Source organism: Anthonomus grandis, chromosome 8 (genome assembly GCF_022605725.1).
Source record: "Anthonomus grandis grandis chromosome 8, icAntGran1.3, whole genome shotgun sequence".
NCBI classification, from domain to species: Eukaryota; Metazoa; Arthropoda; class Insecta; order Coleoptera; family Curculionidae; genus Anthonomus; species Anthonomus grandis.
Window position 1 is genome coordinate 20,046,316 of NC_065553.1, and position 144,179 is coordinate 20,190,494.

Consider the following 144,179-nt stretch of genomic DNA (forward strand, 5'->3'; position numbering starts at 1 on the left):
GCAGCGTGTAATAATCGTATATGTGGCGCCATGTAGCGGCAGTTAGCTGACTATGCTTCAAATTTATGTTTAAATTAAGCAGAATTCTTTAGTACGGAAAAATATCAATAATAACTTTTACTTTTTCCTAAAAAAGAAGCAACAAAACTGTTCTCTTGCAGATTCTCTGCTCCTAATATTTGTATCGGACTGTATTCATAACATTTTAATAATTTATTCTTAAATTGCCTATAGAAGAAAACAACAAGTCATTTCGGATAGGCTTAAAAACACCCTTGCTGTTGCATAATTATTCACCATTTAAAGCATAGAACAATATAAAAAAAGGGGAAATTCGATCTAAAGTGACATATTTAAAGTTAAATTCTTTATTAACGGTTTTAAATCGCTTAAAATATTTTTGAATTTTAGCTTTATCAGAACGGTATTAAAACGGATAAAATCCGGACCATGTTATCGGGATAAAACAGGCGAATGTGTGGCGCTAAAAGACTTCCACAAAATTCCCCGGATCGTCATGTTTTTACGTTTCTGCTGCCCTAATAATATATTTATTTAAAATTATGTAATATATCATAAATTTAAAATTTTAAATTATATATCTAAATTTATACAAGTTTTTTCATTTTTTTAAATTTAAATCAACAATTTCTTAAAATTTGGTAAGAATATTGATTATTTTTTTAAAAATCATAAAAGACACGGCAGCCGATACGTGCTTTTAAGCCAATCAGATGCCAGGTAAATTCTCACCAATCCACCATAAAAATTAAAGAATAGTTTAAATTTCCCGCCTTTTAGCGGTTTAAGCGCCAAATTTAAATGTGACCACTGAAATGATTAAAGCTTCATTCTGAGTAGGGCGAATTTCGCGGATATTTGACGGGCAATTTTTATCTCGCACATTCGCATATTTTTTCCCATATACAGGCCTACGCTGATGATCTGGTAATCTTTTGCCCGGAAAAAGATGCCGTTTTAATGCGGGGCCCTTTGTTGAGAACCCTGCGTATGGTGGACATATGGTGCCTCTCGGGGGGGTCTCAGGATTAACCCCAAAAAAGCAGAGCTCCTACTATTCACGAGGAGACATAACTTTGGCACGCCCCCTTTTATATCTCTAGGTGGCGTGCAGCTGCGTTACTCCAGGACAGTTCGATTTCTGGGAATCAAGTTAGATCCCAAACTCTCCTGGTACGATCATGCAGACATCAGAATGAAGAAGGCCACCTGCGCGCTATGGGTCTGCAGGCGGGCTTTCGGCAATACCTGGGGTCTGTCTCCTAAGATCCTTCACTGGATCTACTCGCGCATTGTGAGACCTCTTCTCACATACGAGACTATCGTTTGGTGGCCATGTACGGAGAAAGCGAAAATTCGTGCTCAACTGGACAGAGTCCAACGTCTTGCATGTTTCAGCATAACGGGTTCTATGCGGACGGCGCCAACTAGAGCGCTCGAGGCTCTGCTGAGTCTTCCGCCTCTGGACCTCGTTGTGCAATTCGAGGCAATGAGGACTGAGTACAGGCTATACGTCCTCGGCGAACTACGTGCTGGCGAGACCGGTCATGCAAAAATTTGGTCACGGGCCATACAGGAATGTCCTCTCGTTTTGATGGGCAGTGACTGCATGGCTCCAGTGACTGTGGACTGCGAGGAATTCGTGACGCACATTGCAGGTAGAGAGGAGTGGCAGCATTCCAACAAACCTCCCCCCTAAATAGGGGGACCATCTGGTACACAGATGGCTCCAGAATGAATAACAGAGCCTGGATCAGGGCTTTGTGGTTGGATCCCACATACCAGTAGGGCATACTCGCTGAGGGAGCACGCCACTGTCTTCCAGGCCGAAATATTCGCTGTATTAAAATGCGGACAGAAAATCCTAAGCTGCGGACACTGCAATACAGTCGTATCAATATGCTTGGACAGCAGAGCTGCCATTAAGGCTATCACGGCCGCAAAGGTAAGCTCCAAGCTTGTACTAGAGTGCATAAAAGTCCTGAAAAAACTGGTAAAGGTTGGATGCAGGGTCCAGCTCGTCTGGATACCTGGCCACGCAGGCCATGCAGGTAATGAGGAAGCGGACTCTCTTGCCAGACTGGGATCCGCGAATGTGTCGATGGGGCCGGAACCCATAGTTGGTATCGCCAAATGCGTTGCGGTCTCGTCAATGAAGGGTCTGCTGGACAAGTGGACCCACCGAAGATGAACTGAGTTCCCTGGTATGAGACAGGCCAAAGCGCACATAAGTGGGCCCTCTGCCTGTCTCACCAAAAATCTACTATGCCTAAAAAGACGCAAAATTCGGCTAGTGATAGGTCTTTTAACCGGTCACTGGCACTTAAAAAGCCATCTCTATCCTATCGGTATTGCGGACAACCCGGAATGCCGATGGTGCTGTGAGGAGGATGAAACCGTTGACCATGTAGTCGGGCACCCCCCGCACCCCAGCACTCACGCGCGCCAGGTTCAAATACTTGGGTAACACTTTCAGTGCACCGAGTGACTTTAAGTCCTTCAGACTAGAGAGCCTTATCGGTTTCCCTAAGGCCGTTGGGCTCTGGTAACCCTCGGTGGGGCATGACGGGTCCATTAGGAGACCTATATGCATAACTGCCTTGGCAGTCCACTGTTTCCACAATTCAATTCAAATTCCCATACACAAAAGCAATATTCGTCTACGTGAAAAAGCGGATATTCGCAAAAAAGTTAAACGATTTCAACTATTTTGCTGTCATTTCTTCTGTCAATAATTGTTTTTTTTTCTTTATTATATTATAATTTGTTTATTTTAATCTTAAAATAGAATCTATCTAATCTGTGTGATCTATGTGTGCAAAAACAAACATCAATAACAAAGTACATGAACAATAATCAATAATTAAAATTCGAAGACCTAAATGGTGATACCTAATTAACATATTAAGGTACATTATGTAAGGCCATAAATAATAATTTCTGGTTTTTGTAGATTTATGTGGCGTTTCTAAGAAAATGGTTAAAATTAGCTCCCTGTGCGAACTCCAGGAGATGGCAAGTCTACGGTTTTTATGAAATACATTACGTGATAAAATAAATATCTGCTTTCCCTTGGTTAGACTTAAATCCAAGAGACGAAAACCATGGATCACCGCGGGACTAAAAACATCTGCCCAAAATTTGCGATGCTTAGCAAAACTTCGCAAATCTATTGACAATCAATTCATCAGGTCTTATTTTCAGGATTATCAGAAGATTTATAGGCATCTGATAAAAGTCAGAAAGGAACTGTATTACAATGAGCGCTTAGATTCGTCCGGTAACAGACAGAAGGAAAGTTGGTTAATCATTAACGAATGTAGGCAGTCTTCTCGTCGGCGGTTGGTTGAATCGGACTTGGGGCCCGATGATTTCAATGACTATTTTTCTAATATTGCTGAGAAGTTACTGGAAGCAGTTCCCAGTGACGGCGATCCATTGCATTATCTTAATCGGAATGCTATCAACCAATCATTCTTTGTCCACCCTGTAGATGCCACCGAGGTCCTTAAAACAATTCAGTGCTTGAGGAATCATAGGTCTTCGGGTTCCGATGGTATCTCTTTACGTCTGCTGTTACTTCTGCCTGCGAGCGCTTTGGGTGCTTTGGTTTGGGCAGTCAATCAGTCATTTCTTCAGGGCGAGTTCCCATCCTGTTTAAAGGAAGCTATGATTATCCGTCTTCATAAGGGTGGTAGCTTGGACCGACCCTCTAACTTCCGTCCCATATCAATTTTGTCTACCCTCTCCAAGGTTCTTGAGCGGCTTGCAAAAAAGAGAATTGTCTCTTTTTTCACCAAATACAATGTGCTGTCCCCTAATCAGTATGGATTTCAGTCATCTAGGGGCACGCAGGATGCCATTTTCAGATTCTTGGAGAATGTGTATCTATCTATGAACTCCAAGGAGGCTGCAGCAGCGGTGTTCTGTGATCTGTCCAAGGCCTTTGATTATGTGGATCATGGAATACTGCTGTCAAAGCTTGATTTTTATGGATTTAGGGGAGTGGCTTTGGGGTGGTTGAAGTCATACCTGTCTGGCCGCACACAGAGGGTGGTTGCATCTGGATTTTCGTCAGGGATAGCACATCTTAAATGTTGTGTACCTCAAGGGTCAATGTTGGGTCCTATTTTGTTTTTATTATACGTTAATGACTTAAGCTCTCTATCACTGCATGGACTATGATACTACAATTCTGTGGCATAACAAAGATCAAAAAGTAGTCAGATCTCTCATAGTAGAGGACCTTCACAAAATTAAAGAGTGGTGCATCTGCAATCAGCTTGTATTCAATGTTGATAAGACTTTTGTTCTGGGCTTTAAGTGTAATGTAGAGGGTTTTTTGTTTGATGAGCAGAGCCCACTACATGGTAGGGATTATTGTCGATTTCTCGGCCTCTTCATTGATGAGAGTTTAAGGTTTGACAACCACGTTTTGGGCCTCGCTGCTAAACTTTCTTCTGGTTGTTTTGCAGTCAGGGTTGCCAGGCATGAGTTGGGGGGGTTGTTTGCTCGTTCAGATTATTTCGCCTTAATAGACTCTCATATCCGTTATGGGTTGCCATTTTGGGGATTGTGCTCCAAGGGACTCCTTAACATAATTTTTACTATTCAGAAAAAAGCATAAAGGTATCTGTGTGGTGTTGGTCTGAGAGTCTCTTGTAAACCTCTTTTTGTAGCTGAAAGAATTTTAACAGTTTTCTCACTCTTTATATTGGAAACTGCAACACTCATACATAAGTCCGTAAGTCCACCATCCTGTACCAGTCATAATACTCGTCAAGTGGGCAACTTATCTCTTCCAATCCCCACCTCCTCACTTACGAGAAGCTCTCTTATATTTATTAGTCGTAAAATATTTAATCATGTTCCTTTTTCGATTAGGACTGTTACAGACCTTAAAAAGTTTAGGAGAGAACTAAAGAAATTAATCTTACCAAAAGCTTACTACAGCATTGAAGAGTATTTTAACGATTCATTTTAATATTTAAAATTATTTGGTTTTGTCTTTGTTTATATAAAATATGCTTCTATGTACAATCAAAATCGATTCTGTATTCTGTTTTTGTCCTGTATAACCAAATAAATACTTGTATTATAAATTCTAGGATTAGGAAGCTTTTGGCATAAGTTTGTAAACTTGTCAAATAAAGTATATTTTGACTTTGACTTATTAAGAATTAAAAAAATTACATAATAATCGAAAAAAATTACATAACAACCGAATCTCTTGTTCTTTCAAATTTTAATTATTGTGATTTTATCTATTTTCCATGCCTTGACTCGCTTCACAAAAATATGCTTCAAGTAATGCAAAATGCTTGTGCTCGTCTAATTTTTGATCTTAAAAAACGCGATCACATCTCTCAAAAAATAATCGATTTAAAATGGTTAAGAATGGATAATATTTGGAAACATCTCTTAAGTAATTTTACATATAAACTTTTATCTAATCAAGATCGAAATTTTAATATCTTGCGTACCATTTTTAAAACAAGACGTTCTGCTCACTCTGTCAATATAAGATATAAGTTAAAGTTTTCAATGCCACAATTTCGAACTGCTCTCTATACTAGATCTTTTTCTTATAATGCAATTAGCTTGATTAACTCACTTCCTGACGAATTTCGACTTTTCAATTTTAATAAATTTAAATTTAAAGTAAAAAATTATCTTTTAGATACACAAAATCGTCCAGTGAATTTATGATCTGATTTATTTTTGTTCCTTTTTTTGTATCTTTAAGACGCTTCTCGCTGCTGCTTCATAGATTGTTCAGAACTGTATATGGGTCTCCCCTCACATTGATACTGGAAGTGGTGTATTGAATGGCTCTGTTATGTTTTTGTTTGTAATATGGCTAACAGTTTAGGGATTGATTCTCTTTTTTTCTTCTCTTACTTTTAGTAAGCATAGGTACATGGCTAAGTAGAATACACATGGTTATTATGGAGTACACATGGCTAAGTAGAATAGCATTTATTTGCTAGACTTCGCCATTCCTGTACTATTTAAATTACATTATTTTGTATATTATTATTTGTTAAAAAAAAAAAAAAAATTTGTAACTTTGTTTGACTTATTAAAGACCTTATTTATTTATTTATTTATTTATTAATATCTTCGTAAATAATAATTGTAGTAAAGATGAGCATTCCTCACTAAATTAATAACGGCGAACAGTAACTGTTGTAACACATCACAAAACGTCAACAAATGATAATTCTAGATTATGATATTTCCCATAATAAACATCAACATCACAGAAAAGTTAAAATTTCTCGCCGCGAATATTTTTAAATCTGGATTTGACACAGTTTGTAAAAAATCCGCGAAATTCGCCTTAATCAGAATGAAGCTTAAGGCGTTTTTAGGCCTTTTCCAGTTTTAACCAGTTAATAAGCGCTCAGCTGTTTAATATCCTGAACGGTTAAGCTGGGCGATTGTAATTAGGCATTTTCGAATATTTCATATCTCGCCGGTTTCGACCAGGTTAATCAAGGCGCGTGGTTCACGTGTTTGTTTTTTTCCAGACTAACCTCAAATTTACGGCGGCGCGTACCATCCATCACGCGTTCAGTTGCACGTGTAAACGTTATTTTTATTTTATTTTTACTTAAAACATGGATAATTCATGTAAGTTTTTTTTTTTAATATATTTAATGGAAAAAGATGTGTGATAACGATTTGATAATTTATAGTGACCAAGGAGAAAAAGAAGAAGAAATCTAAAGGGGACAAACTAGCAGAGATCCAAAGAGAGTCTCATTTCCAGCTTGAAAGTTCAGAAATCACACCAAAACTAGACACGTCTCAATGGCCTTTGCTTCTTAAGGTAATATAGTAATAATAGGATTAATAATAAATCATCTTAATTCAGTAAATGACATGATTTGCCCCAGAAAGGTGAAGATCAGCTTTGAGCTATTCTTTAACTCTGAAACTTTCTAGATTATAAATAAAACTGAAAAATAGACAAATTCAAAAAAAGAAAATAAACCAAATAAAGAGAAGGAAAATTAGGGCTACCTACCTAATATCACCATATAAAAAAAAATGAACAAAGGTATCTTAGAAAAAGATAAATTACATATTTAAGAGAAAACAAATCGAGAATTAAATATCAAGTTCAATAAGGCTTAAATGACAATTGGTTTATCCAAAAACAGCTTCCTATATTTTGACAGCTTGAAAGGTAAAGAAAAGTTAAAACATGGCTGTGGTATGGTGCAGCATTGTGTGTGTATTAAACCCATTGTGTCTGTTATGTATTACATTTCTGAAAATCATTTTTTCGAATAAATTTATAGAAGTCTTAAATAAGTGATACACAAAGACAAACTGCAATTTGAAAGTCTCAAAACCTGTAACCGTTTAAGGCTGTATGGATTGCAAACCATTTTCTTATTTGGAATAGTGCTCCTCAATCTTGTTCCATTCATCTTTTTTATATATTATATTCATTTATTCAATCAATATACGGGAAACCCCATTTTACAAAAGATTTGGTTACAATATTAAATAAAGTAAAAGATGTATAATTACATAATAAAAGTACTTTCACGAACATAATTAGACAGTCTTCAAAACATATCCTACACAAGAAATAAACACAATAAGAAAACAATAAATTAAAATATTTGACCCAGTTGACCAATAAATCCAGAGAGTGAGCTTGCAAATGGATCAAGTTCAGGGTGAGGGTTTAAATAGGCAAGACTACGACAGATTGGAGAATGTAAAGAATAATTGGAGTGACAGATTGGTAAAGCAAACAGTTCATGTCTCCTTAGGGTGCGTGTAGGGACCTTTAAATTAAAGCTGTTGATGAGAGCAGGACAATCAATAACCCCATGAATAACCTTATACATAAAGCTGAGGTCACTTTGAATCCTTCTAGATTCCAACGATTGAAGTCCCAATATTGCCTCCATGTCAAGTAGGTTATCCTGCATGTCATCAATAGTGTATATATTATTCATTTTATTTTTAAGTCTAGAGAATCCAATGAGTAGCACTAATTTATATTTTTAGAGAAATCATTCGTATTAGCCCACTTTACAAAAGAAATAAGATTGTATTGTAAGATATCAGAGTCCCCCTGGAATAACCCGGAAAAGTTTCAAATCATCTGCATATGCTAAGTAATCACAGTCAGTTAAACATGTTACAAGGTCAGTCAGAAATAAATTAAAAAGCAATGGGGAACAGTGTCCCCCTCGAGGAACTCCAGAAGTCACCAAGATACTTCCAGATTCAGAATCTCCAATCCTAACAAGCTGCTCACGACCCAGCAGCATGCTTCTAAACCACCTTAGGGATCTTTCACTAAAGCCAAGGGAACTAAGTTTTGCTAGTAATAACTCATGATTGACCCTGTCAAAGGCCTTCGAGAAGTCAGTATAAATTGAATCCACTTGATAATTATTCTCAAAGGCCTCCAGCAAGGCAACCTCATATAAAATAAGATTAGTGGAGGTAGATCTACCACTAATGAACCCATGCTGCCTCTCATCAAACACCCCCTTGCACACCCACCTAAGCTGATCACATATAATATCATCCAAAATCTTGGGAACAGCAGACTGCCTTGAGATGCTTCTATAGTTCTCAATGCGATCCCTCTCACCAGACTTATACACAGGGATTATATAGCTTAATTTCCATATATTTGGAAGCTCACCCTCTGATATAGATCTATTAAACAACAAAAACAAAGGAAGTGATATACTATATTTAAGTCTGCTTAACATGTACTCAGGTATCTTATCAGGTCCACAGGAAAGTTTATTAGGTAATTTAGACAGTTTATCAAATACCTCAGACAAGCCAGTATCACAAATAGAAAAATCAAGCCTATTCTCTACACTAAAATTGGGGGTTCTTACATTACTGTTGCAATAAACATTAGAAAAAAAATCAGCAAATAAATCAGCTATATCTTTACTATTATCTGCACTTTTGTTATTATAAAACATACAGGTAGGTAGATTGTGAGATTTTCTTTGCTGGTTAACAAATGACCAGAACTTTTTAGAGTTATCAGTAATATTGCTTTCAGGGTTGATTAAATAGTTGTTATAATCTCGTCTGGCCAAAATCTTACATTCAGACCGCATTGCAGCAAATAATTGAAAATTCCTCTGGTAGCCGCTTATTCTATATTGTTGGTGTGCTTGCTTTTTCAATATTATTTTTGTCCTCAATTCAGAGGTAAAGTAAGAAGGAAAATTGGAGCTTCTGTACACTTTAGTTGGAACAAACATAGCTAGACCCAGATTAATGCTTTAATAAAAAGTGTCACTACAGAGTTACAATATAATTGGCATTTTTGAATATATATCACAGTACTTTTATGTCTGAGTGTTTTATTTGCAGATGACTTAAAAATTTCACATCATAGTAACTATTGTGATGATGGTGTTCTACTGCAAAGAAGCATGTAAATAAAATAATAATGCTGAATATTATGTTAGCTAGCTTTAGACAAAATTTTATTAAATCCATTACATTATTTATTTAATCAAGTCTAAAAACCAATACATTTCCTGACAAGTGAAAGAAGACTAAAGTGTGTCCTCCATTAAAGAAAAAAGGTGGATAAATAGTTAATAACTATCATCCCATTGCAGTATTATTGATACCAGCAAAAGTATTTGAAGTCCTCTTATTAATCCTCTTTTCAGCATTTCAATCCATTAGCATGGTTTTATGAAAGCAAAGTATAAAGTTTTTAAATATGCCACTTCCTCTCTTTTAAACATTTATACATCAGTCCATGTATTTTGTGTTCCTTTTTATGTGGCGTGTACTTCTGTGCACTCTTTGATGAAGCAACTCTGAAGATGCTCTAACAGACCGAAGGTGCTTAATGAATTTTAAATAAAAATTACACTGACAAAACATGCTTTTATTTTCTAATCTTTGATGTCAAATTGACATTTAATGCCACTAAAATTAAGTCATTGCATTTTATACAAATTACCATTTAATAGGTATCCCTAGTTAACACCAGAAATTTGGTTTTAGTTTTAAATGCCTGGTATGGCTAACAACATCATCATAGTATTTGTAGGTTATATGATCATACTCAAAATATATTAGTGTAATTTAAGAATACTGCTTTCCTTTTGATTTAAATCTATATTGACAGATATTTATACTTAGTAATGGGATTTATTCTATGATGGATCTGTTAAGTGTATTAAATTCAATAAATAATTAAATTAAAGAGTGCAACTCTAGAACATGTTGTCTCAGGGATCTAGGGGTCATAATTGACTTCAAACTCACATTTTACAAAGATATTATTGAAGTTGTTAAGTCTTTCATGAAAACTCTTAGTTTCATAATCAGGTAAACAAAAAATTGAAAATGTTTGACAGTCTTAGTACCTTATATAATAGTCTTATTAAGTCTAACTTACTTTATGCAGCAGTGGTGTGGTTCACTGACTATAATGTCCATATAGACAGACTCAAATATGTGCAGTGCAGATTTTTGGAATTTCTATGCTTTAGAACTGATAGAATGCACCCTGTGGTGTCTGACCAAATGTTACTTGTTTAAAGATTTCATTTTTTTTTATCTCTGAGGCATTGTGCCAAGCCATTGTTCTAAGCAGCTAGTTTTTTTATTTATACTATGTAACTAGAAAATTGATGAACCTCATCACCAATGTTTTAATTATATTACACAGCAATAATGGTATTGACCTGTTTAATAGCACTATAGGTACATTTAAAACAAAATTAATTTAATGATTATGACCTTATAACCATCAAATCTCTTTCTATATTAACTCTTCAATTAATTTTCTTTTGTGTGTAGTATATTCTGGAGTTGTGAGCTTGAGATTTGGTTGTTGTCTTATTTATTTAGAAAACCTTGACAATTAATTACTATTTAAAAAACTAGTTGGTATTTAATGTAGTTACATCATTGAATGTCCTCCATTCTCTTGTAAAAATCACACTTATTTCAGTCCCAAGTGATATTACTGACATCAAATTAAGTCGACAAAGCAAGACCATACTTTTGATATAACACAATTTGCACACACCCTGCACAAACTTTATTTTGCCTACAATCCTTAGTATGACAATAGTGACAACATCAGCAGGAGAAATTTCAATGCTTTTTCTGCTGCTACAGCTTCGGTAAATTGGAATGCACTTGAAACAGCTTCTGACCCACTTACTTTATTTTTTCAAGTTCTGTGTGATAAGATCAATCAGTGCTTTTCTAAAATGAGGCTTAAAACTAAAAAACGAAAACCATGGGTTACAGTCCTATCTATGAAATCGTACTCAGAAGGTTACAGTGTCTGGGCGTTTGTCTGCTTCTAGATCCCTAAAATGCGGCATTCCCCAGGGTTCAGTATTGGGACCACTGTTATTTTTACTGTATGTGGATGACTTGAGTTCATTGAAACTGCAGGGCAAGGTGGTTCAGTTTGCTGATGATACCACCATACTATGGAGCCATAAAAATTCTGATTATATTAAGACTTGTATCCTTGAAGACCTTCAGATTTTATCAGGGTGGTGTGCTTCCAACAGGCTCGTGTTTAATGTAAGAAAGACGTCTATTATGGGGTTTAAGTGCGATGTTCAGGGTCTGATGTTTGACGAAAATTCCCTCTTGAAGAATAAAGAGTGCTGCAAGTACCTAGGAATTACCATTGATGGTCGCCTTCGGTTTGAAGATCATATTTTACATTTAGCTGGGAAATTATCTTCTGGATGTTTTGCAGTAAGAATGGTAAAACAAAAGCTGGGAGGGGTGGTTGCACGTTCAGTGTACTTTTCACTTATTGAATCTCATATTCCGTATGGCTTGCCTTTTTGGGGTTTAACCAATAAAGGGCTACTTAACATTGTCTTTGTTATTCAAAAAAAAGCAGTTAGATACCTGTGTTCTGCTAAGTTAAGAGATTCTTGCAAACCCCTCTTCATTTCTGAAAAAATCCTAACTCTTTTTTCACTCTTTATCTTAGAAACAGCTGCTCTTATTCACAAAATTCCCAAACTACCCTCTGACACTGGCCATTTGACTCGTCGTGTAAATGATGTTCCCCTATCTATTCCTACGTCTTCCCTTACCAAAAACTCATTAATTTACATAAGTAAAAAAATTTACAATCATGTTCCTCTATGTGTTAGACATATATCGGATGTTAAGAAATTTAAAAGAGAATTAAAGACGCTTTTATTGGCTAAGGCATATTATAACCTGGATGACTTTTTTAATGATAGGTTTAGTAGTAATTGATGTTTTTATTTAGTTATCTTTAATTCAAGTATGTTCAAAAAGTTTTGTCTTCTTGTGTTTAATTTTTTTCATTGTTTTGTCAATTTTTGAAATTGAATTTTTGTTTTGTTTGTTTAGCTTGTAGGATGCTTGTACACAAGATTATTCTTACGTAATATAGCACAATTTCTTTCTTTCTTCTTTCTTTCTAGAAGACCTTATAATCATGAATAATTGCCATAATCATGAAAGAATACACAATGATCTACTATATATACAATTTATTGCAGGTAAATCTGGTTGTTGTGGTCCATGGAAAATTTTATAACTTGCCAAGTTTTGAATTTATAGATTCTTTAGCTATTGAAGTCAAAAAAAATTTACAACCTTAGCATATGAGTGTATTTCAGACTTTATGGTCAGTAATATTTGAAAGGGCATTTGTAGTAACATGACCTTTAAAAAAAACCTATGACCTAAAACTAGATTGCTAAACAAGCAAGACATTAGCTTTAGCTAAATATTTGCTTAATTGTATGTAAACTACTTTTTCCAACACTTTTGAAATTAAAGGTAAAAGGCTTAGGTCACAAATTCTGAACATCTGCTGGGTTAGGTATCTTAAGAATGCAGAACTGATCTACACCATATAAATAAATTAATCAATTTTTTTTACTATATTACTTTAATTTCACTTTTCCATTTAAAAAAGTATATTTTTTTTGTTAATAGCACTTTGATCGCCTCAATGTAAGAACAAACCACTACACCCCAATACCGTCGGGGGCCAGTCCCCTTAGACGTGAGCTATCTGAATATATTAAGTCAGGATTTATTAATTTGGACAAACCAAGCAACCCGAGTTCACATGAAGTGGTCGCTTGGATAAAGAGAATTTTAAAAGTTGAAAAAACTGGACATTCTGGTACACTTGATCCTAAGACTACCGGTAAGGAAAAAAATGGTTGAATTATAAATTACATGTGTAATTGTTTTTTGGTTAATTTTTAGGTTGTCTTATTGTTTGTATAGAGAGAGCCACTAGATTGGTTAAATCACAGCAGGCAGCAGGTAAGTGTGTTTTTTCCTATTTGACATTTGCACTTTTTGCCACTTTTAATTAAATAGTTTGGTGTTTGGAAAAACCAAAAATCATGAATTTGCTTTATTTTTAGGGTTTTTTGATAATATAATGTAATAGTAAATGGAACAAATATTGATTTATTTTTCAACATAATCCGTTTACATAAAGTTATAAAAATATAAGTTACATCCAAGCTTAATAAAAAGTATCAGAGACCAAAACAGTATTAAAAACGTTTCAGATTGTCTAATATTTCAAGAAGGAATTCCTTGAGGACAGTATATAGCAATATTATCCCTTAGCCACTGATAGTTATATTTGTCCATGTGATATACACTTTGTCAAGTTGTTTAATGCAACAATTGTAAGATGGGGACCAAACAACTGACTCATTCATTAAAATTGGTCTAACAACTTTCTATTGTTTTCCAGAAGTAGGTGCTTTTTGCTTTATAATTAAGCAACAACTAACTCTTTTCAAAAATGTATTTTTTTTTTAAATTTTATTTCGAATCATTAGTTTAGATATTCTCTTCCTTCTGGTAGATTATATAAAAAAAAGTAACATCTTCCAGGCAATTGAAGCCAAATTTCTATTTCTTCTGAAAAGTTTTAATAAACTCTTGTGGTTTAAAGCCATTTTAATTTTCTGGAGATTCTCCGTACTAAATCCTTGTACACTTTTTAAACTTCAAATCCTGAAACTCTTCAGGTATTTTGTCAGTCATTTTCCATTAAAACCTAAAGTATCCCAAAAAAAACCCAATATATTCTTTTCTCAAATTTTTCCAGGCAATTTTAATAGCTATTGGTTAATAAAGATTTATTGACATTAAATATCATTTTAAGAGCATCGAATTTTATCTTAACAAAGTAATAGTAGTTTCTATGAGAATTAAATGACAGTAAGTAGGTTATGAAACAAATGTCAGTAAAAAAATAAAACATGTTAATATATTAAATTTACATACATGAATAAATTGATTGATAGACGAAAATATTACAAACATAAAGTAAATTAATATAATTTCTGGGTTACATTAATCCCAAAGTACTAATTAAAAATGGTCTGCAAACAGTTTCCAGTATAAATAAAGATGGAAGAGACAACATTTTCTGGATAATAAAGTGAGGTTTGCAAGACTCATGATACCTTACGAAGACATAAATGTGTTAGGGCATGCTTTTGCAGAGTTAAATAAATTTGCGGATGCGTGCTCCCAAAAGCAAATCTCATAGTGTGAGATTCTACCAATGAAAAATAAGCATCTGTAGTCACTAGTATACCTACTGCTTCTAATTGTGAGTCCAAGTGGCGACCATTTCTTTCGACACACATTCGAAGCTGCTTTCTGAAAGTTTCCATTACTCGAGCAGTAATTTGAGGCAATATTCCTGTAATTTCTTGGTGTATTGCTGCTTTCAATTCGTCAATGGTTCGGGGATGATGTTGAATAACCTTTTCTGTCAGGTAGCCCCAAAGGAAAAAGTCGCATGGGGCAAGATCGGGTGAACGCGCAGGCCACCCAACGTCTCCACGTAACGAGATTACGCGTCCTGGAAACATTTCCCTTAACAGGTGCATTATCCTTCTTGCTGTATGAGCTGTAGCCCCATCCTGTTGAAACCACTCATCCGGATGATCAAGTTCCCTAAGTTTTGGTTCCAAAAAATTACGTAGCATGTCGACATATCGATCAGCAGTTACGGTAACCGTTACCCCTCCTTCTTCAAAAAAATAGGGACTCCAAACACCAGAAGAACCAACAGCACACCAAACGGTAACACGTTGGCTGTGAAGTGGCCTTTCATGGACCTACCGCGGATTTTCTGGTGCCCAGTAGCGAAAATTCTGCTTGTTCACACAGCCAGACAAATGGAAATGAGCCTCGTCACTCGTTATTAAAAGCGCGTTTTGTGGGACGTTTTGAAGAATATAATTGGAACATTCTCGGCGATTTTCCCAGTCCCGTTCACTAAGTTCTTGCACGATCATCATTTTGTATGAGTGGAACTTCAGATCGGTGTGCAAAATTCTTCTCACAGAACGATCTGACAAACGCAAAGCAGAGGCATGTTTAACAGCTGAACGTCTAGGAGATTGTTCAACTGCTTCTCTTACAGCTGCAATGTTTTCAGGTGTCCGAACATTTCTGGGTCTACCAGTTAATTTTTTTTTTAAGGCTGAACCTGTAAAATTTGAAACCCACAACAGTATTATTTAGCGATCTGGAACTGGATCATGTCTACCAAGCGCGAAGTGGGTACGAAAATTTCTTTGTGTCGTAATCACAGACTCGTTACTTTTGAAAAATGTTTCGATAACGAAGATACGATGCTCGCCTGTCCAGTTCATGGCGACAACAAAAATGGCAAGGCACGCGCAGCCAACCGACTACGCTAAGCTGGCTCCCTCTTTAGTGATTCGGGCTCAGTGGCGGCGCAAAATGTGGGAGATCATTTTGCCGGACCCTGTATAAGACCCTGCCTATTTTAAAAACTTCGGGAGAAAGACTTATGAACCCTTACTATCATTAGGCTACTTAATACTAAATGCAATGAAGTTGGTCTTAAGAACTAACCTTGTAAATTCGTTGATTGGTTTTGAAATAATCAAAACTTAATACACTGAACAGTAAACATTTCAAATAATTTTTCTCTTTTCTTTGAAGGTAAAGAGTATGTGACAGTATTTAAGCTACATGCCCCAATAGAAGGTGGCATCAAAAAAATAAAACAGGGCCTCGAAAAGTTGAAGGGAGCTCTATTTCAGAGACCTCCATTAATTTCTGCAGTAAAAAGACAGCTCAGAGTGCGTACTGTGTATGATAGCTTGTTGTGTGATTATGACGAAAGCAGAAATTTAGGTGAGTCCAGTAAACTTTCTTTTAATCTCGCTTTATTTAACTATCGTTCTTTTCATTTTCAAATTTTAGGAGTATTTTGGGTTAAATGTGAAGCAGGTTCATATATTCGTACCATGTGTGTTCATTTGGGACTGGTGTTAGGTGTTGGAGGTCAAATGTTGGAACTCAGAAGAGTGCGATCCGGCATTCAGGGAGAAATGGATGACACTTCAACGTTACACGATGTATTAGATGCACAGTGGCTTTATGAGAATCACAAGGATGAAACGTTCCTTAGGAGGGTGATAAAACCATTGGAAGGGCTTTTGGTTAACCATAAGAGGATCATTATGAAGGACAGTTCAGTAAGTTTAGTTCATTTTTAAATTATGAGACTTATTCAACTATAAAGGCTTATTCAAATTTGTGCTTCAGTTAAGTTATATATTTTACATTTTAAGAAGTTTTTGAATACCTACTCGAAATTATTTAAAGATTTAGTTTGTCCTCATTTTCTTATTATAATAAAATTCTAATATTAGGTTTTGTCTTCTAATGAAAGTCGAAACGTCGTGCACTATTGCGGCCAATGGACATAGTATGAAAATTTATGTATTTTTGACATTGAAGAACGACTTTTTAAAAAAAAATCAAGCTGCACAAAAAATAGTTAAAATGCCTCTAGTGTCGCAAATTATTAATTAAAATTCTTTATTGATATCATAACAATTTTCAAGATGTTCACATACGGCAATAACGGCATAAGAAATAAATAAACAATGTTGTTTACTATACTAACTAGAAACAAAGTACTGGATATGGACATATTACTTTGATAAAAACACATTAAACAATATTAAATTTAAAAATTCATCTGTACTACATAAGCCATTTTTTTGGTGGTGGATGCCACCATGTTTAGTGTATTTTTGCTATTTTTTTTTTTTAATAGCCCAAACTTTCCAGTATATAACTAAATTAAATTTCGAGCACGTAGTGGGCTCGCTTTTATTACAGACGCGTTTGCTTTTACTTTTATCTGTCTAAAAATAGATTTTTCGTACTTTAAAACTTAATCAAAAACTCAAATTTAGTGAAAAGCAATTTTAACTTGTTGCTTTCCCTAGTATGTGCGAAGAAACCTCAGACTTTAATGTTGTATCATTTTTAATCCAATAAATTAATTGTTAACGAAGCATACATTTTTCGAGTTCTTTAATTTCATTTGGTGACAACCAACAAATCAAAAATAACCAGACAATGCAGAATTCTATTTGTTTATTAGCTAAATTGTATTGTAAATATGTAAGTGCTATTGTTAATATTTAGATGACGTATTATTTAATTATTATATAATTATTTATTTAATTATATAAGAGCTAAAATAAGTAAAAATTAAAGAAGTATCACTGTGAATTTATGGTAGGCTTATAATTTTATGTGTAAATTTACATAAGTTCTAAATTATTTAGGTATTTTTTTTTAGCATAAAGAAAATGGCATAGCATTTTAAATATTTTGAAATACAAATTTTTTTATTACCAAACGTTTCGGCCCATATTAGGCCATCCCCAGGGTTTCCTAAATTGATTCAATAAAGCAAGTAAAATTAAATTGATTATATTAAGCTGCTTAGGGTGTTTCACTTTTTTGTAGCAGGACTTTAACAGTATTTAGAAAAATTAATTTTAAGGTAGGTTTCTCATATAAATATTGATCGTCAAACTTTTTGTTTCTGAGATACAGGGCTTCAAAGTTTCCCAAAAAAAAAGTTTTTATTTTTTAATATCCGAACTATCAAAGATATTGAAATCATCAAATGTCATGTTTCTACGTTGTCCAGTGGCGGAGATATGACTAATTAATAATGTTAATGTGACTAAAAAAGTAACACGCCACTGGATTAGGACGATTAAACGATCATTTCTAAATAGTGCATTTAATTGTAAACACCCTGTATATTAATGATACAAATTAAAATAAATATATTTTATTTGATAATAATTTATTTAATAATAATTTTTTAATGACTGATATTGACAATTATTATAAAAATAGTTTGTATTTAAATTTTGAATTAATAACGATTTCATTTTAAGTATAACTAAGTGTCCCCAGCTGACCACATGCATAACCCTTACTATGAAAGGATTTAAGTTCAAATTTGCCACGACACTATTAGAAATAATCTGATCGAGAATTTGAAAGCTATCTCTGGGAAACACCATTATTTTCAGGATATAAAAAGCAAAAAAAAACTGTGCAAGAAAACTGGACAAGTCTATTAAAGGCGCTAAAAAATTTGAGATTAATTTTCAGTTTCGTGTTTGTGACCCAATATCTTCAATATTGCGGAGGGTTGTTGGGTGTGTTGATTCTAGTTTGCCCACAATGACACCTACAATTTAACCCATGTTAAAAATAATTCTACCCTCCTATTATAAATGTGTTTTATTTATAACTTAAGAAACCTAGACTTAGTGTCCTGAGGATGACTTAATATAAGTCGAAACGTCGACATTTAGGTAAACAGGTTTCTGTTTTATTTCTGACCCCACCCAACAACCCTCTGCAATATTTCAGATCAATATCTGTATATGTGGACAGTTTTAAAATTTGTCTAGGGATTGCAATCTATCAAATGTTTAGTAAATTGTGATGAATTATTATTAGGTTCATTAAGACCTCTTAAATTTTTCTTTATTTTATATAATATATAATTTTAAAATACCTTGTAAGTTCTACCAATATCACTTCTTTCCATTTGCTGTATGGGATCCTTATTATTGACAGTTAGGTACTTAAGGAATTTACAGATTTAAATGACTAAAATATTTGTTAATTTGTTCCATGTTTCCATAATAAGTTAAAGATCTGAAAGGTTTAGTGTCTAAAGTTTTATTTAAATTGTGATTTGGATAAATAGAATTCTGTAACCTAACTTGATTTTTACTTAAAGTTTATGTATCCATTTTTATTACCTGAGAATATGTTATTTTTTACAATCTCCGATTCTAAGTAGTGCTTAAATAATATAATAGTAAAGTTAAAAGTATTCTTAACTAAAACAGCACCCTTTTAAGAACAAAATTTACTAAACATTTGATATATTGTAATTGCAAAAAAAGAGACTACCTAAATAATTAGGACTTATGGAAATTCACACATCGCTTTAAAGAAAATAATACCCTTGCCTTAAATTCACAGTTAAATTTAGATTACTCCCCAATAATTTTACAGCTCTCATATAACGAAATAGATAAATAATAACAATAGCACTTACATATTCAATAAATAATACTTCCTACAATTTCCAAAATACTAGAAAGGGTAGTATACATTCAGCTTTATGAATATGCCTCCAAAAATATTATAAGTCCTCTGCAGTCTGGCTTTCGAAAAGGACATAGTACAACGTCCGTATTATTAAATATAATAGACGATATTTATAGGTCTCGCGATGTAAACAAAGCTACAGTCTTAATTCTTTTGGATTTTTCGAAGGCTTTCGACACTCTGGATCATAATTTGCTTTGTGCCAAGCTCGAATACTATGGCCTTGATCCGACTTGCATTAAGTTTTTTATAAGTTATTTGAGTGACCGGTATCAGAGAGTCTTGATTGGGGATATGGTGTCGGATTTGGTGCGCATTACTTCTGGAGTGCCACAAGGATCCATACTTGGACCGCTATTATTTTTGGTATACACTTCAGACATTTTTGGTTCGATTATATACCGCAGTATGTATTGTTTTGCTGATGATACCCAAATGCGATATTCATTCAACCTTTCATCAATTGCCCAGGCTTTTTATAGAATAAATAAAGATCTTAAACAAATATATCAATATTCAAAGAGAAATAACCTTGTGCTTAATGCAAAAAAATGCTTAGCTTTAACTTTTTGTTATCCAAAGCACCGAGAAATGATAGAGAGTATTACTAATCTAAACATAAATTCTGAAAAGCTTCCATATAAGCAGTGCTAGAAATCTTGGGCTTATGGTTGATAATAACCTAAATTTCCGCGAACATGTCTCTTTTGTTACTAAAAGATGATATGCCATTTTAAGACCACTATATAGTAATATTCACATAATTAATCATAAGTTAAGAAAAAAGCTCTGCGAAAGTCTTGTCTTTCCCATCATTGATTACTGCTATTTAGTATATTATGCCTCTTTTGATTTACTTACTAAAAATAGATTGCAGAAAATTAAAAATACTTGTTGTAGATTTGTTTGCGGAATAAGAAAGTATGATCATGTTTCTGAAAAACTGGTTGAGCTAGAATGGCTTAAAGTTGATAAATTGCATATATATGCCCATTCAATTTTTATATACCGACTAATTCTTTCCACATCACCCCAATATCTCTATGATAAACTTGAATATCGCTATAATGCCCACAACGTTGCATACAGTCATAGATTTAGTATACCTCGTTCTCGTCACGCATTTTTTAAGAATAGTTTCTCATACATCGCTCCGTCTTCCTATAACTCGCTAAATGACAACTTTAAGAATATGAGCCTATTGAAGTTCAAGAAATCGATTAAATCCTTTCTTCTATCTAGTGAATAGTTACTACCTGCTATGTGTGTTGTATTTCTCATAATTGGTTGTTTTACATATGTGACTCACGAATATCGGTCACGTTTAACTAAAAATATTATTTATCTGCTTAATAATATTTTATTTTATAAGTGTTGTTGCATGTTAGATTTAATTTAATTTTAATCTTTCACTTTTGATATCATGTTTCTCTATGTTAGACTTAGTTAATGGTTAAGTAGAGTAGCTATGTAAAGCTAAACTTCGCCTTTTTTTGTCAAACATATATGTTTACAAGAATAAATACATTTATTATTATTATTATATTTGCTATGATGAATAAACGGTTATTGACATATATGCAATACAATATACCTAATAAAAAAATTAACTAACACTAACCACAAGTTCTAACGAACGAAAGTGGTTGAATATGGTCTAGCAATAAACTTTTATTTACCAACCAAAATGTCATGTTTTTTTTCTACTTAGGACAAAAAAAATAGTTACATTACTTAAAGCTTACCAACAACTGATTTAGATTTAATTTATGATACAACTTATTAATTTCTTTATTAATTACGGTTTTAAAGATTTACGATTCTCTTTACTAGTCTTTTAACGAGAATTTCCTGTATGAGAAACCTTTACGTGCCATACTGCAAAACTCTTTATTTTACTCTCGATACGGGAGACGATTAGAAAAACGAGTTTAGATCTTCTCCCGAAGATGCTAACATCAGCGAAAAACGTGTCGAGAGTAAAATAATCATTAATCATTCAATGTTGAAAGTTCTTTTTTTATTGGGCATGGAAAATTAATACAAAACTGATTGTTCCTCTTTCAGGTAAATGCTGTATGTTATGGCGCCAAAATCTTGTTACCTGGTATTCTAAGGTACGATGATAACATAGAGCTAAACGAAGAAATTGTCATTGTCACCACAAAGGGAGAGGCTGTAGCTTTAGCCATAGCTCTGATGACTACCGCTACTATCGGTTAGTTTATTTTGAATAAACCCTAATGCAATATTTGATTGTGTTTGGTGCTTTTAGCTTGTTGTGATCACGGTATAGTTGCCAAAATCAAAAGGGTCATCATGGAAAGAGACACATATCCCAGAAAATGGGGCTTGGGGGCTAGAGCGAGTCAGAAGAAAGTTCTTATTGCCAAAGGGCAGCTAGACAAGTATGGAAGACCGAATGAGAGCACTCCAAAGGAGTGGCTAAATAGCTATGTGGATCTTGCTGGGTAAGTTCATATTTTTCATCGCTAACCTCATTACAAAAAAAAACTACGAAAATCGTTAAAAAAAAATTGGCTAAGACCCCAATTTTAAATTCCAGTAAACAGGAAGTGAAAAAAGAGGTCACTGAAAGCCAGACATCCGAGAGTAGCGCGGAAGAAACTAAAAAAGTGAGTGGCTTTTTTAGACTAATTTGCAGCAAATATTCATTTATTTTTTAATGTAATTTTTCAGCGTAAACATAGCGTTTCTGCCGATACATCTCAAGAACTTCAACAAGAGACCGAGGTAGTGACCCCGGTGAAGGAAAAACACAAGAAAAAGAAGCATAAGCAAGAGTCGCAAGAGGTTTCTGAAGAAACCAGCGCCAGTCAACCAGCTGAAGACAGCAACGCCGAGGTGGAGATTAAAAAAGAGAAAAAGAAGAAAAAGAAAAAATCAAAAGACAGGGACCAAGAGCAGGCCGAAGATGCGGAGTAGATACTTGTGCGATCAAGCATAAGTAGACGACAGTGGGCTCAGGATTTAATTTTCTACTTTAAGTGCAAAAATTGTTAAAATATTAAGAGGTACTTTTTGTATAAATGATTCTTATGGGGGGGTTTTGCATATTTTTTTACTGCATGAACCATTCATTTTCAGCTTAGGAGTGGGTATTGATTACCCACATTTAAAGAAATGTATTAATATGTTAATCCAATACATATTTTACAGTTTTACGTTTTTTATTTCGTTGTTTTCTAAGCTACTTGTTGGTATTTGGACATTCACTGTCGTTGGTATCAAAGTAAATTTTGTAGCAATTGTCTTCCTTAAGAAAACGTAACACATAATATTTATTTCGATCTTTTACATTAATAAGCTAGATTAATTACTCTTATAATTTAATTTGTATAAAAAAACCTTCAAATCAGCTCAATTTTACACCAATATTAAATAAAATGCCTCAATAATATAGTGGAATAATATAATTTTATTCTTTAAAAATTGCTAGTATATTATGTATATAAATTGTAACAGTAATTAAATTTTTCTTCTATATAAAATCAAAATAATTATTAATATAAAATTTTATGACAAGAAAAGCAAAAAGCTAAGAACAAACAAAATACTTAAAAATAAAAATTCATCTAGTATAATAATAGTAGAAAAACAAATTGTATACAGTCACAGCATAAGATGTAAATGGAAATAAAGCAAGACAAAAATGATGAGTTTAATCTATTTGTTCGACGTAATTAGCGGGAAATAGGCCATAAGTAATTCCGTCTGGGGCCAAACCCTGCCACCATCCTTCATCAACTTTCTCTATATTAGTTATCAAATCTCCCGGATCAAAAGAGATTTCAGTGTCATCGGCTTAAAAACGTACATTTTAAAAATAATAATGGGCCTTATTTGGCTAACCTGCCTTAGTTAAAACAATTCGATCCTTACCTGCTTGATAATCATACAACGCCCTAGCCTTATATCCTTCCTTAGCAATACCATAAATATATTCATCCACAAAATCTTGTTCCAGCATATTAACAGTTTGCTCCACAAATTGAGAACTGTTAGTTTTCTCTTCTTCTTGGGAGGGTGAAGTGGGCGTTTCTACTGGTTTAGAGGAGTTTAAAGGATCCTTTGGAGATCTTTTTATTGTTGCAAATTGATCACCCTCATCGTCACTAACTGGTTGTTCTGTATTAATTGGTTCTAGATGTAAACTGAAAAAAACTTAATAAGCTTACGACTTTCTTAAAAGAAGGTGCTGAATTACTTTGTGATTTCGGTTGCAGTCTCTGTGGGTTGCGAGTGGATTTGAGTCTTTAAAATTGATGTTCTCAGAGGTTTTTCAGGAGCCACAATATGCGTTTCAGTCTCTTTCTCTTGTTCGATTTTTTTGATTTGATTGATTCTTTCATTTCTTAACTCTGATTCTTGATCACGTTTTTTAGCTTCCTTTTCTATAAAATTACTATAAATTATTTCCTTTAAACTAAAATAAACCAAAAAATACCTTCTCTTTGTTGCCTCTCTTTTTCTAATTTTATTTGTTCTTCTTGCTTTTTCTGTTTTTCTTGTTCCAGGCGCACTTTTTCTTCTTCTTCCTCTTTTTTCCAAAATTTGTCCCTTTCTTGTGAGTTGATTTCTTTTACAGCATTCACTTTCTGATACCTTGTCCCTAGAATGAAAGTTACTTAAAAACCAAACTATTACTGTTATACTGATTGGTATCGACGATAAACTAAATTTGGTCTTGAAGCCTTTGTGTAAATTATTTAACAAATTTTTGTCCCCTGGGGTGTTTCCAACTATTTGAAAAGAAAGTTTAAATCAGGAGAAAGGAATGATATTAAAAACCAAAGAGGTGTGTCTATGCAGTTTTCAATTCAAAAAGGTTTTGATTAGCTTAATCTATAACTACTTAAATTAACAATGTAAAGAATTATTAATCGATGAACAGCATGGCTTTAGAGCAGCCCGATCAACAATAACTAATCTACCCACTAACAACATTAAACTGTCTTTGAGAGAGCATATCAGGTTGATGCCATATATACCGATTTCTCCAAGGCATTTGATAGAGTAAATCACTTGTTGTTCAGAACTGTTGTTTAAAAAGTTAAGAAATATTTGTTTTAAAAATATGGTTTGCAGGGTGGGTGTCTAGTTTTCTTTACAATCAAAAGGTGATAGTAAAATGATGGTCTATTTATCAATGCCCTTAAAGATTATGTGTATTTTTAATGCTTGCTAATGATTTTAAACTATCTTTGTTAATTTTGAAGGATATGGATGTAAATTTACTTCAGAGAAATTTAGATAGTTTGTCTAATTGGTGTAAGTGTAACTCGTTGGATCTTAATACTGATAAGTGTTTTAAAATTCAGTAAAAAGGAGAATAATATTTTATCTTTTTATTTAATATAACTTTAGCTCAGTGGATTTCAATTTGGTTTCAACCTTTCTTTCAAGCTTTAATTGGGACGTTTTATTCTTAAACAGATCTGTTAATGAAATGATCAATATTTTTTATGAAATAATTTATTTGTGCATTGATCTTTATGTTCCTTTGAAAAAATATTCAACTAAAAAATTTCCGATTTGGTTTTCAACAGAACTTAAAACTATGATTGTTGAAAAGAAAAAATTGCATAAGCAATATATGAACACAAAATTGAACTCTGATTATGTTAAGTTTTGTAATATTAGGGCTAGATGTAAATCCTTAAAAAGACAGTGTTATGATGATTATATTTATGCTACAGAGCTTTCCCTGAATAGCAGCTTGAGAAACTTTTGGAAGTTTGTGCGCTCCAGAAAGGGCAGCTCTGCAATTCCCAGTGTGATTTCTTACAATGGTACTACCTGCTCTTCAGATATCTACACCGAACTGTCCAGACTGGATGTGACTAAGGGTCCTGGACCTGATGGTTTACCACCGGTTTTTCTAAGGCAGTGTAGTTTTTTATTGGCGAGACCTCTATTTATTATTTTCAACTTGTCTTTAACTTCCGGTATTTTTCCAGACTACTGGAAGACCAGTTTTATCACACCTATCCCTAAAGTTGGAGACCAATCAGTATTCTTAGTACAATTCCTAAATTGTTTGAGAAGTTTGTTTGTGTTGTCCTTACATCTTTTCTTCAGGGCCAATTATTAGATGAACAATTTGGTTTTATTGCAGGACGTTCTACGGAACTGAATATTCTATCCTTTACTGATTTTCTGTCTGAGTCCTTGGAGAGGGGGTGTCGAGTGCACTCTTTGTATACCGACTCCTCCAAGGCTTTCGACAGAGTTAATCACAGGCTTTTGATCTTTATTCTTTTTATCTTCTTCTGTCCTCATCTAGAATTCAGTTCCTGTGTTTGGTCTCCATACTATAATAATCATATTCATAAGATTAAAAGTGTACAACATAAATTCTTAAGATTTATTGCCTTTAAGCAAAATGGAGTACCTATAAATTATCAGGATGAGTTTGACTACCAGCAAATGGAAGCCTCATTGAATTTGAGAAGTCTTGAAACTCGTCGTAGACATAAAGATTTGAAAGTATTTTACAACATCCTTCACTCTCAAAGCTTTTGTCCTGCACATAAAATAGGTCTTTATGTTTCACCTAGGTCAACAAGGCAAGTTACTTCTTTTTACAGCCAAACACACCGCACAAATTATGGTCACAATTCTTTTCTGGCAAGGACTGTTAGGCTGGCTAAACAGTATTCTGATGTAATTGATCGCTTTGAGGGGCGCACAGGGTTCATTAAGAAATTAAATCTTATTAATTGATAATGCTGTCTTAAACTAGAACTATAAGGTGTTGTGAATTGTGATGGTAATTGTTCCTTTGTGTTAACTAAGGTTTTTTTTTTCTCTGAACTGATTGTTCCAAGTTATAGGTAATCTTTATATTCTAAGCTTTAATTGTATGTTAGGTTAGGTTAGTTTAATCATCCAATTATTATTCTTATATTTTTTTGTAATATTGGGCCAAAGCCCGTTGATATATTAAATAAATAAATAAAAATAAATAAATAACTAGTCAGTTTCTGCGAATTAAAACACAAGCTAAGGATTAGGCAGGAATACTCTTTGAGTTTCAATTAAATTTTAGCAATTTATTTATAGTATTATAGTTAATTTATAATTTATAGCGGAAGTTTGGATTTACTTTGAGGAATTGCAAAATTTTTTCACTGGAAGCTGTTAAGTCAGTATATGTCGGGGTGGGCAGATCACAACAAATAAAATTTGATTATCCTAGATCCTGATATTCTTATATACAGTAGTGGCCAAAATTATAGCAACAAATCTGAATTTTACTAATATTTAATAATAACTATTATATGTATGTTTTAATCGTAAAAGTACGCCACTGGTTTAGATGGCCTCTTAATATTTAAACAAAATTTCTCATTCAAATAAAAAAAAGCCTACCTGTTTTTTTGCTGACAATAAATATTTGTAATTGCAAATATTTCACCTGGTCATAATTATAGCAACATTTGAAATTTAGTGCTCTTTCAATCTGTTGAAGTGCAATATTGAAACAATTTATATTGTGATTTCTTGGTAGTTATTAACTTATTTAAATAACAGTATGAGTCGTGGTAAAACCGTGTCTGTTGAAGTGAGGCAACTTATAATTAATCAGTATAAGTCGGGCATCAAACAGTCATCCATTGCAAAAAATTTTGCTCTTCACAGATCAGTTGTATCACGTATAGTGAAAAGATACAATAACACAGGGCTGGTAGTACCCAAAAAAAATTCGGGACGTCCCCGGAAAACTTCAAAAAAAAGTGACAAAATGATTGTTCGGATTTCCAGGCAAAACCCACTTTTGTCCTCATCAAAAATTAAAGGGCTTTTGGATGGCAGTGGGTGTTCCGATCTTAGTGAACGATCCATAAGGCGGCGTCTATTTGAAAATAAGTTGTTTGGACGCAGACCAGCAAAAAACCTCTTCTTTCCAAGAAGAACGTGAAGGCCCGACTTGAATTTGCTCGAGAACACCAGGGCTGGACTATTGATCAGTGGCGTAGAGTTATTTTTAGCGATGAATCAAAATTCAATTTATTTAAAAGGGATGGTGCTGCATACGTTCGACGTCCTGTAGGCAAAAGATTTAATCCTCGGTACACTTCTCCTACAGTTAAGCATGGTGGTGGTTCAGTTTTAGTGTGGGGCTGTTTTTCGGGGTATGGTATGGGACCTCTTCACAGAATAGAAGGGATTATGGATCGATTTATGTACAAAATATGCCGCTGTTATATCAATTTCAACATGACAATGATCCAAAACATTCTTCAAGGCTAATAAAAGAGTTTCTCCATGATGAAAAAATTAATGTTATGAAGTGGCCCTCCCAATCTCCGGATTTAAATCTAATAGAAAATCTTTGGGAAATTGTGGATAACAGGTGTAGAACCAGGAATTTCAAAAATGCTGGAGAACTTTTCGAAGCTCTTCAGGATACTTGGTTGTCAATCGATCATGATGTTATAAACAAACTTATTTTATCCATGCCAAAAAGATGCATTGCTGTTATAAGGGCTAAAGGGTACTATACTAAATACTGAAGAATATTATTGTATTGTAATCTTATTTTGACTTTGGAGAATAAATAAATTGATTTTTCTAAAATGTGTTGCTATAATTTTGTCCAACCGTTTCCTAAAAAAAATTCCCATTTTTTATTTCTTTTATAAAGTAACAAAAAAATAAACATAAATAAAAAGCTTTGTAAAAAATACATCATAATATATACCAGTTTTTTTTCTAATCTACCACATCATATAATTTGAAGGAAAAATGTACTTGTTGCTATAATTATGGCCACTACTGTAGTTACCCTTTGCCATAAATAAAATCAATAAACAATAAATGAACCATAAACCACAAATGTTTTATTTAACATTTACGCTCACAAAGCTCCAGAAAAATTTGTCAAGGTATTTTATTTTTTATTTATTTATTTACCAAACATTGTCTAACAGGATATTCCTAATAATAAGACTACTTATGCTTGACAGATCAAGAAGTAAATATATAAAGCAAAAAAATTAAAAACTATACATTTATTTCATGTAAGGTATCTGTGGGTAATAAGGCCTAGCTAAAGAAAAATATTCAGAAAATGAACAGCACATCTAATTAGTTTTGAATTTTTATTGGTAATATGTCCAGCAAGGTCAAACAACTGATTTATAAACTTAAAAGTTATCTATAAACTTAAAACATTTTCTACTAATTATAAAATAAAACAAAAAATTTAAAAACAGTGCAACTAGGCCTTATTAAATAATGGTAAGGTAATAAGGCCTATCACTAAAAAAACATAAAAAATGGCTATTAAAGTAGAAATATTTGGTATTTGAGATCTTACTTAAACACATTATCATTGATAACAAAAATAGATGCCTACGGTGTGAGATAGGATTTTAACAACAAGCGGGGCACTCAAAAGTATCAGTGTCTTCTTGTGTCAACCCGACACACTCTTCATGATACCATTTACCACATTCTGTGCACTGCCGCATATCAGCCATTTTATCTTCCATACACGCATGACAATACCAACTTGCCTTCACTTGCTTCGAATTAGCGCTTTTTCCAGTTTTAAGCTATGCACTGCTTTCTTTACTTTCCTTAAAGAGATCTTTAGTAACCTAAGTTCCCCTGTAATTTATTGCTTTTTTCGAATTGGGCGTGCCTTTTCAGTTTGATTTATTGGCGTTGGCAAGAGTTCATGGAAAGTGTCTAAAGTAGTTTCACCCACTTCATCATTCTCATAATCTTAGCCTTCAGAAGAATCAGACGAATAGACCAGTGAATAAAAATGTTTTTTCCCATCTCCAATATTTTTCGAGGAAGATGAATGGGCTTCGTTAGAAAACTTGATGGGCATCCTTTCAGCTGCTTGTCTAGATGTTGACGGTTGCTGACATTTGGTTGTCTCATTTAACTTGTTTTTAAGTTTTGCAAGAGGCACCTCATCCTCATCAGACCATTTAGCTTCTTTTTGGATATGATGACCTTCAGATGTTCGTTGCACTTTTCTTGAAGTTGATGCTTTGGAAGAGGGATTGGGCGCATTCTCATTGGCTACAGCCTCGATTGCTGGTTGAGCTACAGCTGACAATATAGATGGTGCAAACGCTGTTTCCGGAATCACCTGAGAATTAAGAGGAAATAAACCAGTAGGCCTAAAGCCATTGGTGATATTGCTGTGAGTCATGCATTTGGACCAAACGTTAGAGAAAATAACATTAAATCGTGTCTTTGTTATCTTTTTGTCTAGATTTTGGTCCAAAAATGATAAGAGTTCTACGTCCCAATGATGTTTGAACGAGCGGTATACGGACTTATCGAGGGGTTGTAATCCATGAGTTGTATTGGACGGCAAACAATACAAATCGATATCTAAAGAATCTCCCACGTCGACAATTGATAAGTCCAAATGCCAAACTGCGCCATCAAAGATCAAAAGGCATCTTCCGGGGCTTTTGTATTTGGCTAGATGATTTAGAAAATCTTTAAATAATTCATTAGTCATGTAACCTTTGGCTGACTTAGCTACAAGAGTCCCTGCTGGTAGGTTATCATTCAAAATTCTGGCTTTAACCTTTTACCTTTGAAAATAACCATTGGTGGTATAGGACAACCCAATGCGTTCACACACCCAGCAATAGTGACACTCTCAGCATGTTCCGATGATTGTAAATGGACTCCTTTAGCCCCTTTTTGTGCCAGTACCGTTTGTTGGTGGTGCACCGTCAGCCTGCAACCTTTTTCATCCATATTGTATATTCGCTCGGGGTGGTTTTTAGGTCCAGCTGATCATAAAGTTTACTGATTTTAGCAAAATGGTCATCCACTATGAACTTATTTAACTTTTGTGCCCTCGCGGGGTTCATAAATTGTGCTTTTCGCTTGGAAATAATTGGGTTTCTCTTCATGAAAGCAGATAGCCAATCCTTGCCTGCCAGTTTTAGGTTAATATTAAAATTGTGCTTTAATTCGTAGACCAGACGACGAAGGATTCGTGGTGTTATCGGCAAACCTATTTCAGCGAATCTAATTATTCTGCTTACCAGCTCAGATTCTTGGTCTTTGGACATGATGGCTTTACAATGAATTCTTTACATTGCCACTGTTAAGATTATTTCGAATCGTTCTTCGAGGGATATTATATCTTTCTGCTGCCGCATATGTGCTCAAAATATTTCTCTCTACTGCGCGAACTGCTGCTACTAGCTGTTCCTCTGACCAAAGTGCCCTTTTTCTTTTCGAAGGCATCGTAAAAGTCTGAAAAAATTGTTGGTTTGTGACAAATACACATTTTTCAGAATAGCTAGAAACTCTAATAATAAACGGAATGTGATAAAAGATGCATATCTTTTCATTACCACATTTTATTACGATATAAACAAAGGGAGAGTAATAAGGCCTATAGTGGAATTTTATAGGCCTTATTATCCGCCACGTATCAAATTTTACAAAAAAGTATGAAAAGTATTTTGCCCCAAATATCTGAGTCAAACCTGAAGTGATCACACAGATGCATGAAACAAAGAAACTCTCGGTGCTAAGAAAAACGAATTTAACAAAATTTACCAAAAAAAACTTAAGATTTTCTTCAACGCTTTTTTACTATTGTTACAAGAGGCACTCACTCGACGAGAGATGTTATTGCACTGACGAGACCATGTGGAAATTCGTTTAGCGCGTCATCTAAAGAGCCCTCAGTAACTAGTGGTGTGGCCCGTAAAACAACTTGAAAGCATCATTTTTGTTATTAGGCCTTATTACCCGCAGGTACCTTAACTTAAGTCAAGAGTCTATAAAAATTCAAATGATTCAGAAGCAACTGAAATCCCAAGCTCACAACTTTAAATATTTTAAAAACAAACAAAAATTAAAAATGAAGGGTTCATAAAAAAAGAGATTTGATGGTTATAATTTCATGATCATTAGAATAATTTTATTTTTAAATGTAGCTATAGTGCCATTACAACAGGTCAATATCATTAATGTTGTATAAAAGGTTTAACTATGAGCAAGCCTATAAAGGTGCATTTCTATCTAAATTTGCAGGTCTATTTTCTAAATAAAAGTGAAGGTGTTTTTTAGTGTAGATAGCGATGGAAAAAAAAAAGTTTCAGTCCCTTAAAAGATGAGATGTATCAATTTTGTAGTTGCATACTTTAAATTAAAAAAGGTCCAGCCTTTTAAATTCGTTGACCTGATTACAAAACCAAGAGTTTTCATTGAAGATTTAAGAACTTCATCAATATGTTAAATGTGAGTTTGTTGTCATTTGTGACCCCTACTGCTTAATCATAAATGCCTCAGATATAATTCTCTCTAGTCTTAATAAGTTTAGGAAAATAATAAATAAATTAAAATATCCCTATTATTTTTTTAATATCCTATAAGTTCTTTTTATTATTTTACCATGCTTTGTTCATTTCTATTTGTTGTATTTGGTGAATAATTTTGAGTAGATTAGAGCAAATTACTGATCCTGGTATAACTTTTGACTCTGAATTTACATTCGTTCCACACTTCAATAACATAGTCAAGTCAGCCCTGAGAAGGCTTGGGTTCATAATTAGAAGTTCTCAGAGTTTTACTTTGGAATTTACTTTAAAACTGCTTTTCTGTTGCTATTGGAACTATTGGAAACTATCGGAACGCTTCAATCTACATCCATTACATCTCAGAAGAATGATCTTCTCTGTAAAATTCCTGCATGGGCATGGGTTACTGAATGGATTCATTGATAGTCCTGTACTTCTTTCTGGTGTACATTTCATGGTGCCCAGGCTTAATGCTAGACATCCCTTAACATTCTTTCTACCAAGGCCTCATACTAACATCCTGTTGAAATCGCCACTATATACAATATGCGCTATATTTAATCGGATCTGTCACATGTGCGATATAAATTTCTCTCCGGTTCATGTGATTATCGATATCTTGGTGGATCATTACTCTTGGGATTAGGGCCCATGTGTTTAAGTTATAGTTAGTAGGTGTATTGCAGTTAATTTAATTTAATTTTGTTGAATATGTGATTATCTTGTTAAACTTTTATAACTGGGTTTTTATATCATTCTTAATAGTTATTTGTTCTAATTTTTTGGATAACTTTTGAGAATGTGACTTTACTTTACTCTTTTCTTTTCATTCTTTTAGGTTTGTTTGTGTGTGTTTTTTTAACTATATTTTTCATTGTTTTGCAACTGTTTCCTGTTATTGGGCAAGTTGCCTGTTGGAAATAAAGGCTTATTATAATTATTATTATTATAATTGACTAATAAATGAGATAAAACTGTGGACTGTATAAAAAGAGAAATTTTGGTATAATTCACCATTGAGCGGTGAAACAAAGGGGCCTTAACGACTTACCCGTGAGGATCTAGTTGCTGGATCTTCGTGCACTTGATAGTTCTCATGAATTTGTGGCGCCTCTGTTTACACTAATTTTGAGTTTGTAGAATAAAGGTTTTTGCAGTACACGAAAAAATGGTGGTACTTTCAACGAACGAAATGAGAGAGATACTGCCGCTTATTGCAATCCAAAAATTCTTCGCGCATGGGCCATCTTTTTTACTAACGCGCAAAGATACCGGGTGCAATGATATATTAAAATTACTTTATTCATTCCTTGCAATAATCAATTATAGATTCATTTTACTGTTATCAATCCGAACAAAACTAATTCTCCATACTATAAAGTATTGACCAGTATTTATTGAATGTTATTATTGATGCTCTTCATGAATTCTAGTTTCCTACATTTTATTTTTATTATTCTAATTTAAAATATATAAAAATTTATACAATTATCTGTTAATGAATGAATTAATGAATTCCGAAGCACATTTGTGAAAGAGACTGAGGTTCTTCCAGTAAACATGAGAGAAATCTGACATTTCTTACACTCAAACTATAAGATAATTATTTTTTCAGTATGTTGAAACATTCTCAGCACTTGCCTGATCTAACAAATATTTTTAGAATATAAGCAGAAAAGATTTGTTTCTTACCAACGGGCATTGCAGGTTCAATTGGTGCTACTTTTGTCTTAAACTTATACTCTGAACCAACTTTTCTCAACTTTTCAATAAGAATATCTTCATCAACTTCATCTTCATTTCTGGCATTGTAGGTTAAGTGGGCCCCAGTAAAAAACCTCTCTATATCCCTAAGATGGTTGGCACAAATTCCTTTCCTAACAGTATTGGCACCTTCCCCTAAAAGATTTACAAATATGATACCCAAACATCTGAAGTGAGTTACCTTAATTTTTACCTTGCCAGTGGATTAAAACACATTTTTCAAGGGTGGTTGTTGGATCATTTAATTTTACAAAGGCATACATGATTTTTCCAGAGTTTAGATCCTCCTTAAGTTCATTTATGCCCCCATCACCCTTACTAACAAGTTTCAGTGAGTTCGTCTGTCCCTCATAACCAAACAAGGCCCTAAAGGATGACTATTTACTAAGAAATCAAGATGTTTGGTATCACAGATAGAAGATTAACTAATCAACTGGTTTACAAATATTTAAAAAGGGAATAAATCTGAATCATGTTCCCCACAAAAGTGGGTTTACCAATTCGTGTCGGTTTTATCGTTCAAAACGTCCTTCCAGGCATCTTTTAACGCCGCATTGTTCCTGCTAAGGTCCACAGTCATCTTTTCACTCGATTACCGGCCGATTTGCGAAAATTTCTCATTCAGAATCATCAATATTTTTAATTTTTTTTATTGTGTTTTCGTTGGCACTGTTTTCGTTCACTTCCTTTTGTTATGACATGTGTTGTCAATGTCAACCAATAAAGTTATTTCCCGTTCCATAACCAGAAGAAATTAACCAGGTTTAAGCTTGATCAAAACCGAAAAACGAGTTGTCGGTATAAGAAAATTAATGGCATATCTTTAATTATTGTTCGGTAAAGTAAAATGACGTAGTGGCTAATAAATGCTTTTTTACGAACTTATTTGATAACATTGCTATGTTTATATTGTATAATTTATTTATTTTTTATATTTTTTCTCTCAGTCCTTCAGATAAGGGCATAGAGCTCTTATTATAATAAAGCATTTTTGAATTTGACTGTATGCAATCTATATAATTTGCTGTAACCTTAATAAGATAATTGAATAAACCATTCGAAAGCTGATAAAGCTAAATAAGTACTGGATACAAAATTAGGATTACACCAAATAGAACACGTTATTAATTAATGAATCCAAATACAATATTATGACGTCACTTATTAACTTAGAAAAGTTACTATTTGACAGCTGTCACTTCTCAGATAAATTTCAAAAAGACATAACCTAAAAATTTGTCTATGTAATTTTACAAATTGTTTTTGTTTACATTTACCTTAACTTACACAAAATAAATATTATTTTTATTATATTATAAAATATTCCAAATAAACTCAATTTTTTTTCCCCAAATTATGGATATAGACTTAGACGAAGCTCCTTGTACCACTGCAGAAAGTAAACAAATCAAGCCAATAAAGAAAGATACAGTGCACCAAATATGTTCAGGCCAAGTAGTGCTTACTCTAGCTGTAGCTATGAAAGAACTTATCGAGAACTCAATTGATGCCAAGGCCAATATTATTAATATACACCTTAAAGAATATGGATCAGAACTCTTGGAAGTGTCTGACAATGGTAGTGGTGTCCACAAGGATAACTTCCAAGCACTAACTTTGAAGCATTACACTTCAAAGTTAAGGGAATTTGATGACTTGGAAAGCATCAGCACTTTGGGATTTAGAGGTGAAGCTTTAAGCTCATTATGTGCTTTGTCTGATGTTGAAATTGTTAGTAAGCATCATTCCACTGATGTTGCCACAAAACTGAAGTGAGTAATCAGTCATTATGGTCAATAAAATTGTCATTTTTATTCCTGTCCATTTTTGCAGTATAAAATTCTGGGTAAAGGTCTCTTTTTAGCAACTCCTAAAAGCTGCACCTGAAATTATGAGAAAAAGATTAAATCCAACTTTCCTCAACTCAACCAAACTATAAAAGCACCAGAAAACAAATTTTTGAGAATTTATATTACCATAATATGTTCTCATTATTGACAAACAACATTACAAGAATATTACCTCACATCTTAGTGTAAAAATTAGACCCTATTTTTTCCAAGTGGACTTTTTTGAATTCAAAAAAGTCTACTTGGAAATTCTCTACTCCACCATCTGAATATTGTTGCCAGTAAAATTACACACATTCTAAGCATAAAAAAGGCTTGAAAAAACATGAGATGCCTACATTATCTAAAAAACTATTTTGATGATACTTTCTTTCTAGCACTATTTATGTGATCTTAAAAATATCTATAAAAAGATTTACTTTAATAACAAAATTGCTTGTTCTAATAATACTCAGAAAGAATCATGGTCCAGGTCAATGAGATTAAAGGAAAAAAGAGTCATCATCCCCAAGTCTCTTCATCAAAGTTATTACCAAATGATTTAAATGAGTTTTATTGCAGAAGTGCACCTTCTCAGCATGATCCTCAACCAAATCCTCTCAATTATCTGATAGGCAAGAGGGTCTCTAATTTATTCTTAGTGCCAATAGATATTTCTAAAATTGAAGAAGCCCTTAAACCCTCCAAAAGTAAAATTATCCTGGCTATGATGACATCTTGATCAAAATTCTAATTCATGTTAGCAATGCTGGCTTTCAAGCAGTTATCTGTTACTTAAATATATTTTTTTGAGGGCAGTGAATATCCCAGCATTCCTCTTTATAAAAGGGGTGACTCTTGATGCTCCTGGAAACTTTAATCCAATTTTTCTTCTTTCTTTCTTAGGTAAGCAAGTGGAAAAGCATCATCAGATGCTATTTCCTCTCTTCAAGAAGTTATTTATTTAGGCATAAGTGAAAACCTCCTTTCAACAGTAATTTTCTGTGCCTTGTTAAAAGTATTTGATTGTGTCAATCATCATGTGTTACTCCAAAAGTTTGAGGTTGATGGGTTTAGAGGTGTAGACTTCAATTGGTTCAAGTCAGTGTCAAATAGGAGCATACTCCTTAATTTTTGATCTAGGTATATTAATGAACTTGCCTCTATTCAAAAGGGAGGAAATATTAGGTCTTTTGCTGATGATGCTTTGACCATTTAGCTTGAAAATAGTGTTGGGGTACTAGAAAAAAAATTATTAAATTCAAGACTCTTTTGGTAAAGTTGTCTTCTGTTATGCACTTAGTTAAGTCATACAATTCTTATGGCATAGTATTCTGGGGTTGTAGTACTACGAGTTTTTCTTCAATTTTTTATTTCAAGGTTTAAAAGTCTTTTAGACAGTCTTGTAAACCAGTTTTTGTCTCGTATTTGCTTGAAAGTGTTGCATATAGTTTGCATATTGCAAAAATATTTGCTTGAAAGTGTCTATAAGAATCATTAAAATTCACTTGTATGGTGCAGTAGCGATATATTACAAGGCAAGTATTCAGTTAATAATTCTTAGGAGCACTTTGGTGCAATAGTCCTATATTTACTTTGCTAAAAAAGTTTTAATCATCTTAGGTTTTCATGCATTAGGTTTTCAAACACATACAAAGTTTAGAAAGGAAGTAAAAGTATTGTATTTGAGGAAATCTTATTATACTGAATTCCTTTATAATGTATATTTATTTTGCAGTCCTTTTAAGTTATTGCAGACTCTGCGGCTTGTATTTTTTTATGACTCCCTGATATGATTTTAATTTATTTATGTTAACATGTGAATTTGAAACCTATAATTTAAGTGTTTTTACCTTTACCAAATGCTGGAGTCTCTAATCAATTTTTTCTTACTTACTTGTATTTTCCCTGTATATTATTGATTTCTTTTTCAGGTATGACTATGGAGGTAACATAGTATCACAAGAAATAACTGCTAGACAGCAAGGAACAACTGTTACATTAAAAAACCTATTTTCCACTCTCCCAGTAAGAAAGAAGGAATTTATAAAAAATCTTAAAAAGGAATTTGCAAAAATGTGTAATCTCTTATATGCCTATTGCTTGTTGCCCAATGGAATTAAATTTAGTTGTACTAATTCTACTGCAAAAGGTGTTAAAAGCACTGTGGTTGCTACTGAAGGCCATAATACAGTCAGGGAGAATATTATCAGTGTATTTGGCACAAAACAGCTTAGCTCCCTAATAGATGTAAATCTTGTCACACCTGATGAGAAAATATTGGAGGAGTATGGGCTTACATTAGCACCAGGGGACAAATTGCCATTTAGTTTAGAATTTTTAATCTCTAGTGCCCTTCATGGAGATGGTAGGAGTTCCACTGATAGGCAGTTCTTTTATATAAACCAACGACCTTGTGAACCCACAAAAGTAATAAAACTAATCAACGAAATTTACAGACAATTTAACAACAGACAATATCCATTTGTTTATTTGAATATTACAACAAAAGCATGTATAGTGGACGTAAATATCACACCGGATAAAAGACAAGTTTTTTTGGACCAGGAAAATTTACTGTTGGCCGCAGTAAAGGCTTCTTTATTAGAGTCCTTGAAAGACTTTCCTTCCACAATGAAAGTACAAAATCTTAATATTTCTACAAGTAGTAAAGGGTTAAAAAGACATAACACTGACAGCAGTCTAAGTGATAAGCCAGAATTGCTGCAATCTTTTAAGAAAAAGTCCAAGTCAGATGTTACAATTATGTCAGAGCCAACATTCCTAAATGGTGAAAAGTTTAATGTAACCAGAACTAAACCCAAAACAACTCAACAGTTACTGGATATATTTAGAAAGGCTTCAGCAAAGTCTGACAGTGGTAGCAACAAAAGTGATGTAATGAATGACATTAAGTCTAGCAAAGATGAAGCTGAAAAGAAACTTGATGAACTGATAGAAATAGCTTGCAAACTCAGCAAAGAAGACGAACCATTTATTAAAGAAGTGAAACATGTAGATGTTACCTTAGATACCCCCAAAGAAGACCTTTCACAGACCAGAAAAGAAATTCCTTTAAAGCTCAACTTTAGGTCATTGAAACAGAGTTTTAAAAGCAACTTAGAAGCCGACATTGAGTCTGATTCAACTAAGGTAAAGTTTAGGTCAAATATTGCCCCCGAAACTAATAAATCTGCTGAAGATGAACTGAATAAGCATATCAAAAAGGAGGATTTCATTAAAATGGAGATAATTGGACAATTTAACATGGGATTCATCATAGCCAAGTTGCTCAATGACTTGTTTATTATTGATCAACATGCCACAGATGAAAAATACAACTTTGAGCAACTTCAAGAAAATACAGTGATCGATTGTCAGCATCTTGCCGTACCCAAGTATTTAGAGTTAACGGCGGCCTCCAAAGGCACTCTATTAGAACACGAAGACATTTTTAAAAAGAGCGGTTTTAATTTTAAAAAAGAAGAGGATAAACTGTTTCTTACGTCAGTACCTATGAGCGATCGCACAATTTTCGGTAAAAACGACATTGACGAGATGATTTTCATGCTGCAAGAGGATTCCAGCCAAGACAAGACGTGCAGACCGTCCAGGATACGGTCAATGTTTGCGTCCAGAGCGTGCAGGAAAAGCGTGATGATCGGCACGGCGCTTTCTAAAACGGAAATGCGAAAACTTGTTGATCACATGGGGAAAATTGATCAACCATGGAACTGTCCACATGGAAGGCCCACCATGAGGCATTTAGTGAATCTTGATTTGATTAGTGAGAAGATGTAGTTTTTTTTTTAATTCTTTTTATTTTATTTCATAAATATAACTTTTATATTTTATTTCGGTTAGTTTTTTTTTGTAGTGGTGAAACTGTTTCTATTTAGTAAAAAATGGCATTAAATTTTGATAGAAACTTTTAAACACGTATTTTTTAACTAAAATATGCCAGGCTAACAATAAGCTAACAATAAAGCATTAAGAAACTGAAAAGTTCATTTTTAACTAAGACGGTTTTAAAAATATGGATATATTAATTATCTTCAAGGTATTCCGTCATAAATTACCTTACCTTTTCTTTTAAAAATGCTCAGGTTTGGCGATTCACATATATATTAAGGAAGATTACTTTAGGTTTTTATAGCATCATAAAACAAAGAGTTGATGTGGGTATGCTATATAACCAAGAAAATAATCCTTAGCTACAAGTTTATGGTATTGGTGTCAGGGTATTAGAGAATACGGTTGGCTCTATCAGAATTCTGGTCGTTTTTACTGTGCTTAAAAATAGCCGAAACTAAGCAAATGTAGATACAACGAAGGGTTAAAATGAAGATCACGAAAAAAACGAGAAGAGGTTTAGTGTTACATTACAGGCATAATGAACCGCTTTTTTGGAAAACAGATATTCTGTGAATTTAACAATTGCTTGCAATCCCATAGCGTAAATGTGACTCGATTAATGCAAAGCAGAGATTAACCGTGAAAAAAAACGTCAGCTTATTCAAGGAATTTGCTGTCAGTTTATATTTAATAATAATAATAAAGTTTATTTGTCATCAGTTTAAATGGAAACATCACAATTATCAAATAATTAAAGCAGAAGTTTACAATTTATCATATAATACTATTACAACTACCCAGCTACATAAGTTAATCATAATTAAATACATACAAAAAATCATAACAATAATTGACTCCAAACAACTAATTTAAAACAGGCATGAGTTTAGTGTCTGCGATATGTGGTCATAAAATTTATTAAGTGAATAAAAGGGATTTTCACACAATAATTGTTTAAGTCTAGATTTAAATACTTGATCACTTGACAAAATTTTAAAACTATCAAGTAAGGCACTATACACCATAATGCAATTTTAAAGGGACATTTTTTAAGCATTGCCGTTCGGTGTGAGCGAATTCTAAGACTGTTGCATTGCCTTGTCGTCATTACATTGCAGACATCTGAATTTTTTTGAAAGGACGTAAAATGATTTCTTGCTATTATGGAAATATTCAAAATGTACAAGCATGACACTGCCATATTTTAAGCCCTTGAAAGTGTGATCTACATCTTCTACAAGATTCGGTATTTTTCATTTAACCTTTTTTGGGCTAATATGACTGTATCTGAACCAGCTGAGTTGTACCAAAATATTAAACTGTACTGAATAATTGATTGTACATATGCATAATAAAGACTCCAAACACAACTGGTCTCTCAAATACCTTATTGAATAACAAGCTCTGTGAATTTTCCCGGTTAACGCTTCAATTTCTCCTTTGCAGGAAAGTTTCTGATCAATTAACACTCCCAGAAACTTACTCTCTGAAACCTACTGAGGGATACTCTTACTCTCTAAAGATGCATAAAGCGACCTATCATATGTCTGTAAGAGACAATATTTGTTTTCGAAATATGAAGTTTTAGCCTATTCTGGCGACACCATCTTGACATTTCGGTTATGGCAATGCTTGTTTTCTTGGCCAGTATGGATTCATTTTCGGTAATAAGATTACTGTCGCGTGCGTATTAATGTAAGACTACCCGTCGTATACAATACGCGGTTCGGTCCAATAATAAAAGCCAAAAACTTTAGACAAAAAAAACACTTATATATTATCAAACAAAAATCAGGCAGTTTTAAGATGGTTAAAGACTATGTAATGTATGAAAATTAAATAAAAATCAGAAAAAGCAAAAAAACCTATTATCCCGGCTCCGAGAATATAAAACCGATCGAAATCTTTAGAAGTTATAAGAGCACTGCGCACTCCCCAAAAATAAAACTATTTCTTGGCCGGGCGTTTTGTTCCAAGAAATGTTGACACAGCAGATACGGCATTTTTTATCGTCGCAACTTGAATCACCCAGGAAAAAGGATACCGAAATATTAAAATAATATTAAACCGTTCGAAATAATAAAATAAAAGCTGATGGCTCTGACAATTACATGACAAGTCATCAGCAATCTGAATAAGAGGTTATAGTTATTAACTCATTTAAACACCAAAAATTAAACAGGCCCCATTATAGATCCCTGAGGAACACCTGAGGAAATATCGAATACTCGCGAAAAAGTAACTCCCCGAGTGTTTCAGTTTTTATTGGGAACACATATGGCATGTCCTATGTGTTCAGGTCTTATTACTTAAATAAGACCTGATGTTATCAACTGAACCTCTCAACCCATATTTCTCAATTTTGGTTAAAAGTAGATTATGATCTATCGTGTCAAAGGCTTTTGACAAATAAAAAAAACGTATAAGGTAGCCTCTGTCAATTTGTTCCATTATCTTGTTCACAAAACAAAATATTGCTTCTATCGTCGACCTTTTAGGTAAAAAACCAAATCGGTTTAGAGAAAAAACCTTTTTTTATTGCAAAAAGTGAGGTAACCTATCATATATTGCTCTTTCTATTATTTTTGAGAATACAGATAAAAGAGAAACATGTCTGTAATTATTGCAATCCTGTTTGTCGCCTTTGTTTTTATAGATCGGGATAACTTTAGCTTTTTTTTAACGCATCAGCAAACACCGACTGCTCGAAACATGCATTCAAGATTTGAGCCAATGGATACCATATTATGTCAGAAACTATTTTTAATGTGGTTACCGGTACTCAACTAGCAATTTTAGTTACGACTACAACATTGTTTGATTATATTACTTTATTCAAGTAATAAATCGGTAACTGGTACCAAAAAAATATCTTATAAGTTTAAATAACTACCAAGTAAAAAATAGTAGTAAGAAATACGTAATATTAACTTAATACTTGACTATATAGTAATTATTACTTTGCGGTAACTCTAATGGTAGCTGATACCGCTTAGCGACCTGACCTAATTACCTTTACAACGTCGTTACTATAAAGTAGAAAATTTTGGTCGGTGGGACGATTAAATGGGAACTTTTAAGTAAGCGCGATTACAAAGTTAAATTTCAAGTTCTTGCGACTACATAGGAACATCAAAATATTACCACGCAGTAATACACTTTGTAAAGTAATATTATCAGTAACATACCGAAATAGTTACCCTTATTTCTTCTTTAAAAGTAATATTTGCCACCTTGGCTATTAAAGCAAATTACCTTTAAGTAATTATTTCTACTATGCAATAAAATATACTTTATAGTAGCATTTTTTTGAAATAATTTACTTATTACTAAGTCATTTTTACTTTGAAGTAACAAAAGAAACTTCTTGGTAACTCTAACAACAATTCGCCATATTTTTTTGACTCCATTTTGTGAAAAGGTATTGCATGATTTTATGAATTTGCTAAAATCCGAATACTTTTACATTTTATGGAATTTTTATTAAATTATAGACTTCTTATATTCATAGGAGTAAAGAGGAGTAAAAAAAATTATCTACCTTCTTTAAAAAATTAAATTTAAATATTTAGACTTGGTATATTTTTTACAGTAAAATTTGCTTCGTTTATATTTTTCCACTCCGGTAAGCGATAATATCAGCTATATTAAATACAATATGAAGTAGATTAACCCCGGTACAAAGCCATCACTTAGAATAAAGATGGACATATAAAATTATTTGTGTTGACAAAGAAAGAGAATCAAAATGTTTGCATAACTTCTTAGTAACTAGCACTGCACAATTACTACTTTATGACATCCCGAAAACCACTATGGGACGTTAAAAAGAAGTTCTCGGGACGATAGAATTACGTATTTGCTACAGCAAAATCATTCCCAATTTTGATAAAAAAGTGGTAACAGAACGGTGCCTAAACTATAAAGATACATTAAATATCCATAATTTATTCCATACGGATATTAAAGCTATTCAAGAAAAAATTATTTTTTTTTTAACGTTCTTGTAGCTCAAGATAAAATCTGTTGTTCACAGGAATTATATATTTTACAGGATTCTGTTCTTTGTGGGTTCTTACCTTTTTACTCTATAAAATCTTTCAAAATAAAACAAAAAGCCATTTTATATAAAACATATATCTATTTTATTATTAATAACTTAAAAACGGATCATAATATTTGGTTAAAAAATGTACAATACATGACCTTGATTTACATAATTAAGACAATATACATTTTACATATATTTACAACTTTACTGTTAAAACATGTAGCTTTTTATACACGTAAAAACATTAAAATTCACTTGAAATAAACGTGTTAAAATATTCGAAAAAATAGGCCATCTGAACATAGGAACTACTAAGCGAAATAATTTTTTGAAGCCTAGTAATATATTGTCTCTATATATCAAAAATAATCACAGTGATTTAATATTATCACAAAATCATTGTAGGAGAATAATAGGGACGGCACATTATTCCAGTTCATAACTCTTTTTGACGTACCCTGTTTGTTTCAAGTCTAAATAATTAATTTTAATCATTTTTAGAATTGAACAACCTTTTTAACTGGAATACACTTAAAACACACAATAAAGTTTGACAAATCAGTATAAGATCGTTAGTTTTTAAAACACTGTTTTGCTTGATACTTAACTTCAAGCAATTGAGGGTGGTTTTCCACGATATTGAGCAAGATGCTTTCGATATAAGTCCTGAGTTGCCGGTTCACTTCCTGTTGCTCCTTTAAAGCCTTATGGATCTAAAAAGTGTAATTTTACTCAAAATGTTTGTGATTTTTTTTGTAAACTTACGTCATCTTGACTCATTACATCCAGCTCATGAGCAAGACTATTTTCACCGTTGGTCAAAATCCGTCCAGTTTCTAGTCCGGCATGTAGCAGACTGGCTTGGAGTTCTTCGTTGGTTTCTAGTAAAGTTGAGTTTTCCGCGCGGAGTTGAGACATTTCCTCGTGGAGTTCTTCTAATCTGTATGAAGCATTTCGGTTGGTACGATATTCTCTTTACAGAGCATTCAAAGTACATAATTAACGCTTTTATAAAAACATTTATAATACGATAAATGTGGCAACTTTTTCACATAGTATAGGGTGTTTTTTTTAGAGGCGGAGAACTTTCATTTGGCAATACTGTTTTTTATGACAGCCGACCTGACAGTTCTGGGTTATTTTTAGATTAGTTTGGTTTGGCAATTCATCATAAACAGACTCACGCCGGAGCAACGTTTCCAAATTGTTCAAATATATTTTGAAAGACATGGTTCTATTCGAGAAACACATCGGGCATTACGTGAGTTTTATGGTGCTCATAATCGTCCTTCAAAAAGATTAATTCGAGAAACTGTTGATCGTTTTCGTAATACTTTTACTCTAGTCGACAATACGCATCCCGTAAGACGCCGTACAGTGCGCACGCAACAAGCGATAGCTGCTGTGCAGCATAGTTTTGATAATGATCCAAATGTGTCAATTCGTCGTCGTTCTCAACAAGTGAACTTATGTCCATCCACTTTATGGAAAATTTTGCGCAAAGATCTCGGGTTGCGAGTATATAAAATTCAACTTGTCCAGGAGTCGAAACCAGAGAAAAACGAACTACCGAGAAGCGACAAAACCCGCATTTACCGTTGATTTTCTGGGGTCCAATTTTGGTGCCCTTGAGCGGGCTTAAATGACTGGCGCTACATATAAAGTAACGGAGAAAAATCGTTTTGGCAATTTAATAGTTCCGTACACGGAGAGAAATACGACAATTAATAGATTAAAAATTTTATTGGGAATTTGAAATCAAAACTATTACGTTATTTTACTGTTGGTATAGTTAAGTTATAGGAACACGCAACAACTTTTTTATTTTTCAAGATAAACAAATGTATGAAAAAATATACTGGGTGTCTCATTAAAAATAAGAAAGTTCGTGTCATTTCCGGTTCAACCGGAAGTGATCAAAAACAATTGAATACGTCAAAATATGCCTTTATAACCATTCTATTGACATACCAAATTTCATATGTTTATCTTGAAAAATAAAAAAGTTATTGCGTGTTCCCTTTTTCCGGTGTCACCCGGTATAGTGCCAACTATAAAAATTACCATTTAGGATAAATAATGGAAAACAAAAAATCTTCTAAACAAACTTTTATTTTTTGAGGAAAAATTCAGGCAACGCTTGACTAGACTGAACTAGGCGTCGAATATTACCAGACTAACCGACGGCTGGCAGGGGACCGGCAATAAGACAGGTATACCAAATAAGCTCGCACATGCGCAAGAAAAATCGGTCCCGGCTTTGTCCCTTCTCGGTGGTTTGTTTTTCTCTGTTGAAACCCCAGGATCATCTTTTGCGCCGTACATTAGCTGAATGGGCGAAAGGAAAGATTTCTGTTGATCCACGATTGCATATGAAAATTTTGTTCAGTGATGAAGCACACTTTTGGTTAAATGGCTATGTAAACAAGCAGAATTGCCGAATTTGGGAGGATGAGAATCCACGAGCTATTGGCGAAAAACCGTTACATCCAGAAAAACTAACCGTTTGGTGCGCTTCATGGGCCGCTGCAATCATTGGCCCTTATGTCTTCAGAAATGCTGATGGTCAGAACGTTACAGTAAACGGTGAGCGATACAGAAACATGATAACCAACTTTTTTGTGCCTCAATTGGAAGTCGTTGCAGGCATTGCAGAATTGTGGTTTTAGCAGGACGGTGCCACGTGCCATACAGCCAAACAATTAATTTACTGGAAGAGACATTCGAGCAACGAATAATTTCAAGGAATGGACCTGTAAACTGGCCAGCTCGTTTGTGCGACTTGACGCCATTAGATTATTTTCTTTGGGGCTATGTTAAGTCGCATGTCTACGCTGATAAACCCGAAACACTTGAGCACTTGGAAACCAACATACGACGCGTGATTGCCGAAATACAGCCTGCAGTACTGGAAAGAGTGTGTGAAAATTGGACCTCTAGATTAAGCCACGTACGTGCCAGCCGTGGGGGTCAGCCCGAAATCATTTTCAAATATTAATGCCAAAAAAAATTCTTTAATATAAAAGCAAATTCGTTCATATCAATAAAATATTTTGTGTTTAATTTCAATTTAAAGTTCTCCGCCTCTAAAAAACACTCTTTATAATCGGTTTAAAGGCATAAACATGTTAATTGTTCCTCTCAAAATTTCAGAATTATACAGTTTATTGTAGGAAAGGATTATTGGTCTATAGATACCAGTGTATAAAAACGGCCGTATAATGGATTAAACAAGAACTAGGGAGCTATACCTAATGGAGAACTAAAGGTAGAGAACTCCGGTTTACGCTAGAAAATAAAGTTTTTAAGAAATTTAAGAAGAAAAATAAAATAATTTTATTAGAGGTTTAAGAAAAAGTCCAGGTGTGATGGTTGGAATTGTGGATTTTTTCTCTTGATGAAAGAATTGCGTGATGGTGCGAGTACTCTGTGCCACGCCACATAAAACGTTTTTAGCACAAATTTTTAATTTGTGAAAAATTTTATCAGTCATCCAATTTTATATTGAAAATGTACTAATTTAAACTACTAATTTACTAATTTACTTCTGTTGATGCTGAAATGAGCCATTTTTTATAATACTACCCAAAAATGCTATTATGTCCAAGTTTATCAAACTTGTTATTGTAACTTATAAATTAAAAAAATGCAGAATGTTTCTCAAAACTCAAAACAGTCCCAGTTTATATAGCCATAGTATCATATATACTGGAAAATGAATTATTCTTTGTCGACTAACCCGTTAATACGCGATATATACTAGACTATAGTTTCAAATTTATCTGAAAATACTAACCTTAATGTTTCAAGACTGGTGGTAGGAAGTGCCGGCATGCGACTTTCCAACTTTAACCGCTCGATTTCCTTAGAAAGCTCCTCCAAAAGCTGAGCTTGACTCTCGTGCTCATTGATCAGTCTATTTTCTCTTTCCCTAGCGTTCTTAACTTCCTCCTTGGCGTCCTGAAGCTCAAAATTCAGCTCCTGCACCTGATTATTCAGCTCGTCCTTCTGCAGCTCGAGCTTTTCGATTTTCGTTCTTTGCCTGGTGAGTTCCTCTTTGAGCTTTTCGCATTCGCCTTCTGAGTTTTGAAGGCGAATCGAGGCGTTTTCGAGTTGCAGTTGCTTTTCCCGCTCCACTCGTTGGGAGAGTTCTTTCGATCTGCGTTGTTCGTCCTAAGATTAAGTCAACAACATAATGCCAGGAAAGGACAAATATTTCTTAGTCATCATTATCATAATAAACTTACTTGTATTTTTTCTTCGCATCTCATTTCGGTGTCTCGCAGTTGTTCTTCAAGCATAATGACCCTGGCTTGTAAAGCAGCATTTTCAGCCTTCACTCTCGTGTACCTTTCATCTCTTTGGTGTGCGGAGTCTTGGAGAACTCCTACTTGTTGCTGCAGTACCTGATACTAAAGAAATCAACGATTAAGGTCTAAATAAATCAATATTATATTCAGTTATTACAACGGATAATTATAATAATTTCGCATTTCCAGCCGTCTCAAATAAAAAGAAACTTTAATTGCTCGAAAGAAATGATAAGTGACCTCAACAGTCTGGGCTTGGGTGCAATGATAATGTTGATGCAGTACCTGATACTAAAGAAATCAAATATTAAGGTCTTAGAAAAACGAAAGAAATCCATATGATATCGAGTTATTACAGAGGATAATTCATTGAAGTAATTTCTGATTTTTCGAGGCATTTCTCATTCCAGGTAGTTCATAATCGTCTTAATGAAATAAAAACCTACTTTAATTGAAGAAATAAGAAATTACCTCAACAACCTGGAAAAAGTGAGAGACATTATAAAAAACTGCTTGGGCGCAATGATAAAAAAATTGGGATTTCACAACATATGATGAAAATATTATAATATAATATTTTAATATAATCCTGTTATGAGAATTAAAAAGATGACATCATTGATTTATTCCGGGCAGTAACAGTCATTTCTTATTCCAGATCCTCAACGACCTCAACTGCAGTGGCGTATCCAGGATTCATTCCTGGGGGGGGCAACATGGTTTGTCACCATTTAATATACAATATACTTACTATGTATGTATGTGTATGTTAGTTAATTTTTTTGGCCTATTATCGGAGATATAGTATTATTCATCAGGAAGGGAGAAATAATTACCATGTTTTTGAAATGCTTTTATTAATTTAAAAGCTCCAAAAATAAAGAAAAATAAAAGATTGCCTCGATTTAAGCTGCATTTCGTTAAGTACTTCCTCGGTACTAACTGAGATTTCTGGATATACATACAGAAGAGTTAAACCATTTAATCTGTCTTCACTTATTGTATTTCGTAAGTAAGTTTTTAACAATTTAAGTGTAGAAAGTTTTCTTTCAGGGGTTGCTGTGCTTTCAGGTAAAGTACAAAAAATCTTGAACAGTATAAATATATTGGAAAATATATCCTGATCACACATTACTAGGGCATCGAGAGCGGAGCTCGGATATTTTTCTGGTGCACAGGCTTCAAATTTTCTATACCAAAGTTTGAGTTCAGCAGAAACCATAGTAAATGAACAATTTTCTAAATCGTTTTTATAACAATTTACCAAATACTTAAGACTTTGAAGTTGATTATCAAGTTTCTTATTTACTGATGGAATCAGACAGTTAAATGATTGTAATATATCTTTATGTTTAACAAATCTCTCTTCTAATTGTAATAAGACGCAATCTAAAAACGGAATAAATATTGATATTCTGAAATATTCTTCAGTTGTGTTAGTTTCAAAATTTGCCCTATTTTTTTGTCTGATAGTTATGCGTGGTTTTGTTATTTCTAAACCAAATAAATGGTTTATATTTTTGTTGCCTCTGCAAAAATAGTTGCAAAACTATTATCTGCTTTATGACGTAAATCTTTAAGCTCTTTTAAGCAATCTTCAGCCAGTAATATTGCTTTGCCTAAATCAATATTAACTGATTGCAGCAACTTTGATAACGGAGTGGTAAATGCAAAAACATGTTCAATTACATAAAGAGTAATGAGGAATTCTGATGTACTTAAGGTGTTTAGTAACAACTTGCTACAAGTAGACGGTTCTTTGTCTGGACACTCAGCTATTTCTTCTAAAGCCAATACCACAGAATTTAAAAGCTCTCTCATTACGCTTACTGAATCTTGTCTTTGAACCCATCTAGTGGCACAAAGTTGTTTTAATCTGTCTCGTCTTGATCTCTCATTATCCGGCATTTCATTTACTTTTTTAGTTAAAAAACTCATTGCCGCTGCCCCATCGTAACCCTGGCCTTTAAGATTATTTAAATCTAAACTCCAGTTTGTCAACTTTTCGATAATTGTTTTTGTTAAATTATGCTCAGTGGTTGAAGTTACCGGAATAAATTGAAGAAAGGACTCTTTAATAGATAAATTATCGCATACGTACCGAACGCAAAGAACAAACTGCTCTATTTTGGTAATATCAGTTGTCTCATCTGCCAAGATTGCATACTATTTTGCAGATTTTATTTCTGCTATTATTTTTTGTAAAATATTTGTGTTACATGCATTTATTATTTCGTTTTGTATTGTACTACTTAAATATGTTGCGTAACTCAATATATGTTTTTTATGTTTTTTCTCCCTAGCTTTTCTGGGGGGGGGGGGGGGGGCGTGGCGCCACTGCTCAACTGTTTTAAAAAAAAAATGAACGACTTTAACTACCCGGAAGAAATTAGGAATAATGTTTTAACTAAGTGGCAGAAATAACTTACTAGATACTCGAAAGAATAATGAAAATTTCATCCAGAAAATTAATAACAAAAATTATTATTTCCAACATTTGAAGCCTTGTTGCCAGTCGTTTCTAATGGAAGAAAATTTTAATCTTTTATCAAGCCACATTCATTTTATATTTATTATAGATGATTTTTCTATGACTCGCTAAGAAAATTGAAAATAAATTATTTATTTCTTTAAGATTCTTGACATAATTTCTCATTTCTGACAATCGTTTCTTATTTTAAAAAAAATTTCCAACATTTGAAGCCTTGTTGCCAGTCGTTTCTAATGGAAGAAAATTTTAATCTTTTATCAAGCCACATTCATTTTATATTTATTATAGATGATTTTTCTATGACTCGCTAAGAAAATTGAAAATAAATTATTTATTTCTTTAAGATTCTTGACATAATTTCTCATTTCTGACAATCGTTTCTTATTTTAAAACGTCGAAGATCACAACTGTTTTAATAAAATAAGAAATTATTGAAAAAATGAAAAATGATCTCAAAAGTATAGGAAATATAAGAAACTATTTTAATTTCCTGGAAGAAATCGGCTTTAATTTTCCTGGAAATAAGAAAAAAAAGATCCATTCCTAGCTGGAAAAATCATAAGAAGTCCAGCCCTAGCTAGATTAATCCAGAAATAATTAAAAACTTTAATATTTCAGACTTACATAGATCGCCATTCTTATTCAATTAAGTTTACTTATTCAATAAAGTTGAAAAACGGAAGTAATATTTCTTAAAATGAAGAGGGCAAAAGAAAGGACAAAGAATGAGAAGAGATAGGATAGGACAAAACTTTACAATAAAAGAGTACAATTTCGAGAGGGTAACAAGTTTTAGATACCTAGAGCCACAATCAATGAGGAAAACAGTATATCCGACGAAGTCAAAATAAGAAACCAATGCGGCTGTAGATTTATTCACTCTCTAACAAAAGTTATTAACAGCAAAAATTTATCACGAAGATCAAAAATTAAAATATATAAAAGAGTCATAAGTTTATTAGGTTTATCGAGTGAGGTAAGTGTTCATTATCAACGTAAGCAAGCCCAAACTCAAGTGCTTCAAACAAAAAGTTTTACGCAAGATCTTTGGATGCAAAGACTCAAGAACAGAGCAGTTCCATCGAAGAACAAACAACAAACTAACTGAGCTCTATGAGGAACCAGACATCAAAGTAATGAAAGCTGGGCTGGACATGTACCGACAACCAGACTCTCTAGTGATCAAAATGTTCTTGGAACAAAATCCGAAAGGGCGGAGATCTATGTAGAGACCGCGTATGGAATGGAGAGACAACTTGGTTGCAGATCTGAGAGCAATAGAAATAGAATACGATCCTGAATTGATACAACATAAGGAAGGATGGAGAATGATCGTGCAGTCTGAAATGAATAATAAGTAGATAAATTACGTCAAGAAACAAAACAAAAAATGAAATGGAGATATATAAAAAAATCTTAATATTTCCTTTTAAGTTAAGACCTGCAGTTAATTCCGATTTATTAAAAAATAAGTCAGAACTTCAAATGTTTAGTGTCATCCGAAAATTAACAAATTTTATCAAAAAACTCATTTTCGCATCAAAACAAATAACTGAATCAGCATCACCTACGCTCTTTCCTTCGTCATCATCATCATCATCATCGTCCGGTGCATTTCCACCGAAATGATCCCTCAGTCCATTGGCGTATATCAACTGTTTGTTATCGTCATTTCCGTTAAATCGCGCCGACGGTCCGAAAAACTGAAACTGGCCCTCCCACATGTCATAATCCAACTCGTCGTCTTCGGTGGTCTCGGAGGAACTGTCGTTTTGACAAGGGGTTCCGTTTTGTTTTGAGTCGCACATAATTTGTTTATTTTTTGTTTGTTTAGCACATAATAAAATTATTGATTAGGTGATTAAAATGTACAGTGAGCTGCTAAAGAATTGAAGAAATTCATTTAAAAATTAGGCCTGCATTTTTGGAACAAATCTTTCTTTTTTTAAATTAAACCATATGTCTTATATTAGTTATATATTAACTTATCTATATGTAAAAATTCTTTCAAAAGCATTTTTATGACTTTACTTTTTTTGAAGTGCTTTCTGATGAATGTTTAATTCTAAATAACCCTATAGGCACAAAATCTAGCGTTATCAATCTGGCAATCTTGCTGTCCATTCATTCATTCATTATAAATGCACTCTCTTAAGCAAAATATTTATTCTTTAAAATCCTTACATTAAACGTCTAATTTCTGTAGTTCTTAAATGTCTACATGCAAATGGGTGATGCAAAGTTTCTTACATTCAAATAAAAACTTGGATGAAATATTTAAATAAAAACTGGAAAGACAAAAGCTGAAAATGCAGACATAGCTTGCATATTATTATCCTCATGTAGTTAGAATAGATTATTCGTTTTCCTTGGGGTATTCGATTTAGCTTGTGTTAATTAGGAGATAAATAAATGATACACTCATTTTTAGAACATTTCTGGAGAAATAAGGTAATAAAATATTTGAAAATTGACTTTTTTTTCTAAGACTTTATCTGTGATAATAAAATTACTATTTTCTTATTTGCATAGATGTGACATAGACATGAGGAAACATCATTTTCAAATATTTTAAAGAATAATATAAATATTAAACATATCCAATAAAAACTAACAGTTCTATATCGCCATCTCAGTCTAAGGTATCACATATGGGGATCCGAAAATTAGTATTTTTCTAGGTAAATAGGTGAACAAGGGGAACAAAGAAGGAACGTGGACAAAAATGTTTGCGTTCTAATTGACCTGGCTAAGGCGTTTGATACTATCGACTACCCAACTTTTAAACATCTTAAAAGAGAATTGAATTAGAGGAACCTCATTTTGATTAATAAAAAGTTATTCGTCTGAAAGAATACAGTACGTGGATGATGATTATTTTAAAAGTAAAGAAGTATCATTTTGAGTCCTCTGTTATTTAATATGTATATGAATAATTCAGGTTCATAGAAAAATCAAAAGAAATTATAATCCTTGGCGATCTGAATGTAGAGTTGGTCGGAGGATTGATGAATGACTCCATAGTATGCCCATTCGGAGAAAAATCGAAATGTGTCAGCAACATTTATCAAAAAAATAAATTGGCGTAAGGAAATTCATACATACACATGAATAAGTACAACATACAAAAAAATATAAATTTGTCATTTACCATTAAAATACGATGTTACGAATAAATAACGTACGAGCATATAGAGAAGCCGTTTGCGGCTCAAACCATTATACGAGGGCGGGTCAATAAGTCCGTGACTTTTTGGATAAAAGACAGGTTTTTATATAAAAAGTTATTTTATTTTTCAACATAGTCTCCTTTGAGTTCTATACACTTAGTCCAACGTTTTTCTAATTTTTTTATCCCTTCGGAAAAAATATGATTTGTCGAGGTCATCAAAATAGGCATTTGTTTGAGAAATGATTTCGTCGTTGCAGTTAAATCTCTTTCCGCCGAGCCATTTCTTTAAGTTTGGGAATAGGAAATAGTCACTGGGGGCTAAATCTGGAGAATAGGGCGAATGAGGAAGTAATTCGTAACCTATTTCATGGATTTTTGCCATGGAAACTGCACATGTGTGGACCCTTGCATTGTCCTGGTGGAAAAGAACTTTTTTTTTGGCCAAATGTGGTCCTCATTGAATCTATCCAATAAGTTGGTTGGTAAGTTGGTTGTAAACCACTTCTTTACCATGGAAATGGATGGTACAGAGTCCTCATAATATTTATCAAGCTTAGCCTTGGTTTGAGTGATGGTGTTTTTCCATAAAAAATAATGCTTAATGAGCACACGAAATTCACTTTTTTCCATTTTCTTCTCAAAACGAGTGGTAGTCTGCTATCAACAGCTGTCAAACACAAACTAAATGACGCAGCTTGTTCAAATTTTGACAGGCGCCAACTGACAGTTCTCTGTTGACAGGAGCAGAGTTGCCATTTCCATTAAAGGGGGGAAATTCAAAAAGTCACCCCCAGTCAAGCCCTCGTATTGTCAGAGCAAAACTGCTAGCCCTATCTCAGAAGTTCACAGATAAATGATCAGAAAAATGAACCAGATAAATATAGGACAGAAAGAGATAGACAAAAAGGGTAGGAAAATTAGCACCTATATAAACGGTAAAAAGTGCTCAGAATCCTAGAGATTAATGAAAAACTTGTGCGACTTAAAAAATAAGGCAAATGTCCAAATTATACCAACAAAGAAATAGACCCTATCAAAAGTTGTTTAAAGACTGAAAGCAGAGAAGAATATTTGCTGAACACACCTACGGATGTGATAGTACAGGGTGATAGAATTATACAACCAAGAAACCCATCGTATGTTTATAGATCACCAGAAAGCTTATGATACAGTCTCTGTCAAGAAGTTGTGAAAACCAAGCCTAGTCATTTTGTTATAAAAGCTCTCAAAAATCTAAACTATCGGACAAAAGTAGCGCAACACTCAGCCCAGAAATTTTTGCAAATACCGATTTTAAAATTATAAATGCATGATAATGTATAGTATAAAGCCACTAAGTTTTAAAACTACAAAGTAGACTATGATTATCAATGTCAACAAAAATTTTCGCAATCAAAACAAATGATTTTATTTTGACGTTTAAGTCTAAATGCTTCATAGTAACGCGTCAAAAGTAAAGAACATTCAAATAATTTGTTTAAAAGAAGGGTTTTAGCAAAAGTAAAGAGATAAAATAATTGTGTAAGGTGATTTTTATGTTTTTTTGAACGTTTCTGTATAAGATTAATCATGCCGACAGGAATTCCAATTTCAAAAGACTTGAAGCAAAGAGTTGTGAATGGATTCATGGAAGGTAACAAACAAGCCGATATTTCAAGACAGTTTGAGTTACCCCGGTACACTGTGTCCAAAATAATATCATCGTATAATAAGAGGGGACATTTAAAGAAGTTGCCAAAATCGGGAAGGCCAAGGAAAACATCAATAACGACTGACAGACGCATCAAATGGATTTCCCAAAATGATTCTTGGAAGTCCGCTCCTCGTATTATTGCCGAAATTCCAGAAATTACGGTTGGTATACGAACAGTACAAAGAAGGTTAGTAGACGTCCAGCTAAAAAGCCGTTTCAATAAGAAATAGAGCAGCAAGGTTGGTATTTGCACGCCGGCATTTAATCTGGACCGTCAATGACTGGAAAAAAGTTCTATTCTGATGGAATGAGGCGTGTGAGGCGACCAATCAATACAAGGTTTAATCCTAAATACGTAACACCTACAATTAAGCATGGTAAAGGTAGTGTATTTTTATGGGGTTGTTTTTCATGGCATGGGGTAGGCCCTATGCACTTTATTAATGATACGATGATGATACATAACATTTGCTTCCTTATGCAGAATGGGAAATGCCATTGCGTTTTATTTTTTTTTCAACAGGACAACGATCCAAAACATTCTTTACAAGTTGTTCAACAGTGTGGTTTCGGGAAAATAATGTTCATGTTTTGCAGTGGCCAGCACAATCCCCAGATCTTAACCCCATTGAGAATCTCTGGGAAGAAATAGAACGTCATATTCGTACCCAAATGTTTCCAAATAAACAATCCTTAATAATAAATAAAATTAGTAAGTTTGGACAAGTCTTCCCGAAAATGTCATTCAGAAGTTGATTGCTTCAATGCCGCGCCGTTTTCAGCAAGTAATTAATAATAATGGATATTCTATCAATTACTAATGTATTACTTGCAATTGTTTTTGTTGTTAAATGTGTTAAAAAAATTTTGTTGAACTAAAGTAAAATAAAATACTGTTACAATTTGTTGCTCTACTTTTGTCGCCCCCCATTCTTATGAATTTTTATAATCATTAATATTTACCGTTCTTAAAATGATTAAAAGTACACCAAAATGTACTGAAATATTACATTTAGTGTAAGGATAGTGTGACATTAAGCTTAGCGAAAAAACACAACCCAATAATTTTTTTTATTCAAACATGAGTAAAATTGAACTTTTTGCTCTACTTTTGTCCGATAGGGTATATACGATGAAACATCATTAAGAGTAAAGATCGGTAAAGTCTGTCGTGCATTACCTACATTGTTTAAAATCTATGTACCGAGAGTTCTGTACCAATGAAAGAAAAAGTGTAACGGAATGGACATCGACATCGGAGACACTTGCCTTCATACTCTACAATTTGCTGACGGCCAGTTGTTATCATAATGTACGATAAAGACGACTTACAATATATGACGCGAAAATCGCAGGAAGAGTTTAATAATTGGGGACTAGAAATCAATACACAGAAAATGAAATATCTTCTCATAGGAACAGATTCATCTAATATACGATTAGAAAAGATTAAGTAACTATTTGTAACACTTACACGTTCTTTGGTGTGGAATTTGACTCGTCTGCAAAACACAATATAGAGAAATAAAGAAAAGAACAACACAAGCCAGAATATTTACAGAATATCTAAATGGTGTACTTTGAAGTAACGGAACAACGTATGGAACACTCATTAAAAGCAGTTTAATTTATGGAGCAAATACATGGAGAATAACAGAACATAATATTGGAACGAAACGGATGCTTTTAGGAGATCAACGACAGCGAATGGGAATAGATGAAAATAATGACAAACATAGAGCAAAAACAGGTGATAAGGTACGGACATATCCAAAGGATGGAAGAAACAAGTCTGCCGAAAATTTCCATTAAATCACCGGAATCTTAATAAAAAAGCTGATTTCAACTTAATTAAGATTATTAAGTGGATTAACAAAGAAAATCCTATCATTATTATTAAGAAGCCATTTTTCGTGCCTTTTGGTTATTCCGATTCCTTGCAGGGAAATGGGAATATATCCAAAAAAAAAGTAGTAAATTAAAAATAGGGGGTAGTCTGGGGTATATCAGAAGATCTTACCATATTCACTCTTATACTTATTTTATACGACTTCCTTTTAGTGCAAAATAAACAAATTTTTTGTTTCCAAAAAGCCAAAACCTGATTTATAATTTAATTTGTTTATTATCCTATCAATGGTTTAAAAATAAGCAAAACATTATAAAACTGCTGAGGTTGCTCAATATAATATATTATTATTGTGTTTTTTTTTTTAAATTATTCTGATTAGATAAAAGTAATACTATATGAAATAAATGCAAGAAAAAAACCACATCACCAATACTTCTTAGTCAGTCACTCGGCAAATACTACGTAGGAGTTAAGGAGCAAAGACATAAAAACCCGAAACTATACGTTAATTAAACTCATTTACATCTGTTTAGTATTCGCGGTACACGTTGTATACAAAATCAATGCGCGCACTGACAGGACCTCTAACCCGATCCAAAAATACAAGTTACTCAAAATTTTCGGTATAATAATCGAAAATAACCCGGATGGCAAAGTTCCATGTTATAAAACCGCGGACTGACTAGATAGCGAACCGAAAAACAAACATGGCAGGGCGTGATATACTGCCGTAAATAGAAGAAAAAAAATTACGTACATGATATACGCGTTATCATTGGCATGAGCATGAGCGACTTGAATTAATTGATAATGGCGCGGATATTATAGCCCGGGAGTTATAAATTGTTGGGTTTGACTCTATAGATCAGGAGCGAGTCCCTGCTGTTATTTTTGAGAAATATAATGAAATTAGAATGAGGTCAAGAGTTTTTTTAAGGTAGACGGATTGGCTTTCGTTATGAAATTCTATTATTGCCTATGTCCAGGATAAACCTGTCGTTTCATCTACATTTTCTCAAAAAGTTCAAGGTGAATCAAAAGACGAAACGTCGTCTAAATTAAAATGATAGTAGGTAGTACAGAGAAATAGTGCTAGTAAAAAAAACAGAAAAAAATATAACATAATATATAAAAGAAGTGTGAGGACTTATAAGATGAAATTAGATAAATAAGTTTATTATCTCAAGAAATTGGTTTGAACTTTCTATAGCATAAAACTTCAATAAATATTTTATCAAAGGTATAGATGTTATAAACGGTAACAAATGTTTCTGAGTTGACGCCATCTAGTGAATTACTTTCTAATTTTAAAACTTTAAATGTGACTGAATTAAAACAGGTGGCTAGAAACAATGTAGGAGAGATTTCCACTAGAGTTTTTAGGGATACATTTAGAGTTGTGGGAAATCAAATCCTTGGCATTATTAATACTTCAATTTAAAAAGGTCAATTTCCGATGTCCTGAGAAGGATCTGTAGTGATACCACTTCCTAAGGTGCAAAATATCAAAAGCTGTGTGCTGACCAGAATTAAGTACACAAGCCGGCAAAGTTCCTTTTAAAAAACTTTTATTATTTACTAAAAGAGACACACGATATTGTTATATTAAAATCTTAAAATTAATTGAACGATTAGCCGAACAGCAACTAGCTTTGACACTGGCGTAATGCTACCCTGTAATTAGTTCATGTCTATTTTTACTATTAATATGATTATTTGGCGTTATTCTTATGGTTTGTGGATATCACTTGAGTATTACCAGTAAAAATAAACAAATTTGACCTATAATTTAACTTTCTTCTTATCTATTATAATGATAAAGTACATTTTAAATAAAAATACATATAAAACTGAAATTTTGGTTCTAGTATATGTTTTTTACAAAAATATTTTGACTTGATATTGAGACTAAAGATTAATTGGCAAAAATTAAAGAAATTACTTATTTGATGCAACTATTCTTTCATTTAATTTTTATAATATCTCATACAAAGTTCTCAGTTCATTTCAATTATGATATAAATATGATTATTATTATTACTATTATTTCAGGCAATTGAAGTCATTTATTGAGATTCCTTCAGGCATAAAAAAAAATGTGTTTTTTTTATTTCTTCCATATTTTACTTTGTTTGATCTCTGTCATATTTATATAGAGTCTGATAAGTATTATTCTTTCTATTATATATCTCATATTTAAATATTTACTATATATAGACCCATTTAGTTACATGTTCAATTAATACAAATTCTCATTAAAATTCTGAACAATCCCATTCCGAAAACAATATAAAAACACTGACATATCAGAACCTTGCGTGTTAGCAACGTTAAGCCTATTATTGACTTAAGTCTTAGAAATACAATAAAGCATTTTAATTTTAGTTCATTTTTTTTTATCTTTATGCAAATTTAATTTATATGTGCCAGTTATGTAACACTTCCGAGTGGCGTATTATTTTAAATAATTCTCATAAATTATGCTACGTATTCAATTCACTCTTTTCACTGTGAGAAATACCATATATCTTCAGTGTTGCAGAAAGCTAATGCTACAAGATGTGACGTGTTAGACGAGTGAGTGAAGAATCTGTCAGGCTGAAGGTAATTAAACCCGAATGACAGGGCTAAGTGGAAGTCTTGTTTGTTTTTTTTATTTGATCAAATCACCTGCAATCCGAAATAAAAATAGATGAAATTTTCTTGGCTATTCTAATATGAATCATTAAAATTTAAATGTTCGGGACATTTCTAGCTAGTATGTTTCAAAAATGTTTCAGTACTTACCATAATGCAAAAATTGAAGACAAACAATTTAAAAATCATGACCCAAAAGAATACAAGAATTGACTCAATTATGACTGTAAAACATCAGGAAATTAATAAGAAATTACTTAAATTACTCGCCAAAAAATTAAAAATTAGTTCACATGAAAAAAGCTCGGGTTCAATCAAATTCAAAAAATTATTAAACTGCCTAAAAATACCAACATTGAATCTATTGTCTAGAAGAAACAAACCATAAGCAAAATGCCAGGGCAACTGTAAAAATTCATTAATATTTGCCTTAATATTCATTTAAATAAGAAATGATATAAATAAATGCCTGAAAAAAAAGGAAAAAATTACTTCAACTAAAGGGATTAAAAGCAATTAAAAAAAAACAGTAAACAATACAAAATTAACATAATTGCTTGGGGGATATAAGAATTACTTCTACTGCTCAATAAAACTTTCAAAATGAAGATTAATTGCAATAAATTGATGGATTGCTTTTATTCTGATAGCTACAAACATACAGACTAGTTCAAAACGGGTCCAGAAGAAGATACTTATGTATGAAAATGACTAGGATTAGGTTAAATCTATAGTAATAAATTATGAAACGATCTATCTCAAGCTAGTGTAAAAATCTTTGATGCCTTTGAAATCGGTAATTCATCTAAGTTTTGCTGGCAAATAATTGCGCAATTTAATAGATGAGTAAAGGAAATTTTGTTTAGGCACAGAAATATTGTACAAGAAGTTTACACCCCGAATACCAAATATTTGATTATTTTCTTAATAAAGAGTAAATTTCTTTTAAAAATTAATATAGCAGACACAGTAAGAAGTTAATTTGATTTCAAAATGCCTCTGCAGTTGCTCAGTGGTTTAATTGTCGTTATTGTCCAGATAGACATTTTTTTGATTTTTAAAAATTGTGTTCAGATTTCAAGGATTTCTCCAAAATATGACTCGAAGTATCAAAATTTGAATATTGAGATTAATGCACATGAAGGAAATTATGTTCTTATCAAGATGCATCTAGTTATTGCTAGTCAGAATATCTCAGTTTTGTATTGTAATGACATTACGCATTAATTTTTATTTTTGTCTTGAAAAAAAAACAATTAGTTACGAGTGAATAAGTATTACCATAATTATAGTGAACCAGTTTTCTTTTGAAATGGTACTCACATTATAACAAAGCGGTTCTAATTTTTTCATTCCTTTCAAAGAACAGAAAAAAATTATTTTTTTAAAATTTTTTACCAGATAAGAAAAAAAAACATATTTTTGTTTAAAAAGTATTTCGTAGAAAACAATAACTAAACACCCTAGGGGGAAGTCAGTCTTGTTCACTAGTGCGGAAAAGTTAATTTGTGCCCGCGAATTACCAAAACCAGACTACAAGGTAAACATGTAGACCTTATTGTTTTTTTTGAGATTTTCCTGGCTATTGTCGCTATTGTACCATTTTATTTTCTTTTTATTTCATTTATTTTTTTTCTTTTCTCTCTATATTTAAAAGTGAAATCATTAAAATGATTTCACTTTTAGTTCCTTATTTAACACCCTATATAACTTTTATAATTAATAAAGCACTTGTATTATCAAAATTTCCATCTGAATGGAAAAATGCTGATTTACTGCCCATTCCAAAAAATAATACTCCTACGGAATTTTCTCATTATCGACCTATAAGTATATTGCCAACCCTTTCTAAAATATCGGAAAAGGCCATGTATATGCAATTAAATGATTTTTTTAGACTTAATTCCATAATTCCCAGTACTCAGTCAGGGTTTCGATCGCAGCATGGCACCATTACAGCACTATTGCATGTATGTGATGATATTTTTAGTGCTTTGGATAATAGAGAGGTTACTGCATTAGTGCTGCTGGACTATAGCAAAGCGTTTGATACTCTGGATCACTCTCTTCTTCTTACCAAACTAAAATATTTTGGATTACATGAGTCGGCGCTGAGTCTACTTTGTGATTACTTAAGTAATAGAAAGCAAAGAGTGCGCTTAAATTCCACCTTTTCAGAATATTTAAATATTAATCAGGGAGTTCCTCAAGGCAGCATTTTGGGGCCACTACTGTTTTCGATTTATACTTGTGATTTTTCTGAATTCCTGCATAACTGCAAGTCTCACCAATATGCAGGTGACGTCCAACTCTACTCAGCTTTTCCAATAAATGAACTGAATACTGGCTTAGCACGCATTAATACCGATTTAAATCAAATTGTACAGGTGTCTAATTTTCATGGGCTGGCTCTCAACGGTACTAAATCTAAACTATTACTTTTTGGAATGCCTAAATCTTATCATTTGAATTTAAATGTTATTATCGATGGAAATATTATACAACCATCTGACTGCGAAAGAAACCTAGGCATTCTTCTTGATAATCAGCTTAATTTTGTAAAACATATTTCCAGTATTTTACAAAAAGCCTATTATAAATTGCGAATTCTATACATGCATAAGAATATTTTATCTTCTGATGTTAAACTCAAATTAAGTGATCCGTTGGTTCTCTCTTTAATTAGCTATGGTAGTGTACTCTTCTGGCCAGCTCTTGCTCAAAAGGACAAGTTAAGCCTACAAAAGCTACAAAATGCTTGCCTAAAGTTTTGCTACGATAGAAGAAAATTTGATCACGTCACCCCGTTATTTCATGCCTCTGGCTGTTTGAATTTGGATGAACGTTATAAAATCAATATGGCTGTTCTTGTTTATAAGGTACTCCATAATAAACTTCCTCAATATCTATATGACAAATTATCCAGTCATAACAGCATACATGGCCGTGAAATGCGCCACTCTGCAAACCTTTTGATACCAAATCATAGAACTTCCAAATTCCAAGGGTCTTTCAGTTATAGTGCGGTTAAGGTATATAACTTATTGCCAAATAACCTTAAAGCTAAAACCTCGGCTGTCTTATTTCGAAAAGCTGTCAAATCTTACTTTTCTAACACTGCGAACTAATAACTAAAATATAAAAAATATATATTTCATTTAATTTTAAGTTATATCACTAATTACTTTTTTCTTTTATAAACTAGATATAATTATAATTATTTTAATAATTAATTACGTCATGTGATATAAGCAAAATTCTATTTTAGGTTTCTTATAATTTTAGGCTTCTCTTTTTTTTTCTTTTTTTTTCTCTATATTTTTCATAATGGTTAAAACTTATTCAATTTATTTATTATTTACATTGTTATGCTTTCGTATGTTAAGTTAGCAGTGCGGTTAGATAGAGTAGCCCCAGGCTAGATCTCGCCGCATTTTTGGATAATAACTTTTGTAACTATTTTCGTAATATAAAGGCATTTATTATTATTATTATTATTATTATTTTCTCTGTTACGATCTTAATAATTTTTTTTTAAATTTTTTTCTTTACATTTAAATCCCTTTAGTAGGAACGATGATTTACCCTGAGAACCGTTACATTAATCCTCGCCCTTTATACACCTATAATTCTAGTAAATACTTATAAAGCCCAACTAAATACTAATCTCGATTTAGTATTTTGTTTTGTATCTTTTCGTAACTTTGACATTTTTATTTACTACTCTTATACTCTGTTGTTGTTTATCCCTATTTTCTCCAATTTTGTAACTTCCTTAAATATAATATATTCTTTTAATTTTAAAATAAAGCTTTTAATGGCTTTTACCCTGATTATATTATTCCCTGAGAATTAAATAGGCAGGTAACTGAACACTTGCGGGTACGAATAACTTGGTGGCAAGAATTCGATTTAACGATCAAATCTATAATAAATAAATTGAACGCATAATCTGCTCCGTCGGAATCAGCAATGATCCATGGTGGCACGCTACCTCTGTCTGAAAATCGTTAATAAAGTCTCCGAGTAACCTAGATTTAATTCTAGCGGTTACAACATAGGAAGGTTTTCAATAGTCTCTGAGTGCAAAATAACTCTGTTTAATTGCATGGTATACAATTTTACAGTTTAAGAGAATTAATATTCAAGGGCACCTCATTGAGGAAAATCGAAAACAGCAGTGCCTTAAGAAATTCCAATTCGCAAATTTAAGAGAACTCGTTTGGTATTGTTTTTAATTTAACCATCTGAGTTCAAGCCTTTTAAATAAGATTTGATCAAGCAATAAGCCATGCATTGTCAACCATAACTTTGTATTTATTTTAGTAGTAGTAGCTTATGATTTAGGTTGTCAAACGCCTTGGAGAGGTCCAGGCAACACTGGTTCAATGAAATCCTGTATAGCAATGTGAGTCGACCTGCCCTTAAGGAAGTCATATTAAAAAGAATATTGTAGTATTCAAAAAAAGTAGCCATTGCTGACTCATTGTTCTGCACTTACTTTATGGTGAAGATCGTGGACGTCTTCCTCTAAAGAAGCATCTGAATACATGTCATCGGTGGTATCGCAGGTGCTGCTCCTACCGGACGAATTGAAACTCGAACTTCGATACAAGTGGCTAAGCAAGGAAAAAATATATCAATTGATAAATATAATCGTTATAAATTATAAAGTTTGCTTACCTGGCTAAAGCATTTGATCCCAAATTTTGAGTTCTCCTTCCATTGCTAAAATTTCAATAAAAAATTGTATATACTTTTATGCAAATATATATTTAATTGAAAAACTTACTGCCTAAAGGACCCCCACCTTCTGTTCGGCAATGACTCTGAATTACTGAGAAAAAAAATCGCATTATAATGGGTCGAAATAAGTGTGTAAAGTGATCCTTTTTTTATGAATGGCAAATTTGTCGGTAATTTCCATGAATAAAAAAAGGGGATTTTATACACATTTAACATACAAAATTTATTCTATTAATATTAACTTTACGCACTAGTGCGTAGCAAAAACGTCAACAAACTTTTGACAAATTATAAATTAAATGTCAAGTAAACGTCAAATTACTTTTTTAGGCACTAGTGTGTAAAAAGTGAAACTTTATAGACCCTGGGAAGTTTGTAAATTAAGTACTTTACACACGGTAGTAGAATTTTTTTTTAAAAAATACCTACTTTGGGGATGACCTTCTTAGACTGGTTCTTAGCCAAGCGTTTCTGTTTATGTGGGACGGACTTCGAGCATCAGTTATCCTGAAATAAAAATGCATATACAGGGTGTCCCAAAAGTGATGGATCAAACTCAAACAGGAGATAGAGGGAGTCATTTACAATCAAAATCACCCCCTATGTTGTTATGCAATTGTGAATAGGTTAAAAGTTATAGCCATATATGTGTATTTTTTTAACCTTTGTTTAATAAAAGCTTTTAAAAAAATTATACAGTTGATTAAACAATCTGTTTTTTTTTTATTGTACCTAGAAATGATGTGCCTCTCCAACAAAAATATGTTTCTTAAACATTACTTTTTAAGAGCACTAGAAAAACATTTTTTTTGGACTTTTTACAACTTTACAAATAAATACTTAACTTTGATGCCATTTTTTTGCGAAGAAAATATAAGACATGCGAGTGACCCTGAACCTTAAAAACTTTCTGAACCTTAAAAAATTTCTTATTGTCTAATTAAATTTTAATTTTTTTTAGAAATAAGCAAAAAAAATATTCCATGGCTAAATCAATATTTTGCTTTATTATTTTACGGAAAAATAATAAAATTAAGATAGTAAAGTGTCTCAAAAATGTTTAAAAATACATAAGTATGTCGACTTCTAATACTGACCAATTTATCTGCGGTTATTTTGAAGAATGTTGATTTGTCGTAAACAAAATTTAAAAATAATTTAAAATAGGTAGTGTTGTCTTGTCCAGGTACTGGCTAAGTACATACAATTTTGTATTATTTATACAACTGAACACATAATGCCTTATACCGTCCGTGAGTATGCATAAATGCATTATGTTTATGGATTTTGTAATGGAAACGCTCGAGCGGCTGAAAGGGAATATCGTGAACGATTTCCTGATCGTGAACGATATCCTGACTACAGGGTGTTTCAACGAGTGCATAACGCATACGCGGAGGGGCAGATTCATGGAAATCCTCGCAGAATAGGAAGACCTGATGAAAATGCTGAGGCAGAAGATGACATCATTGAAATGGCATTAGAGGAACCTTCAACTAGTATTCGCCGCATATCAAGACGGTCTGGTATTCCGAGAACAACAGTACACCGCATTCTACGAAGAAACCAGTTGCATCCCTATCATGTACAACGGGTTCAAGATCTATTACGGGGTCATTATGACGAGAGGGTGGAATTTTGTAGAGAAATGCTTCATCGTAATAGGCAGGATCCACAATTTTTTAACAAAATTTTATGGTCAGACGAATCTAGTTTTCAGAGGGCGGGAATATTTAATATTCACAATTTACACCACTGGGCATATTTTAACCCCAGAATTGTTAGAAATTACCGCTTTCAACATCAATTTAGTGTGAACATGTGGAGTGGCATTTTTAACGGTTCATTAATTGAGCCGTTTGAACTACCAGCCAGATTAAATGGTGAAATCTATAGGAGATTTTTGGAAGAAAACTTACCTGTTTTACTTCAGGATATTCCATTAAATATTCGTCAATCAATGTGGCTGCAGCACGATGGAGCGCCCGCCCATTACAGCCTTCAGGTGAGATAGTTTTTAAATGAGGCCTACCTTGGTCGTTGGATTGGACGGGGAGATACAATTCGTTAGCCACCGCGCTCCCCCGACCTCAATCCAATTGATTTTTTTCTATGGGGGTACTTTAAGGAGTTGGTATACGCCAGGGAAAATCGTAATGAGGAAGAGCTACGCCACCAAATAATTACAGCAACTAGATTAATTACCGAAAATGGACGTTCATTCAGAATGATTAAGAGAAATTTTATACGCCGATGTAGGTTATGCATTAGATTTCGCGGCAGACATTTTGAACACTTATTGTAAATGATAGCAAAACTATCTTGTAAAATAATAAACCATTTTCTAATGTTTCTTGTACCTTATTGCAATCCACCAACCCAACAAAACACAATTATTTATTTTAAAAAATTGGTAAATATTGATTTAGCCATAAAATTCATTTTTGCCTCTTTTTTGAAAAACTCAAAATTTAATTAGCCAATAAGAAATAATGTATTTAAGTCATGCCTTGCTGGAATCGGTATGAAACGTAGAAGTTTTTAAGCTACAGGGTCACTCTTATATCTTACATTTTTGAGAACAAAATGGCATCAAAGTTAAGAGTACTTATTTTTAAAGTTGTAAAAAGTCCAAAAATAATTTTTTTTTAGCTCTTTCGAAAAGTAATATTTAAAAAAATATTTTTATTAGAAAGGTACATCACTTCTAGGTAAAAACAAACAAAAAAACGCATTGTTTAATCCACTGTATAATAAGCTTTTATTTGACAGTGTGCTTGAATTTAAAAAATACATAAAAATGGCTATAACTTTTAAACTATTCACAATTGCATAACAACATAGGGGGTGATTCTGATTGAACATGACTCCCTCTATCCTCTGTTTGAGTTTGATCCATCACTTTTGGGACACCCTGTATAATATAATATCGTATAGGAAAATGGTAGTATTTTGTTCATAAAGGAGTGGTGTCCTCAAATATTCTCCATTAAGAATTTTGGTTTATTGGGATCGATAAACGGGTTTGGTCAATCAAAAATGCCCCTATTTAAGGGTGTTAAATTTCTATAAAGGGTGTACCCTAATAACCTTATACACGCCATATCTTCAGCTCATATTGATGAAACACTAGTAAACTAAAAATAAATTACTATATGCAAATCAATACGGTTTTGGTCTATTTTATATACCTAATCGGTAAATTAGAAATACCGCACGTTTCCTATTTTCATAAATTAATGTCAAATAGGAAACATAATAAAGTATTGACAAAGGTGTAATTTTCTATTTTAAGTACAATCTGTTTTTGTTTTGTGATGACAAATCTTTCAATAAAAACGTTAATTAAAGACTTTATTTGCTATTATGCAGGTCTACTTACTATTCATAATATACACTGTAAATGCAACAAATTTTTTTTTCACCGAACTTCATATCTTATTTAATTTTCTCATTGTTCTTTATGTACTCCTTTATTTATTCACTGTACAACTATATATTAACACTTTAGATAACCTGAACCATCCAAAACATTACTCAAACTAGTCAAAAGTCAACAGACCAGCAGGCCGCAGGAAACAACGTCACTCTAGATACCAATTAAAGAATTATCAATTAAATATTAATAAGCGGTAGCATCGCGGAAAAAATGCGAAGAAATCGTGTTTCTAATTATATAACAGAATCAAGGTGAGTCGTGTTTTTATTTTAATTTGCGAGTGTATCCTTGGAGACCGTTATTGATGTCTCCAGAAATTTACAGGTTCAAGTCATTTTTTTCTTATAGAATAAGCATAAAAGTGAAAAACGATAAAAATAAAACAAAGGAGCCAGGAAGAAAAATAATTTGTAATAGAATAAAAAATGTATCAAGGTTAAATTATCGACTAAAAATGGTGAAGGTGCCGTTCATTCTGTGCTATATTACGTAAGAATAATCTTGTGTACAAGCATCCTACAAGCTAAAAAACAAAACAAAAATACATTTTCAAAAATTGACAAAACAATGAACAAAATTAAACACAAGAAGACAAAACTTTTTGAACATACTTGAATTAAAGATAACTAAATAAAATAATCAATTACTAAATAAAGGTAAACTTGCTGACAAACCTAGAGAAAAAAAACTTTCCAACATGTCCAAGGTTAAAACCTATCATTAAAAAAGTCGTCCAGGTTATAATATGCCTTAGCCAATAAAAGCGTCTTTAATTCTCTTTTAAGTTTCTTAACATCCGATATATGTCTAATACATAGAGGAACAAGATTGTAATTTTTTTACTTATGTAAATTAATGAGTTTTTGGTAAGGGAAGACGTAGGAATAGGTAGGGGAACATCATTTACACGACGAGTCGAATGGCCAGTGTCAGAGGGTAGTTTGGGAATTTTGTGAATAAGAGCAGCTGTTTCTAAGATAAAGAGTGAAAAAAGAGTTTTTTCAGAAATGAAAGAGGTTTGCAAGAATCTCTTAACTTAGCAGAACACAGGTATCTAACTGCTTTTTTTGAATAACAAAGACAATGTTAAGTAACCCCTTATTGGTTAAACTCCAAAAAGGCAAGCCATACGGAATATAAGATTCAATAAGTGAAAAGTACACTGAACGTGCAACCACCCCTCCCAGCTCTTGTTTTGCCATTCTTACTGCAAAACATCCAGAAGATAATTTCCCAGCTAAATGTAAAATATGATCTTCAAACCGAAGGCGACCATCAATAGTAATTCCTAGGAACTTGCAGCACTCTTTATTCTGCAAGAGGGAATTTTCGTCAAACATCAGACCCTGAACATCGCACTTAAACTCCATAATGGACGTCTTTCTTGCATTAAACACGAGCCTGTTGGAAGCACACCATCCTGATAAAATCTGAAGGTCTTCAAGTCTTAATATAATCAGAATTTTTATGGCTCCATAGTATGGTGGCATCATCAGCAAACTGAACCACCTTGCCCTGCAATTTCAATGAACTCAAGTCATCCACATACAGTAAAAATAACAGTGGTCTCAACACTGAACCCTGGGGAACGCCGCATTTTAGGGATCTAGAAGCAGACAAACGCCCAGACACTGTAACCTTCTGAGTACGATTTGATAGATAGGACTCAAGCCATCGCAACGCTACGCCCCTAAAACCATATTTATCGAGTCGAGCTTAGATAACAGTATTCCATGATCCATACAGTTAAATGCTTTGGATAGATCACAAAACACTGCCGCCGATGACTCTCCAGAATTCAAGGACACATAGACGCTCTCCAAAAACTTTACCGGCTTGAAATCCAAACTGATTTGCAGACAAAATGCCATTATGATGTAAAAAGGACAAAATTCTGCTTTTTGCAAGTTTTTCAACTATCTTAGAGAGGGTAGACAAAATAGAAATGGGACGGAAATTACAAGGCTGATCAAAATCTCCATCCTTATGAAGAGGGATAATCACTGCCTCTTTTAAACATGAAGGAAAGATGCCAATATGTAAAGAATTGTTTATGGCAGAAACTAAAGCATTTAAGGCTAAATCAGGCAAAAAGAGTAACGACCTCGAAGATATCCCATCAGCTCCAGATGATTTATGGTTTTTAAGGCGTTTGATTTCGCGTTGAAATGTGCCTTCAAGGTTTCATAATAATGTTGATTTAAAAAAAATGGTAAATGTTTCGGGTAAAGATTTAGTTTGAGATTGCTAAAAGTTAGTTCTTTTACTTAATCAACGCGACTGTGTTTAATCGAGTAATAATTTGAAATATTATGTCGAATTAAAAAAAAAAAGAGCTGGGTAAAAATTATAAGGCGGAGGAGCCAGGTAAAACGTTTATTTGTAATGCTTTTACGACAAAAGTGCTATCAAACAGTGTCGACTAAGAAATAGTAAAAAGTTAGCTAAATATTTATTTTGCTATTGATACCTTATTTCCTTGATTTAATTAATTGGAATCTTGTATTAATAATATTTTCAAAGCAATATTATTACATCAAATGCAAAAAAATGGCGAATGAGCCGAGTAATGATTTGTTTTCGATTGGTACATAAGTAAACTCGATAGGTTTCACTAATTTTCTGATCATAAAAACACTATCAATGCTCAAATATGTTTAATATAAAAATTGGCGGAGGAGCCGAGAAAATATTAATTTGAGATTATTATAAATTAATTAAAAAAAAAAAAGTTGCTTCGTTAAGTTTAAGTAATTGTCCTATGAGAAGTTTTACAAACATTTGTTTCTCTATTAGGTATGTTTGTATAATTTAATAATTTTTTATTTATAATTTAATAATAATTTATCGAATGAAAAAAAGGCGAAACAGTTGGGAAAATGAAAGAGTTAATTTACGATTGGTATATATTAAATAAAAAAAAAGATGGCTGAATATATTTCAGTGATGTTATTAAATGTGCCTTCAAGGCTTAACAGGTATTGGGCAAAAATTTATTTTAAGATTGACAACTTTAGTTCTTTTACGTCAACTTTATTCCTATATTTTGAAGTATGTTTAAAATAATATACAGTGCATTTTTTTATCTCGGGTCATAGGGTTTTACGTGTAATATTTTTAACCCCATGTTAGAACCTGTTTTATTTAATCGATAGGATTGAAACTTGGAACAAGTAAAGTTTAAGTTAACAGACTTTAAAAAATCCCATTATTTTGCAAAAAAAAATGCGAAAAACCTATTTAAAATACGTTTTTCTGATGAAAAAGTTTGCTTTTTCTGCACCTCGTAACCTTCATTACCTTTACACTTCAAAGCAGGTAGACAAATATCTGACAGTGACACAAAATAATTTCCTCAAAAAATAGGTTTCTCGCAAATTTTTTTGCAAAATAATGGGATTTTTTAAAGTCTGTTAACTTAAACTTCACTTGTTCCAAGTTTCAATCTAATCGATTAAATAGAACAGGTTCTAACATGGGGTTACACGTAAAACCCTATGACCCGAGATTAAAAAAATGCACTGTATAAGAAAAAATAGCGAAAGAAATGGATAAAAAATTGATTTGAGATCTATGCCTAGGCTTTGTTCTTTCTTTTTATGTTATGCTTTAACTATGGCGAAGGAACAGGCGAACATTTCCTAGGTTTTGATATAATTCTAATAAGAAAATAACAAAATTGTCTCATTAGGTTTAAACTGCTTGATTTTACTTTTTATAATGAAGTCGTGATCAAGATTTTCAAAATAACTCAATTAAAAAAAGGAGCCGAAAAGCAATTCGTTTTCAAATCGATAAATGAACTTTTGTTGTTTTTGTTTATTATACGTTTATATTGCCACTTGATTATTAAAATAAATAAAATGTCAATTAAACGATATAAAAGCAGTACAAGGTATAAGAAATCATACAAAGAAAAGATGAAAGTTGCAGTTTTTGCAAAAAATTTGTGTTTCGTCATCACATGCTTGTAGTAATTATAATTATTAACTTTAATTTTCTCTAAATCAATACTTAGTGATACTTTAACTTTAATTTAATTCTTTACTTGTATTTAATATTTATGCATTCAAAAATACGCGTTTTGCTAATAACTTATTTAACTTTACATAATTTGCCTTACATCTTTTCCTTTTCCCACCTTTTGTATATTCCTGAACTATACATATCTTTCCTTATATTGAATACGAATGCGAAAAGAGTGGGAGAAAAGGAGAAGGTTGTGCTAAGCTGTGAATTGAGTAGCAGCAATTCTGGCATTGACCGAAAACCGATCAATGACGTTGATCGATAAGTGTCGACACTATTTTACGCGCGTATTTTTCGGTACGTGACCTACTAAACCCATCCCCAAAATATCCAGGGTAAGTTACTTTATTAACTAAGTTACTCTCTCTTTACGTTTACGAATCAGCAGGTGAGAGGTTTAGATTACCGGTTAGATTCGAATATTGAGTCAGTGAAACCTATGACTTAAGGGTTTTACTTAATTCCCTCGGGATATACATATTTCGAAGGAGTTAGCCCAATTTATAAAAAGGCAGATAGGTTCAAATGTTGTAGCAAAAATGTTAAAGGAACTTAGGCCATCTACCATTTTAAAATTTGAAACTGATATTTTAGAGTGAAACTGACGCTAACCAATGATACAACAGCAAAGAATTACTCAATGTGTGTCACCACCACATGTGATGTAAAACTTGCGCAAGGTCAAACCAGATTCTGAACCACTGAGCGACGTCACAACATACACCTACTTGACCTAAACATTAGGTCACTCACTAATGATGACTACACTGTTTATCACTAATACCAGATACACCCCTACAACGGATTGAACGTAAAAAAAATTCGTAAACTCACCCATCAAAATTCTCGTGTACTGCCTCCTCCCCAAGTCTAATCGGGTCCGGTCCCTCACCCTCACCGTTCCACTCGAAATTCTCGCCGTCTGACAAACTGGAACACTGACTCCTCACACCTCCGTTACTATGGTTACTGGATGCGTTGCTGTCACTACTCGACGCCGGCGTAATCACAAAATGCGTCTTCGGCGGCGTCCCGTCTGTAACTGAGCCCGCTGTGGTGGAAATTGGTGACATCATCCAGCGTGGTGAGTTGTTCCTCTCGGTTATTCTAAAATTTAAAATACTCGTACATAATGGGTTTGTTGTGTGTGTGTGTATGTATATGGTGATGATATTGGTGTATGTTAATGAATGCGATTTTTTCGGTATAAAATGTTAGTGGGCGAGTTTGAATATGAGATCAGATGGCGCCCATGGGCGGCCTAAAAGGAGACAACTTTAATAAATAAATAATATTCAATTTTTATACATTTTTGAATCGGTCATAATAAATGACGTTTTAGTTGAACTACTCAGTAGAAATGAGCGGATCAACAGGGAACATATAACGTCTTGAAGAGTCATTATAAACAATTTAATTGATGAATATGGTGATCTCTAGATTTTAAAGTGTGTAAATGAAATCAAAAAACGTCTTTTATAAAGCCCACTGAGAGGATTTTAGGAGACGTTTAAAAAATTCCATCAATCTAGATCATTGAAAATGACCTTTGTACCTAGACAAATTATTTACCCTTAGGAAATGAACTGAATAACGAATAAAGACGTCTGTGTCACACACAATTGTAGACAATAAAACTCGTGATTCAAATATGACCTAAAAACAATCGTTTACATTTCAATTTGGTAACTGAGGATAATTTGATACAAGCCGAAACGTAGCTACAAAGGGCAGAAAATAACTTATTTTGTAATTTAATTTAGTTGGTTTATTTATTTAGACAAGCAAGAATTTTGGAAACCTCTTTTTTTCAAGCAGTGATGTTAAAGAACAATATTTGATCTTTCAGATGCACATTCACTTTTGAGTTCAAAATCTCCAAAACTAATTAGAATATTCTCATCAGACAAGAAGGATGATATTAAAAAGGCTATTCTTTGCAACAAGGTCCAACTTAATCTAAGTAGAAATTTTAGAAATATCCACTATTTTATTGTATTGTTGTCTAAGGACAATGTCTGATCTCCAAAGTGACCACTTAGTTCAAAGCGTAGAATCTCAAACATTAATTGCCTATTCTCATAAAACAAAAAGCATAATATTAATAAGAATATTCTCTGCACATTTCATACTAGATATAATTCAATTCAATGGTAAACTTTAGAAATGTTAACCTTTTAAGGCAGTTGTGTCGAACAACAACAAGGTGACCACTTACTTCAAAGTACAATATCTCAAAAAATAATTGAACAATTTCCAACATGACATTCAGAAGAATATTCTTAAAAAAATTGTTTTGCGTTCGATCTAGTCTAATTTTAAATTTAAGAAAAATCCGCCATTTTAGGCAGTGGTGCATCTCGAATGATTCTAGAGGTTTGAGCATTATCTCGGTGAGTGTCCATGCTTTTATGCCGTACAAGAGAACTGGAAAGACAGCGGCGTACCATTTTTATTAGCAAATTCAACGTCAAGTCGTTACTGGTTAAAGCTTTCTCTATTCTGGTTTTGATCTAGATAGTTGACACCCACTGATCATTGATGTTGTTATCGGGAAACACCAACTTTGTGTCATTGACCATCATCGCCATTATTAAATTTTTTGCTAATAATCAAATATTTTAATAATCATACAACAGCTCTATATAGTTCTTTTTTTTTTATAAAAGGTAAAAAACACGAAATCTACAGTATCATGTTTTTTACCTTTTATAAAAGTGTATGACCAGCATCTTTGGGATAATGGATGAATTTTTCGAGTTCTATATAGTTCTGCCAATGGATAGGCAGACATGGATCAATAGAGTGGCTATCTAGGTCACCCGATCATAATCCACAGGACAAACTTCTTCGGGATTATGTCAAAGATGAAATGTTCAAAAATAAGTCTCACACGCCTGATATTCTCAAAAATCGCATAATATCGAAATATTTCTTCAAACACAGTTGAAAATATATATGCAGCAAGAATTTTACAATCCTCTGGGATACAGCAGATCTGTTTCTGTCTTATTTTAGCCACTTCCAACATGTAATAATATACATTTTTAATAATGTGAAATGGTACGAGGGCGGGTCAATAAGTCCGTGACTTTTTGAATTTCCCGCCCTTTAATGAAAATGGCAACTCTGCTCCTGACAACAGATAACTGTCAGTTGACGCCTGTCAAAATTTGAACAAGCTGCGTCATTTAGTTTGTGTTTGACAGCTGTTGATAGCAGACTGCCACTCGTTTTGAGAAGAAAATGGAAAAAAGTGAATTTCGTGTGCTCATTAAGCATTATTTTTAACGGAAAAAAACCATCACTCAAACCAAGGCTAAGCTTGATAAATATTATGGGGACTCTGCACCATCCATTTCCATCGTAAAGAAGTAGTTTACTGAATTTCGATGTGGCCGTACAAGCACGGAAGATGCCGAACATTTTAAATACCCAGTCGAGGTCTACTGGGTGTTTCATCCAAAATAATCGAAAAAATTCACGATATGGTTTTAGCCGATCGGAGATTGAAAGTGAGAGAGATTGTGAAAGCCATAGGCATCGCACATGATTCAGTAGTTTCAATTTTGAATGATCATTTGGATATGAGTAAGCTTTCCGCAAGATCGGTGACGCGTTTGCTCACAATCGACCACCAACGCAACCGTGTGACAATTTCCCAGGAGTGTTTGGCGTTATTCAGCCGCAATATGGACAAATTTTTGCGTCGTTTCGTCACCGTGGACGAAACGTGGATCCACCACATCATGCCGGAGACCAAACAGCAGTCGAAACAGTGGATTTCTCGGGGTGAATCGGCGCCCAAGAAGGCAAAGGTGGGTTTGTCAGCCAATAAAGTCATGGCGACCGTTTTTGGGGATGCACGCGGTATAATCCACATTGACTATCTTCAAAAGGGAAAAACAATCAATGGAGAATATTATACTAACTTATTGGATAGATTCAATGAGAAACTGAAAATAAAAAGACCACATTTGGCCAAAAAAAAAGTTCTTTTCCACCAGGACAATGCAAGGGTCCACACATGTGCAGTTTCCATGGCAAAAATCCATGAATTAGGTTACGAATTACTTCCTCATCCGCCCTATTCTCCAAATTTAGCCCCCAGTGACTATTTCCTATTCCCAAACTTAAAGAAATGGCTCGGCGGAAAGAGATTTGATTCCAACGACGAAATCATCTCTCAAACAAATGCCTATTTTGATGACCTCGACAAATCATATTTTTCTGAAGGGATAAAAAAATTGGAGAAACGTTGGACTAAGTGTATAGAACTCAAAGGAGACTATGTTGAAAAATAAAATAACTTTTTATATAAAAACCTGTCTTTTATCCAAAAAGTCACGGACTTATTGACCCGCCCTCGTATGTATAGTGTAGGTATAGGACATAAAACTTCTATCTAGAATCTAATCTAGAATTATCCGAAGAATTCGAACATACAAATGAAAATATACATGAGATTCTATTTGAGAAAAAAAATACATTTAATGTCAAAATAAGCCTGATTCAAAAATGAAATCGGCGTGACCGAACATGTTTTTTTAAATCCTCCCTTTTATTGAACTTATTCGTTATTAAATCACAACCCTGTATACTAATCATGTATTAAATATTATGATACGCTATACATTTTTAGTTATTCAACATTTTTATTATTAATACAGTGTACAATGCACGCCTATGATAGGACAAATATTGAAAAAAAAATAGATACGCAAATAACAAACATTACTCATTAAACCCATTAATGAACGTGTTACAAAATCCTTACAAAAAAAATAATTGACACTTTCCTGTGAGATATACAATAAGCTATTTTTTAATTAGTCATTGTTCTACAAGAAAAATTACATAAAAGACAAGCTACATGTATCCAAAAATAAATTAAATTCAATATGGAGCTTGTAAAAACTACTACACAGATTATGTAATACACACTTAACGTACCTTTTAAGTCTATTTAAAACCAAATATTTAACTTAAAATCATCAATACCAAAAAACACTTGTCTTCACCACAAACCAACATAACTTAACCCAGAGGCCCTATACTTGACAAAAGGGCCGGAAAAAGACCCTTATATTCACCTGTTCTTGGAGTGCTTTTACATAAAGACGATTCCAGCTAGTGCATGTTTAACTGACAACAGGTAATAACCCCCGTCGCTCAACCTGATCGCCTTCGAGGTCTTTAAATGTCTATTCTATGGTATCTGCCAACAGATACCCTATATTTGATTACCATAAGCTGGTATGGCGTTCTGTAGTAGGTCAAAGTATGTAAAGAAAGGTAAAAATGTATAGTGCGTTTATTGAATCGTGACGTAATATTGAAAATGGTTGCTTATTATTATGTGTATATGTAGTATGTTATGTATATATTGAAATTTAATAAAACACACATATACTAAATATGTAGGTGTTTTTTTTATGATTTCAGGTAATTCCTTTCTGTACTAATGTGCAGATTTACCATCGTAGGCAGCATAGAATAAACTTTTTCTTTTTTTCACAATTGCTTTTAAGATCCTACATCAAGTGCGAATGTATATGAAGGAAAATAGAACTTTTCTCAGTGTTTTCTTGATTTATATCACGATTTTATTTTTTAATTACAGTCTGGACCGTTTGAAAACTCTATTTTTTCTGGCGTATAATGAAAAATCATCATTTCAATATCATTCTTTTTAATGCCTCAGAGTGATATGCGGATATAAGAATAAAATTTGAATTTTTCCAATATATTCCTATCTAAGGAAATTGAAGCCATTCATTCAATCCACCGAAGCACAACCAAAAGTCATGGAGATGCGCTGATCAGCCAAAAGACGAAGGCCATCATAAAACCCAATAAAGCTAAACAACACAACAACAGTCACACGAAAACGGATATTTTATTTTATATCGCATCAAGCCAGCTGATGAAGATATTACGTTCAATCATCTCAAGCACATCTCGAATGGAGGTCTGCTTGTTACCGTTGAATCGAATAGGGCAGACAAAATGAAAACTTTGGCCAATCAAAAACTTGTTGAAGAATATAAGTTCGTGCGATTAATGCAATTGGTTGGTCTGCCAAAAGATCTCTAAATAAACTTATTTTTAATAATACATCTAGCATGAGTATTCTTAAAATATAGCCTGCAAGGAGGGATGCAAACATTTGTCAAGCTTATATATCTAATTCCTATTAATTTTTAAATTACTACCGGGATCATCTGGAAATTGTGATTTTCTAGTGTACTTTATCCAATTAAAATGAAAAAATATTTTTTTTTGCAAAATAAAAATTGAATTTTTCTACTGTTGGAATTCAGGAGCATCTACTAATGAGAGTAAATATAGAATTAGATAAAAATTGAAGGTAAGTCCTTTTGCTTAAAGTAACAAAAAACAACAAGTACAAATTCTCAATAAATAAATCCACTCATTTGCTTACAAGTGCGAACATTTACTTCCGTAAAAGTGATGCTGTTGTTTAGTAGCATCAGACTGATAAATGGCATTAATAGCTGTTTTAATCTCTGATCAGAGTTATGGAATTAAGCCTTAGCTTATAACACCTTTTTGAGAACCTGTTGACACAGTCGTAAAAAAGGTGTAAAACATATTTTATTATATTATATATTTTTTTATTTTATATTTTAATATATGTATTCTCATTTAAAACAAAACTCTTTTAACGATCTCTAATAATTCTATCTCAATTTAATTAATTCCATAATCATTTAATAACTTGATATATTTAAAATAACGTATATTGCTAAAGATCTCTAATATTCATTGAGTCAAGAGGACACCCAAAAATATTAATTGGCCAGTCAGTCAGAAAGCTCCGTTTGAGAGAAAAGTGTGTATGTTGGTGTGTTGGCAAAAGAGTTGTGTTTACTGGTTAAATCAGGCTGCTAAATTTAATAGTGGTGAATATGTGAGAAATAGTTGATCTTGAGTAGATATGTGGCCATTATGAGTAAGTTTGTACATGCCCGCACAAGTAGGTGTGAAAGCCTCTGTTCAATTAGGAACGAATGCGCAATTCCTCGAGTGCTGTCTGGTAAGACTGGGAGCCTTACCTGGGGCTCGATTGACACGAATAAACAGAAGGATATATAATATAGTAGTATTATAGTAGAAATATATCCTTTGTCTAATTCGTTGAGATGCTTACTGTTTAGCGGCAGTGGAGCGTCTGGGGAAGCCCTTACTATTCTAGGTGACACTAGCTAGTCGTCAAATAAAGGAAGATAACATGTTTGACTTAATATGTATATATTGAAATGTGACATTGTGTAAATTGATGTTGACTGAGATGATGCAAGAGAACGGAAGTTCCCCGGTGAGTATATCTTATTATTGCCAAAAGTTGACAGAACAGTAAATATTAACATATAAATAAATAAAACGAACAAAACATATAAATATTATAAAACGACGCTTTCCTATGCTGAAATATTTTTGTCGAATAACACGTGTATCTGGTTGAGAAACTGCAGGTCAAACCACGACAAATTTTGTTATTTACAATACTGAAAAAGCAAGAGAACCTGTTCATTTCCAAATATTTTTTAATTTTGGATATCAGCATTCACTTGTTTTTATAAAGCATTTGCTTACAACTATAAGACAATTATTATTGATATTGAATGAAGTAGTTGCTTTTACTCCTTCCTTTTGCTTCACCTTCTAGCACCTTATAAGCACTTACTTTAGTTTTATTCATATGCCTCAATGAAAAACATCTTTTTATTACTATTTTTTATGATAACTTAATCTAAAGTAAGAATATAAGAACGAAAATTAAACTCCTCCGCGTTGTTTCTAAATTACGGTTCATTGCTAAATTACTGCCTGGTTCATCTGGAAATTGTGTTTTTCTAGTATAGTTTATCCAATTACAATGACAAAACCCTATTTAAAAAATCAGTTTCTTCGACAGAAAAGATTATTTTCACGATTCGATGGACCGACTATAAAACTGAAATTCTTGGGCACAGGTACTACTAGGCTTCGCTGACTCATAAAGAGTGGTTCTGCGGTGGGATCGTACGCCATGTTGCCACTGTTTCTTAAAAATCCTTAAAAACATTTTCGTGATTGACATAAATCGCGATGAGTAAAAAGTGAATATTTGATCTTGGCATTACAGACAAGTGGTAATTGTGTAATTTAAAGATCTCCTTATATAGTTTATGATAAAATTACTTTTTAACTAAGAGCCGCTTAGAGTATTCTGGAAGGTTAGGGAGAACCGATGGCAACGTTGCATATACCAACAAAAATATGGAATCCTCGGTACCGCTTGGTACCAACCATCATGGTAAAATAAATACATACTTTTACTTTTTGGTACTTAACCAACTCTCGCACAGGAAAGGTTATTATTTAACTTGAGAACGGATTTTAGACACTAAAAACAATACAAATAGTAATTTGTAGTAGCGCATTATAAGTACAAATTACGTTGTTTTTAACCGGTTGAATGACTTTGATGGGAAGTTAATATAACGTCATAATTATTATGCCATGAGAATTTTGTCTGGTGGTTGCATAGTTTATGAAAACGATGATAGTGGAGGCGTATGTATATGCATTTTTTTTTCAAATAGGAATTGCTGTTAATCATTCGCTTAGTCACTGAGATTGTGTAAATGAATTAAAATATAATGAGTTACATCGTAAGCGGCCCTTATTTCTGACGAGTATGAAAAGGCCTGTGGGAAGGAGGAAGAATCACATCGAAGGGGACTTTGATTAGCTGGAAAATAATCATTTATCAAGATTGCTTTCCTTAGACGTGCTTCATACAAAAGCTTTTGCTTTTCCTCACAATCTCATTTTCTCAAATGATCTGCAAGAAACTCCTCAAACATTACTAACCCTGTATAAATTATTACGTTATGTAAATACGTTAATTATTCTCCTAGTTTTTGTAATATTTTACAAAAACTTATTCGTATTCTGTAGTTAAAGTTGATTCATAAGGTTTATTTAGGGTTCTACTTACGTTTGGTTTAATATTTTCATCTATAGTGTATAGTTTTTAAGTGGTACTAGATTTTAGTTTTGGCACCAATTTAGGTTATATTACTGTAAATCCCTGTATTTAAAATTTTCTATAATTTGTATACTTGCTTGCTTTAACTGTCAATATTCTCCTGAAATTATTGGCCTCTTTCGGCAAAAACAATGAAGAAAATTATAAATATTTCGAAATTGTGCCATCTGTCAGGTATACAAGCAGAGTATACTTTGAAATTGCCTATTTATGGCTTGTCAGACATTGACAAAAGACAACTGATGTTTAGTAGTGGTAGGTTGGGTTGTTGGTATGACTTGCACTTATGGATAATAAAGCAAGTAATAAAATAATTATAATGTGTTATTAATCTATCTCATTATTCAAGTGTACCCAATCAAGTGCTCCCAAATTACAAGAAGAAAAATAAATATGAATTAACATGGCGCAGTCGGTAGGATAATGTGTCATAATATACCCTTAATCCCATGGAATAAAGTAGGTTGTGACTTGTTTGAGCTGTATGGTGAAAAATATTTACTTTTAATTGATTATTATTCAAAATATATTGAAATAGAAAAGTTAAATTTTGACACTTATAGCTCTACAGTAGTACAAATAATGAAGTCAATATTTTCCCGACATGGGATTCCCAGAATAGTTATTTCTGATGGTGGACCTCAGTTCATGTCAGAAATATTTAAAAGATTTACTAAAGAATGGGAATTTACTCATGTTGTTAGTTCTCCAACCTATGCCAAATCAAATGGTATGGCAGAGAGAAATGTTCAAACATCTAAAAATATGTTTAAAAAGGTCTTAGAGGAAAAGAAAGATATCTATTTGGCTTTGCTGTATTATAGAAATATGCCAATTTTTGACAATGTTTTTCCAGCAAACTTATTAATGTCGAGAAATCTAAGAACAACTATTCCTGTCACTGAGCAAACCTTAAGACCATATGTAATAGATACTAAGATTTATACTAAGTTTTTGGAAAAAACACAACAGGCACAGTACAATAATTATAATAGGCCAGGAGTTAAAGAGTTACCAGACATTTTGCCTAATACCAAAGTTGTAATTCAATTAAAGCCTAAAGGTATTTGGGTGCCTGGTAGGGTTGTCCAAAAACTTAGAGACAACAAGTAAAAACTGATTCTGGCTCTATATTTATTAGAAATAGGATTTTTATAAAAGTTGTGCCTTTAGATACTAAAGATATAGGGGTAAAAGATGAATATAAATCGGTTAGGTTCTTCTCAGATAATGAGGGGGATGAACGTAAAAACAAAAAGTGTTTCTTAGAGTTAAGTGAAAGTGAACTAGGGAATGAAAGTGAAAATGAGTCAGAAGACACTGAGATGTATAGTGCAGAAAGTGAGGATGAAAAATTTTATTCAGTTTTTACCCTGGAAACAATTAAACGACAGTCAACGCGAGTTAGGTTAGAGTTTTTAACGTTGTCAATAAAAGTGTGTTCGTAAATTTCATTACAATTCTTATTATTTACTTCACAGATTTTATTATATACTTTACACATTTATTTCCCGTATTTTAAAGATAATATTCATTTTTAAATGTGTACTTAGACGACTTACTAAGACGACTAAAATATTAGAAAATAAAATGAAAAATTACCTTGAAGGTGGCTGTCAATTATTCCTATAGTGAAAGTATAATACGCTAGGTACATGTAAACCGAATCATCTTCATCTGTATTCTTGTTCGATACGATAAATAAAAAACTTATTTAAATTGAAAAAGAAGCAAAAACAAGTCTCAATCACATTGTAACTAGACTAATATAGGATAAATCAATAAGCTGAAGATATTCACTATAAACATCAAAGCTATTATTTGTCACCTCAATTGACAATTAAAAATAAACTGTGGTTCTTGTGATCGAATCCTGTGTACTAAGAATTCTTTTTTTTACAAGCCAGGATGTTTGTAAAAACTTATATTTATTTTTTTTTTTAGTTTAACATTTAATATTAATATTTATAATTCTAGATTAATTATTAAATTAAAAACAGAACAGTAGTGGCGATGTGTCGGTTGCGAACGAACTAAACTGATCGAAAAAAATTAAAAATATTGTAAATTCTTTGAGAAGAAATATTTTTCGAAAAAAAATATAATGCACATTTACTTGTAGAATGGCCATTTATTCGGTTAAACAAATACACAAATTACAACTCATAAGTCATAACTAAGAAATCCATAATTTAAAATACATAAATTAATAGGTCTCGCCATAATCGAGTCACGTCATAATCTCTCCTTGTCAATCACTTATGCCTACCTAACAAAACGTAATAACTGTCAACACATATGACGTTATATCTAAAGGCACGAAATTAAAATTTTAAAATTAAATACTACATACTTTCATGAAAAATAAAATTAGATGATCCAAGTCATTTTGATCTAGGGTATTCCGTAAATGTGAAAAAAGTTGCCTTAGTTATCTTGCGTCCTGAACTGGAAGTTGGTGAGCAATTCTTGTTCAATTGTGAGCAATGTTCCGAGCATGTTCGATGTCCTGAACCCCTATAAACTGTTTATCTATGGATGTAGTTTAAATCTGGAAAGAGCGCGGGTGATGCCAAGCGATTAATTTCATTAAATGCCAGCCTTTCTTGTACTACCCTGGTTCTATGCGGGCGAGCAATATCATCTAGAAATCTGATATTGGAATCCAAATTCCAACAATAATTCTTTACCAAGTATCACGGTACCTTCACAAACACACCTACAACTTTATTCTACCTCCGTAGAAAATTCCAAGGTTAAAATTTGATTAGAAAGATTGAATTTCTCTATATAACTTTTAATTTTTCTTAAATTTAGACTAGGATGCCAAAAGGCAAAGCGACTTTCAGTGGATGCATCCGCTGAAAAGCGAAAAGAGCAAGTTCGAGTGAACATGCATTGAACATTGAACAACATGGGCATGAGGAAGAGAATAAAAGCGAGCAAATATGAGGAATATAAACAAAAAGAAAGGGAGAGATATCAAAAAAGAAAAGAATGTGGAAAGATTAAAACGATTTCCCAATTAAGTAATAGAGAAAAAAACCGTTGGCAAAAATTTCAAAGAACGGGCTAGAAGATTAGGAAAAACGAAAAATACAAATTTTCAAAAAGAATTGGCAGGTAATACTCCCACCCGCAACTCCTTTTTTAATCCCAGGGCCGTTAGAATTGGTTCATAATGTAGAAGCTGGTCAGCAGGCTACGCCAAGTAGACAAAATGTAACTGGTAAAGCTGTAGCCCGAAAAAAATCGAAAGAAGCTTAAAACAGAAAACTGAGAATTGCAAGAAAAAGTGAAAGAACTGAAACAAAAAAAGCAGAAAAATATAAAGAAAGAAAGATACGCAAGGGCCAAAGGCACAAGAAAAATTAACGTGTAAATCAAATTATAGGGCAAATACAGAGGTAAATAAACTTTTGAAAGATCTCCGAAGTTTGATTGTTTTGAAGTTTCAGTGGATTTCTCATAATAGGTTTTGTATTTTTTTTTTAAATAAATTACTTAATTATCCACTCTGTTATCAATTCTGTCACCTCCGCTAACATCTATTTTATTCTTTTTTCCAAAATTTCAATATATAAAAAATAAAGCATGACTGTCATATAAAAAAAGACAAGTACCATCTTGGTTACTTATAAGCCCAAAAAGATTTTAATTTAAAAAATAAAAAAAAAATTGCATGGATGCACCCACAAAACTAGCGTAATTAATTGTGCATCTAATCATCCAAAATTAGTATTTAATTTGTACCTAGTTTTTGAAATAAACTTTATTATTATTATTACCGTCAACGACAGAGTTATCGTTTGTCACCTTAATTGACTTTCAAGGCCAAACTTCACATTAATCAACATTTAATCTTACGTAAACCTAAAAAAACTGTCTTAATTTTAAGCCCATCGAACTAAGAAATTAAAGATATTTTACATACTATTATAAAACTTTAAAATGAAACATTCAGTCATTTGCCATATTAACTGACATTTAAAATCGAACTGCGGTTCTTGTGTGCAAATCCTGAATTAAAAAAACCTTTGGTTATCACAAGGCATGAAGCCTTTTTTTATTTTCTAATTTAACATTTAATGTTGCTATAAATGAATTTTATAGTAACTACATAGAAATAAAATAATTGCTATTTATATATGTTCTGTTATCATAACTACACTAACTGCTCATAAATATAGTAATATTCATCAATAAATACACTCTTTTTATAAAATACAGTCCACTTGCCACTATAATTGACATCCAACTGCAGTTTTTTTTCTGAATTTAAAAATATCTAATGTTAAATATAAGTCAGTAGTAAAATAACATACTAAAATGCTTTCTGCTAACAGTGAAATTTAAAGTGAAAATTACACTTTTTTTACATTAAAAACCCATTAATTAACTGCCTATGCCTGACCAATTCAGAAACACTTATTAACGTATATTTAAATTATATATTTATGCCCACTTAACAGCGAATAATTTCATTAGCATTATTCGAGGTTACCGTCGAAACTTCATAAATTATTAGGAAAAAAAAGAAATCTACTGCCACTGCTGCCAATACACTATAATAATAATTACCGCAAAATATGTGCTTTCCCTTAATTATTGAAACAAAACAAAAACGATGATATGCTCCAGTCAACTCCAGTGAAAATGTTTCTTTTTGTATGAAAATATATACTTGACACGTTTAATGTGGTCAGTATTGTAAAATTATTGGAACAATTTGTCGTTTGTACAATTATTTTCCCAATGCATATAGTGAGAAATTATTGTATTTAATCCGATTTACATATTAGACCAGAGCATGCCGAGGAAATCTGAAACCCTTGATTACTGGAGAGAGTGCGCCCACTTTTGTTCCCATAAAAATCTATTTTTAAGTGGTTTACATTAGGTACTTAGAACACATTACACATGCAAGTATTTACATAACATTTCACAATAAATTCTATTTATACAGGGTATCCCAAAGTGTGTGTGCAATAGAGACATATTAATTGAGGAGTTGCTGATAGTAAGGGCGAATTCAACATTGGGACAATTTTTTTTTAATACCTAATATATTTTAAACTGCATTTTCTACCTCATAAAACCGTCAAAATGGTGAGTTTGCCCTTGTTTCACCTTCTAAATAAACGCAATATCAAATAACTGGGTTTTAATTTCATGATAGCCGAGCGGGTAGTAAGGCCAGCATTGCCAGGTCTACCGTTTCCATGCTATGGCTACCGCTCTACCGTAAAGCCATTAATATCTACCGTTAAAACTTTTACTCCTACTTTCAATTTTCAAATTAATTTACAAAAAAAAAGGAAACATCACAGAATAATAATTAATAGGAATAATTACAATTCATTGCGACTTGAAACGTGGAGCGACATCTAAACAGTAAGTCAGACTTCAAATTCTTTTATCGTCTCTCTTGAATCAGGCGGTGAATACCCTTATTTTCGCGCATGCCAAATAATAGTCAATACATAGATAAATAATTATAATTATTGGTCTTTCTCGGCAAGATTTGCAGCATGTTTTAATTTGGTTCTTATAACTATCAAATTTAATATACGTTTAATTTGTATATAGTTTAAGTTTAAAGTGAACTTATATTATAACAGAGCTAAGAATGAGGTACGTAAAATATTATAATTTTTTTTTAATTATAATAATAATAATAGGTGCATGTATAATTTCTGATGAAGATCCGAATTACCGAACTGGTTTAAGTACTAAAAAACATTTATTGCTTGTTGCCCGATATTTTCACCAAAATAAGTAAATTTTTTTTCGTTTTACTATATACTTAAAAAAAAATATATTTATCTATCTAATGTTTTGTTATTATATTTTTTTTTTTGAATCCATTACGCATTTCTAACATAAATTGAAATGAAAAGTTTTAAAGCACAAGATATTTATAATTAATTTATATATTTTTTATTTATAATTATACAAAACAAATAGTTTATTTTTTTGACGGAAAGCAGATCCTGTCTTTAAAAAATCTTATTGGATTTGCATCTGATGGAGCAAACGTCATGGTTGGAGCAAATGATTCCGCTATGTCTAGGCTTAAGATAGATATTCCTCAGATTTTCCCCATGCGGTGTATCTGCCAATATCACAGTTTTGCTTTATGTGCATCTAACGCATGTTTAAAATGACCAAGAGCTGTTAAGGATTGTGCGAGGGATATTTAGAATTATATTGGTAATAGTCCCAAAAGGGTAAAAATTACACAACAAATTATACACAAAATACTGTGGCCGGCACAAACGCGCTCGTTGTCTCTGGAAGCTAATATTTGAAGAATAATAGAGCAATACCATGCTCTAAAACTTTATTTTGTCGACGCAGTTACAACTGACAAATTACAATCAGCAGAGAAAATTTTAAATACTTTACAACATCTTTGGCTTTTTTGTTATTTTTAGAGCATATATTTTTACCGCTATTTAATAATTTTAATAAAGAAATGCAGTCTACCGAGCCCAAACTTTATAATCTTCATTCTCTAATGTGCAATGATGTCAAAACTATTTTAGATTCTTTCATTAAAAAAACATATTTTAGATAGCTATTCTCTGCATAAAATCAATTTTAAAAATCCTGACAACTACAAGTCAATTTAAAATTTATATTTAGGAGCAAAGACAATACAATACATTTTAAATGACAATTTTTCTGCAGAAAAATGCCACATTTTTCGCGTACCTTGTCAGGATTTTTACATCGAGGAAGCATTACAAGTTGCTAAAATATATGATTTTGATGACATAATATTTAAAAACATGTCATTAATAAGAAGTAAATGTATATTTGAAGGCACAGAGGAATCCATAGTACCTTTAATAATGCATTTTCGAAACTTAGTACCAGAAAATGATTTTCAGAAAATTGACAACGAATGGAAAATGCTAAAAAATTTGGATTTTTTTAAAACGTCATTAACATCGGTAACATCATTTTGGATAAATGTTCAAGCTGAGCAGTATGCTGATGGTACCCCGGTATATCCTCTGCTCTCAAAATTTGCTTTTAATATTTTAATTTTGTCTCATTCCTCTGCAGATGCAGAAAGGAAATTTTCACAAATTAATTTATTAAAAACAAAACAGAGAAACAAACTATCTACTAACAGTATTGTTGGTCTGATGCATTCAAAAGAATACATAAACAGTGAATGCTTTAACTTAAACATTGATCAAGAATTGTTGTCATATCATAATAATAATAACATGTACAAAAAATCTGTACAAAAAAATTTTCTGATTCAGACTAAACTATGGACTTTTAATCAGATTGCTTATATGTAGGTATAGACAAATTCGTCACCGCCTAAGATTTTATGATTTAGCATTTAACTATGTATTAAATTATGTCCATTTATTTTTAACATTTCTTGTTTGACATTTAATACATAGTGTAAATGTTAAATTAGTATTACCACTCATAAAGTTAATTAGGCGGTGGCAGCTTTAATGAACTTTAGTTGGATATTTATTTTTGTGATCTTAACCATATTTTTGTGTATATTAGATTTTACAATAAAAAACGATGTGTTTAATAAACTTATTTCTAATTTTAAATACAAACAAAATCTACCGTTTTATTTTCAAATCTACCACATTTTGCTGATAAATCTACCGCTTGCCATGATTTTGACCTGGCAACACTGAGTAAGGCCGAACTCAACAATGTCGAGCGGGAAAATCAGACACGGCGCGGTACCGTCAGTTTAGGGTTTCGTGGGCACAAAATAGCCCCTCATTTGGGGGCTATTCTGTGTTCGTGGGTCGAATATTATTTTTGGTTCAAGCAGCGAGCCCGTTTATGTTTACTTTACTGTTAAGGTTATGTTTTGTTCATCTGATTTTTTTGATTATAAAGAAATATTAATGGAACCTTCTAGTAGTAGTGAACTTCCCGATAATAGTGCTGTGTCGGGTTATTCCCGAAAGAGACTTGTCAGAACGAATGATTAGCAGAAAATTGCTTGTAAAGTAAATCGAAATTCGAGGACTGCTTATGTTTCAAGAAATACCAAAAGGGAAGTTGTTGCCTGCAAGCTTGGACCTCCGTGTAACTGTGGACGTTTTAAAAAAATAGGCGAAGAGCAGGTAACCAATATTTTCGAGTCCTTTTGGCAAATAGCAAACTACGAGCTCCAGAATGGTTGCTTATCAAAGTTATTATCCTCCAATGATGTAAAAAGGTCCTACGTAAGGGGGTGTCCAAGCCGTATCTTGAGACGCATTCAATATAATATGACTGTTAATCACGTTGCCCTCAGTTTGTCGTACTGCTTTTTATAACATTCATGGAATCTCGGAAAAGCGGGTTCAAATCGTACTTGACAAAACCAACAGGACTGGAACTGTTACAATAAATCAAAGGAGGAAGAAAGAACCAGCGAAGAAAATAGAAAATGACGATCTTTTTAAAGTAAAGGATCCTGTCAGTACCTACTGTCACGAGTCATTATAGTCGTGCTTAAAGTCCTCATCTAAAATATTTACCCTGGGTACATCCCGGTAAATGAGCACTATTATCGCGATACATTTAATAGGTATATTGGTTTTGAGCCCCCAAAAAGTGACACATGTAATAATTGCGATGAGGTAGATATAAAACTAAAAAATAGTCAAGTAAACGATTCGGAAAGTGCTACTCAAATAAACAGTCTTCAACTACAGAAGGAGGTACACCTGGTTCGTGCAAAAACTGCTCAGTCTCTTCTTAAGAATTTTAAGAGTAATGCAGTTGACTCAATTCTCGTAATAATTGCTTTTGATTTGCAGCAAGCCTTGACTACGAAAGGAAGCTATGAACGTATAACTTCTGCATCTACAATATCAAAACCGGTTCTTCTACCATGTATCTTTGGGATGAAAGTACAGGGAGGCGTGAATCATGTGAGATTGCCAGCTGCTTGTAAGATTACTTGTCTAAAGTTGATGCTAACATTAAAACAGTTTTTATGTTTAGTGATAACTGTTTTGGGCAAAACAAAAATGTATATGTTGTTCTAGCAAATCTGTACTTTATACACCAAGACCGGTTTACAGAAATGAAACACTATTTTATGATACCTGGGCACTCATAACATTCAATAAGCTAATGATTGAAAAATGCCGCCGAAAAAGACAGTTTTCCGTTTAACGGCAGGATATGATTTTAAATTTCTCCGATCTTCAAAAGAAAATTACCAAAGTGCAGATGGCTGGGGCTAAGTTTAAAGATGGAAAGATCTTTGAATTTACAGAAAACTTCAAGCAAGGTTTTTACGTCATGTTGTTTATAATTTGGATGTCAAAACAGCAATTAAACTACAGAAAGGGAAGTACTAAATTATGATCCTAATCATTTTAACTTGGCCAGTGAAGCATTTGACGAGACTTTACAGTACCCCTATTAAAAATACCAGCTCCCAAATTAAAGGATAGTCAAGACTTATTACCGTATGTACCTCTACCTTGAAGTCATAGACACTCAAGAAGCAGCCTCTAATAAAAATGCTGAAAATGAAGACGTTTTGGACGATGACCAAATAGAACACAACTACTGAACTTGACTAATTATTTTTGCTTCTTTACTCCATTTTTTCTTATGTTAGTTTAAGACCATAGGTTACTTTACCAAAGTTAATTGCACTTTGTAGGAATAAAAGGTTTTTCTTTTAAATAACGTAATTTTTTTTAAAAGAATAAGTTCAGTTTAAAGCAGCTTTTAGATTTACTAAAACTCTTTTAGTGATTCTGACGTTACTTACACTTTACATTTTATTAATCATAATTTTTGTCCTGTAAGTAACCAGATACTGTAAAAATATAGATTTAGAAAAATTATAATAAAAAATTGAACTACTACAAAGAAACTAAAAAAGTTGCTATGTTGTGAGCTATGCATAGTAAATGATAAGTATAAAATTAAAATGTTGCCAACCTTTTGTTGAATTCGCCCTCCGTAATTTTTTTTAAAACTCAATTTCTCAAAATTTGCTTTTGCCGAGTTCGCCCTTACTATCCTTATAACACCTCAATTCTGTTTTACGGATAGCCTACCTGTTCAAGACATTCTTTTGTATAACTGTGGAATATTGGTCCTTATTTATTTCCTCGGAGTAAAAATGAGAAGGACATATTTTTGTGACAATAGTGCTATTTATTGAATCAAGTTTGATCATTAATGAAAATTTATCAAATTAATTACCAAGTGTTTAGCTTTGTAAAACGCTTATAAATTAATCATCGGAAAACGAATATTGAACACTCTGTATAGGATAATATCCCAATGCAAGTTTTTTTAAACATTTCCTATAACTATAGACAGACTGACCTTTGAAATGCACACAAAAAAAATGCCAAGGAAACTGCGATAAATAATTATTCGATTATTATTTTAAACAAAAAGCACAAATACCTTTCGCGATAGTTTTAAATTTTAAACTGTACACATTATTATCACGCGTTCAACGGGATTTTTTGTTTATTAATATTTTAGTACTGCGATGACATACTTCTATCCGTACAATCGTTTTGAAGTTCAACAACACCTGAAAGTTATGGTTAATCCCTTAGTTGCGTGACTTGAATGTTTGGTTTTGACAATTTATTAAGCTAGTAATGGAATGTCGTCATAAATTTCTTAAGGGTTAATAACCAGTGTTTTTGGAATTAATTCTGGGTTTTGGTATACTTCCATTTTTCAAGATCGAGATACTAAATTCATTAATAAAAGTCTGAGAATAATTACCGAAGACCCAAAAATGTATTACGCAATAAATTTATACTCATTGTGTATAGTGAGAAAAATGCATGAAAGAAATACCGTTTTAAGATAATTCAAACAGTAATTAACTAATAGCCAAATCTATTATATTTCAACAAAGTCTATAATTATATTTGTTGAAATATATAGACTTTCTTAATAGAATGTTGTTGAAACGCTAAAAAATGATATAAAGTGTTATTTCATAAATCAAATTTACAGCTAAAACATTTTAAGGAAAAAATATGTTTTTAATAAAAGGTAATTTCCTATAATTCATCTATTTTCTTTATACTTCCCATACGCCTGTGGCGCTTTTTTTTAAATTTTTCTCACCTTAAATAACATTATTCCTTCTTTGCTTTTAGAGCCCCAAAGAAGCAATAACTATATTTCGAAACATCGGCAAAAACCCCTTATGTTCCTTTAATTTATGACCATTTCTAATAATTATTATTATTATGTAATACGCGATAGAGGCCGAGATAAAAATTATTTTTGGAATAGAAAATATAATATATTAATAAGTAAATTACACCCTATCGATTTTTAGGTTAAGCCAACGCGCTTTTTACGTTTTCCTTTTTGGTCATACTCTTTTGGAAAATAAATTTGAATTATTGAATAACTGAACATTATTTTAGTCTCAAGAAAAATATATAAAACTGGCTTACACGTTTTACGATGAAAAATTTGATCAATTTAAAATTTTTACATTTTGATCAAAATTTGCCCAGATGTAGAAAAATCTTCATTTTTGGGGAACAACAACAAATATTTTGAAAATATCGTATTCCCAGATTTGTTAGAATAAGAAGATGGTTATTTGCGTTTAAAAACCGTTGGCCACAAGGGAAGTCTTCGATATGAACCGCAATTGACAAATAAAATGTGTTTGAATCCAAAATTGTCATTAAGACCATGATTGTCCATCTTAAAACACAAAAATAAAAAACCCAATAAAATAAAAACCTCTAAAGATGAACCATAAAAATTAAAATTTTAAGACGATCCCCATAATAGTTGAATAATAAAATTTAGTAAAAAGCCAAAAACTGCGCATTTATTAGCCCATTTTTTTGGAAAGAAAATTAACAGCAAATATAAAAAATAAAAGTCCGTACAAATTTTCAGACAAGAAATCAATTTTATACTCAAAAATAATAGAAAATCGCAGTGAAATGATGCTCATAGTTTGATATATTTTGTGTTGGTGTTAACTATGTAAAAGAATAACCATTTTAAGGTAATTGAGACAGGAATAAAATGCGCAAAAAAGCTAAAGACAAATGTTTTTCAAATTAGTTTTAGTTTTAGTTTTGGTATGAGTAAATGCGACCATGTCACTCCCCTGTTGGTCAGATCAGGGTGGCTTTCTTTGGATGAACGCTTTGTACTGCAAATGGCTACACTAGTCCATAAAGTTGTGCTTTTCGGACAACCAGCTTATTTATCTAAAAAATTAATTTCAAACTCCAAAATTCACGGCAGAACCACACGAAACGCGCATAATTTTGTTATTCCAGGGCATAAACCTGCAAAATTCCAGGGCTCATTTAGTTACAATGCTCCAAAAATCTATAATGCACTGACCTGAAGTTAAGTCTCTTCTCTCTGTAACAACCTTTAAACAAAAAACTAAAAATAATATTTTTCAAAACCGACATAGGTAATCATCTCTGGTCCTTCATTGAAGTACCTACTATGATTTATTGTGCATAGCAGATTGTATTATATTTATTATTTTACATTTTTATTCTGCTATTATGTTCTATAAAATTTTGCATTTGTGCTTATTAATATGGTTAGATAGAGTAGCTTTAAGCTAGATCTCGCCATTACTTATTTAGTAGTTAAGAAAACATGTATTTTTATGCTGAATAAAGAAGACATTTATTATTATTATTATTATTATTAATTAAAATCGAAAAAATATTAGACAGATAATTAACAAATAAAATGACTGGTTGAAGCCTAAAGACCTGGCCATTTAAAGATCGAACGATCGAAAAAATTCTATAATTTAATTGTAAAGAATTAAGATTATATAACGAATGTTGTATATTTTAACATATTATCCAAAAGTCTCTATCGCCGACTTTATGAAGACTCATAGTCAATTTTGTTCACTTTTTTGTCACATCCCACTATTTAAATGTTCGGTCAAGAAAAATAATTGAAATCAACAGAATTATTTATTTTAAATATACTTGAGAAAATTGCGAAAATAAAGTATACATAAACTTTGTAAATTACATCTTTAAAAAAAATAATTTCAATTGTAAATATTTATGTACCTTAAATGTCTTATATAAAACCGTGGGCGGCAACCGTAACGCATAAAATTTTTATAAAAAATCTAAATAATAATATTATAATTTTATTCTGTTCATGTAATTCTTAATTAATTTAATAAATGTTAATCGAAAAAATGTCTAGTTTGCAATAAAATAAACTTTTTGAGAGTATTTTCTGTATTTGTAGCCTAAGAACAGGTTCTACTTAAAAGGTTCAAGCTGACCCTTACCTGCGGGGGGGATTCAAGTGACAACGTTAAAAATTAGGCACAAAGCGACTTCTCGAAGATAAAAAAATCGTTGTGGCAATAAATTGAGAATTAGTTTCAAAATGTATTTTTATAAAATGGTCCTAATGGCATATATACAAGTTGAAAAACTAAGATGCGTTAAAAGAGAATAAGTTTTGACTATCCTACCTTGTATATTAATTATTAGATCAAAAAACGTTTATAATTTTCTTCATATTCCATTTAATTACAGCATGTGTATTCTAACATTTCTACTATTTACCATCCGAAATACTTATACATACAAAACTACATGCCATAATTGCGCGCTTACCTTGCCAAGACTATTCACGTTTTCTTCCTTGTTACTTCAATAGTTTCAAGGTACTCGAGCACGAAAAAAATCTTATGGGGCTTCTTTCAAGAACGTCAATTGTGCAGCCACCGATGATCCGGAAATCCGCACAAAAAAAATTTAAAACGGCACACGTTGAACGTTTTTCAATCGGAATTTCAACGAAAAAAAATCAAACGGTAAATGGGGCCTTTTAACTGCGACGATGATTTTCTTGCGCCTTTAGAGAACTTAAAATATCGAGTCGAGAACGAGTTTCTGGTGACCGGCACCGACGGCGTCGCGATTCTTGGATCTTCTAAAGAGCGGATTCGGATTGGAAATAAAATTGTTTTACACCTATTTGACTTGCGCGCCATTTTCTGCTTTTACCTGTCGTGATTCGTGATGGTCGCCTGAACATACGATAGACTACGACTATCTAACCATGTAGATTGAGGAAAAATATATTATAGTTCGCGGCAGAAATCCTGAACTATAATTTGGAATCTAGGTAACCCACGAACACTTAGGGGATAATCACATTTATTAACGTTTTACAAACATCTTTTTTTATTATAATCTCGACAAAAAAATTTGGTGCAATTTTCGAAGAACTCACATTGGATGAAGGTAAACATATTTAAAATATAAGGTTAAGAACATTGAAAGGCTAGAATTAGTAAAGAACAACTTTGTTTGAGTTCAAACAAAGTTGTAAAAGGCAAGGGATTGTTTTGTTTGCAAACATATTCATCGATTCTCTGTTGTCATGTTTACAGGCTTTTTCAAAAAAGAAAATTTTCAGCTGTATATCAACACATACAGTGCTTTTCTTTGAAGTCCCCCCCCCCCCATTTATTTTTTAAACGGGTCAAAAAAAATTTTTGAAACTTGGCATAAGTAAATTGGTCTATAGATACTATTTTTCACTGTAAACTAGGTAGTTGTAAATTCCAAGATGGCGGCTGGGCGACATCTTGAGAAAAAATTTTAAATAGAAAGGAGGGTCGTGTGGTACCTCATTTTAAAGGTCTCCTCAATGAGTACTTTATAACCCTGAAATATTAGACCCATATCTTAACTCGTTTCAAAATGGCGGCCTAATAAAAAAGTATTTTTTTTATTTTAACGTTTTACATTTTTATGATTTTTGAATAGGTAAAAATCAGTGTACGAAAATAAATGCGTCACTATTTTATTTTGACATAAAAACGACAGTTCTAAATGTCAAAATAACACATAAGCGCCATCTTGAATAAATGCATTAAATAGAAATCTTGTGTTACCTCATTTAAAAGGTTTTATTGAGTACTTTTAATATTTATTACATGGACTCGGTGGACTCCGTTTTGACCTGTCTAAAAGTAACAGCCAAAAAAATACACTGTTGCGATTTTATTAACGTTTTTAATAATAATATACAAATAATTTATAATTTTTGAATTTTGGATTTAAAGATTAACTTTTTGGTTTCTAAAGACTTACTGAACCGCCCTCGTATGTCACATTTCACGTTAAAGGTTATTGAACATTATTTAGACATTCCAAAAACCAAATAGCTATTAAAAAACTCGAAAAAAAATTTTTAGATATTTTTCCTTAACCGGTAAATTACTCTTGTATCGGTCATTGTTAGATATTGTTTAGTGTGTTTGGCAGTTTGAATTTATTGTTTTTTTCGAAATGGTTAATTCTCGTCCATTGGAGGAAAAAGTAGAAGCAATTTTTATTTATGGAGCAACACGTAATTTTCATGAGACTGAAAGAGTTTTCAACGAACGTTTTCCTGATTGAATTACCTAAATTCCGTTAACGATAAACTTTTTTTTAGGCTTTTAACAACAATATACTTTGTTTAGTTGATAAACATGCGCCAATTAAGACTAAAAATATTAAAAATAAACCATTTACTCCTTGGATAACAGACAATATTAAATTGCTTATGAAGCTCCGATATAAAGCACTGCGAAAATATAAAAAAAATAAAACTGAGCTAAATTTAAACTATTATAGGCAATTACGAAACTATACAAAACATGCTATTCAGCGGGAAAAAATGTCATATTTTAACACACTTTCTACAAAAAAAAATCGTGATTTTTGGATAAATGCTAATAAACTACATCTAACTAAATCAAAGAATACCGATCTGCCTTGTAATTTTAGTAATCCAGAAGCCCTAAATAATTATTTTTCTCAATGCGTTAACCAAATTAACAATAATATATCACAAACCAAATTAAATTTTTACAATGAAAATAAATGGAATAATAGTATTCAAGAATTAAATTTAAGTCTTCTTGATGAAGAAAGGGTTAACAGTATAATTAAGACCATAAAATCAAATGCTATAGGAGCTGACGGACTTTGTATAAATGATATCAAGCTTTGCCTACCTTTTTGTAAAAAACCACTTCTAAACATTTTAAATACTTGCATTCTTACAAATTTATATCCTGATATCTGGAAAAGAGCACTTATAAGACCTATTTCAAAAATCTCTAATCCAAAAGAACTAAAAGACATAAGGCCTATAAGTATTTTATCAGTAGTTTCTAAAATTCTAGAAAAGCATATTCACCAACAACTTTATAATTTTGTTAACTCATTTGGTATACTTCCAGATACGCAATCGGGATTTAGGAGGAATTATAGTACAACTACTAGTCTGGTGGGAATGTTAGATAATATAAGACTTAACGAAGAACATAAACAAAGTACTTGCATGGCGGTGCTTGATTTTAGCAAAGCATTTGATACTATAAATCACTCAATGTTCCTTGCAAAGTTGGGATATTTTGGTTGTTCCGAATCTACAGTTTCTTTTTTTGATTCCTATCTTAAAAATAGATCACATTCGGTGTTGTTAAAAACCAACAATGGAAGTTTGGAGCAATCAAGGTATCTTGACTTGGAAGTTGGTGTTCCTCAGGGCTCCATATTGGGACCTCTTTTATTTTCGATTTATGTTGCGGATATGCCTAACTGTATTGAACATTGTAAATTACAACAATATGCTGATGATTCTCAAATATACATGCCATTAAATTTTTTAAATTTTAATATTTCTGAGCAAAAAATTAAATCGGATATACTAAACATAGTTAGTTTTTCAATGAGCATAACTTAAAAATTAACCCTGCTAAATCTAACATCATTTTATATGGCTGTAAGTCAGGAATTCTGAGACACTTATATGAAAGTATAAATATTGAGATTAATGGAGAAAAAATTCCAGTTGTCAATGAAGTGAAAATATTAGGATTGACTTTAGATTCTAACTTTTGTTTTCGAGACACACATTAAGAACAAATTAAATATAGGCTATATGCGTCTTAGAAATCTGTACAGATTTAAAAATTTCTTAAAGAGTAAAACCAAATATTATCTCTGCAATAGCCTCATTCTCTCCTTACTCGACTACGGTGATATCGTATATTCTAATTCTATAACATCTGAGCTTTCTAGATCTATACAAAAATTGCAAAATAGCTGTATAAGATTTTCTTATAGCGCTGCCTATCGAGAGCATATCACACATAAATTCTATTTTAAATATGGAAAGGAGAAGAAAATTACACATATATGCCTTCATATATAAAATAATAAAGTCGGGTCAACCCCCTTATTTAAATAAGTTATTTACTACTCTCTCGCATTTACATAATACTCGTAATGTTGGAAATTTTAGGATACCTCAACATAGAACAAGTAACTTCCACAAGTCATTCTCGGTTGTCGGAGTTACAATGTGGAATAACTTGCCAAATAATATTAAAGATTTGTCATTTAATAAATTTTACACCAAGGTTAAGCAAATTCTTCTCGACTCCCAACGAGATGCCTAATAGTATGACTAGTAGTAGATACATAGTAGTATAAACTGCAAAATCAACTAAGACCAAAGAAAAGCTGGCCTGTCCAATCTTTCTTTTGTGGTTCTTTTTTGTCAATTCTTGTTACCTTCCGTCGCATGCCAGCCAAATTGCTCTGCCATTTTTTGTTTCTACCCTTTTTTAGTTTTAGTTTTGTTCTTTTTTAGGTTAATTAAGAATTTTTTTTAGGAATTTTGTGTTTATTTATAATGTTTTCAAGGCCTGTTTCACGCAAATTGCGCTATCGGTTTTATATAATCGCGAAGCAGTTCCTTTTACCAAAAATTGTCAATTTTATTTTCTCATGTAGCTAATTATATTTATAACTATTTTTTTGGTAATAAACTTTTTTTACTTTGACTTTGACTTTGATCGTCCTATTTGCCGTAAATATTTAAGGGAACTTGTAAATAAATTTACAACTACTGGTACTGTCCAGGATAAAAAACGCCCAGGCCATATGTCTATTTCAGAAGAAAAGCGAGTCCTAATAATTGGCGAAATAATAGAAAATTTCTACTCCAACTGTTGCTGATATCTGTGAAGTTTCAACTTCGACGGCATGGAGAGTTTAAAAAAAAATAAGTTTCACCCATACAAGATCACAAGGTGAAACCTTCGAGTTTTTTTAATAGCTATTTGGTTTTTGGAATGTCTAAATAATGTTCAATAACCTTTAACGTGAAATGTGACATACGAGGGCGGTTCAGTAAGTCTTTAGAAACCAAAAAGTTAATCTTTAAATCCAAAATTAAAAAATTATAAATTATTTGTATATTATTATTAAAAACGTTAATAAAATCGCAACTGTTTTTTTTTTTGGCTGTTACTCTTAGACAGGTCAAAACGGAGTCCACCGAGTCCATGTAATAAATATTAAAAGTACTCAATAAAACCTTTTAAATGAGGTAACACAAGATTTTTATTTAATGCATTTATTCAAGATGGCGCTTATGTGTTATTTTGACATTTAGAACTGTCGTTTTTATTTCAAAATAAAATAGTGACGCATTTATTTTCGTACACTGATTTTTACCTATTCAAAAATCATAAAAATGTAAAACGTTAAAATAAAAAAAAAACTTTTTTATTAGGCCGCCATTTTGAAACGAGTTAAGATATGGGTCTAATATTTCAGGGTTATAAAGTACTCATTGAGACCTTTAAAATGAGGTACCACACGACCCCCCTTTCTATTTAAATTTTTTTCTCAAGATGTCGCCCAGCCGCCATCTTGGAATCTACAACTACCTAGTTTACAGTGAAAAATAGTATCTATAGACCAATTTACTTATGCCAAGTTTCAAAAATTTTTTTTGACCCGTTCAAAAAATAAATGGGGGGGGGAGACTTCAAAGAAAAGCACTGTATAATAATACTTATTAATTTACCTTATTGTTGTTAGATTTTGGATTAAAAATTGAAAGTAGAAATAGATATATGTTATTCTAAGCGTAAAAATAACATCTTTAAAGCAAAAAAAAAATACATACTTTCTAAAACCGCTTCTAAACAATTTGAAATACTGCAGGCAAAAGCTGATGTCATCTTGACAAACGGCTTTGTATTTACATTCGACATTTGTGAAGTTCTTTAGTTCTTTGTTTTTTCTTTAGTTTTTGGTTGAAAAAGAAAAGGTTGAGTCATTTCAGTATTTTTGTAAATTGACAACCGTCGTCATAAACGTAGAATAATAAAAACTTATTAGGAAATCTATATTAATTACAAAATATTTAATTTCTATAAGAATGCCTTTTATTAGATGAATACTTTTACTCTTATGAAGTATACGTTAAAAGAACGCATAAAGAGTTCATAAACTGTAATATTGTTTATAATTTAAAGCATAATCTATTAATAATAAATATTTACCATGCAAATATTTTTTTGAGTACGTCACTGGTAAAGGTTCCTTGTGTCGGTGGAACCAACAATTCGATCGAGCGGCGTTGCAATGTTGTTGCCTTTTTCTTTAATATACGTTATCTACGATTATTTAACTATATTTGTGTTCTGTGCATTTAACTTTCAATATTGACTTCTTTATAGAGTATGTTATCATAATTTATGAGAAAAAAAATTCTTCATATTTTATTAAAGAGGAATAGTATTGTTTTGCGCCTGTCAAAATACGTATAACTGTAAAATTTTTTGATATTATATTATAGTGTCTTTATTTTTGCCATTTCTACATAAGCATTTGGCATCATTGCATTAGAGATGTTGCAAGCAAACAAACTGCCCAACTTGAAGCTTGAACTTGAACAACCTAAACATATGATATGATTCTAATTGTACTTTCTCGTTCACAAGATGAGTCATTTAAATGGACGTACAATGTAGACCTCATGTTTTTGGATAAATACAAAAACTACCGAAATCAAGTTGGGTCTGGGTTGGTCCGTCATCGTCAACCATTTCCAGTGGAAAATGAAATTATAGTCATGCCAAACGAAAATGGTAGAAAAGAAACAAACGAAAACTTATCAAAAGCAAGCTTCAACATAAGAAAGTTAAAAAAAAAAAGAAATGATTAAAAAGATTTTTATCAGAAAATGGTAGAAATAAAAGAAATGAAATTTGCAGAAAAAATTAAAAAGAATAACTTTCTGGAAGAACCCAATGTTTTGTCGAAAAAATATATTAAAAAACAAATAAGTTTTTTGTGTTGCATTGTCTTTAGCATAAAAGATTTGATAAGAGCATTTAATTTGTAGGGAAAAATTTACATTTAGTTGAAAAAATAATTAAAAGTAAATGTTGGAATTGGGAACGTTATATAATAGATTAACGATTAGCCATACCACTCTGAAACTAGCAGCCTGCCAGCCACAAAAATGGAGTAATACACTGAAAGTATTTTCTCATTTCCAATCTCACGATGATAATATTCAGGGGCGGTTGGGTTTTCTCTTTGTTTAAATGGAAATGGCACACATATTCTTCGTCAGTAAGCCAAGTAACGGTATCCTCATACTAATTGTGTACTTTCGGTACCTCATGATTTGCAAGCAACAATCAATCAATCAATCAATCATATGCTTTATTGTCAAAAATTACAACATTTCGTAGACAAAGCTAATAAAAAAAAACATATAAAAACAAAACAAAACACACAAAATAAAAATAAAAATACAATATACAAACAAAATAAATACATGCAAAACTGTACAAAAACAATGTACCTGGTCAATATATATCATGATGTATAAAATGTCAATAAAAATAAACACAATAGTCAATAACAGTAAATTAATTAAGTGCAATTCATTTACTAAAAAAAAACTAATATATTCTCTATTTTAAGACATAAAAAGAGCCAGTGTGTGTGTGATACCCAAAAAGTTATCCTAGAAAAAAATCCTCCACTGCGTACAAGGCTTTTTCCAGAAAGTACGCCTTCAAAGCAATATTAAATCGAGGAAAAGAAATATTTGATTTAATTTCCAAAGGCAAATGATTATGCATCTTTTTGGCTCTGTATAGAATAGAGCTTTTTACTAACTCGGACCGAGGGGTTTGCAGATAAAAATCATGGACTGCGTTGCGAAGTGAATAATTGTGAGACGGCCTACTTGGCATTTCTGACTTATGTTTGCGTACTAAGCAAATAGATTCCAATATGAATAAAGAGGGAAGAGTAAGTATCTTGTATTTTTTAAAGATTTCTTGACAGTGAGGTCTGCTATTAAGTCCAAGCAGATACCGAACTGTTCTCTTTTGGAGTTTAAAGATGCGCTCAAATTGAGTCACACCGTATGTGCCCCAGAATGGAAGAGCGGAACGTAGATGTGACTCAAAAAGGGCATAATAAACTGTTCTTCATGTTTGAAAACTTAATTCCCTGGAAACTGATCTTAAGGCAAAACATGCTGAACTTAATTTTTTATATATTGCATCAATATGCAAGTCCCATTTTAGGGAGTAGTCAACATTAAGTCCCAAGAACTTCACAGATTCAACAACGTCCAAACTGGTGTTGTTAAATACAAAGGGTTGAACAGTAGTTTTATATGATAAGACTTTAGTTTTTGAGACATTTAGGCACAAAAGATTAGAATCGCACCACGACTTAATGGTAATTAAGTCATTAGAAATAGTAGCATGTAGTGCCCTAGCATCCGGATTGCTCCATGTAAAGCTAGTATCGTCAGCAAAAAGACAGATTTTGCCACTGATGTTAAGATTGGCCATGTCATTTATAAAAATCAGAAACAAAATAGGACCCAGAACTGAACCTTGAGGTACCCCACATTCTATTGGTTTGCAAGAAGACTTCGTCGTATCAACCTTTACAAGCTGATTTCTGTAACTGAGATGCGATTTAAACCACTCAAGGGGCGTTCCTCTGAACCCATAGTGATTCAATTTGTCAATTAAGATGTTATGGCTTACACAATCAAAAGTCTAGGAGAAATCACAAAAATAACCGTTTTGTGTCGCCACACGAAATTAATTTACCTTTTAAGGGCAAGGATTCTAGCAAGCTTAGTAGTTTTTGAAGGAAAGTCTGTAAGTCAGCGTCAGGTGTTCTATATACACAAATAATATAGAGGTCGTATGTATTATGGTAAACTATGGAAAATTCAAATACTTTTTCTGATAAAAAGTTATCAAACTTAGTTACCGGTGAAAAATCGTTGTTTATAGACATAATCATAGTGCCCTCATGAGATAAATTAGTTCTATTAAATCTTACTATTGTAGTGTAATTTTGAACAAAAACAGGTTTATCAATGTTAAGCCAGTGTTCGGTTATAGCAACTATTTCTGGAAAATTTAGCTCTTCTAATAAAAGAAATAATTCATTACTTTTGTGTCTTAAGGACTGAATGTTAAGAAGAAATACGCTAAGCTTGCTATCATCCGATTTATCAAAGGGTGCTTGATCCTCTGGTCGCGTCACGTTATTTAAAAATGTTTGTTCCTAGATGAGGAACCACTGGAAAAATAATTAGATTGACTTTCTCGTATTTTTTGAAGCCTTAAAATCTTTTTCGAAGAAAAGAAGGATCTAAAAGCGAAGAGGTCTTCTTCCACTTCGGCTGCACCAATTCCATAGACGTCGTGGAAACGGATATACAAGCGTCGGAGGGAGTCTATGTTAGTAGGTAGGCTCTCTGAAGCTAGCATTAGCTTGACACTGGTCTTGGTGTGGCCTTCGAGACAGACGTTGGAAGGCTGGTCATAGAGGTATGCCAAGTAGATCCTAAGAGTTTTTAAGATGGTGGGGTCTCTCAGTCTAGCCAACAGGTACCGTCCATTTTCCGCATCAGATTTTTGGGATAGTCGCACTACTGGAGGAGTCATCGGGTCCATATTATGCAGTCCATCATCATCATTGGCCTTCTCCACAAGTTTGAAGCTGACATTTTCTTGCCCAAATGACTTAGATGTAGCTATCGCATCTTTATCTGAACCAATTTGAAGCATATTGAGCTGATTTGAGACAGGTTTGGGAGTTAACGTTTTATTAGCTGCCGGTGGAGAATTTAACGGTGGTAATGGACCCATCCTCCGTCCATCCACTACAGCACCAGCCGGCCATACGTTCGTCTCTTTTAGCTGGCTAAAAAAAATCCTTGTTTTGGACACCTCCTTTAAAGCTGGAGTTCACACTGTCTTCATTTTACGTGAAGGGAAAACATCGAATAAAAGCATTAGTCTGGAACTTATCTTTAACGTAGTGAGCGAGCCGGTTTACTGTATAGTCAGAAGAAATATTAGAGACGATTAGGTAATGCCATTCTTCCCTAGTTATGGTTTTCTGAGGTGAAACCGTTATTCTTTTTGTAGGGGGCGAAACTTCTGGTTCCTGATCGGCCTGTATAGAAATGGAAATGGATCTTTTTGCTATTGTTGGAATGTATTTAGGGATTTCTTTTTCCTTAACTGCCAACTTTTCCATTTTAAGGACCATTTGATTAATACTCTTCCGTAAATCTTCCATTTCCTTGGCAAGTTCTTGTTCCTTGTTCAACTCTCCAATTCCTCATCAATGAAGGCAAATGAGTATATTCGTGTCCCGCGAACGATAAAACTAGTTCCCGAACTAGGTCAGGATTTCTCCCGCGAACAAATTTAATAAGGTAGTATAGAAGAGTAAATTAAATCAATCTCGACTATTTTTTAACATTTGTCTTAAACAAAGCTAGAGTACCTAAACTAATTATTCAATATACACTTTGGCATCAGACAAAGAAAGTGAATACAAAAAACGAAACATACAACTTCCTGAAAGTATATACAGGATGGATATCATTTATAATAAAATCAGGACTAAAATATAGAAATGCAAAGTTTGGTATTAAAAAGAGTCAGCATAGTACCTATTCGCCCAATAAATAATAAGTTTTGCCAGTCAGAAATTTTTTAAATTTAAATTTAAAAACCTTAATAGATATATATCCTTAGATCGTCCGGCAAATGATTAAAGATTTTATTCCCTTGTAAAAGTTTGATTTGTGAATTAGAATGCTAGAGGGAATTGGAAGATTTAGTATGAATGCCCAATGTGACAAAGAGTGGACAACAGGAGTTCCCTGGCTTAAGCAACCCTGAGAGCACACCCCGCAGACAGTTTTCTGCAAACGCCTAATATATGATCCCTAAATTTGAGTTCTCTATGAACAACTATGCACACAAAACTTTGTGCTATCAGACTGTACTAGTGATTTAGAAATAGGCACATGGTGGAGAATACACTTAAATTAATTTTGTTTTTTGAGGATTTACGGCTTGAAAATCAATTGCCATTGTAATCCGCAGAGAATCCATGTCAGGATTATGCAAGAGATGTATGGTATCGTTTGGAAATAAATTAAATTTCCCTAGACATCAAAATTGGTAAGATGGTTTATGTACAGGAGAAAAAATATAGGCTCCAGAGCAGATTCCTGCCGAACTCCCAGGAAAATACTTTTAAGAAAATACGGGATTAGTATTCATAACACTTTCAAATCTTATGACTACGTAAGTAGACTTTTAAAAGCATTTTAAATTTGCCCTTAATTTATTGTAAAACATATTTTCTAGATATTTTTCTAGTTTGTTGCGAACTTTAGATGGATTTATTTGTTTATTTTGGTTTGAGCATTGAGCGATGATTGTATGGCCTTTTGCTTGAGAATTCCATCAGATCTTAAAAATTCTCTCAATTTTTTTGGTTCCAAACTTCCATTTTTTCACGCAAATTAAATTAAGTATTTTACAATGCATCAGTTCGCACTGTTTCATCTAAGTATTCACTATTTGCAACATTAAAACAAGAAATAAATACACGAGAAAAATCTCAGTGAATACTAACTTATTTTTAAATATTAAAACGATAATTTCCCGAAAATTAGGTATTTTACTACAGTCCTGTTGTTAAGCGGTTCGCGTCCGTTTGAAGGGATCTTAATTTTTTTTTAACAAAAAAATTATCCGCGTCCGGTTTTGGGAGTTTTACATGGAAAAATATAGGCAACACTTTGTTTCCAAAATGTTGTCCCTAAGGAGAGGTTTCACTGTACTTTTATTCGCCTTTGTTCAATTTAAATCCAAAACGTATATTTTATAAAAAAACATAAATTATCTTGCTACAAAGTCAAAATTGCACTAGCTCTCAGTGGTATTCTTTCTCTATAGCCTTAACTTGGGCAGGCTGTAGAACTCAGTTTTAACTCGGATTCAATGAACATAAAAGTAGCCATTTCACTTTTGCAGCATTTTTATTACAATATTACATAATCGTTATTTAATACTAAATAACATATTTTTTAGCGCTACAATACACATGTATAAATAATAATACCATTAATACATTAACAAAAAGTTATAGCTCTATTTAAAGATAAAAATATGAATAGTGTCCCTTATAAACAAATCTGTTAATTTTTGCTACAGGACACAACCTGTACACATGCACATATCAATTATTGAAATGCAGGATATTTACATATTAATTACGTTTTTCATCACACTTATTTTATTAACCAGCAGCGGTTAATACTGTTGTCTTAAATACCTATCCTAACTAATAAAATTAACCAACACTTACATCATAAAATTAAATATAAAGCTCTGTTTAAAATGTTATAACAGGTCAAATAAATAACACAATTAAACTTTTTCCTATAATAGATTTTAAAGGAATGGTTTAGTTCCGTAGTAAAAAATAACTTTTAGACCGATCTTCTAATAAAACTCTCTTTGGTATAAATTTTAAAATTTATAAACAAATCTACCGTCGCTGTATATTTTATGTCCCATGAAATTATTATTGAAAAAGAATTTTCCTAAATCCGGCTGTGCACAGTCTTCGATTATCGAATAAAAATACAAATTACAAAGCTAAAAGATTTTCATCCTTTTTTTTGTTATCTTTCTTTAATGCGCTGGGATTATTCGATCCAGTAGCTGCGGACACTGTGGGCAGATTTTCTGCGGCCGCCGCTCTTTCTGCTAAGAATCGTTCGAAGTCACTTGATGTGACCGATTCTTCTGCTCCACCCTAAAATTAGTGGGTTTATTCAAATTGTGCGGTAGAATAATTTTTTGTGATTATTAAACGTCCACTCTCGGGATGAACTTATCAAGCTGAATTTGTTGCCAATATTTAGAACCGAACCAAAAAAGTCTTAAAATTAAAGTTGCTCACTCTATACAAGGTGTTATAAAATTCGGTGCAAACATTTTAACAGCGTATTATTTAGAGTTGTGAGTCAGTGTTTCAAATAATTGATTATCTTCAAGAACTTTGCGCGGGGTCTAAGGGAGTGCATTTTAGAACACATATTTATAAGAAAAAAAGTCTTATTTTGACTCCAACAATACACTCTTAAAATATTTGCACCTAATTTTGAAACATCCAGTATAGTCGGCTCGTTTTATCCTAACACATAACAAATTACCTCGGGGTATAAGTGGACCGGTTAAACAATGAATTCCTTACCGCCGTAATATTCACTATTTATAACGAGTGCCGGTTTGGACGACTGTTACCAGCATTTTTGGTGTTTAATGTAATATTTTAAAGGATACTGATATTTTTTTAAAGGAAATGCTTTTTTATACTTAAATAATTAATTTTAATATTATTATTTATTAGTGTAATCTAATATTTATTATGATTTAATAAGGTAAAAAGGTAGAATTGGGTTAAAAAAGGATTATAAATTCTGGGAAATGTACAAAACCGAAATATAGTGACGAAAAAATAGGTTAAGAGAATTATGTACCTGAGAGGTGATAATTTGCCTGATTGGACAAATAAATACTTTGGTGGTCTATAATTACACTCTATTTCTTTTGGTATTTTGAAGTGATATCACCAGGCTATTAATTTACTTTGTGATTTTTTAATTTTTGAATCATGGATTTGCATCAAGACAAGCATATTGCTAAATATCAGTTTCTATCTTCGGGTGAACGTGGTTTAGTTTTAAAGGTACAAAAGTATTTAAAACAAGAAAAAAAAATAACATGGAGCCATTGACATCTGTTTTGGCAGTAAAGAAGCGGACATGTGATGCATGCCAGATCTCAAGAAGCACTTTACATAAGCCTTGCACTATTGGCGAAGACGAACTAGAAAACCCAAATAAAAGAATCCGTCGGCATCCAAAAAGTCTGGACACACCCCAAACAATTAAGGGCGAAATTAGAACCATCATGGCAAGATGGTAGCACGCAATGCTATCCCAGCAGCAGTTCTAGTTGTGGAAAAAGGAATATTGTGCTACATGCCGGAAATGATGAGGGCTTTTTTGAGTTGATTTGGGGCATATGCAAAAAATGATTATAAGCACGCTTCCAAAACAATCGATGAAGCCAGTGTCCTTAATTTATGGAAAGAATCCTTACATCAAATAAAGGAAGAAACATCATACAGAAAAAATTATAGCTGAAAACTATCAAACCGAGCGAGTGATAGACGAGGTACGACCCCTAATTAAACGCACAGATGACTATTCAAGTAGTAATGAATAACGACGCTGACATATCTTCAAAATCAGACTAAATTTAATTTAATGTATTTAATTTCAGACTAAACTTCCTTTAATGTTATAATTTTTTAATGTTTATATTTTTGCTCCTCTGTTTATATTTGTTATTGTTTTTTTTTAATTTAATAAGTCTTTTTAGACTATTTAGTAATATAGTTATAATATTATAGTATATAATCTACTTAATTGTTAAACTAGTATTATAATCTACCCATAGAAATTAATACTAATACCCATCAAATTAAAAAAAAAAATCTTATAAAAATATAAATTAAAAAATTGTTTGAGAGCCGCTGGTTCCTTAACCGGGAAACTTTTGTTACTTATGTGTTAAGGTAAAACGTGCCGACTTAAGTTACAACACTCAAAAACTAAGCAATTTTTCAAAAGATTTTTTTTAAATAATGTTTTATGGTTATACCATAATTTCTATTCAATTATTCAAACTATACTAAGATACAATATGAATGTTGATAAAAGCGTGTATAATTCGTGCCAGTTTATTCAGAGATTTTGTATAAATATAGCAACAATTTTCTGTTGTGTTTCTTTAAATTTAGTTAGCTAAACCTAATTTGATACTTGCAAGCCTCAAAATACAGGGTGATTGATAATCGATGGTCCGTTAGCCATAGGGAAAGTAGAATGAGCTTGGAAACGACAATTCGATTATTTTTTAGTAAAAAAGAGCAGGCTCCAACTTAAATTTAGCAAAAAAAATCTACTTTTTGGATATTACATCAAAGTGGGATGGATGTTCAGTGTTTTGATTTAAATTTCGTAGGAAAAATATTTGCCAGATGACATTTTTGCAGATTTGGTGGCAAGCAGCTCGTTTCAGGTGCGTGATTACAGGTCCACTCATTTTCCTTGTATTCATTTTCAAAGTAAAAGTTTATTTTTAATTATTTTTAAATAAAATTTATAGTTTTAAAATATTTTCGTTTATATAATGGGTAAGTAGTCTGACTGACCACGAACAAATCCCTGCTCCATTGTAATTAGTCAACAAGCAAAATACGTCAATAATAAAAGTTAAAAGTCAAAATGTCAACAAACAAAACCACCCTGTCAAAATAACGCCTGGGCACTAGGCTGTGGCTGGCTGGCTAGCGAGCGCTCTATAATATACCGTCGCGTCGCGTCGGCGTCTATGACATAGCGCGTAATTGGGACGGAATCTCAGGAAGTATAAAAAACCCCAGACTAGCAGCCTTATAACTTTGCAAATACTCACCCTAACAACTTGAAATAAACGTCATTGTTCTTATAAACTTATGTTGTTTTTATTTTTGGGAAAATATATATATATTTTTTTAAATTTTCCAAGCCCATTGTTCTGAAAATTTGGTAACGAACCTAAATATGTTCAGAACTGCAGTGTTGTCACTTATATAGAAAAATAGCAACACTTTTGATTTTTTAAATAAAACACTCTATTAATTTTTAGAAATGTTGGTTCCCTATTTCCTTTTGAGTCTTTTTTAATTAACAAAATTTTCAGAATTTTGTTGCCACTGATTTTTGAGTTATGAACATTTTGTAATTTTTTTGAAAAAAAATTAATATTTAATAAACAATTTTTCTCAAAACTTTGACAACTTTTTTTGTAAATACTAAAATATGTGTCCAGTCAAATACTTCCAGGAACATGTATATACATTTTTAGAATTGCTTTTTAATCGATTTATAGGTCATTATTGGTTCTTGCGATATCAGCAAAAAAATTAAGCTTTCTTAAAAAAAATTTTCTCAAAACTTTGTTGTTTTTTTAAAAAACCTTGAAATAGGTTTGTAGTCAAATTATCCTTGGAATATGTGCAGAAATTTTTAGAACCTTATTTCTAATAATTTTTTGAGATGCAAGCCTTTCGTGAAATCTTGAAAAAAATCGACTCATTCATTACTCGATAAATAATTTTGTATTGTCGCTATTCTCGAGATATCGAAAAGTTTACCGGAAAGTTGTGTGTGAGGCGAAAAGACTCTATTATTCCAAACGTTTGAAATATTCCTCCAATGAGCAACGCGAAGCGTGGTCAATTGTTAATGAGGTTGTGTCCGAAAGTAATGGCTCTCAAGAAGTGCAGATTGATTCTGACATATTGAATAAATACTTTTGTTCTGTTGCTGATATCCTCACAAAGGGTCTCTCTTCCACTTATGACCCTCTCAAATTTTTACCTACCACTAGTGGAAACTCATTTTACCTCAGCCCCACTACTCACAGGGAGATTTTTTGCACTATAGGATCGATGAAAAAGAAAAGGGCATCTAGTGACGATGGTATTTCAGTGAATTTATTGGAAAAACTTCCTTTGAGTGCTATTCAGGCTCTTTCTGATGCTATTAATATTTCATTTCAGTCGGGCACATTTCCTCTTTGCCTAAAATTAGCAAAAATTTTGCCTCTTTATAAGGGTGGTGATCGTTCTAGTCCATCCAACTATAGGCCGATTTCAATTTTGTCTACTTTATCTAAGACTTATGAAGAATCGTCTTTTAAGGTTTCTTCTGGGGGAAGGGGTTCTTCGAGATGAACAATTTGGTTTTCTGTCAGGGAAAAGCACCTCTGACGCTATGTTTGATTTCTTGTCCAAACTTCTCCAGGGTGTTAATGGAAGAGAGACGACTGCGGCGGTGTTCTGTGACTTGTCCAAAGCTTTTGATTGTGTGAGTCATAGGATACTGCTTCAGAAGCTTTCTGCTTATGGAGTTAGAGATGTTGCACTGAAGTGGTTTGAGTACTATGTCTCGTCGCGAGCAGTCTGTGTACCTTAATGGTGACTTTTCTGGTAGGGAGTCTGTGGATTGTGGTGTTCCACAGGGGTCAGTTCTTGGTCCCCTTCTATTTCTTGTATACATTAATGATCTTATTACTCTTAGCATATGTGGACATTTTACGTTGTTTGCTGACGACACAACGGTTTTATGGTCGAATAAAGATCCCAAGCAGCTTGTCAGAGATGTTGCAGCCGATCTCCTGAAATTAAAGCAATGGTGTGATTCCAATCAACTTTGCTTAAATATGTCAAAGTCCCATATTATTGGTTTCAATTTTCAAGCTGAGAGTCTTGGTTTTGGTGAGAACGCATTGGACATGGTAGACAATTCTGCATTTCTTGGTTTAGTCATTGATAAAGATTTAAAGTTTTCTGACCATATAATAAAGTTAAATAAAAAACTTGCTTCTGGCTGTTTCTCTGTTAGGGCAACCGTTTATGAACTGGGGAGAGATGTTGCTCGTGATGTGTACTTTGCTTTGTTCGAGTCGCATTTAAGGTATGCTCTTCCATTTTGGGGTGCATGTTCAAATTATCTGTTTCAGTCTGTTTTTGTGCTGCAAAAGAGGGCTGTCAGAAGTTTATTTAAGGCCCATTCTAGAATGCATTGTGGTAATCTTTTCAAAGAGAGCCGTTTTTTGACCCTACCATCATTATTTATATTGGAAACTGCATGTTTAATATTCAAAAATAAGAACAGTTTTCCAATCCGACATCACAGTTATCCTACCAGACAGATTAATAATATTCCTCTTCCTATTCCTCATTTAACATCTATCAAAGATTCATTTATATATCGCGGTTTAATGATTTATAATCACATTAGCGTGGAATTAAGAAGTGTTCAGTCTTTGCGCCAGTTTCGTTGTAAACAGAAGTCATATTTGCTTTTAAAAGCCTTTTATTCGATTGAAGACTTTTTTAAGGCTGAGGATGTTGTGTAGTAGATGCTAAGCTTTTAATCTGTTAATTTTAATTTTGAACATACCTTTATGTGTCCCTTTATCTCTGCTACCTTTGTCTACATGCATATATTTTGTTTTATAAAGATTTTGTTTGTAACATTTTTCTCTTGCATTTTTTTTTTTGAGGCATTTTATATATGTTGTATAAATTTTTTATATTTGTTTTGTAAAGTCTGATTTGATTGTATTTATTTTCTGAAGCTTTGTCAATAAAATTCGTGTACATGTACCAAATTTTCGACAATAAGGTACTTGAAAAAAAAATTATTCCATGAAAGAATACGCCTCTTCAATGATTTTGCAACAAACATAACATCATCATCAAACATTAATTTATTTACTCAACTAGTGCATAAGTATTTTTTGGGACGATAATTACATACGTTTTGTTCAACTAGTCAAGTGCTAAATGAACGGCATTTAATTTCAATTATATTTATTTACAAAATTAGTTGCTATATTTATGCAAAATATTATATATTAGATTTATCTTTTACTTGCAACTGAAAATCAACTTGATAACGTATTCTGCTTCCTAATGTGTACACTTTCTTTATATTATTGTTACCTAAAGATGAGGTAGTGCAAAAATAATGTCAAGAAAAAGAAATCCACTATTTTAACTAATGTGGGTGTGTGCGGATCTACCAAAAAAAACTTTATTATATTTTTAAAACTTACTGTTTTCCCTAACCAATTCGCCATCTCGTTTAATTCTCGGTCTTCGTCAGTCTAAAGTGCATGATACATAAAAATACACAAAAAGCACATTAAAACAAAATAAAAACATAAATAATATAGAATAAGCTTCAAACAAGGCATTAGTCTTAAGAGAGAAAAGAAAGTAAAAGAGGATAGAAATAGTACATTCCAAAACCAAAAATTGAAGTAAATACAGTTGCATAAACATAAAAAAAACATGAAACCAATGCCATTGTAGTTCATTTTAAATACAAACTACCAGGTCTGTTTAAAATAAAATTATCATTATTCTTACCTCTGCTAATTGTCCCTGTGTAACCGAGCTGAGTCCACCAGAAATTTGATTAGGGTTGATGTTATCTTTATATGAGCTACCACTAGAAGAAAATCACAATAAAAACAATAATATGTAATAGAACAGGCCAATTACCTTATCTTGGATGATTCATAAGTAACGTTTCGAGATTGCGCAAACATATCAAACTCATCAGTTCCTTTTCCATTTAAAGAATCACCCAAACCTTAAATTAAAACAACAATTGTACCTAACTAAATCCAGTGGTAATTTTAGTTTATTCATTTCTCACCTAACTTTTTAACTGTATCAGCAACATCATCATCATCTAAATCAATCAAGCTATCATCATTCTTCAAAGTGGGCTTAACAGCTGAAGTAGGCGGTATGGCTTTCGCTACTACTTCTGAGGCTGAGGCACTGTGCCCATGAGATCCTCTATTCTTTTCCCATCTGCTGTACCTAAAATCCATGAATTATCAGAAGAAAATAATTACCAAATATATTAGATATTAACCTTAAAAATAAGTTGTTCATGTCATCATTTATCCTTAACAACTCTTCAGTCAAAGTATCATTAGTTATCCTTGAAATAAGCTCTACAAGCCTCTGCTGCATTTGGTGGCAGACTGAATACAATTCCTAAAAAAAGATTAAATTATATTTGTGAACAGTTTTAGTTACACCACTCTTATACCTGTAATAACTCTAATTCATCCCTTTCCTCTTGCCCTGGCTTAACTTCACTCAACAACTCTCCTAAGACATTCATATTACTTTGGACAACATCCAATTCTGATTGCAATTTGGCCCTTTGTTCTGGAGTTAGAATCCCACCAGTTGGAGATTCTAAAGGGGGTAGGGGACTGGCCGAGGGGGAGGGCACACTGGCCGGCCTTATTGGTCTGGTTTGGCTTGGAGCTTCCATAGTTGAGACACTCTAGGAAAAAATATATTGCCTCATAAGGGAACATTTCATTAGGCTTTATGACGTTATTACAATACCTTTTTAGGTGTGTGTATTGGTGCCAAACTATCAAGATCTGTAGGTGGAAACTCAATTCCTTTTGCCAACAGATCTTTGTAAACCACATTGACCCCTAATAGGTCTTGATCAGCCTGAAAAGCACTTGCCCAACTTTGTATTAAGCTGAGAACTTTTTCTTGAACTGCTGTGGGTGGGTCATTTTTTGGACTAAGAAGTTTCACCTAGAAATTTTGATTGATTCACTTTCTAAGAACAAGACATGAAACAACTTCTTACCAATTCTTGAACAAAATCTTTGCTGCAAGCCAAAATATGAAACCTCTTTCCACAATTTTTAACACAAGTCTCAAGTATGGTCAAGGTATACATAACAATGGTGTAGTTTTTCCCAGCACTTTGAGAGAGTCGCTTTTTGATAGCTCTAATTGCATCTTTAGGGCCATCTTCAGTTTCATTGATAATGTCACATATTTCCATATTTAAAGCCCAGTTTTCTGAAGCCAGACTTCCATCTGTAGCTTGTTCTAATGTAGAAAGTTAAAATTATCAATATTGATTATTATTTAACAGCTTAAACGACACTGTATTACTAAATAAGGTATTTCTCATGATTCAATAATTAGACAGACAATTAAAATCCTATTTATAGGTTGGTTTAGTCATAAATTACTAATTATTAGAGCACAGAATGCATAACAACCATGACAAATCATTTGAAAAATGTTGTTTAAATCATCTATTGAGTAATACTTTTATTATATTGTAGAAAAAAAGAGTAAGTTCACTAATAAATATCATCCATTTAAATAGGATTATATGATAAATAATATATGTAAAAATTTGGGAAAAAAATATATATGTTTTCAAAATTGACTCTCATTTTCAAAAAAATCTGTGTTGTCTTCAAATAAATATAAATAGTAGTGGAAGTATAACCAATATGGATGAATACCTAGTAAACTGTCTTGTTCTTAATGACGGTAGAATCCACTCACTGGAGGTCCCTCTTAATCCCAACATCCAGCTATCATCAAGCAGAAATCCGTCAGGCGTGGAATCAATGCAGGTTCCCAACACAGATGAAAATTTTTTATTGGCCCTTCAGATTCCAAAGGAGTCAAGGTAGCCCCAAATTCCAAGTTCTCGTTAATATTACTAAATGTACAATCTCTCCGTAATAAAACAGGTGAACTTTCTCTACTTTTGAATGAACTAAAGGAACCTAATATTATCCTCCTCACAGAACATTGGCTTAAAGTGAACGAAATGATGTACATTAGTAACTATGTAGTGATTTCTAGCTTTTGTAGAACTGAATTATCTCATGGAGGATGTATGATCTTAGCTGGAAAAAGTTTTTTAACGCAAAGCACTTTTCAAAAAATTGATAAATTTAACCATCTTCTAAAGGAATCTGTTTTTGAACTTGCTGCATCTTTTTGTGAGGATTTAAACCTATACATTATTTGTATTTATCGGTCACCATTATCTGATAGCTCTGAATTCTGCTTATGCTTGGAAAGTCTCCTGCTTATGATCCCATGTTCATCCTCCATACTGTGGGCGGGTGATTTCAATGTAAATTATAATGAGAAATCTATTGCAACACTGACCCTCCGTAATTTACTCAGTTCATTTAACCTTCAAATGCATGTTAGGTCTCCCACTCGCATCACACAGTTCTTGTCCAGCACCATTGACTATGTTTGCACTAATTATCCCGAACATATGGTGGATTGCACTGTTGTGAATTCTGGCATGTCGGACCACGAGGCAGTGATCTGTGAAATCAGTGAAGGAAAATGCCCCAAAACTGCTGGGTGCTCCTACGGTCGAATTTTCAGCAGGCGGTACTATGACAGATTCCATGACTCGTGTGTGGCGGCTGGATGGGAAAGCGTGTTGAATTCGACTGATCCATTGTCGTGTTTCCACCGGAAATTGATAAACCTTTTTGATGTTTCTTTTCCCATGGTGAAAATTAGACCAAAAAAGAACAAGAAGTCATGGTTAACTAGGGGACTTAAAACTTTATGTAGAAATTTGAGATCCCTTCACACATTAAGAAAGTTCACGAATTGCCCAGCTTTTCATCAATATTTTAACTCTTATAGGTCTTTGTATCGGCGACTAATAAAAATCGCTAAAAGATCCTTCTACCCAAATTGCCTAAATAAGGCCACAAACAAGTCTAAAGAATGCTGGAAGATTCCGTCAATGATATCCGTCAATCATACAGCAATTATTCCATGACAGTCCCTGAATGTTCTACTAGTCATATAAATCATTTTTTTTATTGAAATTGCTGATAAAACCCATAAAGATTTGGGTTTCCCAACAACAGATCGACTTACTTATTTATCAAGCACCAGTATTCAAGGATCATTTTTCTTTATACCTACAGACTTGGTTGAGCTTAAAGAGATATTAACTTCTATAAAAAAAAAAACTCAGCTGGGAAGGATGGCCTATCTGCCAAAAAACTCCTAAACATGCCAGACATCTCTCTAAATGTCCTTGTTGAAGCTATAAATGCATGGGTTATGGGCACCTTTCCCTCTTGCCTAAAATCAAACTTTAGACCAATATCCCTTCTGTCCACACTTTCAAAGATTATTGAGAAATTGGGTAAAAAACGTGTGATGTCTTATTTAAAATCAAAGATTATTCTTAGTGGTTCTCAGTTTGGCTTTCAAGAAAATAAAAACACAAATGATGCAATGTTTAACTTTATGAATGATATCTACTGTCAGATTAACGGTGGTGTAGTTTCCGCTGCTGTGTTTTGTGACTTGTCGAAAGCCTTCAACTACGTCAGTCACGAGGTTCTGCTGCGGAAGCTCTTCCACTATGGTTTTAGGGGCTTAGCGGCGAGTTGGTTTTGTTCATATCTAAAGAGTCGTCGTCAGAGAGTGTGTGTGGGGTCAGAGTATTCTGAATATCAATCTGTTGCCTGGGGAGTACCTCAAGGGTCGGTACTGGGACCAATACTTTTTCTCCTATATATTAATGACCTCGTCCGACTTAATATCCAGGGAAAATTCACGCTCTTTGCTGACGACACCATCGTTCTTTGGCATGGGTATGATACCGATCTTTGAGAATAGCCATGTTGGCTGATCTTCAACTTATATATGAGTGGTTCAGGGCAAATTTACTATCATTAAATCCAGAGAAGACCAAACTAATTTGTTTTACAAATAACCGTAGTCTTGATAATATTCTTATTGCTAACTGCCCTGTCCCGCCTTATTCTAACAATAAGTTTTTGGGTCTGGTGATTGACAAGGAACTTAAGTTTGAGGACCATATACAGAGTCTCAGCAATAGGGTTTCTGCGGGTTGTTTTGCTGTTAGGGTGGCCTGTCGGGAGCTTGGCATGAGGATTGGGAGAGCCGTGTACTTTTCCCTGATCGAGTCCCATCTCAGGTATGGTGTCTGCTTTTGGGGTAGTGCAAGCAACTATCTTCTACAGATGTTGTTTGTTCTACAGAAACGTGCTGTGCGTTATATATGCGGGATATCACCTAGGGAATCATGCCGACCATAATTTATCAGGGAGGGCATTCTTAGAATCTACTGCCTATACATACAGGAGGTGGCATGCCTTATTTTCTCCCATCAATACAGGTTTGTCCTACAAAATCCACGATATGTCACTCGCCAGCGGAATAATTTGCGGCTTCCCATTCCAACATCTGCCTTGGTAAAGAGATCAATTTTTTATGAAGGTATAAAAATCTTTAACCACCTACCAGGAGACATTAGAGGCAAAATCTCTCATCAAATTTAAGTTTCTCTTGAGGAGATTTCTGAGTGGTCAAGCTTATTACTCTGTGGCTGTATATTTTAAAATCTAATGATTTTAATTAATTAAGGGAGACCTAGCTCTTTTCCTAACCTGTTTGTTTTATATGTTTTCTTTTTTTATCCCTAGATGTTGAACTGTGCTTAGTTAAGAAAAGTTAGATATAGTTGATTTTATTAATTAAAAAAAAAAATGTAAATTTTAACTGTTTAACTTTGTTTTGTCATTGTAACTTGTATTTTTAAATATAATTTTAACTTTGTAACTCTGTCTCTTTAGGATTAGGTGAAGCTTTGTTTATAACAATTTTTTATTCAAACAATAAAGCATATTTGAATTTGAAAAAAAAAATTGAAAGAAATGAAAATCAATTGAATCTACGAATTGCCAAATTGTCTTGTATAAACATAATAAAACACATGATAGAACTTCCTCCCCAATCCTTTGTTAATTGTTATCATCAAATCCTTAAACTTACCTTATGAATTTTTTATTCATGAAACATTATTATTATGCCATTTAATAATAATGAGTCAATTTCTACAGTAATAGAGATTATCGAAAATTCATATTCTGATGCTTTTATGGTTGGGTTGGATTGGGATGGGTTCAGTTGGAATAACACAAAGCTTTTTTCCACAATTTTAGTTGGGATTTTTAGGAAAGTTGCTAAACTAGAGCTTTAACAAAGTTATTTCGAAGGTGAAAAAGTTAAGAAATAAATTTTCTGTTTAGTCTTTATGCCAAATGCATTGGAAATTTGTCTGGTGCTTTACTGGGGTCTTATCTGGAGGAAAGAAAACAAATTGTGTGTATCTCAAAGGACAATAGAAATTATTATTCTAAGCCAGTTATTGTTTCGCAAGGTGTACCTCAGGGCTCGATTCTCGGTCCTGTGCTGTTTCTATTGTATGTGAATTCACTTTCAGATGAGGTGGCTGCGGGACTCCTCTGCCAGTATGCTGATGATACATCGGCTGTCGTGGTGGGGCAGGATTTTGGGAGCCTGGCTAACGAGTGCTCATGTGCAGCCGGGACAATGCAGGATTGGTGTGATGAGGCAGGGTTAATTCTGAACTGCGAAAAGACTGGTCTAATGCTATTTCAGAAAAATCCCAAATTAACAGAGTCTGTTTATTTGAAAATGCGAGGCAAATCAGTGCCTGTGGAAAACACAGTTAAATTTTTAGGGGTCACCTTGGACACTGCTCTTGGCTGGGAGGAACATGTGAGGGTGCTCCAATCTAAACTAAATATCTTTTGTGCATTAGTGCAAAGACTAAAATATTCATTAACAGTAAATTCCATAAGACAGTTTTATTTTACAGGGGTGCAGTTGTTGATTGCCTATAGTGTGATGTTTTGGGGATCATCCTCTGTGGCTCCTCAAATTTTTGTAGTTCAGAAAAGGATCATCAGAGCTATGCTGGGGTTGCGCCCTGGAACATCATGCAAACCACATTTTGAATCACTGAACATAATGACTGTGTCTTCAATCTACTTTATGTCCTTAGTGATGTTTGTCAAAAGGCACCGACACCTTTTTTCAGTAAACAGTGACCATTATGGCACTGATATTGCAGTAATCACAAGGGGGAGGGAAGATCTTCGGGCACCAGCCGATGGTTCAGCGTTTTTTGAAAGGGGTCCTTATTATATGGCAGTTAAAGCATATGGGTTATTACCACCAGAAATAAAATCCATTAATAATAGTGTTAAATTTAGGAAAGCCACTAGTCAGTTTCTTTTAGATAAGTGCTTTTATGATTTTAAATTTAGATTTTGATGTGCCAGACCTGTGAACCTGTTACACATATGTACATATTCTATATATTTTGAACTTCATTTATTGATATTGTAATTTTAACTTTGTAGTTGCTGTTTTAACTTTTACTGTTTGTTAGTCTATCTCATTTTATTCTATATGTATTTGATTGTATCATGTTTCTTATTATATGCAATATTCATCGTGAATCTATTTTAGGGAATTCACTATTTCTGCTTGATGTTGCTTTGTCAAATTTATTTTGATTTTGTTGGCAATAAAGGAAATATTATTATTATAAATAGTGTTGACAAGACTAAAATGGTCACATGATATAAAAACATTTAAGTTAAAAAAGATAATGTAGAATTATGATTTATTACTTGATGATATTGAGTCATCTGTACATGGACCCCAGACAGTGGATATCATAAACAGAAAATTGAAAGTGGAACTGAAACTGCATTGAAGGATTGCTATCAAAGGTCATGCTACGCTAATTAAAATATCAAATTAAGCCGTAAAAAGTCAATAAAGTGCAAAAAACAAATAGTAATTAGCAAACAAACAAAAAGGCGTTACGTAGGTGTAAAATCCCAGACAAAAATCAAAACACAGACTGCAAATTGTAATTTAACTCTTACACTTACCAATCTTGCTGCCCACAGGGGTGGAAAAAGGATTTCCGATAAGCGCATTTTGAATAACATTCATTTTGCGTTAGTTCGCTTATTTTTCGGTAAATAAAATGCAATTTCTCCTTTCTGTTTTCGTTTTTCTGCGTTTGATATTTGCGTTCCCCAATTTTGACTACTAACGACAAACAAAATGTCACTTACTGGCAGTGAACTTGTCAAAAAGCAATTAATGTGATTTTAGAGGTCCGCCATGTTTGGATAAGTTCATTAGGCACTCCCAAATTCGTCAGCAGGTTAACTGAAGTCGTATTCGTTATTATTTATTTTAAAACTTTAGTGTGACGCGACTCTAGTTTTTCCTTGTCTTTTATATAATGGTAGAAAGAGAGACACATGAAGCAGAATATTACTATCGAGTCTGTTTCATTCAAATAGATTAGACCGAATAAAACATAAAATTTCAAATGTTTTATAAAAATATAAACTATTTCCTTTGGTCTAAATAGCTGATAAATGATAACGTACCTAGTTGAGCTGTGATAGATACATATGTGAAGCACCACTTACTAATAATTACGAAAAAGAATACACTCTTAGAACAACCAGAATACTCAAGTCCTTATTTATTATTTAATGCTAAAATAAATATTTATTAAATTTGTTCAAATAAGCACACCAACGATCAAAAAACAATGAGCCACATAACAAATCTTCAATCATTTTTGAAACATTCTCGTCAATGTTTGGTAAGTAAGTTTATGCTCACAATTGACCATAAGCGAGACACAGAACATATTTTAGAGCAGATTGTCATGTACCGCAGAATCTATACATTTTACAATGGGTAATGAATCTTGTGACTTGGATTCAACTGTAGCAGCGCTCTCTTTGGCTTACTTCTTATATAAAACAATTTTTCATAAAATAGTTATACCAATCATGAATGTTACAAAGGAAAATTTTCTATTGAGAAGTGAGAATGTGTTTGTTTTAAGAGAAGCAGGGATTTCTTTGGATGACTTAGTTTATAGGTAGGTAGGTAGGTATGTAAAAATCAATTGAAGTTAGATATTAACAGTTTTAATTCATGTTTGTTAACCCCTGTTATGTATTGTTTATTTTATTTATTAAATTATAATAAATCACACATACATAATAACATGCATCTAGATATTGCAATCCATAAGTGCAAAGATTATAAAACTTCTGAAATAGTTTTTTGGTGTTTTTTTCATTTTTGTATTTCTTTCAAACACTTGACTCACTTCAACTGTCTGAAAGAGAAAAAATACTATGACTTAGGTTTAATTAATAAGTATTTGTAAGGCTTATATAAAATTTCTGTTTCTTCCATACAGAAGATCTGATGATACCTCCTAGTATAGGTGAAACACGGTTACTGACAGTTTTGGTGTAAATTGTCTATTAGTTATTAAAAATAAGGCAAATTTAAATGATGAATTCTTCTATTTCTTTTTTTTAATTTTTGTTATATCAGATTATACAAATTCAAAAAAAAAACAAATATAAAGTGAAATGATGCCAAAGGTCCCCTACTATGCTAAGTACACAACACAAACAATCTATTACCACAGATCTAAATAGCTACGCAAGCTTGCATAGCTATTTAGATCTGTGCTAATACTAATAAATCAATAATGTTACAAATTATTACTCTTCAAATATTTCTCAATACTATAAGGCTCTCTATGATTGATATTCACCAGGAAAAAAGTCTGCCTATTTTTAAAAACAAACATCAATAGTTCAAATATGTACAGAGCATAGGTTTCTTAGATCCAAAGATGCCAGGACATGATTGTAGAAAATGCAGTTTATACATTAATCCACAGATATAACTAGCTAAAGCAACTTGCGTTAGCTAGTTATATCTGTGATTAATCTAATGACATTTCTGTGTTTTCTTGAGTTGTAGAGTTAGAAGCCCAAAAAACTATACCAAATAGGTCCCAATATTCTACCCTGAGGTACTCCTATGAGTATCCCAATGTCCCAAATTACAGCATTTAACTCATATGGGCAGATCCACATATCCCTTCGAACATACAGGCTTTTGTGAGATTAAAACTTAAGACATTCATTTCTGATAAACCATTTGTTTGGGGGTGTTTGAAATATCCAGTTTCCTTCTTACCATTTCTGCATAATCTTTTTGTTATAAACTTAATATTTTGCTCAGCAGTTTGTCCAAAGTTTTCTGTTATTTTTGGAGTATCACCTTTTTTTATACCCTTTACCATAATCATTGGATCTGTATTTTGAAGATCTTTTGTTTGCTGAACAACACTTTCGCTAGAGCGGTACCCTTCAAGGTAAAACGTAAAAGACGTTTCCCTCCCTGGTTTTCGGCGGACATAATTCGTAATATATATAAAAAGGAAAGAGCATTTCGTGATTTTAAGATTTCCAAGTCTAAACATCATCTAGAGATATTTAGATCTCTGCGCAAGACAATTAAAGCTCTAACTGCACAAGCCTACAAAATGTACATCCATAGTATTGAGAACAAAATAACCTCCGATCCGAGTGAATTTTGGTCTTTTATTCGAAGCAAACGTAATCAGTCTCAAATCCCCGGCTCAATGAAGCTTTCTAACCAATCATACAATACGCCTGACAGCATTGTGTCCGCTTTTGGAGATTATTTCAGGAGTGTATGCACGAACTCACTTCCCAGCGATCATCCTGTCGTCTCTGAACCTCCCTTAACTTGCATAGACGTCGTCGCGCTCGCGGCTACCGACATTATAATGGCGAGCAAGTGTCTCAAAAGCAAAATGACCTCTGGCCCAGATCTAATTCCTAGTTTTTTAGCTAAGGACTGCTCTGTTGCACTTACAGACCCTCTGCTCCACATTTTTAATCTGATCCTTAACACAGGTATTTTTCCCAATATCTGGAAGCAAGCTAAAGTTTGCCCTATCTTTAAAAAGGGCGATGCTGGAACAATAGAGAATTACCGCCCTATATCCATTCTGTGCAATTTCTCAAAGTTATTCGAGTTGGCTCTCTATAAATTAATTTTTCCCAAGGTTAAGTCCATGCTGGCCAATGATCAACATGGCTTTGTTTCTGGCTGTTCATGTACTACAAACCTAGCATTCTTCTCTCAGTTTGTGTGCGAAGCACTTAATGATAGAAGCCAAATCGATGTTATCTACACAGACTTCCAAAAGGCTTTTGACCAGATTGACCACTTCATCCTATTAAATAAGCTTGAACGCCAGTTTGGATTCTCCGATCGCTTGATAAAGCTCCTTAACTCTTATTTAGTTGACCGCTCTCAGTTTGTAGTGGTCGAAGGCTTTAGATCTGCTTGTTTTTCACCCACCTCTGGAGTTCCTCAGGGCTCTAACTTGGGCCCCCTTCTCTTTAACGTTTTCGCTAATGACTTGATCTCCACCCTCAATTGCTCTCGGTTAGCATATGCTGATGACCTAAAGCTTTTCCATAGGATTGACTCTATAGCAGATTGTGGTCTACTGCAAGAGAACATCAATACTGTACACCATTGGTGCACTTTGAACTGGCTTAACCTTAATGTTTCCAAGTGTAATGTGGCCAGCTACTTTCGTATCAAAAGTCCAATTGCCTTTAATTACTCAGTTAATGGAGAGTCTCTGGCAAGGTCTACCTGTTTCAAGGATCTTGGAGTCACCTTTTACCAAAAATTTTCTTTTATCCCCCACATCGAAGATACTCTTTCTAGAGCTACTCGCATGCTAGGCTTTATTATTAGAAATTGCAAACTTTTTTTGAACACTGCCACTGCCAAAACGCTCTACTATGCATTTGTTAGATCCAGGCTGGACTACTGCTCCCTTATTTGGTCTCCCATTTACAACCAGCACATTCACCTATTAGAATCAGTCCAACGGCGATTCCTTAAATGTTTGGCATTTAAGGAGGAGTAGCGTAGGAGTAGGAGTAGACTCCCCTTGGAGTCTATCCTCCAAGGGGTTTTGACCATAACCTGCTGCTCTCTAGATATACTGAACGGTCACTTGCGAAGAGGAGAGAAATGCATTCGGTGAAATTCTTGTTTAATTTACTTAACCATAAAATTGACTGCCCATCCCTTTTGCAAAGGATTTGCTTTCATATACCACGCCCAGGATCCAGACAGTGTCCAGCTTTTAACTTGGACACAGCCAGGTCCAACATTCTGTACCAGAGTCCTATTCACTTTATGTGTCAAAACTTTAACACTATTGCTGATTCTTGTGACATTCACCATGACGATTTGGCACTTATCTTGAATCACCTGCGTATGGTCGGTGGGGGAGGCTAGGCTAGGTTATTCAGTTTTTAGTTATTTAGTTTTTAGCTTGAATGCATTTATTTATCCTTTTTTTTGGTCTTTTGATTTAAATTAATTCTTGATTCTTATCCTAATTTAGTGTTGATTTTTTATTATTTATTATCTCAAGTTCACTACTTCTTTTTTTTTATTATATAGCAATTCTTTTATAGTTCTTTTATAGTTTAGTTGCATGAATCTAATACAATTCATGCTTTCGTACATTTATATATTTAATTGATTTTCCTGTAACTGGGTATATGTAACCTGTTGGAAATAAAGCTTATTATTATTGTTTGTGAATTTTTCTGTTTTTTTTTTAATAATTCCTTGAACCCTTTTTTGTTGATCATCATTATAACGTTATATCACTCTACCCCTTTGTAAATGTCGACTACTTTTGAATGAGTTATTTGTACTAGTTTCATGTATTTGTTCTATTTTTTAATTTGTCTGTGCAACTGAGTTGTATGCTTTTGGGAGTTTTTTTAATCGTGAGCTGGTTTTATAGTGATTGTTAATTATGTTAGGTTTTTTTTCAAAGCTTTTCTCTGTAACATAATAGGTACTTTTATTTTGACCCAAAATTGAGTTTTCTTGTTCCAGTTTGCCAATTTTGTAGATCAGTTTAGTGCCATGTAGTCTAAAACTAGCTTTTCTCATTTCTAACAAATCATTTGGCTCCAGTGAGTCTTTTTCAGTTAAATTATTTATGCTTTCTAGGGCACTAAGGAGGATATCGATAATTTTAGTTGTGTTTTCGGGAACAATTGCTGATTGGTTTCCAGATTTCATAATTTCTAAACCATTTTCAGTTTTACGCTGTATTTAATTTTTCATTGCTTTCTGCATGGTTTGCTATTTTTTTAACGATCAGAAATTAAGGACAGACTTGATCCAGATCTTTATCTTGTATTCCTAATGCATCTCTGTCTCTTATTTCTAATATTTCTTTCAAAGAGCAATTTTATTATTTTTCATTAACTAGTCAAATCCTTTTGCTCAAATTTGTATTTACAATTATTTCATTTACAGGGATGAAATAGATTTTGAGACAATAACATCAAAAAGTAACATCAGTTTATCATTGGTTGACCATCACATTTTGGCAGCCAAAGACAATACTTTAAACTCGTTTGTGGTGCAAATTTTCGATCATAGACCAGTGGATCTAAGCCATAAATGGGTAGAAAACGTTCAGATTAGAATTGAAGCGGTCGGCTCATGTTGCACTTTAATTGCAGATGAAATTTTGAATTCTGATGAATCAATTTTAGATAGACCGTTAGCTTATTTACTTTATCGTAAGTTTATGTCAATAACCGTTTCCTAAATTAAATTATTGTATATGGTGCCTTATTGCAGAAACTATTGTTTATGATACTATTGCCCTTAAACCAGAATACCATAAGGCTACCCCATTAGATATAGCTGTAGCTACTAAATTGGAGGAAAAATTTAATTTTGAGGAGGATAGACAAATTTTGTTTGATAAATTATGGAATGTTCATAATGATGTATCCCATTTGACCCCAAAGCAATTGCTGCTCAAGGATTTAAAAGCTGTTGAAGGAGTGTTTATACCTGGCTTACCCATGTTGGCTGAAAAATATTTAAAGCTACAGGGGTCTTTTGAAGCACTTAAAGAGTTTGCTGCGGAACGCAAAGTATGTGTAGAGTTTAATAATAAGTTTGTTTTTCATACAAGTTTTTTAGGTAACATGCCTGTTGATAGTTGGGTTGGAAGCAAGCAGTAGTGTGCAAAGAGATCTGGCAATTTACTCAAACTCGCCAGAAGATGAACTTAGATTAATATTGCTTAAACAATTGCTAGTTAAAAAGGAGGAATACGCACTAGAAGAGAGAGCAACAGACTATAAAGAACAAATAATACTTTTGCATATAAATAATATTCAGGCATCCAGAAAACAGTTGGTTCCCATAGTAAAAGAGGCTTGGCAGTTGTATGTAATAAAATTAAATAAAAATACATAATAATATTTAATTAAAATGTTTGATGAATGAAATGAAAATATGATACTGAAAAAAATTTTCTCATTAAATTACAGTTTCACTGTTTTTGATCTTTTATTCCATTTCCTTCTTACTACAAAATTCTCTTGATATATTTGTCATTCTGAATTTTATCAAATTGTAGGTTTCAACTAAACCAGAATTTTTATCTGTCAATTTTTTCCAATACTTATTTACTTACGCATTTGTTTATTCGAAGTGAATTTTTGATTATTCCATTCATTTGGAAAGTGAGTTTCATCGGGATTTTTGTCGTCAAATATATGTTCCAAATTTTAATTCCCTTATTGTTTTCAACTTGCTTATTTGCACTAGTTTCTTATTTATATATGTATAAATAAAAACGACTCATTATTTTTCTTAGTTCTAATTTCCGTATTTAAACTTTATATGTCCATCATTTTATTTATTTATAAATGTTATAATTGCCTTAACGTTTATTCGGTTTTATTGGTGGTAGATGTTGTCCAATTGCATCGCCCGGTTCAATAACACCACATAGGACTTAGGCGGCGTGAAGTGGTTCCATGGAACTCGCGTTTCGCCGCCATGTCGATGTGTCCGGTTTCCAAAGGGGAAATGGAGAAGAAAAATAAATGCACGATGGCGCCCTCACAACCGAAACTTTCCGGAGGTAAACTCGCCTCCCATTCGGATCTCCGGGCGGAGACTAGTCGAGGGAGTCCATCAGGCGGATTTAAAAGCCTAAAAATCAATTTCTGCAACATCAGAGGCCTAAACACCAATATTAATGCAGTACACCAACACCTGCAATCAAATCAGCCTCACATTCTGGCATTGGCAGAAACAAAGATGAAACCTTCAACAACAAATGTTCACCTCATTTATCCTGGATACGATCTACACACCCGATTTCGCCTAAACTTTGGATTGGCAGTATTTGTCAAGAGCGATTTGAATTGCCAGCGGGAGGAAACGCTTGAACCTGCGGACTTCGAAGTCATGTGGTTCAAAATAATAGCCAGTGGAGCTACGAAATTTATCTGCTGTATCTACAGACCACCAAGCGATACCCAATATAGGCGGCTCTTTTTGAACCTGGTTGATTGCATTAACCAACTTCAAATTGACTACCCAAGCGCCGAAATCATCGTCATGGGTGATTTTAACGTTCACAATATCAACTGGCTGCGCTTCTGCAACAAGAAGGACGAGAAGTTAAGCTATTTGCCACCATATGCGGGCTTACGCAGCTTGTGGAGGAACCTACCAGAATCCCCGATCGAGACGGCGAGTTCGCGAGTCTCCTAGATCTAGTCTTGGCTTCAGACCCTTACTCGTACACTGTATCAGTACAGGCCCCCCTAGGAACATCGGACCACAAATTGATAACAGTCTCTTGCCAGTTGGATGTTAAAACGCAGGATCCTCCGATGCCGCGGAAGGTATGGCACTATAAATCAGCAGAGTGGAACCATCTTCGGGAATTTTATCGCTCATTTTCTTGGAAAGAAGTCTGCTTTAGAACCAATAACATCTCAGAATGTGCAAACCAAATTACAGAGACGATCTTGGCAGGAATGGAAGCTTATATCCCTTTTTCTACTAAATGCGGATCAAACAACAAGCAATGGTTCAACCTGAATTGCAAAAAGGCAGTAAACACTAAAAACGCAGCATATCGCAAATGGCGTCAACATCCTTCCACCGAAAATCGGAGGAACTTTTTAACCTCCAGAAATAGCCGCAAGCGAATTATTGATGAATGCAAAGAGAGTCACAACAACAGGATCAAAAACAAATTGCTAAACTGCTCAAATGGAACAAGATCTTTCTGGTCGGTATCGAAAGCCGTTAGTCAAGGATTTGCTAAGTCGGCTTTGCCACCCCTAACAGCAGATGATGGTTCTATCGCGGTAACAGCAAGGGAAAAAGAGAACTTACTGGGTAAACTCTTCGCGTCCAATTATACTCTGCACTCGCAAGGCAAAACACCGCCATATTTGCCAAGGGTGAATTCATCGATGGGAGAAATTTCGTTTCCCCAACGAATTATAAATAAAATTCTTAGAAGCGTAGACACCAACAAAGCTTCTGGACCCAATGGAATTCCAGCCCTGGTACTAAAACGTTGTGCAGACGAATTGACTCCTCCCTTGTGTAGACTGTTCACGGCATCGTATAAGCAGGGCTCATTTCCAACAAGCTGGAAAACTGCTCAAGTGCAAGCTGTACCCAAAAAGGGTAAGAAGACGATGCCCTCCAATTACCGCCCGATTGAACTAGTTCCAGTAATATCGAAGATTATGGAGAAAGCAGTCAACCAACAACTGTTAAGATATCTGGAATCATCTGGACTAATCAGCGATCATCAATACGGCTTTCGAAAGCTTAGATCCACCGGCGATCTTCTGGCTTACGTCACACACTTGTGGACGGAGGCCTTGGAGAAGCACGGCGAGTCCCGCTCAGTCGCTGTTGACATTTCTAAGGCATTTGACAGAGTGTGGCATGAGGGACTATTAACCAAACTCTCCTCAATCGGCATACAAAACTCATTATTGAATTGGATCAAAAGTTTTCTTGAACAACGAACAATCCAAGTAGCCGTCGATGGACACCTCCGACAAATTTAACATTAACGCTGGAGTCCCTCAAGGATGCATTCTATCCCCCACCCTTTTCTTGATATATATTAACGATTTGTTAGGAACCACTGTCAATCCAATCTACAGCTTTGAGGACGATGGCACACTTATTTCCACATTTAAGTCCGCCAAACCAACGACAGCCGCAAGTTCTCAGAATCTTAGGCAGCAACAAAAAGCTTCAACCAAAAACGAGATTAGAGCAATCTTGGAGTGGGGCGGTAACAATCCGGTCAATTTAAACGCTAAAAAAACGCAGGCTGCAGTATTTACGATGAAGACTAACCTTGGTGACCCGGAGCTGGTTATGGCAGGGAAAACATTGCCAATGAAATCATCTTTACAACTTCTAGGAGTCGAAGTCACCAACAGTGTGTCCTGGCATGACCACGTTGCCGGGATCGCCAGGGCAGCTTCCAAAAAACTCGGAATGCTTTTCAAAACGAAAAAACTGTATACACTAGAACAGCTGCTGACTCTTTATAAGGCTCAAATACGCCCTTTCCTCGAGTATTGTTCGCATGTCTGGAGCTCTGCACCCAAGCATAGTTTAAAGCTGCTAGATTCTATACAGAAGAGAGCTAATCGTCTTATCGACAAACCAGAACTGACAAAGAGTCTGGAGCACAGGAGAAAGGTGGCTGATCTCTGTTTATTCTACCGTAATTATCACGGTAAGTGCTCCTCTGAGCTGGCAGGCCTGATTCCACCCAGGGCTGTTCCGGCAAGAAGGACGCGTTTAGCAGTTGCGGCTCATCAACATCGAGTCCACCTGCCTATCCCAAGGACGTTGCTGTATCGGGACTCATTCATCTGGAGAACATCTTCTTTGTGGAACGGGCTTCCACCTTACATATTTCCCGACGTATACAACCTGCAGCGATTCAAGATAAATGCCCACAAATATCTTCGAAGAGTGACATAGGACTTTCCTCTTGTGCTTGTGTTACCATTAAAAAAAAAAAAAAGGTATGAGCACGAGATTGGCTCTTGTTGTGGATGAAAGGAAGTCAGGAACTCTTCATCCTTTAATGATAATATGCGAACGACCGATTCACGGACTATCAACATCGAAATTTGTTTGGGTTAGTATAGGTTATGTTTTGTTTAGGAAGGAGTTTCTTTTAAATACCAGTAAAGGTTTAAAGCAGAGAAATGGCTAAGAAATACTGTAATACATTTTAATGGAGTTATTTTTTCGGATGTGGGAGGGATGGGAGGAATGGAGTCTCCCTCTTGTTCTTTATAATATGGGTATTCAGCAGATCGATCTGCCAGTTCATTAGTCAGTGCTCATTCAAACATGTTTTCACCGAAGTACTCTTAGGAATCGGTAAGGGTAAATTAGATTTCTGACGGGTCACATGCAGTGGTGGTGGGCCTTTGCAGCCTGTTAAAGAAGTCAGCGTCAAGATCTTCTGTTCTTGTTACAAAGTGCGTTCTGCAGCACTCTATTTGAGGAACATTGACAACGAATCTAACTTGAGCTTCCGTCATCTAGCAATAGTGTAAACATTTTACTACACACCTCTGGCCGTCGCCATTCATTGTCCTTCTCCTCTTTATTGTCCTATTGTGTTACCGCAGCATTGTAACTAAGGAGCTTTGTTTAAAGATTAAGATCGTGTTATAGTGAACTCGTTTTAGCAGTGGGCCAAAAACAGGTCTGAATATCAAATTCTCTTTGGTGGTTGTAATGATCATAATGATCATATTTTAATCGGCTTATAGTTCCATGACTGAGGCAGACTGAAATTTGGTTTTGTTGTGAACTCTGCGACGTTAAGTTAAGGATATTAAATATATTTAATTATTCTAATGGTATATCTATAAGATATATATAATATTCGACGATGTCCGAATCTTTTTGGTTTCTGCTTATATAAAGAATCCAAATCCAATAACACTCTGACAAAATTGGTGTGTCTGACAAATTTGGCTAATAATCTTACTATTACAGAATCATTTTGTGGTTAAATTAAAATCCCCACTAATTACGCCACTGAACAGAAGCTTTTGAGAAACTTACACAGTGAAAATACTATTACACAATCTAATTTGTTGTAGTTACATGAACGCATTGATAACCGGCTACGATAATTTTGTACAAATATATTTATATTAGCACAAAATTATCGTAATATATATTAATACTCAGATGAGCGGTTAGATTTTAACCGTTAAGATGCTTTCATATTCTAAATTTTTAGTAGTGGTTTTAGCAGTAATTCTATGGGGAGAGTCTACGGAATGTTCCAGGATCTTGTGTGTTTTTCAATTTCCATTGACTAGTCATCAAGCCCCATTTCAAGAAATTGTCACAGGATTGTCTTTAAGGTAAATAAAAAAAATCGATTTATAATCCTTCTATTAATATATTAGTCATAAAATCACATATTCAACCATTAATTTTTAGAGGTCATAAAGTGGTATCTGTTACGGCTAAACCCATAAGAGACCCAAAATTAACCAACTTACAAGAAATCGACGTAAGGGAAAAAGCTATCGCGGCGGTATCCAAATACGGCTTACCAGCCAAGATGTCTATAGACATCCCGATCCACCATAAAATCCCGATGTTATTCGCTGTCCAAAACGATTTGGCCGAGGTGATCTTTGACAATGAGGAATTCAAGAATATCTACAACGATCCCAATCAGAAATTCGATCTGGTCATCACACAAATTTATGCGAGTCCAATTTTTTTCGCTTTGGGTAATAAACTGAATGCACCAGTGATCGGAGTCAATTCGATGGGTGGATGGCAAGGTACCCATATTGCTATTGGAAACCCTAATCCGCCGGCGTTGTATAGTGATATGTGGCTACATTATAATGGGGATGATTTAACGTAAGTATGTATGATGGCTGCGTTAGTGGTGAGATAGTACTTCGAAATGTCACCAATAGAATGAAAAGCTTGACTCTTTTACCTGAAATGTATCAACTTGCAACAAAGTATTTGTGTATTCCTTGTACTTCGAATCCGTTTGAGAGGGTGTTTTCGAGCATGAATTTAAGAACAAATATAGCCTTTTTCCAAAACATTTACATGAAATATTTTTCTTAAGTCTTCATAAATTCCGTCAGGTAACTATTACCATTTAGAAAGACTATTGTGGGAAAACATTTTGTCCCTAAAATGCTTAGTCATCGCTTGCTGAATATCGAACATTTTGCTTCCTTTTGTTGTTTGATTGTCAGTATCTGTATAAACATTGATTGATATTGTATCTCCATGTTGCTGATCTGAAAAATTTAATTTGTATTCCATCAATAGCATCTATTGACTTGATGATATGATGGTATGGGCTTCAATTAAAAATCATTAATTTATATGCCATTCAAAAAATCTTAAGTTAATTCATGTTTCTATAACATTATTTCTTTTAAAAATGTGTAGATGCAAGACAAAAATCGTTTTAAGTTTTTTTTATTAGATTTATTTAAAAAACTTATTACTAACTCTCTTTAATTATTCCTTTTCAGATTTTACGAACGAATTAGGAGCACTTTATATTTCTTATGGTCGCGACTCTACGTTCACTTCATTGCATTGCCAGAATGCGACAAAATAGTCAAGAAGTACTTGGGAAATGACCTTCCATACATAGCAGATATAGAGAAGAACCTTAGCGCATTATTTTTGAACATAAACCCAATCATTTATGCGGTCAGACCTATGGTACCTACAATAGTATCTATGGTGTTTATTCATGTTAAACCTCCAAAACCTTTACCAGAGGTCCTTATATAGAAAATGTAAATGTATAAGATAATACTTATTTATGTGTATTTCAGAATATAAGACAAGAGATTGAATCAGCTTCAAACGGGGTGATTTTTTTGAGTTTAGGGGACACAATAAAAACTGTCAATGTCCAAACCGTTAATAACAACATATTTGGGCTTTTATTAGAGGTTTTAGGTGAACTCCCTTATAAAGTACTAATGAAGTATGAAAACGATGTACTGCCAGGAAAGCCTGATAATGTTGTTATAAGAAAGTGGTTACCGCAGCAAGACATTTTAGGTAAACATCCGATAAAAGTGTTTTTAAAATAAATGAGTTTGAATTTTAAACTTTTAGCCCATCCAAACGTCAAGTTGTTTATTACGCAAGGAGGCCTCCAATCCGTGGAAGAAGCCATAGACAGAGAAATGCCCATGTTCGGACTGCCCCTAATATCAGACCAAGAAATGGATTGTAAACAGTTGGCCAAATGGGGCGCAATGGTGAAAGTCGATTTCAGAAACACTACCAAAGAGGAGATTAAACGGGGCATTTTGGAAGTAATTAGCAACCCCGTGTAAGTCCATTTGCTGTATTATTAAATCGTTAACTATTGAAAACTATATATTTTTATTTAGTTATAAACAGAACGTGCAGAAAATAAAGAAGATCTTACGGGATGAGCCGTGGACCAGTTTGCAAAAAGTGATTTGGTGGTCGGAGTACGTGATTCGCCATAAAGGGACGAGACATTTGAGAAGCCCTACGATTGATATTGAGTGGCCCAAGTATTTGTTGCTAGATGTTTTAACCGTGTTAATCGGTGGGCCACTTTTGTTTCTATTTGTTTTAGTTCGAGTGGTTAAAAGGGTGCTGAGTAGTAAGAAAAAGGTCGATAAGGGAAAGAAAAGATTATAAAAAACTTGTTATATTTTAAGGTGCTAATAATTTTGACACCCTATTTTGCACTCAATCTTTAAAGCGTATAAAAAAAAAATAAATATTCAGTAGTTGTTCATAGTATAGTACTAAGATTAATATTTTTTAATGTGAGTAAATAAATTAGGTAAACGAAAATTAAATTTGACTATTTTAAACTATTAATAAACCGTGAAATTATATAAAAAAAGTATTTAAAGTATTGTCGAATTATGAAGGAGTTTTGAAGGAGGTATTATATAGCAAGATAATTTTTGTGTATATTTTTAATTTAATATAATTTTACTTTAATTACCTTGATAACGGTAGTAGATATAACTACCGAAAAGTTGCTTCAAATTAGGTATTTTTTTAAAAGTTTTCTTCTCGTTGTTTTTATCGTTTTTTAATTTTAATATTCATAACAAAGTTAGGTAGGATATTGAAAAGAGGAAACGAACTCAGAGATTAATAGATTAAACCTCAGCTCCTAGGTATATAAAAAATCTATTATACCTCAAGTAAAATATTGTATTTAAAACTTATTGAAATGAAATTAAATTAAGTATATCGAACGATATCATTACAGATTTGAGTTTATATTTGAGGCGTCTCACTGCAAAAGGGGCTATATCCACTTCCGCTAATTTCTCAGGAGATGCAAAAAACTGTAGCAAGTAAAGTATGATGCATGATTTGTAGCAACATTTAATGAAATAAATTTGTTAAACTAATTAAATTTGTTTTTCTACCCTACCGATTTACACTTTAATTGCTTCTTGGTCAATCAATTTTATTTTTTTTTAGCACCATTGATAGCATAATGAATGCCCTTTAAAATAATGTATCACACCATGGGGTAGCCATTTGACATACCAAAGTTTGGCGTAAATAAAATATTCATTATTTCTAGACATTTTCGCTACTAACTATTTGCTTACACATTTACCTATTTCATTTTTTTTGGTACCGTTAAATAGAGAATTTTACGCTCCTTACTATGATGTATCACACGATGGTTGGATGGGAATGGGAAGAAAGTTATTAAGGGTGGATCGTTTTGAAATGAAAGCACTGTATATTTCGAAAATATTGTTTTTTGTGACAATTAAAATGAAAATAAGACTCTAGTGATAATATTTTTAAAAAGACACGTTTCTTTTTCTTCTTCGCATATTTTTTTTTTATTTGTTAAGGGCTAATAGGGTTCTTTTTTGGATTCCTTTGAATGTTTTATTTATTTAAACTGGGCCTCTTAAGTTTTACTGATTTAATTTTTGCCTTTTCTTAAAATTACTATTACAGAAAAGATAAACAAAATGTATACCATATTCAAGGAAGATACGATTTTTAAAAGATTTTTAAAGTTTCCCAAGTATATAATTTAAGAATCGCAATGATAGAAAAAATGTAAAGGGTTCTTTTATTTGTACAGAACATTTTACAAGTAAAAGAACAGAACAAGAGAAAAAAGTCTTATTAGTTTAAGATTCAGATGCTTAGCATGCTCTAAATGTCCTATTTCAAGCAATCAGAATACAGTTCCATATACGACCAGTAGAAAATAATATTGAAGATCTTAAAAATGTTAAGTTACTCTTGTCTAAAAAACCTAAAATACCATTCTGCTACTGAAATTGCAATAAGAAGAAACAACTTAAATGTCAATGCGACAAGCCTTTGGCCAGCCGAAAGACACGGAAAACTTAAACTAGTACTGGTAAAAATTGAGATCAACAATGTGTTTGTAGTGATTACAGGATAAATTCAAATCATGAAGAAGATTAAATCGCGAAACGTCACCACCGCGAAATTTAATCCTGAAATCAGCGAATAGAGAAAAGATTTTTGGATAATATTATATCATAATCACACATTGGAAAATTCATGAAAAGAATGCTATTTAGCTTTAAAATTTGGATATAGGGCCATTTGCTGTAACCAAATGGATATAGGAACCTTTGCCACAGTCACATAAGGATATAGGGTGTTTTAATATAATAATGCAATTTTAATGAATAAACAAAACGCCTTTTATTTTTATTATTTAAAGGTGTTTACAAAAATTAAAAACAAAACTCTGTAAAAAAATAAAAACAAATAATATTTTGACAAATTTACACTCGATCAGCAAGTTGCTCATTTTCATGTCCCTCACAAAACTCATTTTCTTCAAGATCTTCTGCTTCATGAATTGCTGTCAGGGTTTCCAACACATTTTGGTAGAAAGGGCATTCCTCCATTGTGGTCCAGGTTTCGCAAAAGTGTTTTTTCAGAAGATTCTTAAATAATCTTAAATCTTTACTGCTTTAAGTGTCACTCCCAGAGGTATCTGACCTGGCAATGTAGCAGATTTAATTTTTATCCCTTTTTTTACAATTAATTTTCCAGTGGATATATTTCTATTATAAGATGTTTCTTCCCGGAGCAATACATTTTGCTGTGCAGATTTGTTAAGGATAAAATGTTAGGCTTCATTAAATTTAAAATGCCAGGATCCAGTTTTTTTAAAGTAAGTTTCTGCGAAAGTCTTCCAATCATAAATATTTAAGTCAGTTCCAGGCCTAAAAATAGTAAAATGCTCTGAAAAAATTGTCTCATATTCTTTTGAATTTATTATCACTGGTAACTTACGCAATTTCTTTTCTATAGAAGCAAACACGCGGTCAGCGGGTAAGAACGAGTGTCCAGTAATAGGAAAAATAACTTGTATTTCCTTAATGTTTGGAGGTGCAACTTTTGCTAAAAAATAGTGCAGCATTCCGATCATAATCGAGTTACGATTTTGAACACCGCATCCATCGTATATGCTCGTGCTCCATCCAAGTATAACAAAATACATTTTCAGGAGACAAACCGTCTTTTGAGCTTCCCTTCACAATGAAAACATTGTAAATGTAAATTTGTCGACTATAGTATGCCGTCTGATCTTGAACTTTGGGTAAAACTAATTTTTTTTGATAATCAAAACTGAGTGTTAAAAGATCCTCTCTCTCTTTTCTTGCAGTTTTCTACAAAAATCTTTATATCGCGTTTTATGAAATGCCATGTCAGTCATGAATTTATTTTTCGTTTGGGCATTGGTTTCATTTTTAACTTTATCTTTTAATACATTTAGAGCAGGCATCTGTGGTCGGCGTGCCAAAGCCAATGATATATTCAATGGTAAAAATCTTTTGAAAAAATGTTTTTTTTTGATTTTAACAATTCGTCAGGCTGTTCATTATTGTAATTTATTAATACTAAAAGTTCCTCCAGGCAAATATCGTCGGTTTGCAGACTTACCTCGAGAATAATGACTTTCACAGCATTTCAATTTTTCTATAAACCCTCTAATAGCGGTTTTCTTCCTCTCATAGAGATGATTAGGTCTTGCTCCATCTCTCCTATCCACTGGCATTCTACCCGTATTTAGAAATTTTCGAGCTAAGCCTTGAATTCTTTTCCGTGAGATTTGAAGAATATCAACAAAGGTTTGCTGACATACACATAAAAAAAAATAAAAAATAAAAAACGACTTTATACTCGGTGAGATTCAGCACAGCTGTTGCTAGCCGAGTATTCATAGCAAAAACAAAATATAAGATTTCAATAATTACAACAACGTCGAAACATACAGTAAGGTAAATTAAATATTCAAATAAATAGAAAATACAACTGAAAATTGTCCCTAAAAAATCTACAAAACAAAAAGTAAATCAAAATAAAAAATAGTCTCTAACAACACAAAATAGTCTCCAGTCTACCAGACAAAAGTAAATCAAAAGCAAAAAAAATAAGGCAAAATTCTCTCCAGAATCCACAAGACAAAAACAAGTGATTAATCAAAAAAAAAAAAAAAAAAAAAACAATAAATAAAGTGATTAGTATTTAGAAAAAAGGTAACTTTTATACTTCTTTTTAAAAGTCGAAGTTGATTGATTAAACATTTTTATGTTTCCAGGCAAATGATTTAATAAATTAACAGAAGTATAGCTAAAGCAAGATTTAAAGAAGCTTCCCTTATGCCTTGGAATTTCATAATAGTCTCTATATCTAGTATCTCGGTTATGAAGGCTTGATCTAGGTGTAATTTTTGCAAATAGATAGTTTGGCGATTCAGTTTTGAGCATCCTATGAAGAAAAGAAGCAAAATGAAGCTGCTGTCTGCCCTCAATACTTAACCACTGAAGCTCCTTTAGTCTATGGCTGACGTGATCTTTTAAGCGTAGATTAAAAATAAGTCTTATGCAGGAGTTTTGTATTTTTTGTAACTTGTACTTACTACTCATATCAAAACAAGGGCCATAGACAAAGTTGCAGTAGTTGCACCGGGACAAAACCAGGGTCTCACATAACTGCTTTTTTATACCGAAGTTGAGAAAGTGCCTGCTTTTATATAAATTACGCAATGAAAAATAGGATTTTTGTTTAACCCTTGAAATATGTCCCCTAAATCTTAATTTTTCATCGAACCAAACTCCCAAGTTCTTGTACTCTGCAACCACTGGTATATCAACACCACCCATTTGAATTTTTATATTCGATTTAGCCCACCCGGTATTTGGCCCAAAGAACATTACTGCGGATTTATTGGGATTTAACTTTAAACCGTTATTATTTGAATATGTTAATATACTATTTAGCGTTTCATTAAGTCTGTCTTCAGCCGCCTTAAAATTATTTTTTGAGAATTCTGCTCCTATTTGGGTGTCATCAGCATACTGACTTAGGTTGCAGCCTCTAACAGATTTCCACATGTCCGCTGTAAAAATAATAAACAACAGTGGCCCCAGTATTGATCCTTGTGGCACACCCCTCTCCACGCGAAGACTTTCAGATTTATTATTATTTAAAGACACACGCTGCCATCTCCCCTCCAAATAATCCCCGAGCAAATCTAAAGTTATTTCTTCAAAACCATAATATTTCAGCTTTGCTCGAAAAAGTTTTGGATCAAAAGTATCGAATGCCTTGCTAAAGTCGAGAAACACAACCGCGGACGTATATCCACGATCTGATGCCTTAATTATGTTATCAAGAATATTGAGCAGGGCCGTTGCTGTACTAAATCCCTTACGAAAACCAGACTGGCCCTCAAAAAGTAAATGATTTTCGTGAAAATAAAGCAGCATTTGCTTATATATAAGCCGCTCATATACCTTAGACAAAACACTCAAAAGGCTAATTGGCCTCAAATCTGACAGTTGTTTTACACCTGGAGTTTTTGGTATAGGAATAACAATAGCTGTCTTCCACTGAGATGGAAAAACACCCGTTTCTATTGATGTATTGAATATATTGGTCAAAAATGGAATAACAAGAGGACAGCATAGTCTAAGCATGGAAAGAGTTATGCCATCAGCGTCAGCAGCATTCGATCTTAGTTGGGATAGAGCACTTTCAACATCCTTTTCAGTAACAAGATTTAACTTAAACCTGCCATTAGTCCCGCGGTTTGTATTATAGTAATTTATTGTGTCTTGGTCGACAGTGGGACATATTTTGCGTACTGACTCAATAAAAAAATTATTAATTTTGTCTGGGCTATTTAAGTTTAATCGTAAGTTAAAATTATTTTTTGTTTTATTGTAAACATTTAATTGATTTATAGATTGCCACATCAACTTATCATTTTTGCTGCTTGTCACATATTCTAGATATGCTTTCTTTTCGCTGCGGACAGCCTGGGTAAACATATTTCTTAAGGTTTTATAGGCCTCCCAGTCTTTGATCTCACGAGATTTTTTATACTTTGACAAAGCTTTATTTCTTTCAGCTTTCATTAACTTTAGAACATCTGTAAACCAAGGTGATTTGGGTTTGTTGACTTTAATCCTACGCTTAGGGGCATGTATATCAAATAGAGCAACTATTAAGTCAGTAAAAAACTGTAGCTTGTCCTCAACGTTATCGTAGTCTAAAATATTTGACCAGTTGCAGTTGCACAAATCAGTGTGAAATCGATCAGAATCAAAATATTTAAAATTTCGGTATTCAATATACTTAGGAATGGTGGAAGGTACCGTAATATTAATTGAGCAGTATATTAATTGATGATCAGAAATATCATGCAAATCCTTGTGATACACCGGCCCTATCAACAAATTTTCATTGGAGAGAATAATAACATCTAGTAAGCTAGGGTCAGATGCTGAAATTCTAGTTGGATTAATAACCATTTGTTTAAAATTAAAAGATTCCAAAAAATTATCAAAATCGTTACTAATTTTGTTATGACGTAATAAATTAATATTAATATCCCCCAACAGTACCAATTCGTCACACAAAGGCATTATAAACCCGACTGAATTTTCTAAAATATTAAGTGCATCAATTACATTATATTTTGGAGGTCTATAAAAAATACCCACACCGAGGGTGATTACTTTAAATTTAATTGTAAGCCACATTTGTTCCAATGATGCGTTGGAGTCTACTACATTAATTTTATCAACCTGTAAATTATCTTTTATATAAGCTCCTACTCCACCCCCTCTAATCCCTCTGTCAACTCTATAAAAATGGTAGCCATCGATATAAATTTCCTCGTCAGATACACTTACTCCTAGCCAGCTCTCCGAAATCGCCAAAATGTCTAGGTTTAAAGCCAGTAAATAATTTTGTACGTCCTTGATACTAGGCAGCGGGGATCTTACATTCAAATGACCGATTTTAAGATATTTTCTTAAAGAATCCATTGCAAAGTGAAAGGAGTAAATAACAAATAAATTAATAGAGAAAATAAAGGAACATTATTAGATTAATTAAGTAGTTCTTCCAGAAAGCTTTCATTTTTAATTACGATTAAATCATCATTATCACTTTTTCTAGCTAAAATATTACCATTCCTATGCCAAATATATTTAAAACCGTGATTTTTTAGTTGTAGTTTCGCCTTTTTAAAAAGCTGGTAGGTTAGTGGAGTTAGTTCCTCATCCAAAAAGATGTAGCTTCTCCGTGCCGGAAACTTTAATGTAGTAGTTTGTACTAACTTTCTTTGTAGATGTAGGCTTCTTTTTAGGGCGTGGTCTTTTTGCAATTGTTACCTTTACATGTTTGATGATAAAAGCATCCTGGGAGTTCTTCTCGCGAGTTGCGTAAAAGTTTGCATGAAATTCTTTGATGTCCCTCATTGTTAGCCTCCTGTATTTATAAGCCTTGTTCAAATGGTCGCAACGAGGATATTCTGGTGGCACTGGAGGATCGTATCTAAAATAATAAAAAACAAATTTTAAAAACCTATATAAAATTAATCAATTCTTTTTTAAACATTAATGTTTAGAGTGTATTAAATTATCTGTAAATTTTAAACATTAAAATAATAATGCCTGATTTAAATTAATACATATTGAGTTTATTTATCGCCAATTTAAAGAAAAAAAATAACCAACCTTTTAGATTATGCTAGGTTTCTTTTCCACTTGCGACGATCTCCAGGAGTTCGCCTAGCTTTTCCTGGCTCTGATGGAGTTATACTCTTATTCATGGTCACTAAACTAAATAAACTTAATTATTTATAACAGTTTATAATAATATTTATGCAGGAGCAAATTAATTAATAAGCTCTTCTTGTGACAAAAAGTAAACAACAACTAAACGGTCTTCGAAGAAACTTTTTATTTACGCGGGAACTTTCTAGCCATTTCATTGGTTAGGCCCGCCTATATCCAATGATTTGACGCGATCAAGCAATAACACCTCTACAAACCTCTACACCTCTTTGAGTGGATGTTGGATCAAGTCGGTTAATATGGAGCCCTTTGCCGGGACACCTGATATTTACTAGTAGTTTTATATGGGATAAAGGCATTTTTGGCGTATCAACATTTTAGCTATCTATCAGGCGGATCAAATAGATGTAAAATTGACTTTTAGCTCATTTTTTTTTTAAATCGGATATAGGCGCTTTTGCTGTGACACGCCTCATTTCTTTTAAATACGTGAATACGTGAATCTCTTGATGGAACTGTCATGCCCCACCGAACGTTATCAGAGGCCAATAATAGCCATGTAGTATCAACATCGATGGAATACACTCTTTATCACTTTTGCTGTACGAAGACTTAATTAGTTTAAGAGACTCTAAAATGGACATGCAACGACAATTAAATATCTTATTTTTATGTTCTCTTTTGTAGCAACTTTTTGGAGAACTAAAAAGCAGAGCGAAATTACTTTTGTCGAAAAGCAGCTTATGAAATAGCAGCCCATCTCTACTTAAAGCGCATTAGTTCTCTAACAGAGACTGAGGGAAGAGCCCATCTATGTGTGACTTATTGTTTTGCCTGATAAGTTAGTTGTAATGTAATCTGTGTAGGTCTAGGCCTGATGATGCTCCGATAGGAGCGAAACACGTGTAGCTTTAAAAAAAAATTATGGATTTGATGAGACTCTGACTTTGTGTTTTTACCTTTGTTTTTGTTTGGTCTAGAGAAAAAATGGATGATACGTGTCGATGTGTTGAGAAGCTTTTCTAGTAGTCGGCTGGCTCGATACCAGTGTTAACTGAGTAGCCAGGCTCCCAGACAAGCTGAACCCTGCAGTCTTCTTTTACCAGTTAATCTTAGTTCTTCATAAACTCCTGTACAAGCTATTAGATGTTACCTTTTTTGGCCGTCATGCTGGCTCTACTATCCGAACAAATTGAGACGACTGTGGTTCAGTAACAATGAGTTAAAATTTCCTGTTTGCATTTTAACACAGCAAATTCTTTTAATTCTACTGGTATGTGGGTCCACTATAGAAGAAACGCTGCATCAGTTCTATCGTTCATTTGGCTATCTGCAACTGTTTACCACTGTACCAAATGGGTCTTCTATTTACTAATGCCATGTCACTCCGCCTGCCTGCCATATGGGTCACGAAGTTCTTATAGTCGACTACCACAAATGCCATATAGTCTCTCCTTATGAAAAGGAGAAGACATTCCTGTATGCCCTGCGATTAGATCTTAATAAGGTTAGTCTGACTATATCATAGCCTGTACACACTCCTCATGGTCTCAAATTGCATCAAAGTCGAATTGATGTATTCATATCACAATCATAAATAGCAAATTAAACTTCATAACCTACATATTACTTACAAATAAGAAAAACATTATAAAATTTTAATCGGATGATGGCACTAACAGAGTACACTAATAAGCTTGACGACCTCTAGAAAATTTAACTCTCTTTGTAGTATACCGACATTCAGCAAAGAGAGGGGGGGACTCAAAAATATACCTCGAGAGCACTCCAAGCTCATCACAACTTCACTTAGCATCCTTACGGTACCCCAACTTTGCAAAAATCCGAAGAGGCAGTCTCTGAAGACCGAAAACACAAGCCGACTGGCTGGAATGGCCCCATGCAAAAATTCCATGGTATGTAATACATGGTAACTAACTGGTAGCATAAAAGGCCTAGATCAGAGCACAAAAAAGGAAGAACGTTAACCAGGCTACGTAAATTGAAAGAACTCGTCCATTAACTCCAAGAGACCTACGTAACTAGAGAAAAAAATTAAAACTCCAAGTCTCAGTTTTAAAATGTCTTTTTAATTATTCAGGTGACATGTTTCGCTAATGAAGCATCATCAGGCCTACAATAAACAGAAAAACACACGTAACTACAATAAAACCTTACACTAAAACAAAATCAAATATTAAAAATTAGATAAAATTACCTTATAGCTAGATGACCTGCTAAGTACTTGTTTTTTATTACAAAATATGTAGGTATTCTCATATTTAAATTATATTTGTCAGTACTTAGCAGTTTGTTTTTCTGTTTATTGTAGGTCTGATGATGCTTCATTAGCGAAACATGTCACCTGAATAATTAAAAAGACATTTTGAGACTGAGACTTGGAGTTTTCATTTTTTTCTCCAGGCTACGTAAAGCCTGGTTAATCATCCAGATGTTTATCAAACCGCAGCACAGGATTCAGACACACTCCCAATAACTTTGTCGCGTCAGTCTCTAGCAACCAGCCACAGGTTACATACAAAAGAAACATATTTAATGTTATTAATGTAAATCAAAAACAAGAGAGGTGTCAGCACCGATACATACGAAAGACTCTAATCCACACCAACAATAACTGATGTTTCATTTTTGTGTAACAACGTAACTCTATGTTTATCATATAATTCTAGTTTGTTCATCAGGATCCGATGAGAAACACAGTCGAATGCCTTTGAACGATCACAAAACACTGCAGCATGGTAATGCTTCTTGTTAAAGGCACCAACCAACCACTCCAACATATCCACAAAGGCGAAGGTTGTTGGTCTTTTGGCTCGGCCACAAAATTTGACAAAAAAAAAACACGAAAATACAACATAATGCATTAATGTATTT

At 33.1% G+C, this 144,179-nt stretch overlaps 8 protein-coding genes across 15 annotated transcripts in view; 4 read left to right on the forward strand and 4 right to left on the reverse strand.

The window, feature by feature from the left end:
• Window positions 1–6,495: 6,495 nt before the first annotated feature.
• LOC126739228 (H/ACA ribonucleoprotein complex subunit 4) lies at window positions 6,496–22,721 on the forward strand. Its single transcript, XM_050444805.1, has 10 exons — window positions 6,496–6,657; window positions 6,723–6,856; window positions 13,006–13,222; window positions 13,285–13,344; window positions 16,030–16,224; window positions 16,294–16,568; window positions 21,607–21,757; window positions 21,815–22,010; window positions 22,106–22,175; window positions 22,240–22,721. The coding sequence occupies exons 1-10, from the start codon at window positions 6,645–6,647 to the stop codon at window positions 22,483–22,485; spliced, it is 1,557 nt and encodes a 518-aa protein (XP_050300762.1). The 5' UTR covers window positions 6,496–6,644; the 3' UTR covers window positions 22,486–22,721.
• Window positions 22,722–22,960: 239 nt separating this feature from the next.
• Window positions 22,961–34,332, reverse strand: LOC126739229 (drebrin-like protein B). The gene is made up of 7 exons (XM_050444806.1): window positions 34,124–34,332; window positions 33,820–33,992; window positions 33,555–33,761; window positions 24,008–24,172; window positions 23,768–23,954; window positions 23,443–23,714; window positions 22,961–23,364 (listed from the first exon to the last, which is right to left on the reverse strand). Exons 1-7 carry the CDS (start codon window positions 34,204–34,206, stop codon window positions 23,222–23,224), a joined length of 1,230 nt encoding a protein of 409 aa, XP_050300763.1. The 5' UTR covers window positions 34,207–34,332; the 3' UTR covers window positions 22,961–23,221.
• Window positions 34,333–34,846: 514 nt separating this feature from the next.
• LOC126739775 (mismatch repair endonuclease PMS2) lies at window positions 34,847–39,309 on the forward strand. Its single transcript, XM_050445585.1, has 2 exons — window positions 34,847–35,398; window positions 37,390–39,309. The coding sequence occupies exons 1-2, from the start codon at window positions 34,983–34,985 to the stop codon at window positions 39,254–39,256; spliced, it is 2,283 nt and encodes a 760-aa protein (XP_050301542.1). The 5' UTR covers window positions 34,847–34,982; the 3' UTR covers window positions 39,257–39,309.
• A 4,122-nt stretch (window positions 39,310–43,431) lies between these two features.
• On the reverse strand, window positions 43,432–94,750 carry LOC126739165 (rab11 family-interacting protein 4B). Of its 5 annotated transcripts, XM_050444720.1 has the most exons (10): window positions 94,426–94,750; window positions 72,565–72,837; window positions 64,692–64,769; window positions 64,309–64,353; window positions 64,200–64,244; window positions 64,018–64,135; window positions 47,609–47,773; window positions 47,158–47,534; window positions 44,127–44,301; window positions 43,432–44,074 (listed from the first exon to the last, which is right to left on the reverse strand). In XM_050444720.1, the coding sequence occupies exons 2-10, from the start codon at window positions 72,804–72,806 to the stop codon at window positions 43,934–43,936; spliced, it is 1,386 nt and encodes a 461-aa protein (XP_050300677.1). In that variant the 5' UTR covers window positions 72,807–72,837; window positions 94,426–94,750; the 3' UTR covers window positions 43,432–43,933. The 5 variants fall into 5 exon arrangements, with proteins under 5 accessions (XP_050300677.1, XP_050300680.1, XP_050300679.1 ...); XM_050444723.1 differs by lacking the exons at window positions 64,018–64,135; window positions 64,200–64,244; window positions 64,309–64,353; ... (1 more) ...; window positions 72,565–72,837; window positions 94,426–94,750 and adding exons at window positions 51,734–52,043; window positions 57,313–57,609; XM_050444722.1 differs by lacking the exons at window positions 64,018–64,135; window positions 64,200–64,244; window positions 64,309–64,353; ... (1 more) ...; window positions 72,565–72,837; window positions 94,426–94,750 and adding exons at window positions 51,734–52,040; window positions 57,307–57,608.
• Window positions 94,751–105,996: 11,246 nt separating this feature from the next.
• Window positions 105,997–120,447, reverse strand: LOC126739253 (TOM1-like protein 2). Of its 2 annotated transcripts, XM_050444835.1 has the most exons (10): window positions 120,249–120,446; window positions 114,302–114,549; window positions 114,043–114,246; window positions 113,735–113,977; window positions 113,555–113,679; window positions 113,330–113,499; window positions 113,173–113,263; window positions 113,038–113,119; window positions 112,722–112,772; window positions 105,997–106,797 (listed from the first exon to the last, which is right to left on the reverse strand). In XM_050444835.1, exons 1-10 carry the CDS (start codon window positions 120,310–120,312, stop codon window positions 106,630–106,632), a joined length of 1,446 nt encoding a protein of 481 aa, XP_050300792.1. In that variant the 5' UTR covers window positions 120,313–120,446; the 3' UTR covers window positions 105,997–106,629. The 2 variants fall into 2 exon arrangements, with proteins under 2 accessions (XP_050300792.1, XP_050300793.1); XM_050444836.1 differs by lacking the exon at window positions 112,722–112,772 and having other exon boundaries at window positions 120,249–120,447.
• A 154-nt stretch (window positions 120,448–120,601) lies between these two features.
• On the forward strand, window positions 120,602–126,636 carry LOC126739254 (exopolyphosphatase PRUNE1). 2 transcript variants are annotated; one of them, XM_050444838.1, is made up of 5 exons: window positions 120,602–120,982; window positions 121,043–121,267; window positions 125,593–125,861; window positions 125,923–126,224; window positions 126,274–126,636. In XM_050444838.1, the coding sequence occupies exons 2-5, from the start codon at window positions 121,077–121,079 to the stop codon at window positions 126,550–126,552; spliced, it is 1,041 nt and encodes a 346-aa protein (XP_050300795.1). In that variant the 5' UTR covers window positions 120,602–120,982; window positions 121,043–121,076; the 3' UTR covers window positions 126,553–126,636. The 2 variants fall into 2 exon arrangements, with proteins under 2 accessions (XP_050300795.1, XP_050300794.1); XM_050444837.1 differs by having other exon boundaries at window positions 120,608–120,982; window positions 121,038–121,267.
• A 4,604-nt stretch (window positions 126,637–131,240) lies between these two features.
• LOC126739701 (UDP-glucosyltransferase 2-like) lies at window positions 131,241–134,590 on the forward strand. The gene is made up of 6 exons (XM_050445494.1): window positions 131,241–131,537; window positions 131,617–132,051; window positions 132,690–132,945; window positions 133,002–133,233; window positions 133,291–133,510; window positions 133,572–134,590. The coding sequence occupies exons 1-6, from the start codon at window positions 131,386–131,388 to the stop codon at window positions 133,849–133,851; spliced, it is 1,575 nt and encodes a 524-aa protein (XP_050301451.1). The 5' UTR covers window positions 131,241–131,385; the 3' UTR covers window positions 133,852–134,590.
• Window positions 134,591–144,154: 9,564 nt separating this feature from the next.
• LOC126739652 (uncharacterized) overlaps window positions 144,155–144,179 on the reverse strand; it is a 17,788-nt gene continuing 17,763 nt past the window's right edge. For both annotated transcript variants that reach the window (XM_050445426.1, XM_050445425.1), the window contains exon 6: window positions 144,155–144,179. This exon is cut by the window's right edge and continues 467 nt beyond it. The gene's annotated coding sequence lies outside the window, so the exon portion shown is untranslated.

What these genes read in the sequence shown, in the direction of transcription:
- LOC126739228 (XM_050444805.1), top strand. An exon ending in ACTTGATCCTAAGACTACCG is followed by an intron (nt 13,223 to 13,284) that starts GTAAGGAAAAAA and finishes GTTAATTTTTAG; the next exon opens with GTTGTCTTATTGTTTGTATA. An exon ending in GATGACTACCGCTACTATCG is followed by an intron (nt 21,758 to 21,814) that starts GTTAGTTTATTT and finishes TGGTGCTTTTAG; the next exon opens with CTTGTTGTGATCACGGTATA.
- LOC126739701 (XM_050445494.1), top strand. Translation starts at nt 131,386, where the DNA reads ATGCTTTCATATTCTAAATTTTTAGTAGTGGTTTTAGCAGTAATTCTA. An exon ending in CTCCAAAACCTTTACCAGAG is followed by an intron (nt 132,946 to 133,001) that starts GTCCTTATATAG and finishes TGTGTATTTCAG; the next exon opens with AATATAAGACAAGAGATTGA. An exon ending in ACCGCAGCAAGACATTTTAG is followed by an intron (nt 133,234 to 133,290) that starts GTAAACATCCGA and finishes TTAAACTTTTAG; the next exon opens with CCCATCCAAACGTCAAGTTG.
- LOC126739254 (XM_050444837.1), top strand. Translation starts at nt 120,929, where the DNA reads ATGAGCCACATAACAAATCTTCAATCATTTTTGAAACATTCTCGTCAA. An exon ending in AACATTCTCGTCAATGTTTG is followed by an intron (nt 120,983 to 121,037) that starts GTAAGTAAGTTT and finishes AACATATTTTAG; the next exon opens with AGCAGATTGTCATGTACCGC. An exon ending in TTGGATGACTTAGTTTATAG is followed by an intron (nt 121,268 to 125,592) that starts GTAGGTAGGTAG and finishes TTTCATTTACAG; the next exon opens with GGATGAAATAGATTTTGAGA.
- LOC126739229 (XM_050444806.1), bottom strand. Translation starts at nt 34,206, where the DNA reads ATGACTGTGGACCTTAGCAGGAACAATGCGGCGTTAAAAGATGCCTGG. An exon ending in GATAAAACCGACACGAATTG is followed by an intron (nt 33,993 to 34,123) that starts GTAAACCCACTT and finishes GTCATCCTTTAG; the next exon opens with GGCCTTGTTTGGTTATGAGG. An exon ending in AGAGAGGCAACAAAGAGAAG is followed by an intron (nt 23,955 to 24,007) that starts GTATTTTTTGGT and finishes GTAATTTTATAG; the next exon opens with AAAAGGAAGCTAAAAAACGT.
- LOC126739165 (XM_050444720.1), bottom strand. Translation starts at nt 72,806, where the DNA reads ATGATGTCACCAATTTCCACCACAGCGGGCTCAGTTACAGACGGGACG. An exon ending in CTAAGAAGGTCATCCCCAAA is followed by an intron (nt 64,354 to 64,691) that starts GTAGGTATTTTT and finishes TTTTTTTCTCAG; the next exon opens with TAATTCAGAGTCATTGCCGA. An exon ending in AGGTGGGGGTCCTTTAGGCA is followed by an intron (nt 64,245 to 64,308) that starts GTAAGTTTTTCA and finishes TTGAAATTTTAG; the next exon opens with CAATGGAAGGAGAACTCAAA.
- LOC126739253 (XM_050444835.1), bottom strand. Translation starts at nt 120,312, where the DNA reads ATGAATGTTATTCAAAATGCGCTTATCGGAAATCCTTTTTCCACCCCT. An exon ending in ATGAATTAGAGTTATTACAG is followed by an intron (nt 113,680 to 113,734) that starts GTATAAGAGTGG and finishes ATCTTTTTTTAG; the next exon opens with GAATTGTATTCAGTCTGCCA. An exon ending in TGATACAGTTAAAAAGTTAG is followed by an intron (nt 113,264 to 113,329) that starts GTGAGAAATGAA and finishes TTTTAATTTAAG; the next exon opens with GTTTGGGTGATTCTTTAAAT.
- LOC126739775 (XM_050445585.1), top strand. Translation starts at nt 34,983, where the DNA reads ATGGATATAGACTTAGACGAAGCTCCTTGTACCACTGCAGAAAGTAAA. An exon ending in GATGTTGCCACAAAACTGAA is followed by an intron (nt 35,399 to 37,389) that starts GTGAGTAATCAG and finishes TTTCTTTTTCAG; the next exon opens with GTATGACTATGGAGGTAACA.